Below are 135,068 nucleotides of genomic sequence, written 5' to 3' on the forward strand. Positions count from 1 at the left end.
CTCACCACAGATACCAACAGAGAAAAGAGGCTCTTGAGAGGGAATCACGAGTTTTCCTCTTGTCCTGCTTGAACCAAACATCCCAGCTCTGAATCCAATCAGCCAGCCGCGGCATATCATCTGGGGGGGGAGAACTGCAGGGGGCTCCCAAACCACACACTTCGCGCGAAAGGGCAGTTGAAAAGAATATGGTCACTAGATTCTGGAGATGCACCACATTTCAAACAGCTTGGGTCAATATTTACCTGCCGAGATAATAAACCCGCACCTGTGGCCAAGGCTTCATTACAGGTTCGCCAAAGGAATGATTTGATCTTCGGAAGAGTTTGGATAGCCCAAATACGGTTCCACACCACGTTTGGGATATGCTCCAGTGTCGAGATCTGGACGTTGAAGCCCTGGTCCAGAGGTCCTCTTCCTCTTTCCTAGCAAGCAATTGATAGGCAGACTTGATGCTGGAACGACCATCTCTAGACGCCCCACAATACCTCTTATCCTCTCCAAGAAAAAAACTAAGAGGGATTTGGAGAATAGCGATTGCATCAGATGGATGGAAGAGAAATTGGATCAGGTTGAGTCTCCATCTTTGCGTCGCAGGATCTATGAGGTCTGCAACAATCGAGAGTGCACACTCCTCCGGTTTTGGATACTGTAACTTGAAATTTGGCAACGCTAGAATCCACCTATGCTCCCAAATATGAATCCTTGTACCATCACTGTGCTACCCTGCTCAGATATAGGGGTGCGTGAAATGACCTGACCGCCTTTCTGTGTGGGTGTGGCAATCATTTCGCATGCCCCTGTATTTAAGCACAGGGATAGTACACTGCATACGATTATCAAAAAAAAAATTACACTACACACCTCCAAGTAGCGTTCTTTTTTCCCTTAAATAAAACAACGAGAAATGATAAAGCAATATCACCAATTTAACACACTCATATTTTCTTTGCTCATATGTCAAGTTTGTAGTTAAATAGATTATATAATTGAACAATTCATGATCTTAAACATGGTGCATTTATGCACTTGGATTTTTTAATATTTGATACGGGTCCCACCTAAGGGTGTCAATCGGTGCGGTTTTTGTTATTCGGCCCAGTTACGGTGTAGTTTACATTTTGACAAGGTGAAATTAAAATCGAACCAAATAGAAATCAACCAAAATCAAAATCGTTTTGCATATGGTCTGATTTTACTAGTTTCTATTTGGTTTTCGTTATCCAATTCACAATTGGTTTACATACGGTCTGTAGTGCCAGTTTTGAAAAACTATAATGAAAACAACTTCAACTTTTCAAATCCTTGTATTTTCCTATTCTCTACCAGTCTTCCCCACTCATCCTATTTTCCATGCGTATGTGATAAAAAAAAACATCCCATGTTCATCCGTTGGTCTCCATTCTTGTTCCTTGTTTTTTTTTGTGTTTTTGTTTTCCAGTCTGTCATGGTAACAAGCTTTTACTTCCATTAAGAGAAAAGTTCTTATTAATCCATTTTAACATGATCCATCATTTTTAATTATTTTATGTTTTTAATTATTATTTTATTAATTAATCTAATTGACGCATGGACTAGTATTTTAGTGAGAGGTATCGATTTCTATTCAGTTTAGAACCGTCAATTTTGCGGTACAAATCAACACCGAACCGAAAAAAAAACCACTAACGAAATCAAAATCGAATCAATTTTATGCGGTCAGTTCGATCGTAATCCGTCGATTCTGGTTCCATTTTGATACCCTTAGTCCCACATACGGAGGGAATGCAAATATACGTCCGTAGTTATACAACTCGGCGATTTTGGTCGGAGGATGTATGACTCGGCGATATATAAAGGTCTTGACTTTGACGTTTTGTCGTTATATACTTTTCTCGTCAAGTCCACCTTCGCATGCGGATCACCAGCGGTATAAATTATGATGCGGCTTGGCCTGACCCTCTTCCTCGCATCTTCGGGTTGACAGAATAATCTGACCCGTCTACGTCCACGCAACAGTACAACACCCCACCTTAACTAACGTCCTCAATTTCTCACCCGTTGAAACTTCACCACGTGTCTCTGCCGTTAATTTACCCTCTTCGTCTCTCTCTCTCGACTCTCGCGTGCCAAGCGTTCTTATCACGCTAACAAAAGCACGCGTTTTCGCCGTTTGGGAATCCCTTTAAACCCCTTTCCCCGTCTTTCACATTTTTTTCTTCAGAACACCAGATCGGACCTCTCTCTTCCCCTCTCTCTCTCTTACCCCTTTCTCTTTCTTTCTCTTCCTCTCTGTAGCTTATCTGTTTTCTTTCCCTCCCTCGCTCTCTTTACTGCCGGATCTGTAGATCTACTGGTGACTTAGGGTTTTCTTTTCTCTCTCTTCTACTTGGGAATCTGAATGATCCATTTCATGGTCTTGAAGAAATTGGATTCAATTCGAGGAGTTATCTACTAGATCGGTAAGAAGGAAACTAGGGTTTCTCTTCTTGAACACGGGATCTTGATTTCGAACTTTCGATTTCATTTCATTCTTTGTTGGGTGAGGTTGTTGAGGCAAGTTAGGGATTAGTTTGGTGTCTTTTCTCAACAAAAAGGTTGCGTTTTTGAGGTTCCACAAGAAGAACTGCTGGGATTCGTAGACAGAATCATCGATGGCCTCGGTAGGTTCTTCTTACTGGTGCTACAGATGCAGTCGTTATGTCAGTGTTTGGGGTCGCGATACCATTGTCTGCCCCGAATGCGATGGAGGATTTGTTGAAGAGGTCGAGAACCCTTCCGGGGCTGCACATGATGAGGCTCGGCATCGACGGTTCCCTGCCGCTGCTATGTACATGCTTGGGAATCGACAGGCTTCTGATCAAAACAGGTATTTAGGATTACGCCGCAGCCGGAGGAATGGTGGTGAGCGCTCACCTTTCAATCCTGTTATTGTTCTCAGAGGGCCTGCCGATGGCGTTGGCACCGAAGTTGGTGGTGGTGTTGGCGAAGGGGGGGCCTTTGAGCTGTACTACGATGATGGTGCTGGTTCAGGCCTTCGTCCGCTGCCTGCTAGCATGTCGGATTTCTTGATGGGATCAGGGTTTGATCGCCTGCTCGATCAGCTGACCGATATCGAGATCAACGGAGTTGGGCGCTGCGAGCATCCTCCGGCTTCCAAGGCTGCCGTGGAGTCCATGCCGACAATTGAGATCGTTGCCAGCCATATTGTCACTGAATCCCACTGTGCCGTCTGTAAGGAACAGTTCGAGCTGGGTTCGGAGGCCCGTGAGATGCCTTGTAAGCACATCTATCATTCCGATTGCATCCTCCCTTGGCTTTCTCTTCGGAATTCTTGCCCCGTCTGCCGCCACGAATTGCCTACAGATGTCCGTGGCAGAAACTCAACCGAGTCTGATGGAAGCCAGGGCAGGCAATCTCCAGGGGTAGCTGACGAAGACACGGTGGGGTTGACCATATGGAGGCTACCTGGTGGTGGATTTGCAGTTGGGAGGTTTTCTGGGGGTAGACGAGCTGCTGAACGTGAGCTGCCCGTTGTTTTTACTGAGATGGATGGTGGGTTCAATACTGGCGGAGCTCCAAGGAGGATTTCATGGACCTCCAGGGGAAGCAGAACAAGGGAGAGTGGGGGGATTCGGCGGGTTTTCCGCAATTTCTTTTCTTTCTTTGGTAGGCTTAGATCTCCGTCTCCTCATTCGCATTCGATTTCCGAATCTGCGACTACCGGCAGAATTCGACCAGTTTTCAATAGAACATCTCGAAGGAGCAACAGCAACAGCAGCGCTTGGACAATGGAAGATAGCAGTGGGATTCCTAGATGGTGATTTGGGTTTGGGTTTGGGTTTGGGTTGCGAAGGCTTGGAGGCCAATCAAGAAAAGGGTCTCCCTTTATTTTCTTCTTTAGCTGTCTGTGTTCTTTGATCGATCATTTGATTGGATGGTAGTTCTTGTCCCCTTGGGGAAAAGTGAGAACAATCGAAGGCACAGCTTTTTTTAATCACTGTAAATAGCAAAGAACGAGAAAGAAGAGAAGAATATCCAAAAATTAAGAAAAATTTTGTTCATTGAAGCAATGTGGTTGTTGGATTCGCTTGCTGATGTTTTGTCGCCTGAAACTTGCGGCAAAATAACTTCAATTGAAGAAGAAAGAGAAAGAAGGGAAGTTGCATATCATGTGAGGGTGAGGAGGTACATGACCTCAATGTACTCGAAGTGCCTGTGCTACTTACGCGGCTTCAAGCATTCATTATTTTTCAATACATTGCATTTTGTATGAATCTTTACGTCACTATATTTTCCCTCTCCTTGACTGTAATCCGATAATTTCTTCAGCTTGGTACATCTATCTGCTGCTCATCTTTACAGAAACCCTTTTAAGTTGTATTCTTATGAAACTTTGTTTGGATAATTCATGAACATCGTTCAGAATCTTTCTTTTGAGACACTGGGTAGGTAGTACCTGTGTTGATGCGGAGACCTGGCTTTCCTTGGAAACATTTGATCGGCTCCCCCTACTTCGTGAAGTTGAACAGGAAGGCTTTTTGGGTCTGTCACCGTGGTTAGTCCTTTAGAAGATAACTGCAACCGAAACCCAGATTTATGGGACTTGGGAATTAAATCTCCCATGGACATTTGGACAGTTACAGTCAGTGAAAGAACAGAAGGTTGGTACGATTTCGAGAGGAGGGCAGAGGAGAGGAATTGAGAAGGAGAAGGATGTTAAAGAGAATAATATGGTGGATTGTACCCCTTCCAATGTAATGTTTCGGTATCAATTAATAATTAATGGCCAAACAAGAACAATGAACAAAGGACACAATCGCAGAATTCAGTTGGGAAATGCTCTCTGGTCTAGACCACCGCCGGATTCCGTGAAGATCAATTAAGATATGGCCACTGATAATAAATGACGGCAAGGGAAATAGAGAGAAATACGGCTATTGTTTGCAATCTCAGAGCTTATAGCCTATACGCTAATTGTGTAATTCTGCTGTCTTTGAAAGCTATCCACATCAATTCATATCCTCAATCACTTCCAACCCGAATTTTTTATCCTCTCAATTACACTGCCTGTACTTGACGTCAAGTACATCTAATAGAGGGAGGTGGATCCCACATCAACCCCATCTGGGGCAGTGTGTTCGGGCAAGGGGTAGGATAATCATTTCTGCCTCCTTTGTTAGATGTATTTGACGTCAAGTACGGGTAGTGTCATTGAGAGGATAAAGGCCTCTTCCAACCCCCGAAACTCAGTTCAGTGTTCGATGATATTATACATCTCTCAAGTTACTTAGGTCTTGCTTGGCGTGTTGGTCAAGTGCACACTTGCTGAACGTATATTTGACCTTCCTCAGACCCTGCTAAGGGAGCCTTGTGCACTGAGTACGGCTTTTTTTCCTTTCTCAAGGTACTTCTTGGAAGGCGATTTCCATTTGAGCCCTAAGCAAACGAACATTGTTTCTCACTCCTGGTGTGCAGGGCTCTCTATCTTCTTCAGTTGAAATTGATCTTCCGAGCCTTTACCCTGAGGATCCCATGCATCAGCTATCCCTTATGAATGAATGAATTTTCCTTACGCAAACCCTACCCCACCATGCCACCCCCACCCCCCCCCCCACCCACCCAAAAAAGAAGAACATCTCTGCTGTTTAGAGCGAAGTGACTATTGACCTTATTCTTAAATCTTAGTAGCCCTCTACATGCCCAAATCTCTATGTTGTATGATTATGGCATGTTAGGTTCAGCAATTGAAGCCTAAAGCATAAGGGAAACCAATTGAGCAAGGAATCAAAGATGTAGTTGTAGAGGGCGTAGAAATTTGGACCGATTCAGCTCAGTTGAAAATGTGGTTGCAACCTGATCTCACTAAGAATTGGCCATGGACAATGTATAATGTTTTTCTTATTAGTAAACATTCTACAACTTTTTAAATCATTTCAGTCTATAAAATTAAGAAAGTAGAATGCAATTATAGCTCATAATATACTACTTCTTCAGTTAGGTAAACTAAAGTACCTACTAGAAAGATAAAGAATGTAAACAATATTTGTATGCGTAAGATATAGTCCCACAAATGTAAAATCTGTACCTTAACAATTTTCCTCCTTACTGAACAAAAAACCTGTAGTAGGTAATTTCACATAACTTAATAAACACATACGAATGCAGCTTTAATATGATTTGGGTTTGGTTTCGAGTACGGTTCGATTCAAACCAAAATCGAATTGAAATATTTCCTTTCAATATTAAAGTGGTCAGTTGAAGAATTCACAAGTCACAACCTCTCCTTGTTGAAAAAAATGACTAACGTGGTTATAGATACAGCACAGGGAATTGTCCATCTTTCTCTGCACCTGGCTCCTTAATTCCCTTTTCTCCCTTTATTTATTGATCCCACCAACCTACGTACCCATTTAACACTCAACCCAGTTCCTGTGGTTGGAAATAGGGCTCTGACGACGGTCATGTATAAGCACTCCCATCTCTTTCAACAGTTCTATTTTTACTTCTTCGCTGAGATCATCATCCCCCGCCCCCTTCTCTGTCCTTCCCTTCTTTTTGGTTTTTACCTTCTCTGAGTTTTCTGATGAACGATACTGGTTCCTCACCAGTATCACCTTACTGAGTACTTTCTTTGACACTGAAATACTTCCTCTTTCTGATGAATGATGAATCTCACACTTTTGAACTGAGTTTCTGAGTGGCTTTGTTCGTCTTCGAGCTTGGCCGCTTATTTTATCTGATTCCCAAGCCCCTCTACTGACTTTCTCATCCTCCCTCCCCCTTCCAAAGATGTATCCGTGGCTCTCCAAAAGCAGGTACCATCCATATGGTTTCCCGCAGAACCGACAGCGTAGTCGCCAATCTCGGCATCCTGAACCTGGGCACTCTATTTGGACATCGGCACATGGTGGAGCCAGCTCTTCGCAGGTGCTCTCCCAATCACAGATGGAAGATCGTACTATCCATGGATACACATTTGGTTTCCCGAAACCACAGAGGGACGTTCTGTGCAACTTCCTTGGGCTGCTGTGGGAACCTCTAGGTGTTACTTCTGTTAAGTGCTATGAGAAAGCTTGGTTCTCTGCTGAATGCAAGACAACTGAACAAAGAGACTTTATCATTGATTCCTCTCCTTGGTGGTTTGATCGTTGCCTGCTACAACTATTTAAGCACCCCCCCCGGGACGCTTCACCATTCAGACAAGAACGTGAAGCTATGCTGATTTGGACCCAAATACATGGTATCCCTGATAGTTGTTTTAATCCTGGCTTCATAAGACAGGCCATCTCCTGTGTTGGAAAGGCTGTTGATTTCCAAATGAATCATGAAGAACTTGGACTACCTAAGGGCACTGCTCGTGTGAAGTTCTTATTTAAGAAGAATAGACCAGTTTGTATTTCCTCAAAAATCAAAGATGTGCAGGGCTATAACCACACAGTAAACATCTTCTATGAGGTGATTCTCTTCTGCAACTATTGTGGGCGTATTTGTCATGATATTGGCCACTGCCCGGTCCTGAAAGGGCCACCGGACCCTACTATTCCCCCCATGGGTTTCTTCAATAATGCAACTATTCCACCAATAAGGATTAACTTAGTACCTGAGTTCCCTAGAGGCCCAAATGTCATCTCCTCGGAATCCAACTCTACCTCAGCCATGGATGTTTCCTATGGGAATGATGTCACCATACCGGGCATCAATGCACACAACTCTGAGCAGGAATCGGCAGTCAATGCAAATAATATGAGGCCCTTTAGCTCAAACATTGAAGAATCTGCTGGCTTTGTTACTAACAAGCCTGTTAACAGCCCCACTTTCTCAAATCTCCCTGATATTGGCCTACCAAACCAGCCCATGCAATCTTTGCAGGAGCAACGCTTTCCACTTCCAGTGGACTTGAACTGGGATTTCATAAATTCTACACCAACTAAGGTCCCTAACCCCACTTGTCAACCTGTGCCCACTGAGGGCCCCATGTACCAGCATACTGCAGTAAACAACATTTTCCATAGCACTGTAATTTCTAATTCAGGAAACACTGAACAGTTTTTCACCCACCAGTCTTTCTCCTCATGTGGTTTCTTTTTCGGTAATCCGAGTGATCCCCCTTGCAATAAAAAAAAGAAACTAACTTTTCCCACTGAACCCACCCCGGTACAGTCAGATTTTGAGAAAGCCAAAGCCTTCCTTACCCAGACCCTTGACTCCACCTCTGAACCACATGTCCTACTGCCCATGCTTCAGGATTGGCTGGCTGCGGTCTCTGTTTCGCCCTTGGAAGCTTCTTCACCCCCTCCTCCTCATGCTGTGCCATGTGTTCCGTGCTACCCAGTGACCGATCCTGATGAGCCCTATGACCAACCACAGGTAAGTCCACCAACCTCATTCTCTAATTTTCATAATTTTTTCACTGTGTTCTTTGTAATATTACTTAGTATTGTGTATTTGTGGTACTTTCTCTCAAATAGATACACCAAACGAGGCTTCTATCCCCGCAGGTTTTACATTGTCACTTGTTTATTCCAGCTTATGGTTTTCTGTACTCATTTTTGTACTTTTTCTCTACAACCTACTGTTCACCTAACTGTCGTGCTCGTTTCTGTCTTTTCTTTTGTGCTATATCTATAACCATTACGAAGCTCTTCTCTTGGAATGTTATAGGGTTAAATGATAAACTCACCCTCCAATGCCTGGACCATCACCTCAAAAATGTCAAACCAGATTTAATTTTTTTGTGCGAAACCAAAGTGACTGATTACAACAAAATTAAGTGTAGAACTATATCTAGCAATTTTATTTCCCTTAACCAGTGCCTTAGTAGTGGAACCAAAGGCCTGAGTGAAGGACTCTGGGTATTAGCTACCAAGCATGTCCAAGCCAACCTTGTTTTTGCTCATCCATCCTTTATTTATGTAAATATCACTGACCCGACTGGGCTATGTTGGAGTATCATTTGGGTCTACGCACCACCTCAACAAATGGAAAGACGAAAATGTTGGTTGGATTTAAACAATTATCTCTTTTCCATCAACCCTACCTTTGTACTTATGGGTGACTTTAATGAACTACTTTGTTAAGATGATAAGCTTGGGGGGAAGCCGGTATCTAACCCTACTTATACCCCCTCCCTCAAATCCATCATGACTGACCTGACTCTTGAGACTATCAACTTACCCGACTCCCCATACACTTGGATAAACAAACAAAAACCACCAAAACTGATTAAAGAATGCCTGGACCGGGCCATTGCTTCCCCGAGCTAGTTAGTAAATTCTCCAAAAGCAACCCTTCGAAAACTATCCCCAGTTGGATCCGATCATAACCCAATTCTTCTTAACACCTCAACCTAGACAAAATCCTACAAGAAATTGTTCCACTTCCAATATGCCTGGACCCACCATCCTGATTTTAATACAGTCTGCTCCCAAACTTGGAAAATGTTGCAGCCCACAAACCTTCACAATAAACTCACAAACCTTAGTTTCTCTCTAGCCAAATGGAACAGGGAGACTTTTGGAAATATAAATTCCCTACAAGCAAGGTACCTAAGCCATTTAGTCATTATTGAAGATAACCCTAACTTACTTAAGGATCCTGAGAGCTCGGATTTGATTTTACAAAGGCTTAAGTGGATTTTCGATGCGGAAGAAGCTTTTTGGCTCCAAAAATCTAGACAAGCCTATATCCATGATGGGGACAGAAACACAAAATATTACCACTCCATGGCTAAATCAAACCTCAGGAAGAGACAAATTTTTGCTATCAAGGATGAGCAGGGAGAATGCACTGATGATCCCATCATAATGGCAAAAATTTTTACTGAACACCTGTCCAAGATTTATACCACTTCAGAATCACTTGACACCTCCTTTGTGGAATGCCTTTTCCCCAGAATCCTTGACCCTATTGACACTAATATTGCTATGCTCCCAACAAAATCTGAAATTCAAATGGCTGTTTTCAGCATTGGAAGCTTTAAGGCCCTAGGACCTGATGGATACCAAACCTGTTTCTTCCAAACTTTTTGGGATCTCATCTCTGAAGACATCCTTCATTTTGTTCATGATTTTTTCAACACTGGAAACCTATCTGAAGGATACAACCATACCCTTATGAATGAATGAATTTTCCTTATGCAAACCCTACCCCACCAGGCCACCCCCCCCCCCTCCCCAACCCAAAAAAGAAGAACATCTCTGCTGTTTAAAGCGAAGTGACTCCTGACCTTATTCTTAAATCTTAGTAGCCCTCTACATGCCCAAATCTCTATATTGTCTGATTATGACATGTTAGGTTCAGCAATTGAAGCCTAAAGCATAAGGAAACCAATTGAGCAAGGAATCAAAGATGTAGTTGTAGAGGGCGTAGAAATTTGGACCGATTCAGCTCAGTTGAAAATGTGGTTGCAACCTGATCTCACTAAGAATTGGCCATGGACAATGTATAATGTTTTTCTTATTAATAAACATTCTACAACTTTTTAAATCATTTCAGTCTATAAAATTAAGAAAGTAGAATGCAATTATAGCTCATAATATACTACTTCTTCAGGTAGGTTAACTAAAGTACCTACTAGAAAGATAAAGAATGTAAACAATATTTGTATTCGTAAGATATAGTCCCACAAATGTAAAATCTGTACCTTTCAACAATTTTCGTCCTTACTGAACAAAGAACCTGTAGTAGGTAATTTCACACAACTTAATAAACAGATACGAATGCAGCTTTAATATGATTTGGGTTTGATTCGAGTACGGTTCGATTCAAATTGGCTGGTAAACACCGTATTGAATGAAATTTTAGTTTTTTAAAACCCAAACCAAAATCGAATTGAAATATTTCCTTTCAATATTAAAGTGGTCAGTTTTAGTTTGCGTTCTAAATTGACACTCTTAATTAGGACAACTGAGGCCTAAGGGGTTCTATGGACATACCTGGAAACATACATACGATTGAATGTTTTTTTTTGGGTAGAGTATACGATTAAATGTAACATCATACGAATTTACTTGAATCTGAAATTTGATATGTGGTCAAACCATATGATTCCTTTGATATAAGATCGTATTTGCCGGGTCACTCTCTCACATGGCAGTAAATAGGTGTCATGAGAACTAGGGGAAGGACCCCTTTTTATGCACCACCGTGTACATGCACAATGGTGCTTTTCAATCATTGGATAGGGATGGGATGGCAGAAGTGTAATAATGCCATCCCTATCCAACGTTTGAAGGCATAACCGTGTACATACACGGTCTTGCATAGAAACTTTTGCCTAAATTTAAAGATGATTGCTATTAATTTTTGGGGTAAGAGAATGCTACCTGGTCACGTGGCCCTTGCGCTAGATTTCTGCCTTTCCATGGGAGAAGGGCAATCATTTTGTACCCACTTGTGTCTAGGCATAGAGGCCATGAGACCATGTACTGTTCTTTTTCCCTTATTTTACTAGGAAAAAAGCTGGCATGTTGCCAAGGTGCTCAACATGTGTCATCTTTTCTCCTCCCCCATTGGAAAAGAATCCATTGCCCTTCTGTATCCAGCTCTGTAATTGGTGTATGCCGCTAACTTACCCAAAGCTGGCGGTATGCCCAACTCTCTACCTTTTTGTTTTTTGTGGGGAATAGGAAAAGGTGGGACTAGTGGTTCACGTTGGGGCAGAAAACATATTCACCCAAATTGTCTAGTCTTGGGGCTGTGATTTCCAGCCCATGAATCGGCAAGGGTTGAAAATCCTTGCCCAAGGTTGGGCTTGGGTGAGTTAAGGTTGAGGCATCGAGCTTGGCTGGGCCTGGCCTAAGCCTGATTTACATACAATTGTGATGGATAATATCCATAAATATATAGTGGGAGAGGGTTCTGAGTAAGTGCTATAGGGGAACACACCAATGATATCTGATGGAACGATTTCATACATAGGAGGGCAACAAGGTTATTTCATATGAGGAGTAGAGAGAGAGAGAGAGAGGGTGCTAGCATACCATTCCCTGATGGCTCAGAAAACCTTTTCCCATATATAGGGAGGGGGATCGTTGCCAGACAGTGTGGCCTCTGCACCAGTGCAAGGACCAATAAGAGTGCACACAAGGGCATCCAATGAGGTTGGGATTTTTCATTTCACCTTCCTATGCCTGCGAGTAGTATACAACCTAGCTGCTTTCTTCTTCCCTTCTAGCAAACAAAAAAAAAAAAAAAAAGGCAACTTTCTTCTTCCCCATTCATATTTATTCTAGATTAAAGCATCCACTTTACCCACACAATAAATGTATATAAAGCATTCATGTACCACAATAAATAGGTTGGTAGACTATTTCAATGTTTCTGTCTTCTCTCCATCCCAATTTAATGAATGCATCATCAAATAGGAATCTCTGATCAAACGGCAATGAGAGTACACTAATGAGATGCGGCAGAATAGTATCTTACATTAGAAAGTAGTGAGATCATTTAATATGAGAGAGATAGAGACAGAGATGCTAGCATACCTTACTCCAGTGGCTCAAAGAACATTTTTCTATTCGTTGTCGATTCTTGGGCTAACGTCCAATTGAGCTGGACTGCTCTTGGACGTGCTGGGTTAGAGTTGAGATTTCCCAACTCGAGGTTGGAGTAGGCTTGGCTTGAGCAGGGTAGAGGTGACATTGGGTCGGCCTTAGGTTTTCAAGAAACGGCCGAGATGTGAGACTATGGTTTTAAATCAAGGTATCGATTTGGATACGTATTGGTTAAATTGGTCCGTATCATTCCAATACTAGATCAAAAAATCACTTTTTGATCAGATCAGTCAATCTGTATCAATATCGTATCAGTATCAAGTATGTTGGACACTAATACGAATCAGCCAATACGCCGGTATGATACGGAGATTAATTCAATGGGTGGGGGAGTGTGGGACACCGTGCCAGAACCCATCTTTGTGCACCTTATCCGTCCACGGAAACGACCAAAATCTGAGTGGCTATATCTGAGTTGGCCTTATCCGTTGGGCAAAGACTTGGGAAGAGCGGCTGATCAGCCCCTCTCAAGGCATTAGCTCAACTCATTCTTTGCTACTGCGTCGTCGTCTACTCCTCCCAATTGGACTGATACTTTTTTTTGTCCTTGTCTCTCTTGCAGTTTCAGTGTTCTTAATTTGCCTGTTCTTGTTGAACACGGAAAGGAAATCTCTGAGAGCCAAACAGAGAAGGAAAAGAGAATGGCCTCTACTATGCCCCATCTACCACTGCAGGTAATTTCTTCTCAGGCTTCGTTGCGGCAGCCAAAGAAGGTGGTTGTAGATCGGAACTGGCTGTGCGGATTCATGGTACCACCGAAAGCTGCTGGTTTAGTACACACAGGGGGAAAGGGCATGGGAAGAATGGGAGGAAGCAAGGAAACGCAAAGACGTTCTTCACGTTCGACGGTGGTGTGTGCGGTGGGAGAAGTATCAGCCGATGGAAATGCGTACCTGATAGCTGGAGCCGTGGCAGTGGCGCTGCTTGGAACCGCTTTCCCCATCTTATTCTCTCGCAAGGACCTGTAAGTATTCTTTATTTCTCACAGTCCACGCAGTTAACCCATGAATTGTTTGTTTTAATGCTTCTGTGATGTAAATTGTTTAATTATGAAATTGAATCTACAGGTGCCCAGAATGCGATGGTGCGGGTTTTGTGAGGAAATCGGGAGTAGCACTACGAGCCAATGCAGCAAGAAAGGATCAAACTCAGATCGTCTGCGCCCGATGCGATGGACTTGGGAAGTTGGGTCAGATTGACAAGTAGATCACTTTCATCCCCTTCCCTCCACCGCTGAAATCAGATTTTTATATCTATTTCAAGAGAAATACCATACTTAAATGGGATTGAACATATTTCAAAATGTACCAAGTATAAATTATTGTTTTTAATTGTCATATGTTTACTGGATGTATTTTTAGAAATTGTTTAATGTTAATGTTGCTATATTTTTCTGGGACAGGTTCCCCACATATACTGAGTGTGGGAGAAATCTCTACTACACATCAATGATAGTGCTGAGAACGGTATCATCTATGTACGACCCACAAGGATCAGAATTAGTGTCATTCCACATCTCATTATGTGAGAGGGTGCGGATCTTTTCCCCCTCTAATTTCCTTTCCAGCCCAGTTCCTTAGTGTCTCTATTAAAGAGGGTGGGGGGATGTGCAATAATCATGCCTGAACTCTCTGGAGAACTGGGCCGGACAGGAAACTAGTGGAGATAATTTTACGAGAGGATGCATCGACAGGCCCTAAAAATATGTTCGAAACTGAACCAACTGTTTAACAAGAGTCAGGTTTGGTGCATCGACAGGCCCTAAGAATATGTTCGAAACTGAACCAACTGTTTAACAAGAGTCAGGTTTTACCCTTTTTTTACTACAGTGGCTGATTTGGAAGGACCCACGAAATTAACTTTCCAAAATATTTTTTTTTTTTTTTTTTTGGGTTTAACATTCCAAAAACCCGTTTAAATAGATATATGGATGTGGATGGAAGGAGTTTCCGTTTTTTTATGGAGACTCCACATGGGGAGTTCGGTAAAATTGACAAGTGTTTATCACCGCCTTAATTAATGGTAGTCGATCATGTGTAGTCCTTATGAATCAGGAATTGTCAAAGGAAAAGGAATGTAAGTATTGTTCTGAAGAAGAAAACGAGGAGAAACAAAGACGAAGAAAGAAGAAATAGAAAGTTTATAGGTTTCTAAGTTTTGTCTCTCTTTTCTTGATAGGTGAGGATTTTTTCGGTTTCTGTTTCCGTTCATGGAGGAAATTCCCATCTTTTCTGTGTCCTTCCATATTTAAATAAAACTCTGGTTTACATCATTGTTACTTAATTGAGTTAGAGAGAGTTCGAGAAAGAGAGAGAGAGAGAGAGGATGAAGGCGGATGATGACTTTGGACCGGACCGGGGGATGGAGTTCCAGACAGATGATGAGGAGAACCGAGCAGAGACAGTGGAAGACAGCGAAGACGATTATGAATCTGAGTATACCTTTTCTGAGCGGAACCCTTCTGAGTACAGCAATCCGTCTTACCACCAGATGCCCTGGCCTCAAAGCTACCGGTACCGCCCCCACCCCTTTCTGTCTCTCATTCTCAATGTAGTTAGTAGTACCTTAAAAAAACAATCGATGAAAAAATGGTTCTCCGAGGACAGGTTATACGGAAAAGAAATCAACTGCAGTGCCCTAATCTCACGGTGTAGTGCGTGCACTGTAGTGCGGGTTTGAGAATTCAACACGTGAAAGATGCGACATCAAAAGAGGATTTTAATCCTTATACAAGCACCTTTATGTTTATCTCTCTCATCCTTATATAAATTGATCTCGTTGTCTTTTAATGTATAATACTATTTTGTGGACCGTTGTTGGTTCGTTCCTCTAGAGAATCCTTCTCTAAAGACAATATACCCTCGATGGGAGGGCGAAATTTCTTTCTTTCCATAGTCCCATGTATGAAACTAGAGAGAATGTTTCCCATCTTGATAGTGTTGGATTCCCCGACACTCATTATGTGGGGTTTCCTGCCACAGAAAATGGTGTCATATATTTTAGGGTTCACATGACTGAGGCTGGCTCAGGTTCACGTACAAGAACTTACAAGAACACCTGCAAGCCGTCTAAATTAAATGGAATCCATCCAGAGGAGTGGATTCCACTTGGATGGCTTGCAAACTTACGAGAACCGTTCTCATACGTGAACTTGAGCCGACTCCTCACATGGCCAGAGAGATGAGAGAGAAAATAAAAAAAAAAAACCATTGAGAGAGAGTACAGGATATTGGCCGTGTGAGAAACTACTTAGGGTTCACATGGCCAAGGAGATGAGAGAAAAAATAATAAAAAAAAAAAAAACTCATTGTGAGAGGATACAGGACATCGGCCATGGAGAAACATTTTAATTACCATGAACAAAGGTTGGGATTTGATAGGTGGGGGATTGAAGGCAAAAAACTTTAAAAAAAAAATCTGCTTCCCATGCTCATTTAATGCTGTTGGATAGATAGGACAGAACTTGGTTTAGGTTGTATATCTATCATATTTGAAAGCCAATTTCTATCAAATCTCTATGTTCTAAATCTTTATTTTGCCACTTACCTTATTCTATTCAAACTGAAACTTGATATTTGAGCACATGGGAGCTCAGGCCATGTACCTGCCACAAAACTTAATTCAGCCCTTTTATTTTAATCATTCTATTGGATATGAGAATGTAGGTATAGATAATGTCTCCAAATCATGACCATAATTAAACAATTGATTGTGCGCAGTGGTGAAATTCACCACGTGAGCCAGGGTTCGACTCCTCTCCAATGCGTGACGGTGTCCAGCGCACAACCAATGGCCACGCGAATTGTGACTCTACAGCCGTTGATTGTGCGCTGGACACCATCCCACTTTGGCGAGGAGCCTGATCCTGTGAGTCATTTTTGAATAACTTATTCACAAAATTTAAGCATCAACTAAATTCTCAATTGGGCAATTAAAAGCATCAAGTGTGCCCACCTGGAGATCCTCTCGAGGTGGGCAACTTAGCAAACTTGCATCTGATTAAAATAAATTTTAAGAGCCTAAAAGGCATAAAGATTAAGGGAACTTACTACTAAGAAATTTCATAAAAACAAAAAATCAATAATTTACAAACCTTGAAATTAAGTTTCAAATAAATATAAATTAATGGAAAAAATCTTAAAATCTTATTATTTAAAGATAATAATATAAAATAATTAATAACTTAAAAATCCTTATGAAAACAACCCTAAATGGTATTGAAAAAAATTTACTGTTGTAATGTGTAATAGTACTTGTTTCTCTTACCAAAAAAAAAAAAAATAGTACTTGTTTCAATGCTCAGATGTTGGTTTGTACCTTGCCAGTGAAGTGTAGATGTCCCAAGAGGTCACAGATTTGACTCTCCTATCTTCACCTTGTGCCCCACTCTCACTTTGTAGTAGCTGTAGTCACTCATTCACTCCAACGGGACACTCTTAGAAAGGTTAGGGTTTGGGGGGGGGGGGGGGTAGGGGAATAACTACTATAATATGTAGCATTGTGATGTGTGATAATGTTCGTTTCAATGCTTTAACATCAAGAGTTGGGATCTAGAGCAACCCAGATCCTAATTCCTTGTTTTTAAACCTTGCTTAAAGCAAATATTAACCAGAAGGGAAGGGAAAAGGTTAGGCATACTATCGGTATACTGTAAGCTAGCGCCCGCTGTGTCTATCTCTCTTCCCCCCTCCCCCTCTTAAAATGACTCCCCTACCTCTTCTTGTATGATGCCACGCCCCATTGTGCTGCCCGCTAGCTTACTTCCCGATGGCGGTGTGCCTATCCCTCTCCCTTAACAAAATTATAAAACCCCACTCACAATTGACTGATGGAAGTGTATGTGTGTGTTTGGCATTTCAGGCAATCGATGGACATGTTGACAAGCGTGACCCCTCCTACAGTGGGTTTCCTTGCAGGGACGAGTATTTCAGGGTTAGGCAGCTCCTTCTTATCTCCTTCAGCTTACAAGAGGACACATGCTTCTGATTACAATGCCTCCCTTGCTCAACCTTTCTTTTCAGAAGTTGATCAACTCTCTTTTCCTGAGCCTACTGCAACACCTAAGCGCTCTTCTTACACTTCCTACCAAAGGTCCTCCTTTCATGAATTACCCCCACCAGCTCAACAATGCTCCTGTGCTCAATCTGTACTTAATGGTAAAACCCCTTAAACCCTTTACCTTTTGCTGCTTCAGGGAATCAAAATTGAGACTGATTGATTATTTCCTTTGTACAGGAGTAAATGTTCTTTGTGGTGTGGGACTTCTCTCAACTCCTTTCGCAGTTAAAGAAGGTGGCTGGATGAGCCTCTTGATACTCTTTGGGTTTAGTATCATTTCATGCTACACTGGACTTTTATTGAAACGATGTCTTGAGAGCTCACCTGGACTCAAAACATACCCTGACATTGGTCAAGCTGCGTTCGGGGTTCCCGGTCGCTTATTTATAGCTGTAAGTCATTCAGATTCTGGATATGCAGTCTAGTGCTCTGATACGATGTTAGATTTCATACTAAAAGCTCGAACTGTTATGTGGAGGGACTCAACTTGTATAATAAGACATCCAATATCTCAAAGTTAACCGTTTTGGGATTTATTCCCAATGCATTCAGCCTTTATCAAATAATAAGGTTGCATTTGGTATGCATACTTGGAATGCATTCTAGGTCGATTTTTGCATTCTCGGATGATAAAAATATATATTTTTTAATCGTCCAAGAATGCGAAATTGGCCTAGAATGCATTCCAAGAAATGCATACCAAACACAGCCTAAATGTTCCTTCCATTCCATTTATGCATTTTTGCTGTTGAAAGCATTAGATAAACATATATTCATGTTATTGGGAAGGAAGACTAACACCTGAGTTTGGGTTTATTTGCAGATAATCCTGTACATTGAGCTATATGTGAGTGAAGAACCTTCCCATAAGCTTTTCATCTTTTAAGTAAAAGTTTCTCTGGATTTCCCTGTTTCTAATGTGTAGTAATTTTCTTTCTGCAGGCCTGCTGTGTTGAATTCATAACTCTCATGGGTGATAACATGTCTACATTGTTTCCAAATGCCCGAATGGATATTGGAGGGATTCACTTGAATTGTCATACCTTCTTCACCATATTGATGACCATCTTTCTTCTCCCAACAATTTTGCTGAGAAACCTTAGTTTGCTCTCATACCTTTCAGGTTCTCTAGATATTCAATCTTCATCTTAACATCTCTTTGTATGATTTGTGGCTACACATTTGGTACCTTTTGATCTCTGGAATATTTTGGTTTCAGGGGGTGGAGTAGTTGCATCCCTACTGGTGGTGCTTTGCTTGCTATGGGTGGGAGTGGTAGACCAAGTTGGGTTTCATCCTAGTGGGACTACTTTGAACCTTGCAAACATTCCTGTTTCACTTGGCATATATGGTTTCTGTTATGCAGGGCATTCTGTTTTCCCAAATCTGTATTCTTCCATGAAGAAACCATCAGAATTCTCAACAGTTCTAGTGATAAGGTAAGCAACAATAAACTTCATAGTTCAAGCCATCTTTGATTTTTCTTATAGGAAATTTTCATTAATGTGCGTAAGGGTGTTAATCGGTTCAGTTTTGGTTAAGTGATTTGGTTTCGATTTGGCTCAAGGTATGAAAGGTAGAAGCTAAAACCAAACTATTTATTAAACGATTCCAATATCCCAATCGAAACCAATTAATAAACGGTTACATTTAAGTGGTTTTGCTGGTTTTAGTTTTGTTGTCGGTTCAAGTCATCAGTTTCAAGTTATAGTTCTAGCCCAATTGGGAATAAACCTATTTTTGATGCCACAATAAAGAAATTTAATGTTTTAGTTTCGATAAACGATTTTGATTTGCAATTCATACCCTTAGATGTGCTTGTATTAGTCTCAGTAGTTGATTTCTTCTAATGATCTGATGATGTTTCTTTCTTGTGGTGCAGTTTTTCAATTTGTTGTTTCCTTTATACTGGGGTAGCTATATGTGGATTTATGATGTTTGGTGACTCAATGCAATCACAGTTCACACTAAATATGCCTCAGAATTTTGTGGCCTCTAAAATTGCACTGTGGACAGCGGTATGAAGAGAAAGCCAATTTCTGTTTTGACCTAAATTTCTGAATGATCTAAGTTCTATTTAAGTTTTAACTTGATGAGAGGAAATCATTTTTCTTATTTTTTAGGTTGTGAATCCTCTTTCAAAATATGCCTTGACATTGACCCCAGTTGCACTGAGTCTAGAGGAACTTATGCCTCCATCTCCCCTAAGATCTCATTATGTCTCAGTGTTCATCCGAACAGTCTTAGTCACCTCAACGTTGGTCGTGGCACTATCGGTTCCTTTCTTTGGTGAGATTTTGTTTCACTCTTCCTTATCTTATTTCCAAAAGTGACTTACCATTATGTCATTCTCAAGAATTGTCATTGTTTTGCACACTTTTTTAGTACATATCTGAAACGATAGAATTTTACTCTCATTGAAAGAAGTATGTTATAATAATTGGTTCATTTTGAGCTATAAAAGGTGGAAATAATAGAATCTGGAACATTAATTTGCTCTTTTGTTAATATGAGTGCAGGTTTTGTAATGGCACTAATTGGCTCTCTCCTAACAATGCTTATAGTAAGTTTGTTATCACAGACACCCTTTCTATGCTTGCTATACTAACTGTACAAAGAAGTTTAACATCAAAATTGAATGTACAATGGCAGGCTCTTATCTTTCCTTGCGCTTGCTACCTCAGCATCCTTCGCAGGAGGTTAAATTGGTTGCAGGTAAATGAAACAAATTCACATAATCAACGGAAACTTCAGAAAAGAAGCTATTGAGAATAATCCCACATCAATTAAGTTTGAGACCTTGGGTATCTTCATATTTTAAATTCCAACCCAATAGCTCTAACTTTTAACTGGAGGCACAACTAATAAATGAAGACATCCAATGTCTTAAACTTAACCAATGTGGAAAGACATGCAAAGCTCTGATACCATGTTAAATACACCCAAAGTATCAAACTTAACCGATGTGAGATTATTCCCAATAATTTCTGCAAAGGATCCAAGCTCAAAATTAACCTCTAATAGCTTGACATGTCATAATTATGATTATATTAACTAGATATGCCAACTAATGGTTCTTGCATGAATACACTTCTCACTGCTTCTTAACCCACTCTTTCAGATTGGAGTCTGCATTTTTATTATCATCGTTGGAATTGTGTCTTCTTGTATTGGTACATATTCAGCAACAAAGAAGATAGTTGACAATCTAGGCTGATGGAAATGAAGAAAAGTAAGGTCACCATGTATTTCTTCAAGTCTCTGTCAAGACTGGGTAGACTTGAATTAACTAAACATAACATTAATAATTCAAAGAAGATCAGTGAGTTGAAACAAGGAAGCTTGGCAGAAATCCTTCAAGGGAGCATATCCTTTCAGTCAAGGCTCCAAAGTTACTTTTATTTTTGTATACCTTAGCGCAATAGAGGTTGCAACATTGCAACCTAGTGGTGGCGGGTCCAAGTCAGAAAACAGCCTCTCGACAAAGCAGGGGTAAGGCTGTGTACACAGTACCCTACTTCAAGTCAACACATATAGAAGTTTAATTCATTAAGGCTCTTGTACTTTGTCTGTGTTTTTTGTATTTATCTTTTCTTGAATCGTTTAGTTTACAATTTCCTAGTTTACCGTCCATGCTGAAGATTATCTTTTCAATCCTTCATAGGTTATACATATGGTAAAAGGTTTCGTGTATGGTCGTGCATGGTGCAGGACCGTGTTTACAACCGTTGGATGGGGATGAAGGACTAAATACTATACACAATTATGCTCATCCAATGGTTAAAAACACGATTGTGCACCATGCAGGGCCATGTGCGATTGGCATCCAATGATAGCTCGTTGGTATCTTGGGGGTGAGATTGCTTCCTTTCATGAGGGGTGGGGCGTCATTTCGCCCCACTGTGTCTGGGTGTGGCCCTTGTGACCCCCCACAAGAAACTTTTCTCCATATATACATATATATATATCAAGGTTTTAAGTCATGGTATAACGACCTTGATTTCAGAATAAAAGGCCACTTTTTGGTTGAAAAAAAAAACTTTTTGACCGAATCCAATTTGTGTATCGATTCCGTATCAGTATCAGATCCAGCTGAGACTTAAATGTATTGGTTGATATACAATTTCGAGATTTAAAACCATGATTTGCATCCTCCTAAACCATCTTAATGGTCTTTTTGCAATAGCGGAAGAGCACTTCCCACCAAATGGTAGACCCACATGCTCTAAATTTGACACTTAGAAGTCCAAAGATGCTATAACTATGTGATCGGGCTCCTCTCCTACGACCCAAACGCCCAAGGAGTGTCTAGGGAGGCATCCAATGACGTTGGGCTGTTGGGCACTCGGGAATTTGTGTATGCATGGAACTTGGTGCGTATCCCCGCGTACTTAGCAACAAAATACCACCTCCCTAAGCACTAGGTTCACAGGAGAGGAGCCGGATCCTTGTTGAATTGGCCAAATCATCTATTCAAGGCAAAATGAAGTACTCATCAATGATATAATTTTTATGTTGCTCATATAGAGAAAATTTCACCTAAAAGAAAGCCAATACTGGTTCCTATGTGGGAAAATTTTGGGAAGAGTATTAAACAACTCATCTCTCATATTTTAGGATTTATCAATGAATAACTAAATATTCCTAGAGAATCCCCCTCCCCCCACCAATCCAAAAAAAAAAAAAAGTTTCTCAAATATATATTTACCATTGCTATAAGACAACTTCACCACTTTCCACTCCCTGGCTTCGTCACCTTTGTACAGAGGAAATTGTGTTGATCATACATTCAATAATGTATCTTTTTACCAAAAAAAAATCCATGGTTTTAAGTATCGGTATCATATCGCTCGATACCGATACCGTGTCATTACCGTATCGATAGCACGGTATGGATAAGGGGTAAAATGGTCAGAAAAGTCATTTTTTAAGGAAATTCAAGGGTAGTTTTGTCTGATACAGTCGATCCAGGCTGATACCGTATCAGTATCGTGTCGATTTTACGTGTTGCTGATACCGTGCACTAAAACCATGCTGCTATCTATATTAATAACCATATGCTTTTCATTTTTCCTTCTTTGCTCCCAACTTATAAACCCAAACTCCTTTTGTTTCAACTCCTAACCCTCACCACTTGCTCCCACTACCTAACACCTTCCTTGTGTCAAAAAAATAAAAGTAAAAATCAATCTTCCATTATCCATTTCTTACTTACAAATCATATTTTTGGACGAATTCTCTCTCTCTGTGTAAAATCTCCTTTTCTAGGTATATATATACAACTACCATATCATTATCATGGTTAGATTTGTAGTCATAGTCTGATAATGCCACATGAAAGAAGATGTGGCAAATTTGGCAGTTGAGTATTCAGGGAATTACCAGCTTGGCCAACTTGACATGTGAATAGAGATCCGAATTGAAGAAAGGGTTTTGTTTTGTGTAACCATGGTTGGTTACAATTAGAGTGGAACTATTATGATACCAAACTTCCTACAAGGGACAAAAATGACAGTATAAAATTTTCTGTACATACTTCCTCATATTGAACGTTCACTCACCATAATTCTCAATCCTTTTTGTGGGAAATCTACTATCCATCAGGGCTTGTGTGCAAATGCATCACCACTTAAGGCTATGTTTGGATGCCAAGAAAAGAAAAACATAATAAAAGAAAAAGTATGATGACACAACGATTGATTTATATGTCCATCTTTATCCTCAAATTCAATTTTTTTTAAATTTTTTTGTCTATTCTTTTCTTTTCTTGACATCCAAACATAGCCTTAGCGCATGGGAAACCCTTCTCACGAGAACACTGTGGCCTATGGAATAGTTGTTGACACTTGACGGATGTTGGTTATGAGGGTGGGACGTTGTTTTTGTCCATAGACATCGAGGTTGAACCCCTACTACCACTACTCTTGTTCGCGAACTCCTAACACTGTCGATTGACATATTGGAATCCTCACTAAGTTTCTCATAAAATCATTGTGTTAAAGTCATGAAAGTTGTTTGGATTGTTGCTATGGCCTCTAATTCCAGTGAATTTAGGAAAATGGATTGGAGGAAGGAAGAGAGAGACAGAGAGACGTGTGCATGGGATGATATGAGAGTAGAAAGAGAGAGAGAGAGTAACAATAATAATATGGGGAAAAAAAACCTTAAGGAGGCAAAATGACCTCATGAAATGATAAAATCCTGCCCCTATTGATGTATCTTTGGTGAGGGTCATTATGTACACAACTTTACCTTTGCTTTTGTAGAGAGGCTATTTCCAGCACCAAGATCCGTCCTCTGTGGGGGAAGTTGTTTCCTGCCTAACTCATAGTGGAGGTGAGAGCCAATGAGGGTTCTCCTATCCGTTCAATCAATAGGGACAGAGAAGTCATTTCATGAGAGAGTACGAATACACCCTATGTAGGACATAATCTCCCCCAAAAAAAATCTCCAAAATAACAATCTACAATTCTACAACCACTACCACAGTTTGTACATGGCTGCATCTGTTCATAATTTCTACATGACTAATAAGGGGACACAGAAAGACAAGGTTTAAAATTCGAGATCGGATCAGTTGGATCGATCGATTCAGATCGAAATCAGCCAAGATCAATCTTGATTCTAGCCGATTCATATTGCATTTTTAGGTTGTGTTTGGTACGTATTCTTGGAATTCATTATGGGTTTAGAAAGTGTTCTAAGGTGTGAAAATAGAGAAGAATTGGGTTTCAGAATGTTTTCTGACCAAGAATATATTTCGGGAATGCATGCCAATCACAACCTTAATGTAAGGAGGATCAATCAAGATTGGAATTGGCCGGACTGATCTAAATTCAAACCTCTATTCGCTCTTTAAAACCCTTATAACAAAGCAAGGAAAGTGGGAGTTAGTGTTCTTTACAGGAAAAGAACACTACATGGTTGCGTGGCTCCTATGCCTAAACACAGAAGCGTGCAAAAGTACCATGGTTCCCCCATGGCCCCATGGAAAGGCAGAAATCTCACCCAAAACGATTCTTGTGCGTGCTCTCCCATTGGCCAACGTGCGTATGCAAGCTCTAGAGGCCCAAACAATGATCTCTTTCCCTATTACTTAAGATACAATACGTAAGAAGATCTCATGTGAGGAGGTGTTAAAAAATAGAGGAAATTACACTCCCCTCCCCTGTACTTTGCTTCAATGTCACTCCCCTCCCCTGTATGTTGACTAATGACAATTGTCTCCCCTAAGATTTAAAGATTCTATCAATCGTACCCATTCCGTGAGAAGAACAAAGTTAAGTGATGATCTCAGCCTAAAATATTCATTTAAAGCCCAAACTACCCTTATATAGTGCGATTCCAAAATTGTCCTCCCAATAATAAGAGAACTAAGTGAGATAAGGAAGAAGTACTCTTTCTTCTTCTGCTTCTTCCTCCTGCAACCCCACCTGCACCCACCGCTCCGACTGCAAACCCTTCCCCTACTCCTCCCTCTCTTTCTGAGAAAGCCAGACGGGTTCGACAGAGACAACTTCCATCGCAGGTGATGAGATTCTTTAGAAGTATGCTACTGTGCATCGTACGATGACTTGGAGAAGTTGCAGAGGTTGGTGATGCGCAAAGGATGTTCAGTAGTTGGCATGGGAGGAGTCACCGGAGATATGTTATTGGTAACCTCATCACTTGAGCTCCAGTTCTTCTCGCCATCGGTGGAGACTGCTGGTGGTGGTTCCGGTGGATTATCTTCCAAGAACAACCCAAAAAGGAAAAAAAAAAAAAAAAGGAAGGAAAAAATAGATCATGTGGGAAAGATTTCTCCTATGCAATAACTCTTGAACTGACAAACGGATCTTCATATTTTAGGGCATGGATGCCCCCCTCTGACTACTCCCTTCGATCTTGATATGCAACTAATTCAAACTTGTACCACAAAGTAATTTTCGATCACATATTCTGCTAGCAATAAATCCTGTTTTTTTTTTCCTGAGCAACATTGGATCTACCTATTCTGTACATCGAGCCAAAAAATATGTTTCACAAGCTATAGCCAGTTTGTTTGAATTTGGAAATTATTGACATCAGACCATCAAATCTGTCTGAGGTTTTCTGTGGTTATTGGTCCATTTTACAGTACCACTTAGCGTTGGGCTCCTCTATAGTGCGACAAGGAGTGTAGCGCACCATCCGACGGCCTGTAGTGCTTGGGCACGCAGTCCAACACATAGGGTGGGGTGTTGGGCTGCATGCCCAAACACTACAGGCCTCCTTCGGATGGTGCGCTACACTCCCTGTCACGCTACAGAGGACCTAAATCTACTTGACCATGGTTTGATGTCTTTCTGCCAACTTGTTTTACTGATTTTTAAATCACCCAAATTCTGGGTGGTTTGTTTCAGATTCTAAATATCCTATTGCTACTATATACTATTTCTGCATTAGATTGTTTGCTACGTCGCTTGTGATGTCGTAGACGAGTCTAGGGTCCATTGCTCAGTCGAGATTAAGATGGCCAGAGCCGAAACCGTTGGGTTGGAGACAGTTGTCCACAATGTTGGTTTTATTCATCATTACAGATTGGATTGCTACTAGGCTCCAATCTGGGTGGGCTGATTTGAGTATTGTAGCGGTAGCGCTTGTTAGTTTTTATGGGCTTAATTAATTATACCCTAACCTATTGGTGTGGGTCCATGAACATAAAACCCGATTTAGGACCACTTTAAGGTTAATGTGGATATTTCTACTCCTTTCAATTGTTGGGGTGGACAATGATTAGAATTTTGTATTATAAATAAAAGGTTGGGTCCCGCAGTCTCTTAATTTCATTCATAGTTCTTTCCACCAAGAATTTGAAAGGTGCAAATGAGACAAGAAGATTGTGGAAGATCCGAACTAAGGTTTTGTACGTGTTAATCGTGCAGAAGTTGAACGAGGTCTTCTCCAACATACCAAGGTGCAAGGTACACACTGTTTATCCCATATTCTTTATTCAATTATATTCTAGTTTGTTGTATGGAACTTGTTTAGGGTTTCACGAAAACCCAAGGATATGTTAACACCGCTTGCATGGGGACAAGCGAAAGTACCAAAGAGAATCCCAATATTGAATTAGGTTTTGTGAGTATCGGAATCTAAGCCGTAGCTCCAAAAGCTGAGGTATCTAGAAATGAGAGTAATATTGTCTTTTTATTTGTATTTCTAACATCGTCAGCCAATATGAATATGGTTGATAGAATCTTTAAATCTTAGGGAGGGGAGTGGAGTGACATTGAACCAAAGTATAGCGATGGGAGTGTAATTTCATCTACAAAATAAAAACCGTCGGATACGTTAGAATGTAGGAGAGGTGCTGATTCTACGGCTACCAAAATTTCATTCAACGGTTCAACCTAACGTTGGAATCTCTTTGGCCCCACTTGTACAACCAAATAATAAAAAGGAGATAAAAGTAGGGTTCGTCCTTTTTTCATTTTTCATTGGGTTCGTCCAAAATCGATTAAAATCAGAAGTTTAGTTTGTTTCCAGAAATAAGCAAAAAATAACGGATAAAGTCGATAGTACGTTAAAAAAAAAGGACAATTTTGGGAGTTGGGAATCGTGGGACAGCATTGCAACTTTGGACAGGAAGACGAGCATACGCGTCTTCCACTGTTGTCCGTTCTCTCTCTCGATTTTCTGAAAATTGAAACATAGTCCATCAAAACAAACGGAAACAGAGGATCGATATTTGGGTTTCAGATACTCGAGGTTAATCTAGTGTTGATCCTTCTTTTGCCTGCTAGCATTTTGATCCTGTAAGTCTTTCTACTTCATCCCTGTTTTATTTTTCTATCTTTGTAATTTTTTTTTTTTATAATCTTCCATCCTTGTATGTTGGATGAAGGAAATTTTCAACAGGAAAGTTTCACTTTTTATCCTTAAGAATTTTCTTCGGGTAATTAGATTACGGTTTTCTATTGATTGAGGTGTATCATGGATGAGATATTGGATTAGGGTTTTGGGGATCTACTTGGTGCGAGGATTACTGCAATTTATGTTTTTCTGTCAAGGGGATTTTTATTTGTTTGATTTTTTTTTTAGGGGGGGGTTGTTTGTCTGCCCTCAGTTTGGTAATGCCCTCGGAAGTAATTAACGAGCCCTTTGTTCATCGAGACGCAAATTTGATTCATTTAAGTTGAACTCGTAAACGTCTGTTTTTTTTGGGGGGTTGGGGGTGGGGTGGGGTGGGGGGGGGTTGGTTGAGCGTGGTGCGGCGGTTTTTGGTTTCTCGAACTGGATACTTGTATGGTAATTTAAAAACAACCCATGTTGTTCATCGTTCTCACTTCATGATAGTCCTGAGAGGGATCACCAATGCAGGAATGTCAAATAAGAATAAGAGGGGTTAAATTATAGAGGAGTGCAATAGAGTGAACCTTGGGGTAGCCTAATTGGTGAGGAAAAAACCCCTGGGAAGGGTACTGTAATGGCCTGAGATGGTTTTCTTTACCAACAGTTATTCCATTCACATGGTATGGTGCGGTGCATGTGTAAGGCACTTAAAGGACAACGGGTACAATTATGCCAAAGATAGATTGAAGAAAACTTGGGAGCAGTAACAAATGACAAAAGGAGAGTAGTTCGATTGAGATGAACTGACATATAAGGTGAAGACCAACAAATGCACTAGTAAGTTGTAAGAAGGAAATATTGTACGAATTCTTTTGGGGAGGGGTGTGAGGGTTGAATATGACCTGGGTTGAAATTCTGAGGAATGAAATAAGTGCTTATGGCAGTAGAGTGGAATGGCAAAACAGAATTTATGCAGCTGATGTCAATTACTTGGGACATTATCTTAGTTGAGTTGAGTGCCAATCTTCCATATCTTCTTCTCTCCCTTTTTGTGCTTACAGCATACATGAAGGCCTATGGTGAGGGATACTCAATGGTGCAGGACATCCTGACTTTTCTTTTTATATTGGTGGAGCCATGGAGGACAAGGATGAGGACCTCCAGTGTCTAGGAAAGCCTTGTCTCTGCTGTGTAGAAGAATCTTTGTGAGTGTCAACTCCATTTTGTTGGGACATCTCCTGTTCACCCTTATTGGCATTGTGATCTCGTTTGATGCTCAGGCAGTCCTTGCCTTCATGAGTGTCTTTCCATCTGAACATGTGTTCTGTTTATTTTGCATCAGCCCTCACATGGCCGGCCTTGATGCAAAAATATTATGAGTTGGCCCAATTTCAGCCTCTTAAAATTTGATCTTTTGAGGTTTTAAACTGAAAGACTCTTCAAGCTATTCTGTTTTTGCATCTATCTTGAGTCTGTAGAATCATGATATCTTTCGCTTGATGTCTGATAGTAGGCATTTATGTGTGAACTCTACCTTCTAAGATTTAGGTGGTGTCTATATTTTTAAGCTTTGTAACTTTTGCAGGTTATTGCTGCCCTGGAGGATTTAGCGGGGACTCATACTATCTGTACCTGGACTATCTGATACTCTTACCTAGGGAAGTTTTTTAATCACTTCAACGATGAGTTTTGTTTTCAGAGGAACTAGAGCAGATATAGAAAGCGGATTTGCAGGTTTTATTCCTGAACGGCGTTCTGTGGTATGTTTATTGTCATATTTGACCCCATAAATCCTGTAGTATCTGAAGGTTATTGGGAAGTTTGTTTGATTGTATAGGGTTGAGACTGTTTACATTCTATAAATATTGAATCCTCTCTCTCTCTCTCTCTCTCAGCGTGTTCATGCAGCTCGGCCAGTTAATACGAATTCAATGGCTTTTCTTGTTACAGGTGGTTTTTTTTAAAAAAAAATTAATTAATTTCCTTGTTCTTGGCACTATCTTTTGTTCTTTTTCTTTGTGTTTTCATTATGACGGATCTCTAATCAATGTTCTTCCTTTTTCTTTTTTTTTCCACCAGTTCTACTATTGTTCATGATACTAAATTCACACCAAATGTCACCAAACTTTCTGGTATTACCTACTATTCTTTGAGCATGTTCTGGTTTCTGATTATTGTTTGTTGTTGTGTACAAATAAGTGAAGAAGTTTTTCTTAAATTCTTATTTTGCAGCTCTGGCTATTTCTGGGTGTCTTTTTAATGGCTACTAGCCTTAGGATGTATGCAACTTGTCAACAACTTCAGGCTCAGGCGCAGGCTCATGCTGCTGTAGCCAGTGGTCTGCTTGGTCATACTGAACTGAGGTTGCATATGCCACCATCCATAGCCTTGGCAACAAGAGGGCGTCTGCAAGGCCTCAGGCTCCAGCTTGCACTTCTTGACCGTGAATTTGATGACCTGGGTATGTCACTTTTCCTAGACTCTATTCCAAATACTTATAACTTATATGCCATTTTTGCTAAACCAAAAATGGCAGTCTTAATATTCGAAATGAAAATGTTGACCTAGGATGCATTTACTTAGCCATTTCCATTTGGAGAGGTTACTATTACATGGGAATGACATAGCTTTTATGCCTTGTAGATTATGAAACTTTGAGAGCATTGGATTCTGACAATGCGTCCACAGCTGCTTCAATGAGTGAGGAAGAGATAAATGCACTTCCCGTTCACAAGTACAAGGTCACTGGTATACAGAGGTAAGTTAGAAGATTTGGTTTGCATTATCTTCTAGATCAGGTGCTCCTTGTCTTGGTAGCATACTTGAATAAAGTGTTTAGATTTTTGAGTTCTACAATAATGCTAATTTGTGTTTTATATAGTTGGGCATGGGACCAAGTGGTAATGGGTTCGAGTCTCTAGAAACATCCTCGCCGCGAAGCGGGGGTAAGGCTGCGTACATTATGACCCTCCCTAGACCCCTCAGTGGCGGGAGCCTCGTGTACTGTATTACGCCCTTATAGTTGGGCATGGAAGGAAAATGTCATATATACCTGGTAGAAAATCTGTAACTTCTAAGAATGGTCTGACTTGAATTTGATTTTGTTAACAGTGATGGCTCCTCCATGCAACAGGCATCATCTTCATCAACAACCGAGGTACTTATGCTTCATATGTGTTGGGTAGCATTTTGTTTGATATATCTTCTCCTATGCAATCGTAGAAACCTTTCTTTTGTTCATTGCTTAGTTGGACAATTTCCATGTACTCTAGTAGGGTGCTGCTTTTGCCGGACTAGGTTGAGCAATTGATGAAATCTTGAATTGGGAAGCCCAAGGGCCAGCCTGATGTAGCAAATTTAAGCCTAAATTTCTGTCCCGCCAGCATTGGTTGCTTAACTATTCTCTGAGGCCAGGTTTTTAAGTTCGGAGGATTGGGAGCAGAATTTGGTAAAATTTGCCGAAATTGATAGAAATGTTCTTTTTGTGCCCTAAACGGGGAATTTTTTAATGAAATTACAGGAACTGCTAGTTAAGCAAAAATAAATGTTTGAATCATTAGATTGGAAAAATAAAAACCCAAAGTGGTAATTTGGCTTTGGACCCAATGTTTTTAGTGTATAGTGTAGCCTATTGTACCCTTTACCTTATATGACATATTCTAAACATAATTTAGGTCTAGAACTAACAACATTCAAGCAAAACAATTGAAATATGCATTAGAATGGAAGACCATAAATAATAAGTATAAATTGCCAATTGTTTGAAATACAATATTCCAATTTTCCAACTACATGAACTTGTGATTGGCCTACATCGTCTAACATATAAATAATTGAACCCCAACCAATATATATTGACCCAATTTTTTTATAAAAATTGTTTCAAGAAATTCCCTAATTTCAACAACGTAGCAAATCAATGTTAAACACTTGATTCATGTACATTGGATGTTTATATCATGATGATTAAGTTCTGTTTATCATGCAATTCAACAAAGGAAACACAGTAAATTTAAAGAATATGAAGGAATTTGGGGGTTTGCTTTCAAACTCAAAATTTGGGGAAATTCGGGCAAATGATGCTTCAAATTCACCCAGTTGCAAAGGATGCATCAAAATCGATGTCCAAGCCTTGATTCAGCAGCAAATATAAGGTTTTGGGCAGAAAATGGATTTCCTAAGCAATTCGGTGGTTTCGCAGAAAAAAGGAGTGAACTGCGTTGAAGTCCTTTGAAATCATTGTGACAACAGATTTCTTTGGGTTTAAGGTTTAAGGACCTGTAGAAAAGGGAACATGCATGATGTGGCACATTGTCTCATGTTTGGAGGGCCAGGATCAACTACTTAATGGACCTTGCCCTATGGATTGCTCCCTCCAATGAATTATGCACAGCAGATATTTACTTGTATGTGTAGATCGGCATGCAGCAATTTTCCTCTCACCATTCTAATAAGTAAAGTCATATTTGCTATTATTATGCAGAATTAACCTTGCTAATCTCTTAGATGGGATTCATATCAAGCCATCATGGTGTACCCTAATACTCTGAGCATGAGACATGTGGTACATGAAGAGACTGTTAGGTTGACCAGTAGCCCAAGACCCCAGATTCCAGAACCACCACAAATCGTCGTCTAAACCTTATCCAATTCCCTACTAATTGGGTTGGTTTCTGCTAAATCATGAGTCTTCATGTCTAATCACCCATTACACATTCCTTTTGGCCTTTGTTTTGTCCTTGGTTCTCTAAATATCTCCTCATTGATGTTCTTTGTTGCAGTAGACTGACTTGACTTCATTTTCACATATGACCTTGACTATATTCTACTTTGGATTCATGTATCTCAAATATCGATGGTATGCCCATGGAAAAATTATCTTGCTTTGTGTGTGTTATTCACAATGGAAATATAGGGAACTTTGTTTATGAAAGGTTTGTAATGTAGTTGTAGATTGGTAGTAGACCAACTAGGAGCCAGTAAACCAGGATCTGTTATGAACAGGTGAATTGGCTAGGTCAAAATAGGGTTTTTGGTGAAATTAGGGTTAGGGTTTGGATCGAATGCTATAGGGGCAGGTGTGGAGAGTTTGAACTAAAAAAGGCGGGATTTTGCTGGCTGGTTTGGTCTGGGCAGAATTTAGGTTATGGGAATGTTGTTCAGTGATGGAGGGATGTTGTGGTTTGAATGGGGTAATGGGAAAACAGCTTGGTTCGAGTATTCCAATTGGGCAAGAGAATACTTGATCCAATTATATTTAGGTGTTGATAGCTGGAGGGTTTGTTAAGAATTTTGGGAGATGGGATGGTTTCAAGAGATGAGTGGGAAAATTAGGGTTTTGGGGTGGTTTGGAGGATTAGGAGAAGAATGGGTATTGATGGGATGATTCAAACTTACTGTTGTTGCAAGGGCAGCTCAGTTGGTTAGAGGATCTTGAATAATTCTTGACTTTTGATTTTGAAATTGAAGGAGATCTTCAAAGAACTTGAAGGAGAGCTTCAAAAGAACCACCCGGGCTTCACACCGCACGGTGTCAATTGGATCAAACACCAATCCCACCAACGAACCACTCGAGCTTCCCACTGCAAGGTGTCAATCGGATCAAACACTGATCCCACCAGCCTTGATCAAACACAAGACAAAAATCTTCAATGGAGAAGAAGAGCAGCAAAAGCTTTCATTAATTTCAAAATTCGTGTTCAATGTTTTCCCCCCTTACAACCTTATATAAAAGACTAAAAAATAGACTCCTACACTAAAAAAGAAAGGTCTAACTCAATCCTTAACCTATTAGGTAACTTAAATTGACTAGGAAACTGAAATAGACTCAAAACATAGTCCTAATCCAGCCCAACTTAAATACTTAAAAAAAAACTACTAAAATCACTTAAATTGAACCATTGGTTGAACCGGTGCAATATATGAACAAAAATACCAAAATAAAACTAAGTATGTAACTAAAACAACTAATACCATTTGCAAACTTAGTACCCATATTTAGGCCTATGCAAGTGGCCTATTACATAGAAAACCCATGGGATTAAAGGCCCAACATGTATATTACCCAACCCTAGACTTATTTCTAGGGAAAGAAGCCCAATTTGGTGATAAACCTGCATCAGCTAGTTTTTAAATCTGTTGGTGCAACGGTTAAGTTGTGTTATTGCAACTTGTTGGTAGCGGCTTCTAAACTTGGAAACAGCCTCTCTTGTGAAGCAGAGGGTAAGGCTGCGTACATTTGCCTCTCCCAGACCCTACTGTAGTGGGAGCCTCGTGCACTGGGTTGCTCTTTTTTTTTTTCCTGTTTATGAAAGGTTCATTATTGCTCTAGTGGAATGATCCTGCAAAAGGTGCTAGCGAATGGAAGACAATTTACTATAAAACCATGCTGCCTTTTCTCGAGAAGTCAGAATATTACTGGACTTTTAAATCAAAAAGTTTATGCTCGTGTGCCCGTCTAGTGCATGGAGAGGAGGTTTATTCTTTTGTTGTCGCTCACATATTCAGCGACCCGTCTTTGTGTGTTAGATGTTTTGTGTTATATTTTCTCCTTGTGGTGCCCCTTAATCAGGGGTTGGTTAATCGAGGTTAAACCCAAGTCCAACCTAAGAACTAAACTATCTTCTTCAACTCGATCCAACTCTATACTAATGGCCTTACCATAATGCAATAAGTTTTGGACTCGAACTTGCTAGACTTGGATTACAATATCATATATGCTAAAAGCTTGAAATCAATCGGAGGGCATTATTAAGAGTTGGGAAAGTTTCTATCACTCCTATAAACTTACCCTATATTTACTCAAACTCCCCCACCAAAGTCATCTTTTTTGATTCCCCTAGAAAAGCAAACTTTCACTTCGCTTTATCCCTTGCTAATTCTAAATCCCTGAATTACCCCTGCTCCCCTCTGCTCTCACAGCCATCGCCAGTGGCACCCTCAATCGTGCAACCTCTCTTTGGCATCTCCCCCCACCCTTTGCTCCGACACTTCTCACCCCCACCTACCACTATACTGTGAGTCATCTCCCTCTGCAAGTCCCATCTCACCCCCTTCTCTGCAACTCCCTACCCCACTCCCCTTTCCACAACCTCTGCCCCACCCCCTCTACACAACTCCTACCCCAACAACAACAACAACAACAACAACAAGGTCTTATCCCAACTAAATGGGGTTGGCCACATGGATCCAGTTAGATTTTAGGTTATGTAATTAAGAAGGGGAGCAGAAGAAGGGGAGAAGAAGAAGTGGAAGAAAGAAGAAGAAGAAGAAGGAGACAAGAGGGAAGAGAGAGGAGGCTAGATCGATTGTAATGTGTTGTGTTGGAGTGTCTTCTCCACACAGCTATATTACTTCATTAATAATGATCAGCATATTACATCCACCTCCCTAGGGAGGTAAAAAAGGGAAAAAGAAGAAAATACATAATAGGACGCTAGAACTTAAGCAGTTTCTAAAATACTCTTAGACCAAAACATCCAATAGCTCTAACAAATCCTTGCTCTCCAATCAGTTCTATTCGATGTCATTTCTGATACGAGGCCTAAGCTATGCATGTCTTTCCTCACCACTTCTTCGATGGTTAATTTAGGCCTGCCCCTAGATCTTTTAGCACCTTCAATCTGAATCAAAACACTCCTCCGTACTGGAGTGTCCTAAGGCCTTCATTGAACATGGTTGTGCCACCTCAAACGGCTCTCACGTAGCTTATCATGAATCGAAGCTACTCCCAACTCAGTTTTAATATGGTTGTTCCTTACTTTATCCTTCCTAGTCTTGCCACACATCCATCTCAACATCCTCATATCCGCTACACTTAGCTTATTTATATGACGCTTCTTAACTGCCCAACATTCCGCACCATACATCATAGCCGGTCGAATGACCATCTTATAAAATTTTCTTTTAAGCTTTAAAGGGATATGTTGATCACACAACACTCCGGACGCAACTCTCCACTTCATCCATTCTATTTTAATCCTTTGGGCAATATCATCCTCTATATCACCTTTTTTTATTTATGTTGAGCCCAGATATCTCAAATAATCACTTTATGGAATCTACATCCCGTTAATATTCACCACCTCATCATTTGTTCTAGTGTGGCTAAGGTTACATATCATGTATTCCATCTTTGTTTTACTTATTTGAAGACCCTTTGATTCCAAGGTTGATCCATAACTCCAACTTGGCGTTAATCCTTGCTTTAGTCTCATCCACCAATACAATATCACCAGCAAAAAGCATACACCAAGAACCTCATCTTGTATACCTCTGGTTAAATCATCCATGATAAGTGCAAAGGGCTTAAGGCTGATCCTTGGTGTTCCCCATTGTAATTGGGAATTCACTACCTTGACCCCCCCATAGTCCTTACGCTAGTCACCACACCATTGTACATATCTTTAATTATATCCACATATTTACATCACACCCTTCCCTTCTCTAGAATATGCTGTATAACTCTCTAGGCATAAAGAACATCCAATAATGGCACCGCAAAGAACAAGAAGAAGACAGTATGCCACGTCGTTGGCAGCCGATCAGTTCCAGATCACCTCTGATAAAGAGTAACAAAGGGCATGGGATAATATTTCATGCCCAGAGATAACATGCACACCACATTCTCCCTCCAACCCATTTGAGCTGCTACTTGGGCCCTAGCCAGATTGCTCATCACTGATAGCAGGCTCTTGGGGTTGGTCATCCCCAGTAAGAAGTGCTTCCCTTTGGTGAACCACTGACAATAGATCTTGACGTCAAGCACAATAATAAGCAACACGAACACCACCAAAGGATGAGATAGTAAACGGTTCTTGGGGCGATGAAGGGAGCAGATTGTAGGAAGGGAGAAGCCATGATATCCAGGGAGCAAAGAAGTAGTTGATTCTGATGTGGCAAAGGAGCTCTAAAGAGACGGAATAACCAATTGAATATCCTCCAAAAAATGGGGGATGGGGAAAAAGGTCAGCTTATAATTTGAGGTTCTACAGGTGATGTTAAAGGTGTCGAGCTTGAAATCCCTAGCAAAGCTGAATCTCCCATCATGATAGCAGTCTCATGGGGTTGGTCATCCTCGATAAGAAGCGCTTCCCTTTGGTGAACTCTGACTATAGATCTTGACGTTGAGCATGATAACAGGCAACACGACCACCACCAAAGTATGAGATAGTAAACGGCTCTTGGGGCAACGAAGGGATCAGATTGTAGGAGAAGCCATGAAATCCACAGAGCAAAGATGTAGTTGATTCCGATGTGGCCAAGGAACTCAGAAGAGATGAAATAACCAATTGAATATCCTCTGAAAAATGGGGGATGGGGAAAAACGTCAGCTTATTACTTGAGTTTATACAGGTGACGTTAAAGGTGCCAAGCTTGAAATTCCTAGCGAAGCTGAATCTCCCTGAACTTGAAGCAATGGATTTTCAATCACAAATTTGAAACTCTTCCTTCTCCAAGCCTGACTCACCTGCTAAATCGAGGTATGAACCCAACGCAGATCCCCCGCATCGGAGAAGATAATTTTATTCTTGCCCATGCCTCCCCACATTGTTTCTCCCAATTGGTGGGGTGTCTCCTCTAGTGGTCGACCTTGACCATTTTGAAGTAGAACCAGTAGTGGAGCAGGTAGAGCATGGAGAGGAGTAGGAGTGCGAGGAGGGCGAGAGACCAGAGGGAGATGGTGATGATGGAGGGGACCATGCAGAGGAGGCATTGAAGAGCGTTAGAGTGGGAGGTGGGCTCTCCTAGGGCCTTCTAGGGAAAGGCCGGGTTGTACAGTGAGCGGCTGATCCTGAAGTAGCCGATGTGGATCTTTGTTAAGATGAACAATGAAGATGGAGATGGAGATTGCTTCTTTCCAGTGATGACAAGGTGAGATTACCACGTGCTTATGTGATGACAACAGATGCATTCAATGCCAGCTCGATATGTTCTTGTGATTTGTTGTTGTTGCTCTACTCTCCTCCGTTATGTTACTGTGTAAAGCGTAAGTGGTAGGAAACTGAATGGCCTGGTTTTGAATTTCTTAAACCAAGTCTTTTTCTAGTCTGTTGAGATTTATGTGTATAGTGTTGTTCTCTCAACAACTAGTCTTGTCTCCTTATATATAGGGAGAGAGGGACTTGGGAGGCATTTAACGTTTTAGTCTGGGACGGTGGTTGTGAGATGAGACGAGCATGGCACATTATTTGGTGTAGGTAGTGTCATGGAAAGCGGGAATGGCATATTATCTAGTGTTCTTTATGGGGCAGGAGGTGCATAGAGGGGTGGCTCATGGTAGAGGGGAAGGTAGGGGTCTTGAGAGATGGTGGCATGCTGGAGGGTGCGGGGTGATGCCAGGGAGAGACTGCGGGAGTAGGGTGCCACCGGAGGGGGCTCTGGGAGGGGAAGGGAGAGGAGCAGGGGTAATGTAAGGATTTAGAATTAGCAGGGGAGAAAGAATTAAAAGTTTGATTTTTCTGAGGGAATCAGAAAACAAACTTTGAGTAGGGGAGTTTAAGCAAATATAGGGCAAGTATAGGGGAGTTATATAAATTTTCCCTTAATAGTCTTATCTATCCACATATGCTAATGCAATACCAGGCCTGAAGTTAGGAATCTAACATAGGATGGAGAAAAATTGAACCTCTTAAAATCAGAAGGCAAACACCATCATCAACTGAAGATATCGATCAGTGATCAGTCACTGGCAGTGGCTGGTGGTAGAACAGAGAAAGGGAAGGAAGAAACCTATCGCAGGCTAGGATATCCCGCCCAATCTGTCTCTCACAGATCCTTAAGGCCAATGGCAACTTAAAAACTTCAATGATCAAAATCATCCCTGGCTATTGAGCCTTACAAAGTATTTATAGAGCTCAAAATAAAGTCCTAAAACTATGAACTAAAAATCAGATTCCTGTCATGAGTAGGAGTACTTACAATTTTGCTGAATGTAGAAACGACTAACAAAGCAGCATTCCTACTTGAACTAAGAAAAGAAAAAAAAGCAATTTAATTGTGCTAATAAGCTCCCACGTGATACAGGAGCAATTGCTTGGACCAGACTAAACCCGTTGGGGGATCCATATGAAGATGAATCGGGTCCCAACCTTGTTCTGGTTCAGTAGGATATTTAGGATTTATTTTATTTGGGAAATATATGTAATCTTTTATTTTGGGTAGTTATTAGGGAAATTTCCAATTTGAGCATTATTGAGTTTCTATTTTTATTAGTCTAAGTTTTAGGAAGTAATTAGGAATCTTTATTTTTGGGTATTATAAATAGATATGTAACCAACGATTAGAATAGCAGATTTGAATGAATGAATGTTTTGAGTTGTTTTGTTACCAGATTGGTACGAACACGGTTGTGTGACCATATCCCCTTCTCTCTCATAGCTTCTTCCCTCTCCTCTTGCGGTTTCTTCTCTCTTCTTCTATTCTTTTTATTCTCCTCTGTTTGCTAGTACTCTGGTTTATGTTCCTTCTCCTACTGTTACCTTGCAACTTCACTAACTTTTCTGCAACTAAAGATAGTACAGCATATAGGTGAACACATCGATCTCTCTCATACCCTAATCTTTCAACTTGAGAATTGGTGTAGTAGTCATAAATGCTACGGCTATTCAGGTTGTTGCACCTGGGGCTGAAAGACCACCTGGTTTATGAATTTCATAGGCAAGAGTCAGATCTGAACCTTTGTCTACTGCCAGATTTAGTTGCAGATCTGAAATCCTATTCTCCATGTACCAACTGGGCTGTGATTGGATGAGTTCAAGAGGCCTAAGTGTTACGAAGGCCTTGCTTGGAATTTCAGGTTGCCAGGAGCTCTTTCGATTGAGATCTTTCACCCGAACCAGGTCTGGTTCCATGAATTTCTACCGCCCATGTTTGCCAAAGGTTGAAGAAGACTCCCTCATACCACGATACTGATTCTAATTCTTTTTTTTTTTTTTTGGTGAATAAATATATTACCAAACCCCAGGAGGGGGCTGGGGGGAAAAAGAGGGGAGAGGGGAATATACAAAGGGGAGAGAAAGTGGGGGGGGGGGAGAGTAAACACAAAATCAGGCCATCCTTAAGAGGTTGGAGGCCGCAAGAGAGACATGTCTCAGCCCCAGGTAACAACAATATGCCTATTCCTTGGGGAGTCACAAAAAGGTTTATGGGAGCAAAAGGTGAGCTTGGTGGAGACATCAAAAGAGATGGCTTTCCAAATCGAATCAGAGGAACGAGGGAAGGCATAGGTTGAGGGATCTCCAGACCGTGAAGCTATGGCGAGGGGTGAGGCCTTTGAACCAGACAAGGTTGGACCAAGGGACAGGAGGACTGGGGTTACGAACAAAGTTCCAAGCCGAACTATAGCTAAAGTGATTGGTTAGGGAGGGGAGCCAAATTGCCTTGTCCGCAAGGGCTGGGGGGGGGGGGGAGGGGAGAAGGGGGGAGGTTAGGCCAAATCTGGGAGAGGATAGGGATATGGGGGGAGGGGGGGACCAAGAGCCAGAATAGATGATGGAGGAGGGGCAGATTTGGGAATGCTGGAGGAGTAAATTGCTCTAGCTCCAAAGACATTGTAGAGAACTCCTAAGGGGTGCCAGGGGTCAAACCAGAGAGAAGTGGAAGATCCATCAACAATAGTCGTGGAGGTGGCTCTAAGGGCAAGAGGGCGAAAAAGGAGGATCTTGCGCCGGACCCAAGAAGAGTCAGAGCGAATGGGGACAGTCCAGATGGAATTATTTTTGAGAAGATGGGAATAAACCAAGTGGGCCTAGATGGAATCATGCCTAGAGGAAATTTTCCTGATAAGCTTAAGGATTCCGACAGTGTTGGAATCGCCGATGCGGCGAATGCCTAGGCCCCCTTTAGCCTTGGGAAGGCAAATGGTTTTCCAACTTATTGGATGCAAGAATTTGGAGGCTTCTTTCCCTTTTCAAAGGAAGGCACATAAGAGGTTTTCCATGGCCTTGATAGTAGCTTTGGGGATCCCAAATATGCCACACCAGTAGATGTAAGATGATTGAAGAACCAATCTAATGCATTCAAGTCTACCAGCATAGGAGAGGAGCTTGCCTTTCCAAAGCTGAAGCCGCTTTCTGATATTGTCAAGCATGGGGGTGCAATGATGGGAGGAGAGCCTAGCGGGGATAAGAGGAAGGCCCAAGTATTTGACAGGGAGGACACCAATGGAGAAGCCAGTGAGGCGAAGGAGGGTGTCTCTATCAGAGTCAGGGATACCAGTAGGGAAGATTTTGGATTTGAGGAGATTAATGCGGAGGCCAGAGAGATCCTCAAAGAGGCGGAGGGAAGACATGATGGTAGATATAGAGGAGGTGGAAGCCTTTTAGAAGATCATCCGATCATCAGCGAAAGCCAGGTGGGTAAGATTAAGGTGCTTGCATTTGGGAATAGGGGAGATAAGATGGAGATCCGTTTTGGATTGGAGACTCCTGGAGAGGACTTCCAAGGCCAGGGAGAAGAGAAAGGGGGCAGCCTTGGCGAATGCCAACTTTGGAGTGGAAGGACCCAGTAGGGGAACCATTGACCAGAACCGAGAAAGAGGGGGAGGAGATGCAAGCGAAAATCCAGCGGTTGAAGGGAGGTGGAAAGCCCATTTGAGTGAGCACATCAATGATAAAGTCCCAGCGGAGGGAGTTAAAAGCTTTGTGGTGATCAATTTTCATAAGGGTCGCGGGAGAGTGAGATTTTTTATCAAACCCGCGCACAATCTCCGAGCGGAGGATAATATTGTCCGCAATACTTCTGCCAGCGATGAAGGTAGATTGGTTGGGGCTGACAAGGGAAGGGATGACAATCTGAATCCTATTAGCAAGAATCTTTGCAATGAACTTGTAGAGAAGATTGCAAAGCGAGATAGGTCTGAAGTCGGACAGAGAAGAGGCTCCATCTTTTTTAGGGATGAGACAAAGGAAGGTCTGATTGATCTTTGCAAGTTGGCTGGGCTTAAAGAAGAAGCTACGGATAGCTTTGAAGAGGTCTCCTTTGATAGAGTCCCAGCAGCTAAGGAAGAAGCCCATATTGAAGTCATCAGGACCAGGAGCTTTGTTGGATTTGTGGGAGAGGATAGCCTTGGAAATTTCTTCATCAGAGGGGATGGACAGAAGGAAGTCTGTCAATGAGGGGGGGGGGGACAAACTTATTAATGAGGTCAAAGGGGGGAGGGGGGAGGGGTTGAAGGGGGAAGAGAAGGAGGCAACCTCAGCTTTAATGTCAAAGATGGAGGTGAGAGGGGTCCCGTCCTGAGCAAGGAGTAAGGTGATGGAATTGGAGTTCATTCTGGCGTGCAAAGAACGGTGGAAGAAGGCCGTATTGGAGTCTCCAAGCTCCAGCCATTTAATCCTGGATTTTTGGCGCAAAAAACTTTCTTCTTGGAGAGAGAGGGAGAAGAGCTCCTCAGAAAGCTTTTTTCCTTCCAACGCCAGCTCAGGGTTGAGCGGGTCCAATTGGAGGCGGGATTGGACAAGGGCAAGGTCAGACCGGCAAGAGGAGACCCGAGTAGGAATATTGCCATAGGTGGCAAGTTTCCAACTCTTGAGGGTTGCCTTGGTGTGTCGGCAATGAGGGGGAGGGAAGGGCTGAAAACTGGATGGCGCCATGCTGTAAGGATGGTGGGGAGATAAAGGGGATGGGAGGTCCACATATCAAAGAATTTGAAACGCTTGGGACCAAAAGAGGAATAGGACTGAATAAGAAGGTGGCAAGGGCAGTGGTCAGAAAGACCCTGGGAAAGGAAGTTGGCGTGGAAATGAGGAAAGGTGGAGAGCCAGGGTTCATTGATGAGGAGACGATCCAGCTTGCAAGCAATCCGATTGCTACCCACTCTCCGGTTATGCCAAGTGAGGGGGGATCCTGACCATCTAAGGTCATCAATGCCAAGGTCCTCGACGCAATCGTTAAAGTCATTAATAGAAGAGAGATTAAGGGGGAGCCCTCCGATTTTTTCGGATTGAGATCTGACAACATTGAAGTCACCACCCACTCCCCAAGGGAGGGAGTTTAACCCGGATTTAAGGAGAGAGAGATCAGTCCAAAGAGGGACACGATCGGCAGCTTGATTATGGGCATAGACCACAGAGAGGAAGAAGGAAGAGGAGGAGTTGGGGGTGGAGAAGGTGAAGGAGTTGGGAGGAGGAGTGCAAGACAGAGATGAGAATTTTGGAGGGGTCCCAGAGGATCCAAATACGGCCATTAGGGGAATGGTTGTAGTTGGAAAGAAAAGACTAGGAAGGGGCAATGGAGGCAGCAATGCGAGAGGCGTTCTCTTGGAGAACACGGGTTTCCAGAAGAGCGCAAAAGGAAGAGTGGGTGGATTTGATAAGGGATCTAATGTCTTGATGTTTAGCTAGGGAATTGAGGCCCCTAACATTTCAAATGAAACCGGCAGACATAGGGATCTAATGTCTTGATTCTAATTTTTTTAATTGTTTAATTTCCTAATATACCCCTTCCTTTATTACTTATTCCCTCATGTCCCATGCCTTAACTTTGCTTCCAAGTATGTCCTTGCACAATAAATCTAATTCCTATTAGGTCCTATCTTCTTTACCCACCAATTAACCCTTAGAAAATTCTGGTTATTACAAAATTGCCATTGCCTTTCTATTGCTTAAACTTTTGTTTGATCAGTTGGGTCCATACGCAATCCAAGTCGAGTTTCGGAACCCCGGATCAGCATCAACATGACTTGGAGAACTCAGCCAAAGCTGGCTGTTTCAATAGACCCATGAACCTGGTCCACTTGGGGGTCCAGGTGCTTGCTGATTCAAGTTGTCCATTCTGCATCATGTGCTCTGCTGAATAGACAGACGTTCTTTATATTTTTCCACACGGGCGTCTGTGTTGTGTGGATCATGCAGGACAACCAAAGAGACACTAAATCGAAATTGTATTTTAGTATATGCAGAGGATTAAGTATTAGAAGTTATAACAGCAGTTTGAAAGGATTTAGGGATACTATGGAAAAAAGTATTAGGGCAGCAGTTTGATATATCAAATAGTGCTTAAAGAAATCCAAATTTACAATTGGGAAATCAGTAGACGTTTTATGTATGGAGAAAGAAACAGGGATAGATTTCATTAGCTCAATAAACCTATGTATATCTCCCTTACATTACTCAAAGGTCTGGAGGAATCAGTCACCAGGTTTCAATAGAATGGATCGAACTTCAGAATCTGAAAGTAATTCAGAATTTTTTTTTCGCAACTCAACTATTCTGCCTCAGAAAACATGAATACAATGTTTATAGGGGGTATTAACCATCTAGTGCTATCCTGACCAATTAGATTTAAAATCAAATTATGAATCCTATTGCTACTTAATTTAACCAAGGTCTTATCTTCTTGAACTCCTTAATGAAAAACATCCCTCCCTCCTTTCCCTGGACAAATATTCACCTTTTACTTGTGCTAACTTTTAGGCTGAACAAAATTTGCTATGATGCATAATCACATATTAAGATTTAAGAAATGGTTAATTGTGAACATTTCGGAAATTGGTTTTATCACCGATGAAACCAGGGTCAAGGGGCACACACCTATATTTGGTGGCCACATGGTGGAGAAGGGTGACATAGTTGATGTTGTCCAATTGTTAATTGATAATTAATAGAGGAGGTGGGTGTGAGAGCTGGAGGCATGGGGGCCTATGAATCTGGCTGTTTGTGACAGTAGAAGCGGGTGAATGGGGGGATCCGCTATGGCTTTTCAATTTTTGTGAATAGGAATTTGGGTTCGGGAAAATTAGGAAATAAGTGCTTTATTTAGAACCAGGCAGCTGTTGAAAACTTGGTCAATTTGCACTGTTCATAAAATTCCTTGAAAATCAGCTGGTCAGACTAATTTGACCACTAGGACTACTCAGTTTTTTTTTTGTTTTTTTTTTCCTTCAAAATTTAGAGATGAATGATAATAGACCCATCTTCTCATACAACAACAACAACAACAACAACAACCATAGCCTTATCTCAACTAAATGGGGTCGGCTACATGGATCCAATAGATGCTAAGCCAATAAAGGATGCAAGAGAGATAAAAAGGAAAAAAGGAAAATAAGTAAAGGTAGGAGTCGAAGCAATAGTCAAAGCAACATCCTAGGAACATCCCCCTACAAAGGGTCGGCTATACGGATCCTTATCCTCCAAACAACTCTATCCGCAGTCATACTAGGGTCGAGCCCTACCACATGAATATCCTTTCTTACCACTTCACCAATAGTCATCTTAGGCCTGCCCCTACCCCTTTTAGCTCCATTAAGCTGAATCTGGTCACTTTTCCTGCATCCATGGGTCTCCGTTGGACATGACCATACCACCGCAGTCGGCTCTCCCGGAGCTTGTCTTGGATTGGTGCAACTCCCAAACCAGTTCTAATACAATCGTTCCTTACTCTATCTCTCCTGGTCTTGCCGCACATCCACCTCAACATCCTCATCTCGGCTACACTCATCTTATTTATATTATTCTTCTTAACTGCCCAACATTCCGCCCCATAAGTCATAGCTGGTCTTATAACTGTCTTGTAGAATTTTCCTTTAAGTTTAACAGGCATGCATTTGTCACATAACATTCCCGATGCGCCTCTCCACTTCATCCATCCTACTTTACTTCTGTGGAAAACATCATCCTCTATATCACCTTCTTTGTTAATGATTGACCCCAGGTATCGAAAGCGTTCACTTTGTGGTAGCTCTTGCTCCTCAAGTTTCACCACTTCATCCCCCCTCCTGGTCTAACTGAAGTTACACATCATATATTCTGTCTTTGTTCTGCTTAACTTAAACCCTCTTGATTCCAAGCTTGATCTCCATAATTCCAATTTTGCATTAATCCCTTCCACTGTCTCGTCTATCAAAACAATATCATCAGCGAAAAGCATACACCAAGGAACCTCATCTTGAATGTGTCTGGTTAAGTCATCCATGATGAGTGCAAACAGATAAGGGCTTAGAGCTAATCCTTGGTGTAGCCCAATTGTAATTGGGAATTCACTACTTTGGCCCTTTGCAGTTCTGACATTCGTCATCACGCCCTCATACATGTCCTTAATTAAACTTACATAGTTACTTGAGCTCATTCTCTTGTTTAGGACATGCCAAATAAGCTCTCTAGGGACTCTGTCATAGGGCTTTTCTAGGTCTACAAAGATCATATGGAGGTTCCTTTTATTGGCTCTAAAAATTTCCATAAGCCTCCTTAACAAGTAAATAGCTTCTGTCGTGGATCTCCCTGGCATAAAACCAAATTGATTCTCCGAAATATCAGTCTCTCTTCTTATGTAGGCTTCAATGATTTTTTCCCATAGCTTTATGGTATGACTCATTAGTTTTATGCCTCTATAGTTATTGCAGTTCTGAATATCACCTTTATTCTTATAAATCGGGACTACAGTGCTTCTCCTCACTCATCTGGCATTTTCTTTGTACTCAAAATTTTGTTGAACAGCTTGGTTAGCCAAGATACACCCTGTACTCCTAAGCTCTTCCACACTTCAATTGGGATCTCATTCGGTCCCGGTGTTTTACCCATCTTCTCATAGCATCACTTAATTTTCTTAAATGTGGAATCAAGTATTGTAGATGACATTTTCACCAGTAATCTATGCATGCTAACACAATCTCTAATGTTATTGTTATGTTAATTTCGTTTAAGTTTCCTAGTTTTAGTTAATTTGTTATTTTACTGTTATTAAGAATTACCTTTTCTTTTTTTTTTCCATTTAGCCATTTTTTTTCTTTGCAATGAGCCAAGATTTGCTTATTATTAAGCCCTGATTTTATTATTTATTATTCCCTCTATCGCATAAGGGCTGTTCCTTTCGAAAGAGGCTCCAGTTTTGAGGACAGTGGTTAAAAGATTTAAACCCCTGAATTTCCAATATGAAACTTCATTACTTGTCTAAATTCTCAAACTGCTTTATTGTGAAATAGGGTGATAAATAAGAGGGGTACTGTGGTAAACTTCTTGAAAAACCATTACTTAGTTTGAAAAATAACTTAGTAACTTCTTACAATTTTAGTAAAATCATTTATTCATTGTTATTTTTGTAGTTACAGGACTTAATCAAGGTAGTGCTACCTAGAATAACTTTACTCGTCTCTTCTTCTCATTCTTCTCTTTTTATTAGTTTAATTTGTTTTCTAGTTCTTAAATCTGCATTCATTTTTCCTCTACCCATTGTTGAAGTACATTAGTTTTAAGTTTACAATTTCCAAATCTTAGATGGAACTTGTGTAATAACATGCAGGCTGCTCTTTTTTTTTGGTCTTCTTTTCGTGTTCTTTTGGTCTGTCCCTAATTTTTCCCTTCAATCACATTCACTAACTCGTATGTTTTCTCTCCTGTTTGGCCTGTTACTTGTAGGCTAGCCCCTACCACCAACCCCCCACATTATCTCTTCTAAATTCTGTCTTTTCTTTGATGTTTAGAGTGACTGGAATATAATCCCTAGTGGTTACTTAGTTTTCTGTTTTGCCAAACTCTGGAGATCTTTATGCAGCTCTGAATATATGCATATTGATAATACAGCTCCAGTGTTTATTATCAGATCTTGAAATTTGAAATAGAGGTACATATATATGGTGTTTATTCCTATTTTCAGCTATTCTAGTATTAATCTATTTAATGTTTCAGTATCCTCGAAAATAACAGTGGTAATCCCCACTATCATTTCTTGTTTATGTCATTATGCTTCTCGTACAGCTGGATTTGACACGAGATTTATTTCTCAAGTTGTTTTGTTTTCATTTTTCATTAATGGAAGGCGAGGGGGAAAGAAGAGAACCAAATCTAATTGAGGTCTTTTAGAGGCCATTGAATTTTCTCTCTAACACTAACTTGCAGCATGGTTCTTGCATTAGCAGATCAGCTAAGCCACAAATGTGTTTCTCTACTTACAAGCATTCTTGCATTTAAAAAGCAAGTGATCAATTTGGATATCATTGTTTTGTCTAGCAGAAAAAGCAAGACTCTTGCAAGGCAGATGGAAACATCAAGTCTCCAGAAGATGAACTGACATGCAGTGTTTGCCTGGAGCAAGTTAATGTTGGAGAACTAATCCGCAGCTTACCATGCTTGCATCAGGTTCTTCCTCTCCACAACTTTTTTGACAATTAATTTTAATCTTCTACATTCTCTGTGATTCATTCTAACATTTACCTTGACAGTTTTATATTGAATACAGTGCTAACCTTGATTTTCTATATTCTCTTTGAAGTTCCATGCTAACTGCATCGACCCATGGCTGCGGCAGCAAGGCACGTGTCCTGTGTGCAAGTTTAGAGCAGGGTCTGGATGGCAGGATAGTGGAGAGAGTGGAATGGATGCTTCCTACATGGTTTGAAGCACTTGCACACCATTTACATATGTAGCTAATAGATTTACCTTTATACACACACAGGCAAAGGTCAAAAGCTCTGATTTATATTATGTCATTCTCTAGGAATGGTGTGATCTAAGTTTAACAAGGATGTGAAGAAAATGATGAGATACTGGGTTGGTCCCCCCACCCCCCCAAAAAAAAAAAAAAAAATTTAACTTCGAAGTTCTAATGAGAACAGTTTCAGCTATCATGGAACTACATTGTACATGCAGAAAATTCGTTATGAATGTCAATGCCCGATCTGATATTCAACCGATTGTCTGGAGTTGATCAATTTGTGAATCAATAAATCTTTCGCATCCATGTGCAGGCCACCTGCTTATCAACAAACTGAATGTGAAAACATACCCCATTTCTCATGACACAATACTTGGCCTTGCCTTCTTACTATGGTTCCACATGAATCAGAGTTGTGCAATTTCACTTGATGTAAAAATTGCCTTTGGTCTTTTATATCTTTAATCCTTTTAATGCTATCAACTTGCATGACAAATACTTGTAGATTCTGTTACCATTGCCTGATATAATGGCAGAAATTGTTTCATTTCATAAAAACTTATATGAACCTTATGTTTGGATTGTATACTTAGCATGCATTTTCGAAGATAAAAATAGTTAGTTTTGTTTTTCACCTGAGAATGCAAAATTGACCTGGAATGCATACCAAACAGTCTTAATGATTGCTGTCAAAAAGCTTTACCAGGCACTGTGACCCCAGCTGAGTCCATTTTTAAGCATTACTACTTGTCCAATTCAGTGTAAATTCAAAATGAAATGACCTCGTACCAGGCGGCAGCCAAACTCATCCTTGATATATGAAACATACAGTGTATTTAGCTCCTATTCTTTACCTGGAAGAGGTCATTGTTAACGTGGAAGTTCCCATGGGATTTGGAAACACTACTATTTGCAGCCACCAAAGATGCATGGCGAAACTTGTTTAATATTTGCAGCTATTGCCATGGGAATCTTGAGACCATGGTTTTAGGAATCCGTATTAGTTTTGCCAGTTCCGAAACCGATAAGGATATGTTTGCGCTCAAAGATACCAATACCATATCGTAATTTGATTATTTTACCCTCAATCAGTACCGTATCATCGATTCAGTATCGGTATCAGTGTCAGTCGATATAGATATCGGTTAATAAGGCTGATCTGATATGAACTCCTAAAACCCTATTTGTGATTTTTGAGGGTGTAACTGTGTTGTAACTTGTAACCAAAGTGGTGAACTGAGAAACTATAACCTTTTTTTGATTTGCCCTTTATTTTATTTCCAAAAATTAGTAAGTAAAAAATTTGCATTATTTTGTTCAAAATTTCATTGTGACTTTATGAGTTATGGCTCTTCAGGGAACCTGTTGGCATCAAATGCTAGAAGCGTCAAGCAAGGTTTGCAGCAAACAATAGCAAAAGCTATGAACTTTGTGATTGGTTAATGCAAGGAAATCAGGCTGGCTGGCCTTGGGAGTTCTTTTATGTTCTATATTGTCAATTTCTTCTCTTATGATTAAGCTGAATGCAACTATTATTATCAAGAATAAATATGTAATATCTGTGATTAGTAGGCTAGCGCATAAAGCTAGGGAGGATAAGTAAGGATATGTATGGTAACCTTCCAAAAAATGGATTCTGGTGTTTTTTCCTTTTCGGTATAAAGTATAAACTATGAAGAGATTATCTTATTTGGTTAATTTCCCTTTTTTTCATAAAAAAACCCCAATAATAAATTTTTTTTCGATCAATCCTATCGAAGGCCCATAGGCCACTAGGATGGTGCCCAAGAGGGTGGCTAGAGGTGGCGTCCAAGTCCTAACTCAATAAAAGGCAGCCAAGGTTGGGGGTGTGAGGGGGCAAGAGGGAATAACAGGATGTCAATCATCCAATGAGAGAGAGAGAGTGGAACAAATGACCCTACATTTGAGTATGGCCAACGCTCTATTGCAAGTGGCAGCCACCACAACATCAAGACTTGCTTCCCCATTAGTGAACCTCGATTAGCCTGGTTTGAGTGGTCTGGTTTCTTTAAAGTATGCGGTTGTATACATGGTTTGAGGTATCAGTATTGTATCACCCGTATCTGACAATCAATACTTTTTTTTTTTTTTTTTTTTTTCAAATACTCAATGTATTACTATTGTAATGTCAATGCAACAAGATATTGATACCCAATCCTTGTAACCTTTGATCTTACATTTTATGCAATATTTGACATAAAAATACATATTTCATTCTAACACAATTTAATTTTTATAAATTTTTTTTAAAAAAAAATTAATCCATTTTTTTACAAATTTATTGCAATATTTGTTACATTTTGTTTAATATTTCACACAAAATGATTTATTATATATATATATATATTATTTTTTATTATTTATAATATTTTTGGAATTTTTTTTAAACATTTTTTCAGCTGATACAAGTCTGATATCAAAATGGTATGCTAACTCAGCATTTTAGCTTATATTAATCCAATACGACCTAAAAGAGCTAAGGGCAGACCTAAAATAACCATAGGAGAGGTTGTAAGACATGACATGTGTTGTCTAGGTCTTGTACCAAGTATGACCTCGGATAGAGCCTATTTGAGGCAAGGATCCATGTCGCCGACCCAATTTAAATGAAATTTTCCTAACTTCCTGGGTTGTGTCCTTTCCTCTTACTTTCAGTTCTTATTTGTTACTTCTCATCTCTCATTTCTTCATCCCGCTTACTTTCAATCAGTTTTCCTTACTTTATTTTGCAAGGATCCAAGTAACCGACCCTATTAATTAGAATAAGACTGAATTTGTTGTTGTTGTTGTTTTTTTACGAAGAAAGAACTAATCAATAACTAAGAAAGGAAATAATATTGTTTACAGACCCAAAAAAGATTGTGCTACTTGAGAGTTGAAACCCACATGCCTTTCAGGCTAACAAAGTAAATAAATTATAAGGGAAAAAGAACTTTGTTTGGAAGTGTGGCTTACACTAGCACTCCCATGAGTCTATATCTCTCTTCCCCATATGAAAAGACATCTCTACCCCCTTGTATTGAGGATAGACACATGGGAGTAGCCACACTCCTGGATAGAAAACTACTTCCCAAATTACAAATTCTTTCATACCCATTATCACAAAAAGGGATAAAATTCTCTGCACTGGGGACGCAGGGTATGCCTAGACACATGGGGGTGGATGAAATTATCAGCCCCCCCCCCCCCAATGACGCAAACCCCGCCCCTGTCCCTCCCCATGTGTTTGGGCGCAGCCTACGCTCAGACGTGCTCTAGGACAAAGAACGTGCACCCTTACAAAAAATAGTAGTTTGAGAGGGTAATACAAGTTTTTTTTTTGGCAAGAGACTGAATAATACAAGTTGAGAGTAAATATAAGAGGAATTCCAAGGCCATGCTGTCACATTCGAACATTAGTCCATCCTAGACAATGTTTAGCTTATAATACGGTATTGGTTTCCAGGATGGTCGATATTGTGGAGTTCGGTCCTTTACACATACCAACTGGTGAACGTACTTGTGAGAGCCAACCGCTTGTCTTATATTTTGCCATTTACAAGGGGTGGAGGGGTTTTTATGAAAACAAAATTAAAATGTGATTGGCTCTGAGATGTACGTTCACCTGTTGATACGTGCAGATGATCCATTCTCTACGATGTACGTGCACTAAAACCATTCTTGTTATACTTGTACACTTGTACATTTGTAAAATTAGAAGAAACGAAGGGCATTTTAGTACTAGTATCTCGAATGAAAATAGAAGGGTACTATTGTCCAACCACCGAACTTAGCGAATCCTGCAAAATAACAGGAACAAGCAGGAGACGCCGTCGTGACAAACGCCGGTGGTTCCGACAACCATGATAAATCGCGGCCGTTTCTGTCCCTCGGGCGTTTAGAAAGACTACCCGTGTCCTCTGTCTCTCTCTTCGTCTTGTTAAGCGGTAACCCTTCCCATTGTCGGTTCTTTTGCTTCTTCCCTGGTTCACAAGAACGCCTGCCTCAAGCGTAAAACCTAATTTTTATGATCCAATAAGTTTCGGTGCTAGGATGAGGTGGAGCTGCAGCATTTCTTTTCCAGTGCTCGTTGTTCTCTCGGCCATCTGCTACCTCTATTACACCACCGTCTTCATCTTCATAGACGGTTGGCTCGGGCTCATGACGTCCTCTGGTATATTAAACGCCTTCTTTTTTACGGCCATGGCTTGTATGTGTATTTTCAATTACGCCGCTGCCATCCTGAGGGATCCTGGTTCTGTTCCTCCTAGCTTCGTCCCCGACATTGAAGATGCCCAGACGCCCATCCATGAGATCAAGCGTAAGGTCACCACACCTCTCCTTTATCTCTGTCTTCTTTCGTTTCTTTAGCTAGTGGTTCCGTGAAGGTCTTCTGAGATTTGAAGAGGGTTTCGCTGGATAAGGTTATATGAATAAACTTTTGTTAAGCCCACAAGTCTTATTTTTCGCTTTGTCTAATTGCTATTCTTTGCTGATTTGAGCTGTTCGTGAAGTGACATGCCTCTTCTCTGATAATTTCTGTTGATTGCTAATGAGCTCTCAGGTTTCTTCAATAATTTGGTCTCTGTAACGATGAATCCCATAGGTGAATAAATCTAGCAATTTGAAGGATATTGTCATGCGATAACTTTTCCTTTCCTTCAAAAAATTGTTTTCTGTGGCCTATAGGTGAATAAATCTAGCAATTAAAGGATATTTTCATGCTATTAACTTTTTTTTTTCACCCTTCCTTTTGTCAGAAAGTCTTTCTTTTTAAGGTTATCTAATTCGTCTTTGCTAAAAAATTAATCTGAGAACTTATAAAGCTAAGTTATTGATGTTGGTTTTTATGTGATGGGAGTTCTTAGCAGTTGGCAGAACTGGTTTCCGGCAGTTTTTGTCAGAAAGGGGTTAAAAAATAATCCCCCTACTGTTTTAATTTTGTTAGAGACCTTAAATTTACAGTTGAATGGGTCTTCTCAAGTTGTAGCCCCGCAAGACCTATGACAGTGTGATCAATTTGCTGAGATTTAGTTGGCTTATTTTTAACTCTAGGTGGCAGTTGTTAGCTGATTATAAAGTGTAATCTTTGTGGGACACTGTGATTTGGTCTAGTCAGTGCTGTAAACATATTTAAACTAAAGGATATTGACATCCAATTTAGTTTTCTCAACCCTTCCTGAATCTGTTGGTATGACAAAAGGTTCTTCTTCTCCTACTTTTGGTCTTCTTATTCTTATTCATTTCCCCCTTTTTTAAGCTTCACAAAAAGGCTGTAAGAGTTGATCTGATCAACTATCAATCATCATCAGAGATATGGTTTCAATCAGGATCAATTCATATTTCAATGTCAGTTATGAGTCTGGATTTTTACCCCCCCCCCCCAACCCAAAAAAAAACTGAGTCTGGATGAAAACAAAGTGGAACTGATGCAGAATGATCAACAAATAGAGCTTATTTCTTTAGAAATAGGCCTAGGGTTGGGTTATACACATGTTGGGCCTTTGTTCCCAAGGGTTTTTTTATGTATTAGGCCACTTTAATGAGCCTAAACTAGGGGTATATAGGTTGTATACGGGATTAGCCCAATACTTAGTTTATTTTCCTGTTTTTAGATTGAACCGGTTTAGAATTGGTTGCACCCAATTGGTTCAATTGGTCTAATTTAAGTGAAGTGTTCTTATTGGTTAATAGGTCCTTATATCCTATTAGCTAATATGAAATCTTCTTTTAAATTAGTTATTTTAAGTTAGATATCTTTTAAGTTAAGTTAGTAGGGTTAAATAGGTCTTTTACTGTTTTAAATTAGTTAAGTTAGATTAAATCTCTTCCTTCCACTATTTTTGAAGGAAAAGACTTTAAATTGTACTAGGACTTGGCATAAAGCCATCTTATTAATATAGTAAATCGTGGAGGGCTCTCCCACATTGAAATTTGAAAAAAAAAGACTGTTTTCCTGCTGCTGCTGTTCGGCTTCTTTGAGTGTGCATCTTTGTGGATTTTAAGGTAGAAAGGGTAGGTGGATTCCTGCGACTCCTTACGCCGTGACGGCTGGGAGGATCTCTCTCTGAAGGTGGCTTCATCCTTCATCATTCAAGCTGCTGCCGGTGGATTCCAGTGGTAAGTTTGAGTTTAATTTTTGTTTTTATCATTCCATTCTCCTTCCCCATTCGATCCCTTTATTTTCTGTTTTAATTTCATAAACCCTAATTTATCTAGAACCTATCCAGATCTGTTCCCTCATCAGAATCCTCTCATACTTTGACCACAGCTCCTCCTCAACACCCTCCATACTCGATCTAAGTTGCTGCCTCTTCCCATTACTCAAACCCTAATTCCCCTTCATCTCCACTGAACCCTAAATAGCCAAAAACCTGTTCAGACCTAATTAGCCATCCAATCCAGCTCACATTACAGCCGAACCTTCCCTCTAACATCTCTAATATCTGACCAAAAACCCTACTCCAATCTCCAACTCAAAACTGTAGTTTTGGTAATTTTTCTTAATTTCTAAAACCCGAAACCCTAACCCTAATTCTGTAGGAATTTTAAACTGATCCAAATCCCAATATTTTTATATCAAAATAACCCCATAAACCTGCTGATCATTACCCTATATTATTTTCATCCATAACCCTAGCCTAAACCCTAGATTTGCCCTAAACAACCCCAAATCTGCCCCAAACAGCAGACTTGACCAGAACCTGATTTTACCTGGCTCCTAGTAGGATTATCTCCTATTCTAGGACTACATTAGGAACAGTTCTTGCTTCTCAGCTCGTAGTCTCATTTTTTCACCTTGATTAGATAGAGTTGCTTTGTGACCTTAGTTTTTCAATCATCAGTTCATTGTAAGGTTTGAAACGTGGTACAGTAGTTGAGGAACAGAACTGCAGGTTGTTCTCTTTCTTGTTATTTTTCTCTCTTTCGGGATTCCTGTTCAGATTATGAAAATTAGAGTGTAGACAATCTTGTTGGTGCCATTTGATTTGTATCTACTGTGCTTCATAGTGTTTAAGCAATGTTTATATGCTGGTTAGCACATAAATTGCCAAGCTGGAGGGTCGCCTATCAGTTGGATGGTCTGGGTTGGATATGTCATACTTCCACATGGCTAAAAGAGAGGAAGAGGGTGGGGGAGTAAGAGAATCCCATAGAATTTTTGCAAGGGAACATCTGTAAGTCCGGTAATGTTTGAACCCTATATTGATGCCATGCTCTAGCTTGGGGTTTTCTAAGCTAAGTTCTTTTATCAAGCCAAATGTAATGAGACTACAAATATTTATGTAGTTTTATGCCATAAGTTGTGCTGCAATAGACCACATCTGCGTCTCTGTTGGCAAAACAAATGAAAACATTTCAGTCCTTGGGAAAATGATGCGATCCCGGGTTTCACAACCCTACTTTGGGATCACTATGGGTCCATAAGGATGTTAAATAACTCAAGTTAAAGAAGCAGTGGCAATCTTGTACATTCAGAGGACTATTTAGGACCCTTTTGGAAAGCAAATCAAATTTAGGACTGAATTGTAAATAATGTTAAAGGGAAAAGACCAATCTGGAAGTTCAAGAAAGTATGGGGATAAATAGAAACTAAATTAAGAAAGTAGGGCCTTTTGCATAAAAAGAAAGAATTGGCTTTATTAATAAAGGATAAATTAGGTTGTCTTCAACCCTCGACAAACACAACTTGTGGAGGGGGCTCTCTTGTGTTCGATCTCAGTTTTCATAGACAGTTTCAAATCTCTTGAAAATTTGGGGCCACGCTTGCAATCTATGGAATCCAGCCCACAGAAGTCCCAAAACCCAAGTGATATTCCGAGAGCAATTCTCTGAAATCGAATGTGGCGAAAGAGCATATAACAGATTTGGTCTCCAAGCAATACCTCACACTTCCAACAAGTTTCGAGTCTAGGGTTTTGCAGGTAGGGTCATCCAAAAGTACCAATTTAGTTCCCAGATTTGGGGCTGAGAAAAACAAGCTACGACCTGGTAGGGTAATGCCTGATGAAACAGGGAAACAGAAGGGGAACAGGACAAGAAAAGAAGAGAGGCAACAGAATAGGAATGGGAAAGATTAAGGAAGGGAAGAGAAGGGAAGGAGAAGAGGAGTTCTGACCTGAGGAAGGAAGATCATAAAACCCAGAATCCCGTATCAAACTGGAAGGAAAGAGAGAACCCGGTCGCACAACAGCAGCACTTTGCAGCATATGTAACTGAAACAAAAAAACTTCATTCCATTCTAATCTTTACATAAAGTTTGCTTATTTATGTAAAAGAAAAAAGAAAAGAAGTTTCCTAGTCAAACTCAAAAACTGAAATAGAAGTAGGGTAAGACTCTAACTCTTACTTGCTACTAATGTATCTAACTTTAACAGCAACAACTCAGCCTTATCCCAGCTAAATGGGGTCGGCTACGTGGAACGTAAGCTATGCATGTCTTTCTTCTCCACTTCTCCTAAGGTCAACAAGATAAAATATAAAAAAAATCAAATTTCATAAATATCCCTATAACCCGACTCATAACTGAATCAGAAAATAAATGATAATACAAGGTGTAAGTTGGAAGTTGCAGTGGGGGGGGGGGGGGAGGTTCAAGGTGGTCAATTTCCAATTACAATTGGGTAACATCAAGGATCAGCTTTAAGCCCTTATTTGTTTGCGGTTAGCCGCTTATCATGGACGATTTAATTAGAAGCATTCTGATGTAGCAAGGTAGTCAATTTCCAATTACAATTGGGTAACATGAAGGATCAGCTTTAAGCCCTTATTTGTTTGTGGTTAGCCGCTTATCATGGATGATTTAACTAGGAGCATTCTGATGTAGATTCTGGCCAGAATAAGAGACAAAGGACCTGACCCCTCTTTGGGCCAGAGATGGACCAGCTCGAGCCAGCCCAGTAGGGCCAACTCGAGCCAGCCAAGCAGGGATCTGAGATGCCCCATGATTTGGTTAAAGATCCTCCTTGACCAGTTAAAGATGCTCCACGATTTTGCTAGGATCTTTCTTTGACCAGTCAGCTGGATCTAAGTGCACTTTAGTAGTTTCCATATTTATTAGTTTCTAATTTGTTTTAGTTTTTATTTTGTGGCTGAATTATAAAGCCAAGTAGATTTAGTTAGTTTCTCTTAGGATTTAGTAGTTTCTAATTTACTCAGTTTCTATTTTAGATTAGTTTTTATTGTAAGTTTGCCTATTAAAAGACATCAGATCTTAATGAAAAGCCAGAATTTTTAGAGAAAAGAACTGCAGGCCAACTTAGCCATCGAGTATGGATGTTTCCCTATGCTGCAACAGTTGAGATAGCTGTGGGTGAGAGACCCAGGGTGAGAGGCCCATTCCCCGCTACCCCACCTTCTTCTACTTTCTCTTCATCCCTACCCCTGCTCGATCTCTACTGCTGTTACTACCTGTGACTGCAACAACTAATTAAAATACAATCTGAAGATCTGAATCCATCCTCTATTGACCCCAAAGGCTGCTACTGCTACCTCCGTCCAGCCAAGGCTGCTGGTGATTATTCCTCTGCCCAGAAGGTTAATCAAGTGTTGCTGCTAATGATCCATATTCAAGACTGAAGACTTCTCCTCCATTGTGTTTGTTGCTGTTGGAGATCCATCGAGTGTAGCTTTGTTGCATCCTTGCAACTCCTCTGACTGCACCTTTAAATTTCATATCATCTTCAATTATCACCAACCCTGCTGGGTTTTGAAACACTCCATCTCCATACCATTCCCCTACTCGATCCACACTTCCCTCCATTCCACAGTCTGAAACTCTTATTTTCTTCTTACCTTCTAATTTCATTCTTAGCCTTCCATTTTCATTTTTACCCATCAGAAGCATAGTTGTCAAGGTGGCAAAGTGACCCAAGGCGTTGGAGGGGTGTCTAAGCGCTTAGGCGACAAGGCGACCTCCTAGGTGACCAAGGCGCCCCCAAGTGTTGTTTTTTATTTCCCCCCTTTTCTAACATTATTTAGTATGCTATAATATATACCTTATATCATCAAAAATCAACATTATGCCACATTAAGTCACATCAAGTCATCAAAAATCAAAATTTCCCCCCTTTTCTAACATTATTTAGTATGCTACAATATATACCTTATATCATCAAAAATCAACATTAAGCCACATTAAGTCACATCAAGTCATCAAAAATCAATATTAAGCCGCAGCAAGTCATCAAAAGTCAACATGGAACTAGAAGACAACATAATTGAAGAACCAAGCTATTGGAAGTTTGAAACAATCAAACATACGTTTGGTTTATATTGTTCTTAGAAAATATGATCTTATCTATAAGTAATTAAATTGTTCTCGATTTAGAGAAATGTTCTTGTTCTCTAAGAAGTTTGACTAGGAAGATGATTTTATTTTTACATGAGACTTTTAGTATTAGGTAGAGCACAAAACCAGCTTTCCAACAAATCCAAAATTGCTTAAATCTGATTTATATTGAAGAAGTTATGTTTCGGTCAAATCTTATTTGGTATGCGCGAATGTTGTCAAAATCGCTTTGAATGAAAATATTTTTTTAGATATCAAAACAAATGAATATTTTACCACACTTTTAGTTTTTAACAATGTTTTACCATATTTAGATTTATAGAATTTTTAGATTTGTGAAAAACCCCATGATGTAGTAATGCAGTCCTAGAATAGGTGATAATCCTACTAGGAGCCAATTGGAATCAAGCTTTGGTCAAGCCTGCTGTTTAGGGCTGATTTGGGGTTGTTTTAGGGCAAAATTAGGGTTTAGGATGGGAATTTGGGAATGGGGTTTATAGGGTTTTAATCTGCAGGTTTAGAGGGTCATTATGGTATAAAAATATCTGAATTTGAATCAGTTTTAATTTCCTGCAGAAATTAGGGTTAGGGTTTCGGGTTCTAAAACTAAGGAAAATAGCCAAAACTAGGGTTTTTAATGGGGGTTTAGGGCACTGTGGGAGGGAGGTTCGATCCTAATATGGGCCTGTTTTGATGGTCCGAAGTGGGAGATCTGTAATTTTAGGGTTTAATGGCTAATGGAACTTTTTACAGAAATTAGGGTCGGAGTGATGGGAAGGGGCAGCAACTTGGGTCGAGTAGGGAAGGTGTTGAGGGGAGGCTATGGTCAGAATTTGGATGGCTTCTGATAGGTAAGCAGATCTGGACAGAACTGAGATTCAGATCTGGGCAGAATGTAGCAGTCTAGGGTTTATGAGAAATAGGACAGAAAAGAAAGGGGATCGATTGGGGAAGGAAAGAAAGGATAAAACAGAAAATTAAAACCCAAACTTACACTGGATTCCTCCGGCAGCAGCTTGGATTGTTGAAGGATGAAACCACCTTCGAAATAGGGATCCTCCCAGCCGTCACGGTGTAAGGAGTCGCAGGATTCCACCCACCCTTCCACCTTGATAAGCCCACAAGGATGCACACACTCTTGGAGAGCAAGGAGCAACAAGCAGCCACGAAAATCTCTTTTTTTAAATTCAAATCTGTTCTGGGGGAGCCTCCCACGATTCCTTTATTTATAATTAAAGGCCTAAGCCAAATCCTAATACAATCTAATCTCCTCCTCACTTCAATTATGGAAGGGATCTAATCAAATTCAAATTACTAATTTAAAATACTAAAATGTCCTAACTACCCCTACTAACTTAAAATAAAAGAATCTAACTTAAAAACAACTAATTAAAAGAAGATTCCATATTAGCCAATAGGATAAAAGAACCTATTAACCAATAGGAACACTTCACTTAAATTAGACCCATTGAACCAATTGGATGCAACCAAATCTAAACCGGTTCAATCTAAAAACATAAAAATAACTAAGTATTGGGCTAATCCTATATGCAACCTAAGTACCCCTAGTTTAGGCTCATTAAAGTGGCCTATTACATAAAAAACCCTTGGGAACAAAGGCCCAACATGGATATAACCCAACCCTAGGCCTATTTCTAAAGAAATAAGCCCTATTTGGTGATCATTTTGCATCATGTAGTCCTAGATAGGTAGGAGTCCTACTAGGAGCCAGATAATAGGATCAATAGCAAAAGGGGTTGCTGGTTCGAATGGACAACACTAGGTTTTAGGTTAATTCTAGGGTTTAGGATGAGAATTTGGGAATGGGTCTTATATCCTTTTCTAGGAGAATGTTGCTGTCCTTATGAGAGGTAGTCCTCTTCTCTTCCAATCGTGCCACCTTTTCATTCAACTTCTGTAGCATCTCCATTATAGCAGCCATAGGATCAGGTGGAGGGGGCAGATTGGTGTCTGGGGTTGGATTGCCATGGTCGGCCATGGCCCTGATACCAATTTATGTAGTCCTAGGTAGGAGTAATCCCACTAGGAACCAGGGTAATAGGGTCACACACAAAGGCTGGCCGATTGGGTTAGGGTTTACTAATTTAGGGAAAAACTAGGGTTAAGTTAGGTTTAGGTTAGGGTTGCCTTATATGGTAATGATAGGCAGGTGTAGGGAAGTCTAATGGTATAGGTTTTATGATGTTTGAGTGAATGGAAGTAGGTTAGATGAGTTGGACAGCAAGATAAGGTTATTGGAGACAATTTCTAATGGAGGTAGGAGTAGGGGATTCTAGGGTTTAGGGTGGTGGGGGTTTGATGAAACTTGGATCGAGTGTCAATAATGATGTAAGGGATGTATGTTGAAAGTTTGGTTTGAAACTAATGGACAGATTTGAAGTTATGGAGGAATCCTAGTTAGGGTAGGAGTGAGAAGAAGAAGGTTTAAACAAAGTTCAGATTCAAACTTACTGGATTTGAAGAGATCTTTAATGGCAGCAGCTTTGAAGATGAACAATGGGGTCTCCCGATCTACAAGATGCAAGGAGATAAGTAGCAGTCCTCCTGATCTTCATGATGCAAGGAGTCGATTGGAGATCCACCAATCCCTTCACCTTGATATTACTCACAAGGCAACACTCACACGAGGGAGCAATAGCAGCAACAAAGGCAGCAAGCATAAAGCTGAGTTTTTATTAATCAAAATTCGTATTCAATGCTGGCCTCCCTTACAAACTTATATAGAATATTCAAAATAGACTTAGACACTAAAAAGGAATGGCCTAACTCTATCCCTAACCTATTAGGTAACTTAAACTGACTTGGAAACTAGAATACTAAAGGAAATAGACTCAAAACATGGCTGGACTTATAGTCCTAATCCAGCCCAACTTACATCACATAACCAATTAAGTTGTCACATGACCACTTAACCAAGTCACATGATCACTTAAATTGAACCAATTGGATGCAACCAATTTGAACCGGTTCAATTAAAAAACATAAAAATAAACTAAGTATTGGGCTAATCCCGTATGCAACATATATACCCATATTTTAGGCCCATAAAAGTGGCCTATTACATTAGAAACCCATGGGATCAAAGGCCCAACATGTATGTAACCCAACCCTAGACTTATTCCCAATGAAACAAGCCCTATTTGCTGATGAATCTGCATCAACTCTCCCCAACTTGAAAAAATTCGTCCTCGAATTTTATAGTGATGAGGGGGAATCAACATGTGATCAACAGCTTTGACCATCCCCAAACAGAATTCCGGTGAAGCAGGAACATTGGGGATAAAATCTCCAAAGCGTGGAGCTTTCTCTTCGAAGAACCATGGTGGCATAACAAACTCTATGTGTTCGTTTTCTGAATCAGCAGCGACTGTGAATGTCCTGTCCATTGAGTCTTCAGTGTTAGCAATCTTCGCTTCTAATACTTGAGACACAAGCTCCACCTCTTCAAAGACAGCATCTTGAATGCCAATAATTTCTTGTGGAGTGCTCTCAACCACCTCTTCATCTTCTGTTGTTTCATTTTTTTCTACTTTGGTTACTTCGACATTGACCACTTCAGTAGGGTCTTCTACATGTCGACTTTCCATCTTTGATGCTATAGGGGTTGTCTCTTTCTTTTCATCACAATTCACTGCTACTTCAGCTATATCTTCAACTTGTGTTCTCTCAACTTCCTTTGGTAGAAATTTGTATTTAACAGCTGATTTAACATTGGTGATGTCAGATTTCCAACACTCTTCAACTTGCAAACGGAATCTCATTGATGGAGGTTTAAAGTTGTCTTCAGATTTGAAGACATACATCCCTTACATCTCTGAACGTTCGTGGGAAATATTTCTTACTCAGATCTTCTTTCATCTCTGCCCATGTAATAGGTTCTCTACCACTGTAGTCAGGATAATCCATCTGGGTTCTCCACCAATTATGTGCTGGTCCCACTAGCTTGGTATGTGCTAGTCTCATTTTCCTATACTCAGGCAAATCATACCAATTAAAATAATCATCTAAAGCAGCTAACGAATCACAAAATACCTGTGGATCTAGTCTGCCATCAAAGTCTCTCAATTCATACGCCTCTGGAGGTCTATGGCGTCTCCTGTAGGCTCTGTATCCTCTTTTCCTATCTTCACTATGATCTTTGTACCTTTCTCTGTCTTCTCTGTATTGATCTCTCCTTGGGGCTCTTTGTACTACCGAATTGACTTGATATCTGTCCTTTTCTAGGAGAATGTTGCTGTCCCTATGAGGGGTAGTCCTCTTCTCTTTCAATCGTGTTACCTTTTCATTCAACTTCTGTAGCATCTCCATTATAGCAGCCATAGGATCAGGTGGAGGGGGCAGATTGGTGTCTGGGGTTGGATTGCCATGGTCGGCCATGGCTTTGATGCCTAAAGCTTCAAAGATGGAAGTTCAATGTGTAGAAGATTCTACTGAAGAGGTATACATTGAAGCGAACAAAGTAGACCAAGCTGAAACAGTAGAAGATGAAAAGTTGATTGAGAGCATTCCAAAGGAAAACAATGACCTTCAAGAAGCTGTTCTTGAAGAGGTGGAGCTTGTGTCTCACGCATTAGATGAGAAAGTTGCTAACACTGAAAGCTCTATGGACGAGACATTGACAGTTGCTGCTGATTCAAAGAAAGAACACATAGAGTTTGTTATGCCACCATGGTTCTTCGAAGAGAAAGCTCTACGCATTGAAGACTTTATCCCCAATGTTCCTGCCTCATCGGAATTTTGTTTGGGGATGGTCAAAGTTGCTGATCACATGTTGATTCCCCCCCATCACTGCAAAATTCGAGGACGAATTTTTTCAAGTTGGGGAGAGTCCATCACCCCAACAGTAGAAAGTCGAAAATTTTACCTATTGTCAAAATTCCAGTTTTTGTTCTTGAACTGGGGGGGGGGGGGTTGACTTTTATCGTTTTGGAATTTGATTTCTTAACTATTTTTATTGGATTCAAATAGGGGGTATTTGCTTATTTATGAATAATATCTTAAGTAAATGAAATACCAAATATAAAACATTTATTTAATTGATTTTTGGCATAATTAAGGGCCAATACTGAGTTCGATACCAATAAAAACCAGTGCAAGGCCCCTTGCAATAAGGTGGAGGACGCCTAGGCGGCGCCTTGACAACTATGATCAGAAGTGACCCAAAGTTGCAGATCAGGCTTATTCCACCAAGCATCACATTCGGTTGCTGCTGGAAGCCCAAAATAGCTCTGTTTTGGAAGGTTTCTCCTAACCCTCTATTTTGGTGGGTCTATGATATCTCCACATCAGGCTATCAGAACTGAACCAAATTTGGAATCAAGCATCCCTATAAAACCATCTACCTCAATCGAAATTAGGAGTCCATCACTTGGCTGATTTGGCTAGTAACCCAAACTTTTTAATTTCTGATTCTATTTAATGTAAGACTGGAATTCCAATCCCAAAAACCCACAGAATTCAGAAATAAGAATAAAAACCAGAAATTAGAAGGTTAGGGTTCCTAGCCAAACCAGCCAAGTAATGGACTCCCGATTTGGATCGAGTGTAGATGGTGTTATAGGGATGCTTGGCTCCAAATTTGGTTAAGTTTTGATGGCCTGATATGGAGAAATCAATGAGACACCAAATTAGAAGGTTAAGAGAAAACCTTCCAAACAGAGCTGCTTTGGGCTCCCATCAGCAGCCGAGTGTGAGTCTTGGTGGGGTAAGCCTACTTTGCAACTTTGGGTCACTTTTGATGGGTGAAACTGAAGATGGAAGGCTGAGAAGAAAATAGAAGGCAAAAGGGAAATAGGAGTTTCAGGCTGTGGAATGGAGGGAAAGTGTGGATCAAGTGGATTGGATGGTGGGATGAGGTGGTGTTCAAAGACCCAACAGGATTTGGTGGAGGGCTATGGAGGTATCACACTCAGAAGTTGCAGCAGATATCCAAGTACAGGAACATAACAACTTGCACTCGATTAGGAGAAGCAACACAGCAACAGCTTCAGTCAAAGGAGCAATCAGCAACAACATCCATCTCAGGGAATAAAAGAGGTCTCCAACCTTGAATATGGAGGTATCACACTCAGAAGTTGCAGCAGATATCCAACTAATCCAAGTACAGGAACATAATAACTTGCACTCGATTAGGAGAAACAACACAGCAACAGCTTCAGTCAAAGGAGCAATCAGCAACAACATCCATCTCAGGGAAAAAAAGAGGTCTTCAACCTTGAATATGGATCACCAGCAACAGCAACAGACACTTGGATTAGTAGCAAATACACTCGAACAAGGTAGCTTGCAGGAGCAACAATAGTCTTCAATCGATGGGCTTGCAGCAGTAGCAGTCTTGGAATTAATTGGAAGTGAGTTCTTATCTTCAGGTTGAGTTCTTAATAAATGGTTGCAAACACACACAGAAGCAGCAATGGAGATCGAGTAGAGTAGGAGAAGAAGAGAAGATAGAAGAAGGGGGTAGGGGAATGGGCCTCTCACCCTGGGTCTCTAATGTAGCTCTAGATAAGAGAAAAATCCCACTAGAGGCCAAACAACAGGATCAAATAACAAAAGGGGCTGCTGGTTCGAATGGACAGCACTAGGATTTAGGTCAATTCCTAGGGTTAGGGTAGGATAATGGGAATATAGTTTATAGGATTAAACTAGGCAGGTTTTGGGGAGTTTAGAAAGCTAGGTTTGGTTAGGTTTAGATGAGAATTCAAAATTCCAGAAATTAGGGTTTTAATGGAGGTGAGGGGATTTAGGGTTTTTAGGGCTAATAGGGGCAGCAGCTTGGGTTGAGTGTAGGGGGTGTTAAGGAGAGGTTGTGGTTTGGATTTGAAGTAATTCTAATGGTTAAATATGGCTGGGCAGCAAGATCTAGGGTTTAATGGAGTTAGGGTTTATGGGATTCAAACAAAAAATAATAGGGATCGATTGGGGGAAAGGATTAGAGGGTTACAAGAAGAAATTGGGTGTCAAACTTACTGGAGATTCCACTGGAAGCAGCTTGAACAGATGTGAAGGATAGAACCACCTTCGAATTGAAGAAGATACTCCCAGCCGTCATGGCGTAAGGAGTCAACCGGATTACACCAGTCCCTTTCCACCTTGATAGAACCACAAGGATGCACACTCACAAGGAGCACCACTCAACAAAGCAGGGCAACAGCAATGGCAGCAAACAAAAGCTTTTCATTAATCAAATTCGTATTCAATGTTTGCCCCCCTTACAACCTTATATAAAAGACTCAAAAATAGACTCCTACTTAAAAAAGGAAAGGCCTAACTCAATCTTTGACCTATTAGGTAGCTTAAACTGACTAGGAAACTAAAATACTAGAGGAAATAGACTCAAAACATGGCTGGATTTATAGAGTCCTAATCCAACCCAACTTACATCACATGACCACTTAAGTTGTCACATGACCACTTAACCAAGTCACATGATCACTTAAATTGAACCAATTGGATGCAACCAATTTGAACCGGTTCAATTAAAAAACATAAAAATAAACTAAGTATTGGGCTAATCCTGTATGCAACCTATATACCTCTAGTTTAGGCTCATTAAAGTGGCCTATTACATAGAAAACCCTTGGGATCAAAGGCCCAACATATATATATATCCAAACCCTAGACTTATTCCTAATAAAAGAAGCCCAGTTTGGTGATAATTCTGCATCAGTCTCTCACCCACAACTATCTCCGTTGTTACAGCATAGGGGAGACACCCATACTCGATGGCTAATTTGGCCTGCAGTTTCTTTTCTCTAAAAATTCTGTCTTTTCATTAAGATCTGAGGCCTTTTAATAGGCAAGTTTACAATAAACTTTCAAAAATAAAGCTAATCCTAAAATAGAAACTTCTAAATCCTAAGAGAATTTAACTAAATCTACTTGGCTTTATAATTCAGCCACAAATTAGAAACTAATAAATATAGAAACTACTAAAGTGCACCAAATCCAGTTGACTGGTCAAAGGGGAATCCTAGCAAAATTGTGGAGCATCTTTGACTAAGCAAGGGGGATCTTTAATAAAATCGTGGGGCATCTCGGGCCCCTTCTTTGCTGGCTCTAGTTGGCCCTGCTGGGTTGGCTCAAGCTGGTCTATTGGCCCAAAGAGGGGCCTGGTCCTTTGTCTCTTATTCTGGCCAAAATCTACATCACTATTCTTATTTCAGAATTTTGTGGGTTTTTAGGACTGGTATTCCTGTCTGACATTACATTCAAAATGAGGTTCCTTTATGTATGTTTTTTACTAATGATATTGCTTTGATGGATGAGAAAAAAGCAGGGATCAACGCCAAGTTGGAGTTATGGAGATCAACCTTGGAATCAAAAGGTTTTAAACTAGGTTGAACGAAGATGGAGCATATGGTGTGTAACTTTAGTTACACTAGGACAGATAATGAAAGGGCGTACCCAGTACATGAGGCTCTCGCCGACTGCTACTGCAAAATCTGGGGAGGGTCATAATGTATCAGTCTTACCCCCACTTCATGGAGAGACTGTTTCTCGACTCGAACCCACAACCACTAGGTCACAATGGAGCAACCTTATGGATAATGAGGTGGTGAAAATTGATGAGAGGGAGATTCCTCAAAGTGATTATTTTAGGTATCTGGGTTCAAATCATAAATAAAGAAGGTGATATAGAGGATGATGTTTCACAGAGAATTAAAATAGGATGGATGAAGTGGAGAGGTGCATCCAGAGTGTTGTGTTATCGACGTATTCCTGTAAAACTAAAGGAAAATTTAATAGGACAGTTATACGACCGACTTATGATGTATGCGTAGTTGTCACGGTGTCTAGGCGACCCAAGGCGTTGGAGAGGGTCCAAAATCAAGCCGACACCAACTAGGCGTCCAAGCTGTCCAAGGCGCCTAGACGCCTTCGCCTAGGCGACGCCTTGACAACTATGGATGTATGATGCAAAATGTTGGGCAGTTAAGAAGCATTATATAGATAAACTCAGTGTAGCGGAGAAGAGGATGCTGAGATTAATGAGTGGCAAAAGGAAGGATAAAGTGAGGAATGGTCATATTAGAGCAGATTTTGGAGTGTAACGTTGATACGTGATAAGCTACAAGATAGTCGTTTGAGGTGGCATGACCATGTTCAATGGAGGCCTTTGGATACTCCAAGGGCAGACCAAAAATGCCCCTAGGAGAAGTGGTGAGGAAAGACATGCATAGCTTAGGTCTTGTATCAAGTATAACCTCGAATAGAGCTGATTGGAGGGAAAGGATCCATGTAGCCGACCCCGTTTCGTTGGGATAAGGCTGAGTAGTTGTTGTTACAAGTTGGAAGTTGTATATTGTATTGTAAAGTATATATCTGTTAATCATGCATTCTTTTGTTGTTGTATTGATATTGTAATCATGTGATTTGAGTAAGGTTAACATTTTGAAGTGTCGAGGTTTGGGTTGTTGTTGCATATTGGGTAGTTTGTATCATGTGTAGACTTCAAAGCATTACTTTTTTTTAAATGTAAGGTACTAATTATTCAATTTCTTTCCTTTCCTGATTGCAAACAAGAGGGGATGGATTTCTCTACCTGCTAAAACTACGAGGTTCTCTTGCTACCATAGGTTTTCACTTTTGTAACAATGGCAAGATAGGACTAATGGTTGGAAGGAAATTCAAGTCAGTGTTTATGATGCTCACTTCTCCAAAGGACCCATCAAAGTTCTTATTGATATTAAAGGATCCCTTTTAAGTGATTCTTTTTCACTTTTTGATACTTCAAACTATTGAAGGGACTCGTTTGCTTAATGGAGACTGGTCTAACTTGATAATAAGTTTTGGAACCAGTCCAAGATAACAGGATCTCAACACCCAGAAGTGATCAGCTTTAAGAGATACTTCATATTTGAATAAGAGGTGGTCCATATAAGAGAGATCAACTCAATCTCCACAAATTGTGCTGAAAATTCTCTTGGAGATAAGATTGAATCCAATCCACCTAATCAAGGTGACCAAAATGGAAAGACAATAAGAGTCCTAGCAGTAGTTGATAAGATGAACAACTCTTCTCCTACGGTGAATCCACTCTTGATTCTCTTCACTCTTTAAAAGAGAGTCTGTGGTCTATGAATAACACAAGTGAATACTGGCTTTGTGTGGACGTATGTTACTCCTAACCGAACCACATTAAAACCTTTTGTCTCCTTCTTCTTCCTTATCTCTCTCCCTCTTTCTCTTGTTCTAACATGGTATCATATTCCCAAGTCACGATGGGATCCACCATCACCCCCTCTCTCATATCTTCTTCTCCCATTCCGACCATTGTCTACCCTTCCCTGAATCATGTCATCTCCATCAAACTCACAGACTCAAACCGTCTCCTACGGCGATCCCAGTTCATACCTATTCTCAAAGGCTATCATCTCTATGGCCTTGTGACTGGCATAACCCCATGTCCTCCGGAATTTATATCTGATAGCACCAGCGCTGCCACCACTGGAACAACTGTGGCAATCACCAATCAGGTGTTCCTCTCTTGGAACTGGCAAGACAAACTCCTGATGAGTTCGCTTATTTCTTCCTTAACCGAGCTGGTCCATGCTCAGATCATTGGGTGCATCACCTCCAGTGAAGTCTGTTGTACACTAGAGCGCTCCTATTCCAGCCAATCCAAAGCTCGAATCATTCAACTTTGGTCGCAACTGCAAAATACCAAGCTTGTCGCATCCTCCATTCATAATTTCTTGTTGAAACTCAAAAGTAATGCAGATCTCTTGGCGGCCTTTGGCAAACCTGTAACTGATGAAGACTTGTGTCTACACACCCTCAATATGTTAGGCCTGAATATGCTGCCTTTGTCACCTCTATCACTACCTGCAGTGATACGGTTTCGTTCTCTGATCTCAAAGGTATGCTACTGACCTAAGAAATCTGGTTGCATGATGAGCAGCCTGGCAATGTCTCCTGTAACTGCCAACCTTGCTATAACCAGTTCCAATGATGTGCGTGCTGGCCTCGGTGGTCATGGTACCTGTGGCTGAAACAATGGTTGAGGTAGATCGTTTTATGATCAGAATAGGTACAGTTTGTACTACTATAATCCGCCAGGTGCTCTCCCTTTTCACAATAATGCATCTCAGACTACTGGGCCCTCTATGTCGTCCTCTGTCTCTATCGTCTGCCAAGTCTGCAACAGAGTGGGACACATTGCTCATGACTGCCATTATCGCTTCAATCATCCGTTTCAGCATACATTGGAGCTTCTCACCCTTCTGCTAACATGTTTGCCTATCACTGCCCCAATATAACTGAGAGTGTTTGGTTCCCTGATTCGTACAACGAACTTCAAACCTTGAGAACCTACACTTCTCTCAGGACTACATGGGTACGGATCAAGTTCAGGTAGGCAATGATTCATGTTTGAAAATTCATCACTGGTAGCTCTTTAATTCCCCTTTCGTCAAAAGAACTATTTCTTCAAGATATTTTACATGTGCTGTCTTTTACCCGTAATCTCCTGTCTGTTTCACAATTTTCAAGGAATAATAATGTGCTTTTTGAATTCTACCCTGACTGTTTTTATGTGAAGGATCTCAAAATGGGGAGGCTTCTTCTTCTAGGAAGCACTAAGAATGGGCTCTACCAGCTCGTTCTAAATAAAGGTAGCAATAATAGCAATAGCAGTTCCCTGCATGCTTTAATTAGAGACATTAGTTATCAAAGCGGCAAGGCGACCCAGGCGTTGGAGAGGGTCCAAAAGCAAGGCGCCCAAAGAGCCTGGATGCCTAGGTGACGTCTTGATAACTATGATTGGAGAACGCATTTCTATTCATCAATGGCACAACAGATTGGGGCACCTGATTCTCAAAGTGGTTCGTCAAATTACTTCCGCCTTTCAGCTACCAGTCACAAGTAAAAAAGGGTTTTCTATTTGTAGTGTTTGTCAGCAAGGATAGAGCCACAAGTACCCTTTATACCAGTCAGACTCCAAATTAACTCATCCTTTAGATTGAATATTTTCGGATGTATGGGGGTAATGTAAGGTTAAATCACGAATGATCTAACCCCAGGCAGGATCTTGATCTCAATCAATAAATTTCAGATTAAGGGAACAAATCAGCAAATAAAATAGAAGGTAGAAGAGAAGATGGGGGGATAGAGGGCTGTCTCAGCTGTGGGCCTCTCACCCTCAACTCTCTGAGTTGATTTCTCAGCCTTTCTCAGGACAATGGTTTGCAAAAGCAAGCTTCATTTGATTCATTCATTCTATCCTTTTCAAAAACTTACAATAAGGCCTATATATATAGTGAGGGCTTAGCTAAGAAAATAGTAGTAGATACTTGCTGAGAAGTTGGAAGCTGCTGCTGAGAAAGTGCTTAGAAGCTGCTGATGAGATTGTCTTGATTTGAAGACAAATTGGCTGGTCCAATTCTGTCCCAAAGTTAGCGATTGGTTAGGCTCGAGTTGGCTGGTCTTGGCTGGATTGGATTTTCTTCCTTGGATTGTGTGTCAGCTCATGCTTGGGGCTGGGATCTACATCAGAGGGCCATAACCCATTTCCTCAATTGAGGGCCATCGGTATTATGTGCATTTTCTGGATGATTATAGTAAGTACATTTGGATTTTTCCTCTTCACAATAAATCTGAAGTATTTGGTCCCTTTCGAAAATTCAAAACTTCAGTGGAGAACTTTTTGAAAGAAAAATAAAATGTTTGCAGTGACTGAGGAGGTGAATATCGCAACGTTTCCAGATTTCTAGAGGTATGTGGCATCGAACATTGTGTATTATGCCCCCACACCCAAGAACAAAATGGATCTGTGGAATGACGCCACTGTTATATTGTTAAAACAGGCCTTTCTCTCCTTGCTCAAGTACACGTCCCTCGGCAGTACTGGAATCATGCCTTTGAAACAACAGTTTTTCTTCTCTTCCACCTCCCAAACACCCATTTTAAATGATGTCTTTTCCATGTATCAATTATTTGGAAAAAATGCTGAGATATGTGGCATAGAACATTGCAATGTTTCCAGATTTCTAGAGATATGTGACATAGATGCATAGTTATCAAGGCGGCAAGGCGACCATGGCGTTTGAGGGCCTTCCTAAGCGCCTTGGCTATAGGGCGGCCCCAAGGCGTCGCCTTGGCGAACAAGGCGCTCTAGTGTTCTTATTTTTATGTTACCATTTTATTAGGCACAAATAGCATATTAATTTTAATATAATTTTACTTATATACTAAATAAAATAATTGTATCACATAATCACAAAATAAATAGTTCATAATCACAGATTACAAAATCATTGAATCACATAATGATAGAATAAATAGTTCATATAATCACAGATTGCATAACTTATAATAACAGTAAACAGATGCATTTCATGAATTAATAAATTATACTAAGAAATGCACAATTTACATTGAATCACAAAAATTAAAGCAGCAGCCAAAGTCACCGGCCACCACTAGTAGAAGCCAGCCATAGAAGAAGAAGGTAGAGGAGAAGAAGAAGCTACAAGAATAAAAGGAGAAAAAAAATGCGGGGAAAGAGGGTTTCAGACTGTTCACCTTTCTAGAGGGTTTCTTTTCAGAAGAAAAGGAAAAGAAAACAAAAAGACAACAGAAACAGGAGGAGGACGACGGAAGAACTAGAAGGACAAAAGAAGCCAAAAGAAGAAGAAGAAAAACAGAGTAAGAAAAAGAAAGTCAAAACATACCTGAACAACATGTTCGCAGCGAACAGCAGCAGCGGAAGCGGCATCCACTTCGGCAGCAGCAACCAGTTCCTTCCCTTCTTTCTCTTCGTCTTTTTTTTTAATCCATCCCTTCTTTCTCTTCGTTGCCAGTGAGAAGTGGGACATGGAGCAGCAGCAGCAGCATAAGAAAAAAAAAATGAAAAATAGAAGAAGAGAAGAAGAACAGTAGAAGGTAGCCTTTTTAGTTTTTAGTTACTTACCTTGCTGGAGATGCAGTAGCCGGAGGATGACTCGTCGGATTCAGACAAGCCAGAAATGGCGCTGAAGCAGGAGGTGAGGGTTTTATTTTCTCTTTTAAAGAAGAAGAAGAAGTAGAAGAAGAAGAAGAAAATGGAACTGGAGTCTAGCACAGTTCGTGGTCTTGATTCATGGCATTCATCATCGTCGAAGGCACTGGAGTCGCTGAGCAGGAACAGAGTCTCTGGAGCACGAAGTCAAGACTCGAGAGTTGAAGTCGAGGGTTTTTTTGATTTTGTTTGCTTTAGGTGATTCCATGTAACACGATGCATAAAAGTAATGTACACAAGCCAATGAAAATCTAAGAAATAAAATAAAAGTTTACATATTTTTATTTTGTTTTGTTTTTAAATGATTCGGTGTATCACATTGTATAAAAATCATATTCACAAAACCAATACAAATATAGGAAATAGAATAAAATAATAAATTAATAATATAACGCCTTTCCCATAAGGCGACCATTCGCCTTGACCCTTGAAAACCTCCAGGACGCCAAGGCGACGCCTTGATAACTATGCATAGATGGTAGAACATCATGTATCATGCCCCCACACCCATCAACAAAATGGATCTGCGGCGATGCCACCATCATATTGTTGAAATAGGTCTTGCTCGTGCACGTCCCTCGGCAGTACTGGAATTATGCCTTTGAAACAACAGTTTTTCTTCTCAACCACCTCCCAACACCCATTTTAAATGATGTCTCCTCCATGTATCAATTATTTGGAAAAAAATCCTGAGTATATTTGGGTGTCCTTGCTTACCCATTACTTCATCCATTTAATCACCCATAAAATGGACTACAGGTCTGGACTGCATACCTTTCTTGGTTATAGCACTCGACATAGAGGCTGCAAGTGTCTCAACAGCCTCAACCTCAACAACATCATAATTTCCCGTCACGTTGTGTTTGATGAAGACCCATTTCCTTTTCTTGAACCCACTATGAGCCCAACAACATCTCCTACACAAACCCAACTACCCTCCATCCTAGGCCCCCCACCTCTTATCTCTTGGTCCCACCCATCCATTCCTGTGTCTCGCACACCCTCACCACGAGTCCCCTCTCCACCCACTCTGTCATCATCTCCACCTATTGTTTCCTCCTCCCCCATGGTAGCCTCACCTTCACTGAGTGTAGGTTCATCATTACCCTCCATCGACCTGGTTGTTGATTTACCTGTACCTAAAGACCCTTTACCTTGCCATCCCATGATCACTAGAAACCACCCGACTTTTTAGTGCGATAGATGGAATGCCAACTAATTGTGGGAACCAATGAATCAAGATGGTACTAGGCGTCCAAAGGCACTAACTGCTATAAACCACCCTTTACCTGATTCAGTCGTTTGTGAGACCAAACCTCTACAACAGGAACCAACCAACTTTACCACAGCCTATCGGTCTCCCCATTTACGTCAGGCTATGGACAGTGAGTCCAATGCTCTTGTTAAAAATGGCACATTGACACTAGTGCCACCTCATCCGTCTATGAATATAGTGGGCTGCAAATGGGTATTTCAAATCAAACGGAAAGTAGATGGTACGATTGACCGGTACGAGGCTCGCCTTGTTGCAAAGGGATATAATCAACAAGAAGGTCTGGATTATACTGAAACATGTAGCCCCATGGTAAAACCGACAACTATTCGGTTGGTACTCTCCATTGCCATCTCTCGAGGCTGGCCCATTCATCAACTTGACATCCAAAATGCCTTCCTTCATGGCTTCTTAATGAAGAAGTGTTCATGGTTCAGCCACCTAGATTTATCAATTCCCAATTTCCATCACATGTTTGCAAGCTTCAAAGGTCTCTCTGTATGGTCTAAAATAGGCACCTCGAGCTTGGTTCGATAAGCTGAGCATATTTCTCTTGGAAAATGAATTTATTGGGTCCAAAACTGACACCTCCTTTCTCATTTACAACAAACAAGGGCGCCGCCCTGTTTATATTCTTATATATGTTGATGATATATCCTTACAGGAAGCAATATCACATTTATCTCCAAATTCATTGACAAGATTGGCACTGCTCTTGCTGTTCAAGATTTGGGATCTCTACACTTCTTCCTTGGTATCCATGTTCTCCAAGGGCCGTGGATGTATTGATTCTTTCTCAACTGCAGCATATTTTGGACCTCCTAACCAAAACAAACATGCTAGGGTGTAAGCCGATTTCCACTCCAAATTCCACATCTGTTTGTCTATCTAACCTATCTGGGACACAGATGGATGATCCAACACTATATCACAGTGCAATAGGAGCTTTATGCCGCATTGACACGGCCTGATATTACCTATGCCATCAACAAGGTGTGTCAGTTCATGCACCAACCTACTCTTGATCATTGGACAACAGTCAAGTGGATTCTTCGTTGCTTGAAATCAACAGTCTCATGGCTTGCACTTCCAACATTAGTCATCCATGCAATTATCCGCTTTCTCGGATGCAAATTGGGCGGGTTGCCCGGGTGATAGAAAATCTACTGGCAGATATGCCATCTTCCACAACAATAACTTAATCTCTTGGAGCTCCTGAAAACATGCTACTGTTGCTCAATCTAGTACTGAATCAAAACATTGTGCTATTGTCAATGTTACAGCCAAACTTACATGGCTTCAATCTCTCATTAAAGAATTGGGAATTTATTTAGCTCATGCGCTAATCTTATGGTGTGACAATGTTGGTGCAACTTATCTCACAGTAAATCCTGTTTTCCATGCCAAAACAAAACATGTGGAGATTGACTTCCATTTTGTAAGGGACAAGATCGCTAAGGGGGATCTTGATATTTGCTACATCTCCACAAAGGATCAGCTTGTCAATGTTCTCACTAAGGCGTTATCTCCACCACAGTTAAGCTCAGGTGCTATCAGCCCCCTTGAGCTTGAGGGGGTGTATAGGAGAGATCAACTCAATCTCCACAAATTGTGCTGAAAATCTCTTGGAGATAAGATTGAATCCAATCCACCTAATCAAAGTGACCAAAATGCAAAGACAATAAGAGTCCTAGATGTAGTTGATGATATAAATAACTTTCCCTGTACGAGTGAATCCACTCTTGATTCTCTTCACTCTATAAAAGAGAGTCTGTTGGTCTATGGGTAACACAAGTGAATATTGGGTTTGCGTGGACATAGGTTTCTCCTAACCAAACTACATTCAAACTTTTTGTCTCCTTCTTCCTAATCTCTCTCCCTTTTTCTCTTGTTGTAACAGTGCATAACAGGGAATATCTTCAAATTATCCTTAAATGAATGATAGAACAGCTCAACAACTTCAAAACTTGATATTGCATGGACAGAATAGAGGAAATAAGGTAGAAGAAGAAAGATATGACTTAAAGAGTCTCACCCCAAGCCTAGGCTAGTATCTAACCATCCACCCTAGCCTCTCACCAGGAACAAAATCTCATTGCAGCTCTGTTTCTCGCAGAAGAAAGGTATAAACTCAATTCCATTCAAATTCTTAACTTTTTTAAAATTCTTACATGAAACCCTTTTATTGAGTAGTTGGGAGAGTTCTAGACTTTCATGGACTTTCTCTTAGACTTGATGACCTTTACATTTCCAAGGACTTACATTGGGACTCTTTTCAAGATGTTAAATGAACTGTACATTTTCAAGGTCTTTACAACTAACAATGAAACTAACCTATTGACATCCCCAAGACTTCACAACTTTAGAGGACTAGATACAAGTAACTGGTAAATTCGTATGAGCCACTTATCCCTCATATATGGGCTTTGAAAATATGCCCATTATAATATAAAAAAAATACTAAGTCCATGGCCATATAACCCATGGAGCTACTTTTTTAATGAATTAGACTGTATTTGGGTTTATTCCGGCGTGAACACTTATGCTGGAACCTCTTTTGATCTTCATCAACTCTTACCAGCTTGAAAAAAACTCGACCTCGAGTTTTGTAGTGATGAGTCATGATGGGGTAAAACAACATGTGAGTAGCAGCTTTGACCAGTCCCAAACAAAACTCTGGTGATGCAAGAACTTTAGGAATAAAGTCTTCGACCCTATGAGCTTTCTTTCCAAAGTAATGAGGTGGAATCACAAACTTAATAAATTCTCCGATGCATAGTTGATAAGGCGGCAAGGCGCCCAAGTGTTATTTTTTTTTTTATTTCCCCGCTTTTCTAACATTAGTTAATATATTACAATATATACCTTATATTATCATAAATCAATATTAAGCCACATCAAATCATCAAAAATCAACATTGTTATAATATTAGAAAATAGTTAATCAGACCAGAGATTAGAAGAAGAAGAAAGAAGAAAAGAGGAAGATAAGGAGTCCACGCAAACCCCAATGGAGGAAGGGACCTGCAGTAGAACAGAATGTTCTGTCGCAGGTCAACCAAGAATATATTACTAACCAAATAAGAAAAATACTGTAAGGACAGAACTGCCCCTACATAAATCGATACAATGAAATACTAAAATAAATAAAGGAAAAGACATATGCCCCTATAAACACGTATTTCAATACTCCCCCTCAAGCTGGAGCATATATATCTCTCATGCTCAGCTTGTTACAACAAGAACGAAAACCAAGAGCGAACAAGGACTTGGTGAACACATCAGCAATCTGATCAGATGAAGTGACAAACGGTGTCTCAACCAATTTCTTCAAGACGGCGCTGCGAACAAAGTGGCAATCCACCTCTATATGCTTGGTCCTCTCATGAAAGACTGGATTACTAGCAATATAGATGGCTGTCCGGTTGTCACAAAACATCTTCATAAGGGTTGGAACTGGAAACCCCATCTCAAGGAGAGATCTAATCCACATAAACTCCGCAGTGGTATGGGCCATAGCTCTATACTCTGCTTCAGCACTGGATCTGGCAATAGTGGTCTGTTTTTTTGCTTCGCCACTTAACCAGATTTCCTCCGACAAACGTACAATAACCTGTAGTAGATTGACGGTTACTAGTCGAACCTGTTCAATCTGCATCTGAGTAGGCAACAAGCTCCATATGTTTATTTGGGCGGTAAATCGGTCCCTTCCCAAGGGCTCCCTTCAAGTACCGAAGAAACCGAATGGCTGCATCCCAATGAGACTTACTAGGGGATTGCATGAACTGGCTGAGAACCCAAATATCATAAGAAATGTCTGGTCTAGTGACAGTCAAATATAACAACTTTCCAACTAAGCTTCTGTAGGAGTGAATGTCCTTAAGACCCTCACCATCATCATAACCAAACTTGTGAATAGTATCCATAGGAATATCAACTGATTTGCAACAAGCATACCAGTTTCAGTCGAGATGTAACACATACTTTCTTGGGACAGGCTGATTCCCTTTTTACTTCTGATAACCTCAATCCCAAGGAAGTAGAGAAGCTGGCCCAAATCTTTAGTCTGAAAATGCTGCTGCAAATAATTCTTCACCTCCTTGATCCCACTCTCATCATTTCCTGACACAATGATGTCATCAACATAAACAAGAATAACCAGTTTCTCTCCTTGGCGGCGAACAAATATAGAATGGTCTGAGAAGCACTGAGAAAAACCAAAACCAGTAACAATGGAACTAAACTTCTCAAATCATGCTTGGAGAGACTGTTTCAGCCCATAAATAGCCTTGTGCAATCTACACACACGTCCACTATTCTCCCCCTGAGCAACATACCCGAGAGGTTGCTCCATATAGACCTCTTCGAGTAAGTCACCATAAAGAAAAGCATTTTTAATGTCCAACTGGTACAAGGGCCAATCAAAATTTATAGCCAAAGAAATAATAAGGCGAACATAATTCAGCCTAGCCACAGGAGAGAAAGTCTCAAAATTGTCAACACAATAGGTCTGGGTGTATCCCTTAGCAACAAGGCAGGCTTTTAGCCTCTCAATAGACCCATCAGAATGATACTTAATAGCGTACACCCACCGATACTTTACCAGGTCTTTACCAGGAGGTGAATCCACCAACTCCCACGTATGGCGAGTCAATAAGATATCCATTTCCACATCCATGGCTTGCTTCCAAGCAGGGATAGTGAGAGCCTCAGTGTGGGTGCGAGGAAGGGTATAGGTGGACAAAGAAGTAGCAAGACTAAGATGGCAGGATGTTTGATGAGATACAGAAATAAAATGCTAAATGGGATTGGCAACGAAAGATTTTTGAGTACATGAGCGTTTACCTTTCCGAGTGGTAATAGGTAAGTCATCAGGAGCCGGATCAGCTGGCAAGTCAGGAAGAGCAGGTAAGCTGGGATTTCCACCAAAGGTTGAGGACGATACAGGAAGCGATGTAGAGGGACCAGTATTATCTGTATGGACCTGCCCAAAGTGCCTCTTGCGCAGATACACCTGTAGTGGAGAAGTGGATATGGGGACAACAGCAGGAATGGGAGGAGGGTCAGTCACCGCTAATGGATCACTAGGTACGGTAGGTTGATTAGAAAAAAGATGTACCTTCAAAGAAGGTTACATCCGCATTAACAAATTGCCTTCGAGTCAGAGGGTCATAACACCTATACCCCTTTTGAGTCCGAGAATAACCCAAAAATATGCACTTGGTTGACCGAGGGTCCAATTTATCACCGGGAAGATGATGATTTTGGACAAAGCAGACACACCCAAAAACTCGAGGAGGCAGGCTGAAAAACGAAACACCAGGGAATAAAATCGAAAAAGGAGATTTATTGGCAAGAATAGATAAAGGCATACGGTTAATAAAAAAACAAGCAGTAAGAACTGCATCAGGCCAAAAATGTTTGGGCACTTGCATATGCAACATTTGTGCCCGGGCAACCTCAAGTAAATGCCTATTTTTCCATTCTGTTACCCCATTTTGTTGAGGAGTATAGGAACAACTAGTTTGATGAGTCATTCCGTTAGCAACACAAAAAGAAGATATCTCAGTTTGTACAAATTCCAACATATTATTAGACCGAAAAATCTTAATAGAAGTATTAAACTGGGTCTTTATTTCATTGCAAAAACTTTGAAATACATGTAAAAATTCAGACCGGTCCTTCAAAAGATACAACCATGTAGTATGGGAATGGTCATCCACAAAAGTGACAAAATAACGAAAACCATGTCTATTACTTGCACGACAAGGACCCCACACATCACTATGTACTAAAGAAAATAAGGACGGACTACGGGGCATAGAATGAGATGGATAAGTAGCACGATGATGCTTACTCAACTCGCAACCCTCACACTCTAACCTATCTAAAGACTTAAACTATGGAAATAAAATCTAAAATTAGACAAAGACAAATATCCTAGCCTGCAGTGCCATCGAAAAGGGGACTCTCCACCAATAGTAGTAGCGGCAGTTGAAGCAGACGGAGCAACACCATTCATATAATATAGTCCATCTTTCTTACACCCTCCACCAATCATCTTCCTCGTGTGAAGATCCTGAAAAATACAGTAAGAAGGGAAGAAAGTTACAGAGCAGTTCAAGTTTTTAGTAAGTTGACTAACGGAAAGAAGACTTCATGGAAATTCAGGCATAGTTGTCACGGCGTCACAGCGATCCAAGTCGGTGGAGGGGTGTCTGATCGATATATCTACACATCGCCCACCATGGCGATCATGTCGACCATGGCAGAATTGTATTAAATCCAAAGTTGAATGGCAAACTAGTAGATAAATCAAGATTTATAAGAGCAATGGCAGAATTGTAATTAATCTGAAGTTGTAAAGGAGTGGTAGAACTGTACTTTAATGGAGTTAAAGAGAAAACTGAATGGGCTAAACAGAATAGCAATAGAGAATATAGGGGGTTTAATTTAATTTAAATAATATAAGTTGTCCTTGCAATTTTAAGACTTAATATGTCTGCTTCAACCTTGCAATAACACGATAGAAAGAAAAAACTCAGAAACCAAGGCTAAAATAGGAGATTTCGGAAACAGAGAGTGGGTCTAAGGTTGGGGAAGAAACAAAAAATTAAAGAAGAAGAAATCGAAGAGGGAAAGAGAGACAGGACGCCATGGCGTAGGTCGATATGCACATTTCTCCAGCGCTAGGACGCCATAGCGATGATATAGCAACGCCATGACAACTATGAATTCAGGAACATGTAATACAGAGGAAAGGGAGAGGTTAGAATTAAGACAAACAGTGCCATGCCTAGTAACAGGAGTGGAGGAACCATTGGCCACAATAACGGGAGGAGTGTGAGAATTAGATGAATAGAACTAAAAATGGTAGACTTACCAGTCATGTGAACGGAAGCCCCCGAATCTATGATCCAGGGTGTAGAAGTAGTAGAAAGGAAGGCAGAAGGTGTACCTGCATGGGCCAATGTGGCAGCGGTGGTAGATGAACCAGAAGTGGAAGTGGATGTCTCAAGACTCTTGATACGACGCATTAGCTGCTGCACCTCATCACGAAGGTTAGTAGATGAATCTCCCACGACTGAACAAGACTTAGTGTCGTTAGGTGTAACAAAATCAGAACCATCTTCAGGAGTAGCATGATTGGCCAAGTTTTGAGCCCATTCAGGCTTCGCATGCTTGGACCAGCAAGTATGGGTCTTGGTTACTTGGATCTACTAGGTCCTAGTTACTTGGGACTAGGATCTACTAGGTCCTGGTTACTTGGCTCCTAGTAGATCCTTTGTCTATCTCGAACTACATTAATTAGACTAGGATTTGGGCTTATTCCAGCGTGAATACTTGTCTTGGAACCTCTCTTGATCTACATCATTGCTTTTACCCAAATTGGTGGCAAAGGTTGGGGGGGGGGGGTTGGGGACCCATTTCTCATTTGTGAACAATTGGATGATGACTAAATTATTAAACATTGGGACTCCTAATTACTAAGAGCCCGTTTGGTAACGCTTCTGTTCCAGAACAGGTGTTTTTTACCGTTATCATTTTTTTCTGTTTCTGTGCTAGAAACATGTTTCTAGGCTCTAAAATGGTGTTTGGTAAACTTGTTCCAGAAACGTTTTTAGAACAAAAAAACAACACAAATCCGTTTGGTAAAATCTGTTTTGAAACTCCTTTTACCAAATTAATGAATTATTACAGAAATGTCATTACTTGACTCAACTTACTTAAAATTAAGATGAAAACATTCACCATGATCATGTATGATCATCCAAAAGGATCTTGGTGGATTCGAACCACCATCCCCTTAGAACATGCTTGAGACATGCTCATGTTCCAAGTGCTCTACCAATTTGAGCTAAAGACCCAACAAGTAGAGTTTGAAATTTCTAAGTAACTCAATTCTTGTTATTCATTCACTCAACTTACTTCAAATAGAGTTTGAAATTTACAAGTAACCCAATTTTGAAGAGAAAGAACAAAATCAATTGTTTCTTCAATGAAAGGAATTTGAATAATAATCATTAGAAAACAAGTCACTGGTAGAGGGAATAGGTGTTTGGCATTAAGAGTGTAAATGCCCAATTGAGAGATAGCCAGATAGGGATGGTAAATAACATGAAAGAGTAAGCACAAAAAAATGGGGGAGAGGTGTCATGGTCAATTTTATAATCTCTCTTTCAGGAAAGACAAACCTAAGATGCCTCTTCTTTCCTTCTCCAAATGCTCTTCTAAAAGCTTCCACTTCTTCAAATATGGCAAAAAAAAAAAAAAAAACCAATTATTTTGTCCAACATCACTAATTTCAGACAAAAGCAGTACTCCTATTACAGTCTTACGTACAAATAAATATTGTAAGATTTTTTAACATGAAAAACACAGATCAAGCTAGGATAAGTTGAACTGGCAAAACAGAAAAGCAAATGGTGGCCCCATATTGTGGGATAAACCTCATACAATGAGACAGTTTTCCAGGTAATTTATCAGCCACTACAAGAGACAGTGAACCAGGAACTGAGAAATCACTGCTGCAACTTCTTGAATCCAAGCAAACAGAGATATAAACCTCCAAATAGGATAACCCAGCCCTGTTAACAAAATCTTAACTAAAGAAATATAATTTTATTGGATCTTTGGATAGTACGATTGGTTTCAGAGAATTATAGAAACATGGCAGGTTATATAATCAGTCAACTCAGGGATGAATAAACTGGTAATCAAGATAATATTCTTATAGAAAATAGTAATAGAAGCCTATATACCAAGTCTCAGGACAAACTCCGAGCTGATAGCAAAGATATGACCTGAGCAAGAAAGCTAAAACAGGTGAAAAAATAACAGAATATCAACCTTGAGTAGAAAGAAGGAGGAATAAGAACAAAGAAAAGGAATAGAAGAGGGGAGAGGGAAAGATCCACCTCTGATTAGATGCTGAAAATTGAATCAAACCAAAAGGGAGAGAGAAATCAATCAAACCAGTAACACAGCAATCATAGAAAGCCTTTTTTATCTCAAAACTGAATTGATGGGGGGGGGGGGGCGTTATTACATATTTTTCTTTCTCCCCATCATCATATATCAGTCTTTATAAGTCCTTTAATTCTCATAAACATTCACTCCAACTACAGACTTCACCTCTCAATATACTGCACTTCTCTTTCTGTCACCAATTACTCTGACATTCCCTTCTCTTTCTTCTCTCCTTCTACAATGTCCATGGTCCCATGAGTAGGTTGTCTATAACAATCTTCCTCTCCTTCTGCAACTGCCCATGAGTAGATTGTCTATAACAACAAAAGTACAGTACAATACCTACCATGCAAATATCACAAAGGGTCTACTAATGGAGACCTTATGTAGCCATTGGATTTTATCATTACATTCAGGGAAGGGAATGAAACGATCTTCCTAACCAACACTAGGAACTAAAATTGAACTAATAGGGGAAGCAAAGCACCATAGATCAAAAAAATTTAGTAATTTAAAGGCTCATCAAAAAAGAAAAAGGAAAAATATCTATGGTTTCAAATCTGTATGTGAAAGAGCTGAACAATATAAGCAAAACAAAAGAATTCCTTGCCTTTTCTCTGCAAAGCAGAACAGAGATGGACAAATTTAAAAAAAAATCGGTATGGAAGATGAGAAACTACCCTAGGGTTTACAAAATCGGTCTGGAAAGAGCAGCTACCCTAGGGTTTTCAGTTTAAAAAAATAAAAAAGAAGAGGGAGGAGGACCTCAGATTTTCGAAATCAGTTAGGCACAGAGAGAGAAGAGAGAGAGAAGAGAGAGAGAAGATGAGGAACCCTAGATGGATTTGCGCACAGAGAGTCAGAGAGAAAAAGCTCAGATTATTTCATTACCTGTTCCCGAAATCAGTCTGCACACAGAGCTTCAATGGCATCTGTCTTCACCTCTGGTGACAAGATTTCTTCAAGTTCACCAACATCCTCTGTTGAGCCTAGAAGATGAGATGAGGCGCATATCATTGGAGCAAAAGGTGAAGCGAGAGGCGCAGACCGTTCGAACAAGGTGAAGCAGATGCAGAAGACCTCAGGAGTTCCTCTCTTCTTCCTTGTTTTTCCACAAAGTGAAGCTTGCTTCTCTCTTTTCTCATTGATCGCCTAGTAGAGGAAGCAGAAGTAGCATCAATGGAGGTTCTATAGGACCTTGGAGATGGCTTCGTTGGATTTCGTTGGGAAGATGATGGCTGTGAAGCTTTTGGAGAGGAGCAAATTATCGGGCACAAGTTTTGGATATGTCCCTCTTTTGTTTCAATGAAACCGTTTTAAAAATGGAGAAACAAGGTTTTTGTTGTTTCGCAAAATGGTGTTTTAGGTGTTTTTTTTATCTGGTTTGTTTTTATAAAACGGAAAAACAGACCGGTGCATCCAAACGGTAGACTAGCACAGAAAAACACCAAAAACATGAAACAAAAGTGTTACCAAACGGGCTTTAAACGTAGGTGGTTAAGAAACAACATGCAAACAAAATTAGTGTTGTTGAGTTAGGATGTTGAGATGGATGTGTTACAAAACTAGAAAAGATATATAAGGAATGAACATATTAGAGGTAATTTAGGACCATCTTTAATACATGATAAGTTGAGAGAAAATGGTTTGAGGTGGCATGGACAGGTGCAACAGAGACCTCTTCATGCATCAGTGAGGAGGAGTGATATGATACAGATTGAAGGAGCGAAAAGAGCAAGGGGTTGGCGTAAAAGGACTTTGGGAGAGATGAGAAAAGACATGCATGGATTAGGGTGGATGGCTGTGAATAGAGTTGAAAGGCGCAACAAGATCCATGTAGCCAACCCTACTTAGTTGGGATCAGATTTAGCTGAGCTCAGTATTGGGACTCCCTTGTTTTATTTGTACACAACAAGATATGGAGAGTAACTTGATGCTGGTGAAATGAATATTGAATCCTTACATTCTTAAGATGAACTTTTGGGAGGTTCGTTCTGATGAGTATAGTAAGTTCGTGTCCAAAGCTGCAGTCTAGACTCTAGATATTCATTTTTCTGGACGTACTGTTAGAGGTCTTCATGCTTAGTTTAAAGCCACTGAAATACACACCCACCTTGATTCTGATGCTTGAATTCAAGCTTTTGAATTAGATCACTGAAGTGGTAATGCTTTACCATGACAATTACAAAGTTGTGAAATGGATGCAGGAAACAATACAATGAACTAACTCGAAAAACCATTGTTTAATAAATCAATCCGAGTAGTTAGCTATGTATGGGAAGCAGGCACTGCTGGTTGTTTTGGGGAAAATAGGGGTGGTATTAACTATTGATTTGAGAGAGGAGGGTTGGTCTGTCGTGATGTGTCTCACCCACCAGTAGTTTCTCAATCCAATTTCTTAAACCTGGGCAACAGATTATGATTTCCTGGGTCCATGAGATATACTGTTAAAACTGGACTAAGGGTTCACTATCAAGTGCCCATCGAGGCGTCGAGTACATGCCTATGATAATTTTTTAGAATTATTAATAGTGAAACTGTTTCTTGTTGAAAACGTTATTGTTTTGGTATTTATTCTCTGGTGATAGGTCTCTGGTGATAGTTAATATATATAATTCAAACTATTGTTGCTATGCACCCAATTGCTGACCTTGTATAAGCCAGGTTAACTATGGAATCCTGTATCTCATTTCTTGACCTTGTCATTATGGGAGCTGGACCTGGACCTTATCTAAGTGTGCTAATAGCCAACATGGAGCTGATCTGTTGGCTCACCTAGGTTAGAGGAAAATTCAGAACCGCTAATATATGGCCTTGGGGGAGATTTGTAACTTAAAAGAGAGAAATGTTCAGCTGCTTTGTTTTAATAGGTTTTTGGTTCACACGATCCATTGCGGTAAATGCTTGTCATAAGGAGATTTTGATTTATAAATAGGAATCTTACGTCTTCATTGGATAAAGGGTAGCTTTGAATTTCGGGATTTGTTCGAAATATTCCATAATTTGATTTATAATAATGGATGTGACACTCCACTAGAAAGTGTGGCCTTGCTTTCACTTTTGGAGAAATGGATGAGTGCAGTCAGAGTGTGGACTACATAGTTAAATACTCCGTCTCTGCTCTGTTTGGAAGCATCTTTTGCTTAACTGAATCATCATTCCTCACGACGGATGTTCTTTCAGGGTGGGGATCTGAGATATTGCCAGAAGTGTTCTCTCTTTAAGCCTCCACGTGCCCATCATTGTCGTATTTGCAGAAGATGTGTTTTAAGAATGGTATGTACGAGCTATGTCATTTGTCGTGCCTAATTGAATTTTCATAATTCCCGGATTTTTGTTAAACTTGCCCGTCTCTTGCTTGCAGGACCATCACTGCATATGGATAAATAACTGTGTGGGCCATGCAAACTACAAGGTTTTCTTTGTCTTTGTAACATATGCTGTAAGCTCGTGCATCCACTCCCTGGTATGTGATACTCTTGCTGGTGTATTGTATCGTACATTTGCCTATTGTAATCAATGGCCGTTATTTTAAAGAGTTGGTTCCATTCCACTATGCTGCACGGCCATTGTTTTCACTTGTCAACACATGATCTGGTTTCAGGCATTGCTTATTGGTAATGTCACATATGATGCTCAGAAAGACGAGCAGCAGAGTGAAGGCTCACTCAGAACTGCGTATGTAAGTAATACGTGCATATGTATGGTTTTAAGGAGCACCTGTCTTGTTAGTAGCTGTGCTCATCCCTTGTTCTTTGCAGATCATTTCTGTTGTACTGCTAGTTCCTTTGACAATGGCATTAAGTATCCTCTTGGGCTGGCATATATACCTCATTTTGCATAACAAGACCACAATTGAGGTTTGAATAAAATTTATACAATATAACTTGTATTTCATTTGTCTTCTTCCTGGCCCATTTGATCCTGGGTTTATGGAGTAATAATGTAATATAATGTATTATTTATTTACCTATTTACTCATGCAGTATCATGAAGGAGTAAGAGCGATGTGGCTTGCAGAAAAGGTTGGAAATGTCTACAGGCATCCATATGATCTTGGTCCCTATGAAAATTTGACATGGGTAATATTTATTTTGTTTATATACTTTTGGGTTATTTCCAAATGCCCCCCTGAAAATGGCCAAACTTACAGTTGCCCCCTTGAACTTTCACTAATTCCACGAGCACCCCTGCTTTCCAAACTAAGTACCACTATAGTCCCTGCCGTTAGACAGAGATGTTATGTTATAACGGATCTCAGTTTTTAAACTTTGATGGACCATTCTGCCCCTGGATAAGATAAAATGACCAAAATGACCTTACTTGAAGAAAAAAAAAAAAACCCTGCAACTCATCTTCCCCAAATCGTTTAGGGTTTGGGGAAGATGAGTTTTTGAAACACTGCAAGAGAAAGAAATTCCATACTGCCATCAAAAGATTACACGTGTATCCTGGGAAACTGATTTCTGGATTTACGATTTTCTTCCAATTACATCACAAGATTAAAAAAAAATGAAAATAAGAGAAACAAAATCTATCATACAGAACACAAGAGTGTTGAGAGAAAAAATGCTGTCGCCATTCCTATTGTTACTATTCCAATCACCTTCTTTTCCTTAATTTCCCATCATTTCTAGACAAAACTCAATAGGAATTCTCATCTAAACTATCAAATTAACGCTAAACGGGAACGAAGCCAATATAGGACTTTAATGAATGTTTAATCAGGCATTCTTCCATCGCTTCCTCGAAATCAAGAGGTGTTAAAAAAGAGAACAGTTTGAATATTACCTCCCTCCACCGCTCTTCTTGTCAAATTTCACTCAAATAAAAACCATAGCAATCAACAACAACCCATTTTCTAACAAATAAATGATACTAAAAGAAATTCTTAATAAACCCTTCATCCATCTCCAACCCCATCAATTACTACAAAACAGAAATTGCAAACCCCTTTTTTCTGATGAAAGGGATTGCATACCTCTTTGAAGCTGCAAGTTCTGTTTTACTCTCAGCGCTCAGTAGAGAATAGAGAGATGGTGATGGCGGAGTTCGGCTGGATTGTGAAGTTAAAACACCTGATTAACAAGAGGGTTAGGTGTGCACCACAAGCTGCCGAGGGGGTGGGTTGTTGCAGCAGGCTGTGGGGTGGGAGTGGGTGTTCGGAGAGACGAGGGGGGGTGGGGTTGTGGAGGTGGTGATGGCGGAGGCGGAGGCGGAAGCAGCGGCAGTGTTATGAGGAAAACAAGAGGGCGGATGCAGGGCTGGTAGAGTGTTAAATTTAAAATGTCAAAAGACGTAGGAGATCACTATTTTGGGTAGAATTGAATTTCTTCTTGATTTCTGATTCAATAACCCATCTTCCCCAAACCCTAAACGATTTGGGGAGGATGAGTTGCAGGTTTTTTTTTTTTTTTTCTTTCAAGTAAGGTCATTTTGGTCATTTTACCCTATCCAGGGGCAGAATGGTCCATCGAAGTTCAAAAACTGAGGTCCATTATAACATAACGTCTCTGTCTAATGGCAGGGACTATAGTGGTACTTAGTTTGGAAAGCAGGGGTGCATGTGGAATTAGTGAAAATTTAGGGGGGCAATTGTAAGTTTGGTCATTTTCAGGGGGGCATTTGGAAATAACCCTATACTTTTTGGTGATAACCTAGGGGACAGATAACCGGGTCTATGTTTAAAATCTGGTATAGGGAGGGAAGAAGTAATTGAAAATTTAACCTTTCGCAACATGTTTCCATTAGTTGTCAGGGAAAATCGTGTTGCTCTTGATTGACATGTTTTCATTTAAGGAGTATAAAAAACTGGTTGTGCTTGATCTCTCTCCCCAGGTACTGGGTCCAAGCATTTTTAGCTGGGTATACCCCACGTCAGGACATGTGGGTTCAGGCCTCCAGTTCCGAACTGTCTATGATAGGGCAAAATCAATGTCGACTTTGAGATAGATGAAGCTGCCAGTAGCTTGGTTTCAGAACACCCAAGGCAAATTGATTTTAGCTAGTTACTTGTAACGTGGATGAGATGCAGTCAGGCTGTGAACAAAAGCCGGTTGTTGATTTCAACCTCCAGAGTGTAAATTACTGTTTGGGCATCCCATATTCCTGTGATGTTCACCATTATACAGAGAAAATCTTCAAGAGTTTGTGAAGCTGTTACTGTGCACGTTAGGTCTGATTATTGTATAGATACATGTATATATTGAGCTTGTCAAGCCACAAGTTCAGCTGATTTGTGATACCATGTAGAGGGGGATTATTTTAATCCCTGCTTACCACTAATTGTGATAAGGGAAGAGAAGTATTCCATGCAACGAGTTGATTGATCTTTTTCCGAAAAGAAAGAAATTTTTTTTTTTTGGGGGGGGGGGGTGGTTTGACTTTAAGAGGAGAGTTCTAGGAGGCATTGCAACAGGATAGAATAAAAACAATGTAATGATTATTTTTATTTTATGTTTTGGAATTGTCAGTTGAAGATTGAGATGTAATCTATCTTAATTCAGTTGGTACATGTCCATTTCACTTGGAAGTGTGGATAGTTGATCTTGAAGAAATAATCAAGTAGATTTGATCGCTGGACCATTCTCGGCCTGCACAGATGAGAATTGTGCAAGGATACCTGATGGTGATCTAAATTGTTTCTCTGTGGTTACCTTGTAGAATCTGCAGCAATGTTGGATTGCTTGTGAATGATTATGCAGGTCCTAGAAGGTCCAAATCATCTCCAGCAGTTACTTTGCAATCAAGCTATTATGCTTAGTGATTGATCAGAGCTGGGCACGGAAGGCACAAATGTGGCTTTTAATGCTCTGAAGCCTGTGATTCTGCAAGTTTTTGGTGCGTCTATCAATGGCTTGCAATTCAGTCAGTAAAGGACTAGAAGTGTGATTGTGTTTTTAAGCCCATGTTGGTCTGCATCTCAACTTTTGGCCATTAAAATTCTGGGAGAGGTCTCACCTGAGCATGGTTCCCAGGTATATGGTTCGATTTTTATTTACAGTCAGTTCATTCTTGAGTTTAGATTGTAAAATTACAATCAGTAGATCCAATTCAGGATTCACTGTAATTAATCTAAGACATTGGTTTTTTAAGTTCGACTGGTCTATTAGCTGATCTCTTGGTTAATTAGTTACTTTCATGTCATCTGGTGAACTAATTTGCTCTGTATTTGAGATTTAGTTCAGGGGAATTGATTTGTAGCAGAGTGGTGGTTATGGTGATGCTGCTTTAACTTTAAGGCCTAGCCGAAGCTAAATAAGTCACAGATGTACTTGAGCAGGGCTAACTGGTTGTTGAATCCTTGCAAGCGAAAGTCATCTTGACAAATAAAAAGATTCCTTTTTTCAGGATAAAAATGCAGAGTTAATTTTTTTTTATAGAAAAATTCAATATGATACAAGGCAAAAGTTCATCAGGAGGGCTAGTCTTGATTAGGGGTGTAAGTTTGGTCCTGTTAGCCCGAGCCCGAACAGGGTTTGGGCTGGATTTTTCAACCCTAAGGGTGGGTTAGGGTTGAAATTTTCAGGCCTGAGAGCAGGGTCGGGTTGGGCCGGGGTTGAGGCTTCGGGCTAAGTCCAGTCTGGGTCGGCTCTATGTAAGGTTAATTATCTATTGAACAAAAATATTTAAAATTTTAAGATTGGCCTAAGTTTTTTAACAAAAAAAAAGTCTAATAGCCAGTTGAGTATGAAACAAACCAATACCTAATCACATGAGACTGGTCAATCAGGGCCAATCAGGCTCTATTAAAATCAGGGTCAATCAGGGCCAACCTGGCCCGATCAGGGTCAATAAAGGTTGGGCTGGGTTGAGCTCGGTAGGGTTGGGCCTGGGCTGAGATATCTCAGCCTGACTTAGAGCCGGATTGGGCTTGAGTTGAGCTAAGAGGACTCAAGGTTGGGCTAGGGTTTTAAAAAACCCGACTCAACCAGGCCTTGTTTCACCCTTAGTCTTGATAAAACTTATCAGGACGGTCCACCTTTTATAGCCACATGGACAGATGATTTTGGTCAACTGGCAATTGGATAAGATTTCATCTTATGGATTAGTCACATGTTAAATTTCTTAGATCATTTTGCCCTTTAAAAACAAAAAAAAAAAAAAAAAAAAAAAAAAAAAAAAACAAAAAAACACTAGTCCATGAATTTGGTGTCGAACATGAGGCAGAATTGGGATTGGCCCAGTTCGATTCGGATCTGGATCTGCCGATTTGACTGATCTGATCCTAATTTTTAAATCCTTGGTGAAGGACGGGTCCACTGGCAATTTCTTGATCGAGTAAATAAATAATTGAGAACTCTTTTTTTCCCCTCTAATATTTCTAGGCTCCGTTTATTTCAATTTAACATTTTACCAAGAAATTTTTATTTTAAAAATTTTGCCTTGAACAATTTTACATGTTAGAAAAGTTTTACAATGATTTTTCTTTATATGAATTATGAATTGGGCACCACTTAGGGATGTAAATGGATCGGATTTGATTTGGATAGTGCTATATCCGCATCCGTATCTAATTAGCTTTTGAACGGATTCAGATAGTACTGAACGGATACGGACACGGTTATGGATCGGATATTTTATCTGTTTACATGTAAATATAGCTTTTCGAATAGTTATAGCCTCTCCGTATCCGCATCCATTTAAAATTAGATTCTTCTTTAGAATCATTAATCAAATCTATTTTGTCTTTATTTGTGTTCTTTGTAAGATAGGGTTCACGATCAATGTCTCACGCAATGTTGTCCTAGCTTACCCTGAAGATAAGAACGAAAGAACACAAGTTTCCATCAAATTTGCTCTGTTTGGTGTTGAAGTTTTGGATTTATGTAAGACCTATTTCAGGAAATTTTAACCTTTTGGTAACTGGTGATCGTATAAATTGATGTCTTGACATGACACAATCTCAAGAAACGATTAATATATGAAACATATATACAGATCACGTTAATGGCTGTCCCCTGAGAGGGGAGGGGGGGGGGGGTGTGATTTCGTCTTTGACCTTCCTTTTCCAAATCCACAACAAAGTTAACTAAGACTATAAATTTGGTATCGAGTTTTACTTTACATCCTTCACCCACGGTAGATGGGATTCCAATCATCGTGGGGTATTAGACGGTATTTTGTAGGGATGTAAATAGATATTCGAAAATCCGAATTCGATCCGCATTCGTATCCGTTTAGGAGAATTTGAATCCGTCCGAAATTAATCGGATACAAATATGATAATCCCCCTATCCGATCGATTATTATCCGATTCGTTTAGCAATCTGAAAGTAATAAAATATCTGAAATATATCTATGTGTTCGTCTATCCTTTTAAGTTATCTTATTAGATTTTGTTATCTTATTTTTCTAAATTTATAAGTTAAGATAATGTGATTCTTTTTCTAGATTTTTTATTGGTTTATATATATTGTTTTATACAATGTTATAACATGGAATCACATATCTATGAAAATAAATATAAGAGAAAATCAAAAATAAAAACGTAAAAAAATCAAAGATTAAGAACAGTAGAAAAAAAAAGAGAGTTGTTGAACTCTCAAGTCTCACCTCTAGCCCTCATCATAAAAACGGTAAAGATGTCAACGGATAGTCGAAAATTCGTATTCAATCCATGTTTATATCAATTTAGGAGAATTTGTATTCAAAAAATCACTATCCGAAAATTATCCGAATTCGTCCAAAAATCGATAAGATATTATCCGAATCCGTCCGAATATAATCGGATACGAATATAATAATGCCACTATCCGACCGAATTCGATCCGTTTATATCCCTAGTATTTTGGAATATACTAAAACCCTAGAAGGGGTTTGTGAACCTTAGAATGGTGGGTGAACAGTCTTCTATGGGTGGAGGGAAACTTAATTCATAAATTTGAAAAGGAAAACATTGGAAATTAAGAGAAAAAAGATCGGATCATTGGACTCCTATCTCCATGCCCACCAAGCAATAGCCGGACCTTTATCCCCTAAGGTTCATTGATCGGTACGGTTATGCGGTTGCTCTCATAGGGGGGTTGAAATGACCATTCCATCCCCTGACCGAACATACTGCCCCGGTGAGGTCCACCCCGGCCCCTTTTATTAGAGGCACTAGGGAATTAGATCAGGTAGGAGAATCGCAGGTGATAAAAATTTGCAATAGCCATGCATAATAACTAAATAAGTTTTAAAGAAAGGTGTAAGTTAGTGGTTACGAATTGTGGGTTTCCTAATAAGGTGAAAAATAAATACAGATAGCTATTTGGTTTCTTTAAGATTGTGGTTATGTTCCTTTGAAGGGAGCGTGGCCAATGGGAACGTGCATAGAAGTATCAATAGGGATGGGATGGTCATTTTGTGCTCTTACGTGTCATGGCACACTATGTTTTAGTGTTCATGAAAGATTGCTATCAGGCTGCATGGTCCCTGCAAAATCTTGGGGGCCGGCCAGTGAGGGTATATACATGGTATCAATTAGAGTGGGATTTTTTCATTTTAGGGGGTAAAGTGGTCATTTCGTGCAGTCCTGTGTTAAGGTGTTGGTTGAAAGAACACTATCCAAACCCAAATGCTAAATTGACCGGTATATCATGTCTTAATTGACTCGATTATTCTAAATTTTTAGAAAAAATATTTTAATTTTAAAAATAAATGCTTCATATTGTGCTCTCTCTATGTATTACGGCATCGGCTGGACTGAGACGAGTTGTCCCAGACCCAGACCCAGACCCAGACCCAGACCCAGACCTAGACCCAGACTATGCTACAAAACTGAGTTAAGTATCCACCCAACCGGCCAACCCAACCTGGATCAAACAAAAAACAGAAGAGAAAAAAATCTGAAGATGAGGAGAGCGAGGTTGTCCACATTTGAGATCACAGACTTCTCCCAATGGTATCGATACCTGATACCCATTGGGCCGGGGTCGAAAGATAGAGAACATGAAGTGATGAAGAGTTAATAAACATTGGGAGTATATATTTCAGGATAGATGGATAAATTGGAATATTCAAATAATAAATAAATAAATAAATGTATGGTGATGTGTGCATACATATGCATGCATGTATGACCACCTTCTTTGCTGAATCCCATAAAATTAAAGAGAAAAAAACCAGAAGTCTTATTCTTTCTATGTTTAGTAACAAACTCTATGACGATCGACCGACTCTGTTTGTTTAATTGTGCATTGCATTCAGTGAAGCTGGAAGATCTTCAAGAAGACATAAGAGAGAGAGAAGTTGCAGATGATATTGGTTAATTTGTCTCCATTTTCCATGTCCAGACCCAGCTGGGTTATTGCTGACTTAATGAATGGGATGAAATACAGAGAAAGGGAAAGCATGCATGCAGCAGCAGCAGCCATACATATATATATATATATATATATATATATATATATATATATATATATATGAAGAAAGAGCCAAAAGAGAAGTGAGTTTTTGGGAATAACAAGAGATAGATAGATAGATAGATAGATAGATATGTCAGACAGCTACCACCGCAGATTCCAACCATCCCTGTCTTCTGACTCCACTTAAAGTAGTCCTACCTAGCTAACTGATCAAGGTCCAAGGGGATCTTTATCACCTCCAGTTTGCTGACCGGCCCAGTTTTCCAGTTCCTCTAACAAAGGGGGAGCTGAAATGACCTCTCTACCCATGCCCAAACACCCTGCTCGGATGGGGTCCACCATCCCCCTATTAGAGGAATTGGAGAACTGGGCCGGTCAGCAAACTGGAGGTGATAATTTTCCGGTCTAAGGTGGGGAAGGACTGGACTGGAGTTGCCCATCTTCCTAGGGTCCACTACTCAAGAAAATATATTTTCATTTTTAATTATTTTACATGGGGAATTTGAATTGGATTCTCTTCTTCTTTCTTCCAAAAACTAACCTATTGCTTATTTTATCGGTCCAATGCCAAATATAAATAATTTTAAGAAGAAAAAAAAAAAAGGAAAAATGGGTCGGTACGAGAGTGTGTCTCTTGTGCTCAGACTCAGTTCCTTGTGACATGATCGTTCTACCACCCCCCTATTGATGCTTTTACGTGTGTTTCCATTGTCCTCGTATGTATTAATTTGTGGAATAGATTTAGGTTTAGAACATATTCTGAAACAAGAAAATAAATAAGTATCGGATCTTAAAATACATTCTAAACCCAAAATCTATTCCAAAATTGCAATACCTATGTAAATGTAAAGTTCCATATGTGAATATATGGTTTTCTCCGAAGCTGCATAGTGTACGTTAATGCCTTCACCCTTTTCAATTCCCTAAAAATTTATAATGCGGCAGTGCTAGGTGTAGATGTCGATACCTGACAGCTCGAACATTCAATGGTCCAAACTCATTGATTTCTTTTTTTTTTCTTTTAAACCGTTGGATGTTCGAGCTGCCAGGTACCCTCGGTCTAACACTGCCGCATTGCACATTTTAAAGTAATTAAAGAGGATTAAAATCATATCTCTATATCTACACTCTATTGTTTGAGGAGAGAAATAGATAAGAGAAATAATAAAACATTAAATTGGTATCTATAGCTCTCCCTGCCTTGACGTAAAAGAATGGCATGAATTGGTACATAGGAGAGTTACGTGTGCCTCACGCAGAAAAGCCAACTGTCAACCCCCTTCCTAACTGGAGAATCTCATGTATCTACCCTCAACCCTACGTCATCCCACTCAGATGTAAAGATTCTCCTTGACTCGCTCAACATCGACTGCCTCCTCTTTCTAATCGCTTGTTTGCATGCGTGCCACCTGTTCAATTCTCAACACTTAGGGACTGTTGTAGACTTGTGGTCCTCCACTCCTCCCCTAGTGAGGGTTTCAGGCATCGGTATCAATGTTTCCCATCAGTCACTGCGGTCCAATAAGAAGGGGAACCCTTCCTTCCGTTCAATAAGGCCCATTTGTTTTAACCAACAACAAAAAAAAAAAAAAAAAAAACAAATAAGGCTCCATTTATTTGAGGGGAGGATGGGGTGAGAGTGTTGTAGGACTGGGTCATACTTTGTAATGGGTCAAGGATCAAGGGTAGGAATTTTATTTTTTCCATCAATAATAATTAAAGTTTTGTTTTTTGTGGGATTTTGTATAATATAAGGGTGAGACTTTCAAGTATTACATTTGTAAACAAAGTATTTAATGTTATTATTTGAACTTTTGTAAGTTTATCATCTCAGGTTAAACAAACAAAGTTTGAATGAGAATGTGAGTTTTTAAAGTGTCACCTCAGCACTTTCTATCCTAATTCTCCCACCCCACCTAAGTCCCCGTCAAACAAACAGGCGCCTAAGGGAATACAAGTAGGGAGAAAGAACGCTATCTAGTCATGTGCATGTGCGGCTCTTGCTCCTAGACATGAAGCTACGGCGAAATGATCGTCATGCCCTTACGAAAATGTGGACATTCTTGAGGATGCAATGCTCATTTCACGCGACCCTGTGTTTAAGCATTTATAAGAGCCGCTTATTGTACGTGACCAAGTAACGTTCTCTTTCTCATACATGTATTACTGGGAGTTTTATAGAGTTTAAATTTTGACTCTTCCCAACTCAAATCAAGAGTTTGAAAAATCGAATCAGATCAGTCATTAGACTAATCATGTATGGAACTAAGGTTTAGGCCGATTTCCACAAATTTTGATTGATTTCACAGGACCTATCCAGATCTCAATTCCTGATTTTTAAACCTTGGCACCGGGGTCAGTTTAGGTACAAAATAAAAAACCAACCACTTTTTAATCGATGCTTCCAATCGATATAACTATCATATTTGTTGGTAAGAAGCAAATTTATTGAAGAAAAAGACATGGAGAGCTCAAAGCTTTCAGATCACATGTCGTCAGAGAGATAGAGCCTTCCGGACAAAGAAGTGTGTAACTGTTAGAATTATATTTAGAATATAATACTATATATGGACTAATATTAAATAAAGTAAAACTCAGGTTAATTATGGTATTGGTCTAATTAAGGAGGTCATTGAGTTATATTAGGAATCCTATGTGGACTGACTTTAGTGTGGGCAGATAGATTCCTATTGGGACTGTGATGAGTCAGACCCTATAGGGGTTACTATATAAAGAGAGCTAGGTCCCCCCCCGCTACCTATTATTACAACTTCTAATTCTCAATTGCTATTGAGGAGTGCATTCGGAGTCAGAGAATGAGATATTCAGTGTTCATTGTCCTTGTGTATTCGGTATTCTCATCAGGCCAGTTATTTTGGGAATAGAGGGGAAGCACCTTGTCCTTTGATCTTTATTTTCGCTGCGATCATCGTCATGGATGCGAAACAAAGTTGGTGGTTCTATCCCTGTTTTCTATTATTTATTTGTTTGTGTTCTTGAACGTCCTATGGAGATCCTGGCTTTTGGGATTTGATCCCTATTCAACTCGATTTATTCTAACAGTAACATCATTCGCTTCCCTAGAAATATGAGTAAAGATACATTCTCTCAACTTCCCTCTTAAAACATGGATATCTGATACAATCCCAAGGACGTTAATAGGGGGAGGGTAAGAGGGCCGGTGTCTTCAACCTTGAGTATCCGCAAATACAAACCCAGAACGAAGAGCCATAGCTTCACCCACCAGTATATCTGAAAAGGAGCTAGGTTCAGAAACAGCACCTAGAAGAGAAGGTAACCCCGATCATTCCTAATAGCAGAATCGGTTGTCCCTACAGCAGCGTTAATAGGGAGGGCTGCATCCAAATTGATTTTACAAAAACCTGCAGGAGGAGGGCACCAAGCATTTGATGGAGTGCGGCAGCTGGGTCTGAATTGGGTGAGAGTAGTGGCTGATCGACCCTTCATTGAGATAGTCCAAAACTCTTCAAAAGCAAGTTGGGTTCTAGTAAACACTTCCATCGGAGTCGAGTCGAGTCTTTTCTGTTGAAAATGAGATCGTTTCTGGCTCTCCATAAAAACCAGCAAATGAACGAGCATAAGCTAAGACCCTAAGCTCCTTTACCTAAATGACACAGATAAGGAAACAAAAAAATAAAGCAAGATAAACATGCAGGTGTTAGGTCTTGGTGAGACCTATCGAAAGATATGTAGGTGTTCGGTTTTGGTCAAACTTACATCAATTTGCAATATTAACAACATAACATTACCATAAGTTAATTTCTTTCTTAATCTAAACCATTATTTCTTTTTCTCTTCTACGAAGAGAATTTATTCTTTCTTTCACATTCAGAAAAACAGTGGAAGATGTTGAGTTTGAAGGGTATATAATACCTCAAGGGTGGAAGGTTCTTTACCCTCTTTCGAAGCATTCATCACTCTCCAGATTTCTTTTCTTAGCATGATGAGCATGAGCATCAGAATTTTGACCCTTCAAAGATTCGAGATGGATCGTGATTATAACAATAATGACCTCAAATCTTTCAAGAGTCGAATTTCTCATGCTGAGTGAAGAAATCTGCAAAGTACCTTTCACGCTTGAGGGATTATGTAGCCTTCAAATTCAACATCTTCGACTGTTTCTTTGAATGTGAAGGACGGAATACTTGCTGTTTGTAGAAGAGAAAAAGAAATAATAGTTAAATTAAGAAAGAAATTAACGTGTAGTAATATTATGTTAATATTGTAAATTGAGGTAGGTTGCACCAAAAGCGAATACCTATATATCTATCCGTAGGTTTCATCAAGACCTAACACCTACATGTCTAGGTCATCAATCGATCATCATACGAGAACAACTTAGGCTCTCTTTGGTATGTTTTTTATTTTTGATTTTTATCTATTTAATAAAAATCATTTATGAAAATCATTTTTTGTCAAAACATAAAAATCGTTTGATAACCAACAGACATAATAGATGATAGACAAATATATATGTTTGGTATACCTATGTGTATAATAGTCTTTTGAAGTGGGTGGGTGGAGAGATGCCACCTTTACCCATCTTCTTCCCAAAACATAAACTCAGAATTGAGTTTTTTGGGTATCAATCTCTTTGGATTTTCCTTATTTTATTTTGGGATTTTAGGCCAACACCGAGTGAGGCCGTGAGGGTGATACTTGTAAAATCATTTGTCCGACCCCATACGTCTAGCTCTTCTTCGAATCCTACGCTAGTGCCCATTCTGAATTCTAATCCCAGATCATGACAACAGTAATTACTGCGACACCCAATAGCACGGCGAGGAACCTGAGATAAGGCGTGTCCACCAAATCTAGTGTGGGCCGGAGGGGAGTAACCCTTGGAGAGAAGATGCTTAATGGAGACGTAGATGAAGACACCACAAGCGAATCCCATAGAGATGGCATAGATCCAATCAGTCACTATGCCCTGATTAGTGGCATCGATCACGATCCCCAATGACCACCCCGATTGGGGTTGATATCGCGAATGCCAAAGTGTACGCCGCACAGGAAACGATAGGGCGATTGGGTATCATCTGGAGCAGCGCTATTCCCATGGCAGTAGCAGCAAACACCTTGTGAAGGTTTATAGTCCAGAGTGCTCTCTAGGCTTCCCGTGTTGTCTCTGCAACTCCGATGGCAATGTCTTCGAACACCGAATGGAAGCACAACGCCACTATCAACAATACGCTGTCCCCTAGCGAGCTGGCCACCGCTGCGGCGGCGCTTTCACCGATTGGTCAACCACGACCTCGTCAACCTGAACCGAAATGGAATGGAGGAAAAGAAGAAGAGGGAATGGTTGCAAGGTAGAGGGTGAGACGAAGACGAATACGAATACGAAGAAGAAGAAGAAGAAGAAGAGGGCGAATGGGACTTGCCTTTCTAATAATAAAATCAAATGACGTTTTTATCCCCACTTTTAGGACATATAAACACATGCTCATTAATTGAGCGCATAAATAGAACAAAATAGCTTTTGGCCAAAACACAAAAATGGGTCAAGAGTTGTTTTTTATTTTTGGTTTTTTTCAATCTCTTTTAAATAGAAACGGGCTCTATAAACAATACCAAACACAACCAAAAACGTTTTTTAAAATAAAAATAAAAAACAAAAACTATACCAAAGATGCCCTTAATTAGTTCAGAGGATTAGGCAATATCTTACTTGGATCACTATCAATATTAGTTTCTATTCATAGCCCGGCCAGATTCCAATATTTATAGCTTTCATTTGAGAGATTGTTTCCCTTAAAACACATCTGACATTGTGGTTCCTATCAACAAGTGTCCCGCTAGCTGTTAAGTGTATAAAAAGTCGTTGGACACGTCATAGTTTATTGAAGGGTTAGAAATGTAATTTCCAAGAGAAGAGTAGAGAAAAATCCGAAGAGAATGAGAGCGACTTTATCCACGATATTTGAGGAATTTTTCTCCTCTCAGGTTCCCTGTCCGGTCAGGTTCGTAGGTTCCTCTCATAGGGAGGGCAGAAATGACGACCTCACCCCACCCGGGTAGTGTGTTCGGACAAGGAGTGAGATCATCATTTCCGGTCCCCTATGAGAGGAACTTACGAACCTGATCGGACAGGAAACCTGAGAGGAGTATTTGAGACCATAAACTATTTATATTTATTATTATTTTTTTTTCTACACAAATAATTTCCATAAAAAGTGGAAAGAATAGGTAAAGAAAATAAAGTCTTCCATTGTTATTTCTCCATATATTGATATTTGGTCTATTTCTACCCACAAAAAAAAAGGCATATTTGGTCTATTACATTTACATGCATTAGAGAAACAAAAACACAAGACAGCTCCCTTAACCTAACTATATTTTGTATACTACATGCATACATGTACCTACTTAGAAACCTACGTACATTATCCCCACAAAACACCTAATTAACCTAATATCCATATTTTGTTAACTATCCCTAGAAACCTACATTATCCTCACAAAAAACAAACACAAAACTCCCTAAACCTAATTAATATCTATATTTTGTCTACTACATCCATGTACCACGTACAGAGAACCGTACATCATTATCCCCACCAAAACACAGACACAGACAGATCCCTTATCGGTCTAGCTTTCTTTCCACCTTAGCCGCTTGTGGAATAATATTCGCTTTCTGCTTCTCCTTCATCCTCCTCCTTTGGAGTTACCCATATAGGTAACCCTCGTTTTGGTACCGGGAAGGGGACGTATTGTATTCCGTCGTCGTCCCCTATTACCTCCCACCTGTATGCAACGTAAGTACAATTCCAACCAGAATTAATCAATAAAGATCTTTTGTTAACTACAAAAGTAAATTATTTCAATTTTAATTTTAATTTTAATTAGACATCCAATAATATATGCATTTGAGAAATATACAGAAGAAAGACTATAAAGAGTAAGGGAAATAAGAACTCTTTAAAAATTATTGGAATTTTAAGGTAGCAAGTTTAAGGGTAATAAGGTCAAAGTGTTTTTTTTCCTTCACCAATATTAGATGAGCTCATTTCCTAATGACATTACCAATGGCATGATTTAGCGTTTGAAATGGATGCCTTACTTTCCAATGCGATCAGTTTGGATTTTAACTCTAATGTAACATGCATGAGTTAACTACCAAACCATGAAACCCCAACCCCACCCCCACCCCACACCGAAAAAAAAAAAAAAAAAAAAAAAAAAAAAGGAACTGGGGCGGCCCATCTCCTCCAGTCTTAACTGATCAAGGCCCAAGAGAGGAGGAGGACTGGAGCTGCCCATCTCCTCAAGTCCTAACTGATCAAGGCCCAAGGGGGGGGGGGAGGATTGGAGGGGCCCATCTTCCCCAGGCCCACTACTCTGAAGATATTTTAGCATTTGGTTCTCTCTCCCAAAATCAAACCTCAAAAACTAAATTTGTGTTTGATATGTACTATTGGAATATCAAACACAGAGTCTAATCTAACCAAATAACCTACCCATCACCAATTTAATCACCCACCCTGACCCTACTGCTACTGCTAGTGGTCCTCCTAAACTGGCAGCACCACCGGCCGCCACCAGCACAACTACCGCCGCTGCCGCGGGCTGCTACAACCACCCCTCTTCCCTTGCATACGAAGCTTTCCATTTCGAAAGTGGTGATACACAAACCTCTTCCCCTAAATATGAATATAAAATTAAGGTGATAAACATTAAATAATATTTTTTGTTAAACTCCCTCACGCGTGGCAGAGGTAGAGAAGTCAACTGTCAACCTCGCACCCATCCATCCATTGATAGCATTGCCTTCCCTACCATCCAACAACAATAACAACCACCACTATATATATATGGTAAAATTAAAGATTCTCCTTGACTCACTCCACATCGAACACCTCTTTAATAATGGGTCCCACACATCATCTTTTCAGTCCAATCAATTCCTTGCATGCTTGCCACCTGTTCAATTCTATGCTGGTTCCTTCGTATCCTTGACCATATTATATTAACTAAATAGATTTTTTTCAAAGAAAGTAGGAGAGAGAGAGAGAGAGAGAGAGAGAGAGAGAGAGAAAGAGAGAAAAGGAAGGAAGAAGAGACTTGTAAGTGGTGATGAAGTGGTGGAGGAAGACGAGTATCTCAAGCTTTGCCAACTCACTGCCTGGACATGAGTGGACTCCATTACCGAATGGTAGGAACGTGTTGGCTTTTGGTGCATTCTGCATCAATTAAATATAAACCATATATTAACATAACTTAATTTCTTTCTTAATCTAAAGAAAAGAAAGGTTAAAAAAAACGTTGTACGGAAGTAGCTCTGTATACATACACTATTACAAACAAAAGCAATTCACGTGCGTGCTTTCATGCACATACTCAGACTTTTCTTCCTTTCTTCTCTTCTATAATACCCATTACCCATTACCCATTACCCACCAAGAGATTTCCAAGATAACTCGATCCAGTTTTTGAAGAGAGAGTGAGTGAGTGAGATATTTGGAGGATAGAATAACCGGTACGACACTACCAGACCCACTCGTCTCTCTGACTCTTCTGTGTAGTGTGTGTGTGTGTGTGTGTGTGTGTGTGAGAGAGAGAGAGAGAGAGAGAGAGATGGTACCTCGAATCTTGAAGGATCAAACTTTTCAGGGTGTGGGAAGAAATCAGAAGAATGGTGGATGCTTCGGAAGAGTGGAAGAACCTTCCAACCTTGAGGGATAATGTACCCCTCAAACTCAACGTCCTCCACAGCTTCTCTGAATGTAAATGAAAGAATGCTAGCTCTCCTCAGAGTTTCTTGAATCACCTGCAAATATCATTTCTTCTTCTTTTATTATTATTTTTATTATTCCTAACCTCTTTGTTTCCTTTTAATTTTTTTTTAATTAAAATAAATAAATAAAAGACTCTATGTAATTCCTTCCTTCCTTGATCTCTTCAGTCTTCAGTACTTCACTGAGGAATAAGGAACAAAAAAATGAAAATTCCTTATTCTATATTATTATTATTATTATTATATATATATATAGTCAGTAATGGTACGTGGTATATATACCCGGAAAGTCAACGGCATCTTTTTGGTATCAGCCCATGTAAGCCCACGTTTTTCTTCAATTAATCCTCTTTTAATTCCCTCCTGCTCCTCCTGCAAACAATCCCATTTCCTATCAATCCATAGTACTACTTTTCCACTTTTATGTAAGATATTTCTCATGCCAAAATTAGGACAAAAACAAAAAAAAAAACTAATGAGGACAAAATTTCTCAGCCACTAGAAAATTAAGAAAATTGAAAAATTATAAAATATTTAAGAAAAAACAAAGGGTTCCCTCTTCAAAAAGTAAACAAATTGAGCTCAAAAAAAAAAAGGAAACAAAATTTTTCCGGATAGGATTACTCAACAAAAAGGAATTTGTTAAGAACAAGTGGTGAGGAGCTATCAACAACTGGATGGGAATCCAAGGAGCAAATGTAATTACGTAAAGATCCAAATATACCGATGTCAATTGGATTCCACAGTTGACAGCTTTATTTCACAGTACATATGTCAATACTTAATAAGGAAAAAAAAAAAAGGAAAAATGAGACCAGAAAAAGCTTAGAAGAAGTAAGATGGTGAATTTACTTACAATAACAGATTTTAAGATATCTCCATGGTCATGTAAATATTTTAGTATCCAAGTGAGAATGCTGGCAGTAGTATCTTGAGCAGCAAATATGATTCCAATAATATTATCGGCAATTTGAGAGTCATTGAGATGATTTAGGTTGTGATCTATAGACCTCATTAGAACTCCCAACATCCCCCCTTCACCTGCTTGATTATCTCTAATTTCCCTTCTTTTCTCAATTATCTTTATCAAGGTCCTATTAAGAAACTTCCTTGCCTGAGTCAATCAACATCATCAAATGATGATTTTATATTAGAACCACAAAAAGTCTGCAAATTGTTTGGGGGGCAATGTGGGACTGAAAACAGCTAATTACCTTCATTGCCTTTCGGAAGGGAGTCCAAGGAAGGTTGAAAGGCATGGAATTGTAGCCTTTCTCCAAGGTGTGATACAAATCTTTGATCTTCTCTTTGTTTATGTTCCAATCCCCACCAAAGGCCGTCAGCATTGCCACCTCAAAAGTATACTATACAAAAGGGTGAAGGAGAACAATTAAAGGCCACATATATCAGTGTTTTAAGGCAAATAATAATATTTTAGAGAGAGAGAGAGAGAGAGATACCCTCTTCATCTCTTCAAGAGTGATAATGTAGGAATTGTCCCAGGAAGGAAGAAAGTTGAGTACAAGTTGCTCAATTGCAGAGACAGATCCACTGATTGCAGAAGGAAGTAAGGCGGATTGAACCAACTTCTTTAGCATGGAATGGTAAGAGCCCTGATGGAAGAAAAGGGCTTCAGGTCCAATCATCTTCTCTTTACTTGGTGGGTAAGTGGGTTTGAACAAATGGGCTTCACTCACAAGCACTTTCTTTGCAGCTTCAGGGCTTGAAATCATGACGCATGGACACCCTAGGAAATGTGTCTTGAATATATCCCCATACCTATAATCATTCATAGAAGAAGAAGAAGAAGAAGAAATTAAGTATTGCAGCAGGAAAATAGATTATTATATTCCATAGAGAATGAGAAAAATTTACCACTTCTGCCTTGAGGAGAAGAAGGTGTTGGGGCTTTGGGTGTAGAGCTTTAGAGTTTCACCGAGGTAAGGCCAACCCATGGAACCAGGTGGGAGGAGTTTACCACGGTGTTGGTGGAAACGTTGACGCCATTGAAGGAAGAAGAAGAAGAAGAAGGAAAGAAAAGAAAGGAAGAAGAGGAAAGTAGAGAGAAGAGTGGAAGAAGAGGGTGATAGTGGCTGCATTGGGGTGGTCGTGTAGTTACAACTTAGAATGGAAAGGGTTGGGAGTGTTGATGAGGTGTGGAAGAGAAGGGAATTATTATAAGGGCATAACATAAGTAGGTGAAGAGGGTAGTGAAGAAGCACGAAGATGGAGGGAGGGTTAAGGGAAAAGTGTTAGAAGAGTAAGGGGTTTAAATAGAGGAAAAGAAAGCCAAGCGTAAAGGGTGAGGCAAGGAGAGGTTAGGAGAGGTTAGGAGAGAGAAATTCGTCCTGCTACTCTTGGGGAAGGAAATCAGAGAGGTAACCATGATGTTAGAGAGAGACACACAGAGATTAATCTCTCTCCTCTCTTCTCCTCAAAAACCTAACCTCTCTCTCTCTCTCTATAACATCAAGGTCCTATGTCTTCTCTCTCAACTCAGGCTACCCGGTTCATCCTCGCAGTCTTTCTGTCTCTCTCTCTAACATCAAAGCTCTTCTCTCTCTCAACCAAGGCTACCCAGCTCATCTTTAACGAGTTTGACTATACTGCTGCTGCACGTACGGTTATCCCTCAACACCTGTCTCTTTTGTTTCTCCAAATGTCTTTGTTTTAAATGATAGGATACGAGACAGGTGTTGAACATGACCCGTACCATTACCTAAACGTGGATTTTGATCTCTTCCCCCATTTGTGCATAAAGAATAACTAACTGCATAACCCTAGCCATGCCCTGCGCGTGTCCAAACGATGCCCCCACCTCTCACGTAATCTCACCTCCTTTGCTAATCTTCTTCACACGTTCCTACTCCGCTCGTACAAAACTGACTTATAAAATTGAAATGCTGACTCACAGATTTTATCGGCCTCAAAACCCAATAATATATTAGTAAAAAGGATTCTTATTTGATAGGGTTTTCTATACCTGCGCCATTTGACCTGTTCAGATAAGACTCTGGGTGAACTTCAAAGCTTAGCCAAATCTTAAAAACGATTGTTATATTTCTAATTCTCTATTTTAAGTGTTTTTTTTTTTTTTTTTTTCTTTGATCTATCCTACTCAAGGGCCCATAGAGCAACTACAAGCTAAGGGGAAGGCTAAGACAAGCCCACGATCTACAACTAAGGGGGGAGGGGAGAAAGGTGCCTTTTTTGGCACAATATGCAATCCAGGAGAATCGATCACTTGACCTCCTGGGGGGTACACACCAACTTGCAATGCCACCAACCAACCGAACTAACGATTGTTTGCATATTTTTATAGAAAATGGATGCAATAGTATTGATGGAATATCTGAGAGTGTAACTAACTCTTGCAGCTCTAATTAATCTATGTTTTTTAATTGTTAACAACTCTAATTAATCTATCTCGTGGCATACTAGATGTACAAAAATTTGAATTATAGAAAGAGAAGAGGAAACTATGTATTGCTTTAAGATGTAAAATCTAAGGTCCTAATTCAATCACATATGGGCCAACCTTAATTTCACATTTTTACACCCTTTTTCTTTCCTTCATTTTGAACATCATCATAATCAACTAGGCTTGAAACTGGTACATAAGAAGAGAAAGTGGGATCTACATTCTCATGAAAATTTGTGTGTTGACCTACATCTTATAAGTTCTTAAAATGTTTTGTTTTTGTGAACCTTAACCAATTTTTATTTTTTATTTTTTTAAAATCAAATTTATTCAGAAGATCATGTCAAGCTTGTAGTTGACATGGTACAAAATTCCATCAACCATGTTGTAGAATTAGGCTATGTTGTTGTACACGACATAGATAGTGGCTTCCTAGCGAAGGAATCAGCTAATATATAACATGTTGATCTTCCTAAAAACATAATGGAAACTACGAGAAACAAAATAAGAAGCCAAGTGCAATTTATCCCCAATGACAAGCTGCACATATAATGAAATATTTAGAGATATTCCATTGATGTATGATGCAAGCTCTTTACACTCGGTCTCCACTAGAAGCCGCTCTACTACAGAATCCAAGATTGTCTCAAAGACACCACTTCTAAGAATAAAAATCCTCTCTGACGCGCAAATCTACCAATGAGGTGCAGTGAGGCCCTCACTGGTAGACATGTATCCTTTTAAAAATCTACGGTGAAGATTAAAAACTGTCTTCAACCCTCTTCGATCCGGAGAAAACGGGTCATCACTTGAACCAAACCACAAAGGGGAAAAAGGGGGATAGGGTTCATGTTATCGCCGTCCACACACGCAAAGGGAGGGGGAAACGACACCGGAGAAGACGATCAACCACGGGAATTTTGGGCCAAAATCGCCGGCAAAGACGATTGACCACGGGAGTTCCGGACTTGATGAGTTTTCTTCAAGTCGAAGGAGTGAAGAAGCATGTCACAGAGCAAGAGCTTGTTCGAATGGGATTTCTTCAAGTCAAAGGAGTGAAGAAGCATTATTAAATGCATAACCCAAAGAAGATGGGATTTGAATTCATGGTGTATTTCCATTGATGTAAGAGTGCTAATTTATACAAGATTGCAATGGTCAATCACCCAAAATTAATCCCTAATTAACTCCTATGATTGAGTAATAAAATCAATTATTCTATCAGTTATCTTATGATTGTGTAATGAGATCAATTATCCTAGTTTGAAGACTCATATGATAAGACTCTAGGTTACAAACACCCAACTTGGGGCTTAGCTATTGAAACGGTTTCCGACCAAGAGATCTGCAAGTTGATCAGAACTGGGAATCTTTGTTGGTTGAATGAGGCCCTGTTGAAATTTTTTACAAACCATATGACAATCAATTTCTATGTGCTTTGTGCGTTCGTGAAAAATCGGATTTGATGCTATGTGAATTGCTGCTTGATTGTCACAAAATAATGGGATTGGAGATGTTGGAGTAATTCCCAAACTCATATGGTAAGAAGCATGAATCCGGGTGGGTTAAGAGAGAACCCGCTTGCTGGTGTGGATCGAAAAAATCCATTCAATCACTTTTTAATCCTAACCGTTCTTTTAGTTGAGGACATGTATCCCACTTCTAACTACCATTGCATTGTCAGAAGGATTCTTTGATCACTATGCCTAAACCCTCTTTCTTTCGATCACTGCTTCATGATGCATGAGTAAGCATTGAGATAAGGTAATCTTATCCATGTTTTCATGGAGAGGTCGTTTTCAAATTCGAATCCGTAACCACTTGAATATAATTGAACAACCTTTACCATCGCACCAAAGTCTACCCACACTTTTTGACTTGTACTCTTGATATAAATCAATATTAAATATCGACAATATCGATACATATCAGATACCGACACTTAGATCCACGGATGAGGGAACATAAATAAAAATTTTGTCTTTTGTGAATGAAAAAGTTAAAGGTAATTTTAGGTGAGTGAACCACAGCCTTGCACCGAAGGAGTGAAGCATCTGCAGCCACGAATCAGGGAACAGGTGGTTCGCTTACTCACAGTCGCTCGTACCGTCTCCCTCGTTGCTCATCACTCATCGATCATATCTCTCTCTCTCTCTCTCACTTATAAATTCCCCTCTCTTGAATTGGTTTGAAGTCCCTTAGTACACCTCATAAAATTGTTAATTAGGAGTAGTATACATTAAGAAATTTGTCAAATGGGTATCTGTTCTTAAATATTTATATTTGACTTCAAGAGATATCTTATGAATTACATCATTCATGTTCCCATAACTTACATCACCCGTGAAGAAGGAATTTTTTTTATAAAAAGATGAAGTAAAACTTGTTATATCATTCTTTTGCAAACATGATTTACTTGGGAGGAAATTATATAGAATGAGAAATGTGAAAAAAATAAAATAAAATTTATTATTATCACCTTACAATACATTATCAACCTAAAATGCATACCAAACACAGTCTACAAAAATAAACTAAGTGGCGCTTTGCATCGGTGATAAACTCTCAAGTCTCCACGGTAACACGTATTACTTACATATATCTTATCTATAAGAATAATAGAATCTCACCAACTAACACTAGTAACCGTTGTTACCAAAACATCATATTTTAATTTTAAATGAATGATTGATTTTAATTATTTAATGAAAAAATGTTTTCTATCCCTAAGATGCAGGCTGCGCCCAAATACACAACGATGAATAAAATAACCACTCCATCCTTTGAATGATTAAAATATCACCTCCATGTACCTGGACATAGTCTACGCTCTGCCACAGAGAACATCGAACCTTGTTTAATTTAGATTTTTTATCCTCCTGTCTTCTTCTCGCAGTTCACTGAAATAATTTTTTATTCATTTTTCTACAAAAACTAATCTACTCTCTTAGCTCCTCTCCTCTCCTCTCCTCTCCTCATGTGGAGCAGGTGGTCGTTGTCATGTGTCTTCTTCTTCTTCCTCCTCTTTCTTCTCTATTCCTTTTTGAGTTTTCTAAGACCATTGGACCACGTAGCGGCTGTCAGCCTAGAGAGTAGAGACAACTGTGGTTCCTTGGATCGGGACACCTTCGACTCAGTTCCACAGCCACAATTTTGATTGTGGACCCCTAGATATCCATGTATATGTGGCTTCATCCCTACCCACCACTTAAACACCTCCAACTTCCACCCTCCCAACCCCTCCAATGGTATCTCTGGATCATATATATATTCATAGCGATTTGCCCTTTTTTTTTTATTAATCAACTATTCATGAATCCCTACCCTTTTATTTAAAATTATTTATTCCGATTCAAATTTTCTCCAAACCCATTTTTTATTTTTGTTCCCTCTTCCCTTAGGGGCATTGATTGCTTCCACTCTTCACATTCTCAATTTTGAATAAACTTCCTAACTCGTCAAAGATCATTTTTTGTGGATGAAATGCTTTCAAACAGAATCTCACTCTTATTTTTTTACATAAATAGCAATTCTGAATAATTTACACTATTTTTTACTAGATACTTTCATATTAAATATATTATTTTTTTAAATTACACTAGTATTTTATTATTTATGTTGATTCTATAATAGCGTGACATATCCTCCTACCATCTCTATAAATTAATATATATACATAAAAAAAATATCTAGTTTAGACAAGAAGATACGACATGAACATATAATGACACATCATCCCTCAAGCTTTAATTACTTTTCCATATTACGTCAAAAAAATTGACCCAAAAATTGTCAGAGATCAATTTTCTGGATGAAATGCTTTCCAAGAGAATCCCTCTCTATTTTAAATAAAAATCAAAGTTGATATTTTACATTATTTTTTGCTAGATATTTTCATGTTAAATCCTTTTTATATTAGCTATAGTTTTATCTATTTATGTTGATTCTATAACGGCCTGACATATCATCTTACCATCTATAAATTAAATGCCAACCAAAAAAAATTATCTAGTTTAGATAAGAAGATATGTAATTATTTTTCAATATTAAACAAAAAAATTTGACCAAAAAAAAATACTTTAAGTTATAATACTGCAGATCGACACCAATCATTGTTTCAGGATTCTTTCTTTCTTTTCTTTTTTTTTTTTTTTTTTTTTTCTTTTTTTATTATTATTGATAGGCTCTAGGGAGAGTTGAATTCATGATCCTCTTGACTGTGAGATGTTCATCTCCTTCCTCTTACCATTTTTAGAAGCATGTTTGTTGTATGGCTTAGCTCCCATTGGGAAATGATGTGAAATAGAAGGCCGACCAAACGCCCTAATATATTTTCATCTTAGCCCTTCGGGTGTCATATTTTGACCGAGATCCCCGTACCGTAGATCCCTATATTATGTGGTCCACCGCTACTACTGCAAAAATAAAAGGTTCCACACGAGCTCCCATTGGCAGCAGGATCCCTAGGTACTCAAACTAGAAGATAAACAAACCCACAACAGTGGAATGCCGAGCTACAAGTCCTACAACGCTAAAAAGCCAGAGTCGTGGGTAGCGAAGAGGCCCATTTGGAGATTCGGGAACACACCGGATGTGGACCCATTTGTCTCGCGATGTTCTGAACCCAGCACCAGTACCACTTTAATGGGCCAACAGCCAACCCTTGGAACATAATATAGCACCCTTGTTGCTTGCTTTACCCGGTCAAGGTTCATCCCTTCTGATTAGAATGGAATCTCCCGATCGAGCTGTCCAAACTTTCCATTCTTAAAAGATCCTCACTTTTTTAAAATGAATTGGGCCTAAGATAGTTGGGCTTACTCTAAATCACTGGAATTTAGTAACCCAACATTGGGCATTTCCACTGGTGGACCGAAATATTTGATCCTGATCCAGTCATCCAGTCCAAAATAGCCCAACTGCTTGAACACCCAATGTAGCAGGTCCCTATCAATTAGGTGGACTAGGAATTGTTGGACCCAGTACAAACATACAGAGACGTGAAAATTGTGGATTATCTTTATTGAATACTTGTATTGGTTGATTCCTGACAACTTCTGGGTTCGTCTATTCCAAAAAGTCAAACTTTTTAATGTCTACTTCTGGACCACAAATTCTGGTCCATAATGCAGGTCAGGTCAGGGTTCTCTGAATATGAACCAGGTCAAATATTTCAAAATCAATAATCAATAAATTAATAAAATCAGGTCAGTAACATATATGAAATGTTGTGAGGACCAAAATGGTCCAAATTTAAACTGATCATGGTTAGTATTAGTACCTGTAGCCAAATTTGTTACAAAAGAAGTTGACCATGGAGATCCTCCTCCACTCTCCTTGACGATGGAGATCTCAATGACATTTTCTTCGTGTTGACACGATTACATTCTTCTCTTAGAAAAGATAATCAGGAGGACAACTAACCAATCGTCGAAATTTCACTAGTCATAGAAGATACAATTCTCCTTACCTACACCTATTGAGGGATTTGAGGAATCAATGTGCAGATAAGTTCATATATCTACAGTGTTTTAAGTAAATTGTAGGTTATGTTATGTGCCATATGGAGTCCAGAACACAGTAACCTGTGAAAACCTTATAGTTGTATGCCTGATAGCTTTACTGCCCATAAAAAGAAAGGGGGGGGGGGGTACTTCCCGGACCTTTGTGAGTCTTTTCACCCTAAGCAAAACCACTGCCACCATTACCCTTGGAAGAACATCAAACATGGGAATTTTTTACCGCAACAACCTGAAGGGTTAATCATCAGCATCAAGATTCAGTACATGCTGTAAAAATACCAAGCAAGTACAGAAGCAGCAGAAAAGCACAGTTAGACACCACTTCTGGACTTCAATTCCTAACTACAATGCACTAATTGGTACATAGCCTATTTGGGTCAATATCCATTGACTAAGGGAGCACAACTCAAGCAGTTGTTGTCTGTCAAATGGTCAACCAATCCTACTCAACCATAAGTACCGAATAGTCAAACAAAAAACAGCCAAACCCCATAATCAGAGAAAGATGATCAACGAAACCCAGCCTGAGATGAATATACTTTTTAACTCTCGAGTATTGGATGCCAACTTGGGCTGCATTCAGTTGGCTTGGAGAATTATATAGCATAAATTAAACCAGTAATTTAAAAAAAAAAAATTGTTAAAAAATACCTTTACATTTACAACTACACACACTCCTTACTGCCAATACTTCTGTAAGACATACAACAGACAGGTCCAGGTTCAACCTGGCCAAAGTTTCACCACTATGGCTAATCAATACATGTTACTAGAGTATTTCGGTTCCCTTGGGTCAAACACCATTTACAAATACGGTCGTATTACATGCAACAACCATATTCGCCCACAAAAGCGATTCAGGATTCAGTATGAAGAGATGGTTTCATAAAGCACAGCTAGGTAAGGTTACATCCACCCAATTTGACTATTCCTAAGACAAAACATACAATTGCTATACCAGCTCATATCTCACCAAATAGAAAACAATGGACAATCGAGCCAGCGTCTGCATCATTTATAGTATAAGATCATGAATTACTACCAGCGTGCAGTGTTTCATAAGCATGTGATTACAGGGTGTACCTTATTCGGCACCTCCGAAGCTAATCTTCACCCTTCTCATAATAATCCTGCCTACTAAAGGTTTGATGGGAAAGTTGTGCAGCAGCAGCAGCAGCACCTCACCATGAATCAAGAACTTGATCTGATGCTCGGACAAATCTTATAGGTGTCACAAAGGGACGATTCTTCTGGATTCCAGCTTCCAAGCACTCAACCATACCAGGGAAAGACAGCTCCCACAAGTCACAAGGATCGAATTGGTGATTCTCTCCTCTACTGTATTGCCCTTCAAAGGCAACCACTGTATTGAGTTCCCAGCCATCCCATCCAACCCAGCCCAGTCAATCCCAATCATGTTAGCCTCAAAAAGGTTTTCAGGACACCTGAACCTTTCAACCCCAAGCATAATTTGGAAATCTTCCTTTGTTAAGAGGATGGCAGCATTGGATCTCCACAAGGGGTTGAAGGAAACTCAATTCTGTCTTGGCAACAAATGTTTGATCAATGTCCTGTCATGGGAATAAACCAAGAGGTAATAAATGACCCATAACTGAGAAGAACCACGGAACCACCTGAACACAAAACTATGAACTGACATAATAGGAACCGAGAATGCTAGGGTGAAGAACTGACCTGGAGCTGAGACACGACACGAGCAAGCTCAGACTCATTCTCATCTTGTCCCTCGTCATCGTCATCATTACCTTTGCTCATGAGTATGTAGAGTTGTCAATCTTCATCCCTGGCTCCAAATGTATCCCCACCCTTCCTTCGATCAAATGCTGCTGCTGTCAAAAGGCACATCTTGTCCTTTTGGGCAGCATTCAATCTCTCACCACGGCCAACACCCCCAGAAAAATTATGATTCCCATTTGCACAGACCCCATTTGTCTTCAACTGCTTCCGCTGCTCAACTTTCTCATAGAGTTCTTTGTGTTTTGCATGTAGTTGTTCTAAATAAAGAACTGGGTTCTCTCTATATATTTTTGAACAGTTACAAATAGTCAGTCCATAAAGATGTGAGTTCATTTTTTAACTTATATTATGATAAAGCAATGTATTGGTATGTAATGGTCCATATGGGATCAAAGTCATGGTGGCTCTCCACTGGCTCCACAAATTAAATCTGTAGTCCTTTGGATCTCAAGAAAAGGATTTCACAGTTAAGGTCTAGAGAGCAATGATAACAAAGCTTGTACAAAAAGTAATCCCTCGATCCTCCTAAATCTACTCAAGTATGCATTCAATTCAGCAGAACATCATAGATTCCACTCTTACTGAAGGCTGGGAGCCAGTTAGTTATCCAATAATTGAAGTCTGAAAAGCATTAACTATACTAAGAGGACATACAAATGCTTTTCTCATCTTGTTAATTTTGCCTTTCCCGTTGTTTTTCCTCCTCAAAGTGTTTCTGTTTTGCCCAAATGCTCACTGCTGCCCTTCAGATGTGGTCTTCAGAAAAACCTGTTTATTCTTCTCCTTTAACTGCCAAATGAAGAATGCAACGCATCTATGTGAATGACAGTGAATAAAATAAACAGCAACATTAGTACTAATAACAAAATGAAAACCACATCAAAGAAAACAAAGAAACCTGTATTAATCTTGAACACTCTACAGGGAATGGTTACTGTTAGAGCTAAAGCAATAAATGCAAGCAAACAGCTGAGATGAGTGAGAGATAGAGGTGGAAATAACTCAATAGAACTTTGACCCCCCCCCCCCCTCTCAAAACAAGGCAAAATCTTGTAGGATGTTTGGCACAGAAGCATAAACCAGTGATGAATGTACTGGTAGAATGGGTAGATCTTTGCTCACCATAGTTTCCAGACCATTAATTCAGTGGTCAGACTGTTGGTAGACCATTCACCATTGCTCCTCAGCCCCCCTCCTGCCACCACCATTGCTCCCCAGCCCCCTTCTGAGAACCTCCATCCCACACCCACCCTTGCAACCCCACCTCCTCCGTAACCCCTTGCCCCCACCCCACTCCAACACTCCTTGTTGTTCCTCCTGCCCCACCCCATCCCCCTGTTCGCAGAAGAACGAAGAAGATGAAGAGTGTGTGGCGAATAAAAAATTAAAAGACTGGGTAGGTTGAATAAAAAAACAAAGGGAGAGAGAAGGATGTTGGGGGTATCTTAAGTTGTTCATTTAGTTTTTTTTACTCAAACGGGGATTTTGCTAATTTTTTTCCACATCGTAAATTGTTATTTTACAACATAATTTATATCTGCCAATTTTGTAAATCTTTTTGTTATCTGGTAGATATAGGCAATCCCCTCCCCCTTTTTTTGGTTGAGGGGAGAGGGGGGGAGTGACATCCTAAACTAACTCCAACATTTAACTTCTAATCCCGTATACTAACTTTTCCCCCACTTTGCGGTCGTATAAATTAGGCCAATCACAATAAAACCCAAGAAAATAAAAAGCCCAACCTATAACATAAGTACCCAAAGCTTGTTTTCAGCCCATTGGACTGCTACCTGCCTCCTGTGAGCATTCTAGGCTTAAGTCTAGGCCTACATACGGGATAAATGTCTAATGCAACTGCATCACTACTATTCCAAGCTGAATTTATATTCATTACCCTAGTTGGGATCCATTACCAATTTGCCCACATCGCACTGGCGGGGTTTTTTATGCCATATGGAAGCGGATGTGGCAGATCCAGATCATCAAAGTCATGTCGAGGGCTCCTTTGGATTGGCCACATTACAGCTGACTTTTCAACTGTAGCCATATGCCCCACCAGCCATTGCACTTTCTCTCATCAAATAAGAGCCATTATAACATTCTTGATTTAGTACTCCAAAAACAAATAACATTCTTGATTTTCTTAAATAAGATTGAAAAGGTGTTTCTTTCTACCATGTGGCCTGTGGTGTAAAAGGCAGAAACTTGCCACAGGGAAAGGAAATGGCCTACGGCACTGATAAACACTAATTGACTACCCAACCACCTTCTCTGTATCCGAATTAGTTCGGACACCATCTTGCTGATTCGTCAGAACTCAGAACGGTAAATCGCATATAATTAATACCATCTTGTATTTAACAAAACCTTAAAGAGATCCAACAGACCCTGCAGTAGCGGGAACCTCGTGCATTAGGAATGATAAGTTGTTTTACTAGTTTAGTAACTACCTCTAACTTAGTCAAAAACAATTCTTGACTAAACACTCTATCTCATTATCAGTGGCCAGATGTTCCACTACTATTACGCTTGGAACACTTCAAAACAATACCGCCATCACTTAATGAAAAAACCATAATTTTGACCTTATAGTATATATATGTGAGATGGATTAATGTCATTTATCTGTGAACGAAGAGATGCTTAACAAAGAATCCAATTCCCATACATGGTGAATATCGAAAGAGAATGATTGTACAAAATTTCAGTCCCTAAGGCATTTTGTAAACTGTTTTTATAGTAACTAAGGCACTTTAGTACATTTGGGCAATCACCTTTTGCATGGATCCTTTTGTTTTTTTTATCTTTTTCTGTTTTCATGTCTTTCTGTCCTCTTTCTTCTAGGGCGTCCCCCGTATGCGATGCGGTGATAAGTAGGCAAGGGCAAGTGAGAGGTATTATGCCAACCCAGAAACGTAGGATTAGATTAGCTTCCTGGAACAGTGGATCCTTAACGGGTAAGAGAATGGAGTTAATAGATGTTATGAGGAGACGACGGATTAATATAGCTTGTATCCGAGACAAGATGGAAGGATAACAAAGCTAAAGTGTTGGACGACTTCAAACTTTGGTATGCGGGAGACCAAAGTAATAGAAACAGAGTGGGGATAATAGTGGATAAAGACCTAAAGAATGTAGTAGAGGTCAAAAAAGTGGGTGATAGGATTATATCTATCAAACTAGTGTTGGAGAAAGATGTTGTTAGTATTGTTTACACTTATGCACCACAGATAGGTTTGGATGAAAGTTGTAAGCGCCAATTTTGGGACCATATGGATGATTCAGTGCAGGATTTTGACCAGGATGAATCAATTATTATTGGAGGTGACCTGACAGCCACGTTGGGAGTGACTGTTGAGGCTATGAAGGTGTCCATGGGGACTTCGGGGTTGGGGAGAGAAATGAGGAGGGGACCTCAATCCTAGACTTTGCAGTAGCTTATGATCTTTTCATTGTGAACACTTTCTTCAAAAAAAGAAAGGTACACTTAGTTACTCACAAAAGTGGGATTCATGCCAGTCAAATTGACTTCTTTCTAAAAAGAAAGGCTGACAAATTGGTGTGTAAGGACTGTAAGGTTATCCATGAGGAGAGCCTAACAACCCAACATAGATTGGTGCCTTGGATATGTGTCTCAATGCTCAGAAGCGGAGGAGAGAACCTACGCACCCTAAGATAAGGCGTTGGAGATTAAAAGGGAGCACCTAAGGACATTTATTGATAATGTGGTCAAACAAGGAAGATGGGACTTCGAAGGAGACACCAATGTGATGTGGCACAAGATGATGCCTTCTATTAAAAGGGTTGCCAAAGATGTGCTAGGGGAAGCGAAGGGTAGTCACCAGGCCCCCCTGGAGAGACTTGGTGGTGGAACGATGATGTCCAAACAGCTATTAAAACCAAGAAAGTGTGTTTTAAGACTTGACAAAGGACTAAGGAAACAGAGGGTAAAAAGATGTATTATGATGCTAGAAACGAAGCTAGGAAGATTGTGGGGATGACTAGGGCGAAGAAATATGAGAATCTCTATATCAACCTAAACATAAAAGAAGGGGAAAAGGCTATAATATATAAGATAGCTAAGATGAGAGAAAGGAAGAGTAGAGATTTCGATCAGGTGAGGTGTATCAAGGATGATGAGGGAAGAGTGTTAGTAAGGTATGAGGACATCGTGAAGAGATGGGACGAGTATATCTGTGACCTACTAAATGGAGATAGGTGGAGTAGAATTGACCCAGATGAGTACTCTATTCGACATGATACCACACATCATAGATATGTAAGAAAGGTTAGTGTGGCTGAAGTTAAAGAAGCCCTAAGAAAGATGCAAGCAGGCAAGACAACAGGCCCAGAAGAGATTCTAATAGAAGTGTGGATAACCTTAGGAGGTTGTGGGGTTTTTTGGCTAACCAAGCTGTTTAACAGGATTCTGAACACAAGGAAGATGTCAGATGAATAGAGGAGAAGCATTATAGTCCCAATCTAAAAAAATAAAGGTGATATTTAAAGCTACAATAACTACAGAAGCATAAAGCTAATGAGTCACATAATGAAACTTTGGGAGAAGATTATTGAAGCCCATTTGAGAAGAGACTCTTATCTCGATGAACCAATTTGGCTTTATGCTAAATAGATCCACAATTGAAGCTATCTACTTATTGAGGAAGCTTATGGAAAGATATAGAGATAGCAAGAAGGATCTCCATATGGTCTTCATCGACCTGGAAAAAGCCTATGATCGAGTCCCTAGAGATCTAATCCAACATGTTATAGTGAAGAGGGGGGTGTTAAGTAAATATGTGGATGTCGTTAAAGATATGTATGAAGGCGTGGTGACTAGAGTGCGATCTGTGGGAGGTCAGGACAAGGAATTCCCAATTACAATTGGATTACATCAGGGCTCAGCCTTAAGCCCTTACCTTTTTGCGCTTATCATGGACGATATAACCAAGAGCATTCAAGATGAGGTCCCATGGTGTATGCTCTTTGCTGATGATATCGTTTTGGTGGATCATGGATGAAACAAAAGAAGGGATAACTCTAAGTTAGAGTTTTGGAGGTCAACCTTGGAAACAAGAGGATTTAAGATTAGTAGAACGAAGAAGGAGTAGATGAGGTGTAATTTTAGTCACACCTCGATGGATACTGATGTGGTGCGAATTGAGGAAAGAGAGATACCGCAAAGCAACTATATTAGATACCTGGAATCAATCATAAATAAAGAAGGCGATGTTACACAGAGAATTAAGGTGGGTTGGATGAAGTGGAGAGGTGCGTCCAGAGTGTTGTGTGACCAAAGTATTCCTCTAAAACTTAAAGTTCTATAGGACTGTTGTTAGCCTAGCCATGATGGTATGGGGCAGAATGTTGGGCAGTTAAGAAATGTCATATTCATAAGCTTTGTGTAGCAGAGATGAGGATGTTACGTTGGATGTGTGGAAAAACAAGGACAAAGTACCGAATGAGCATATAAGAGCAGACTTGGGAGTTGCCCCGATCAATGGCAAGCTCCGAGAGAGTCGTTTAAAGTGGTATGGTCATATTCAAATGAGACCTAGGAACGCCCCCATAAGGAGAAGTGATATGATTCCGATTGAAGGGGCTAAAAGAGCTAGGGGAAGACCTAAAATGACCATAGGAGAAGTGGTGAGAAAGGACATGCATAGTCTAGGTCTGGTCCCAAGTATGACCTCGGACAGAGCCTATTGGAGGGCAAGGATCCATGTTACAGACCCCATTTAGATGAGATTATCCTAACGTGTTGGGTTGTGTCCTTTTTCCTATTACTATCTTTCATCGTTCTATTTATTTCTCATCTTCCTTTTGTCCTTTTCCTTTGTCTTTTCTCATCTCTTTCCCCATCCTTCCTCTCCCATCTTTTCTCCCCCCCCCCTTTTTTTTTTGAGTATATCTCTGTTTTCTCTATTTTGTTTTGTTTGGATCCATGTAGCCGACCCCATTAAGTTGGGATAAGGCTAAGTTTGTTGTTGTTTTTAAAGTATTTAATGTAGATCGAAATATGAAGAAAAAGAGGTCAAAACACTGTTCTCGTGAACAGTGTCACAGCCTCTTATTTTGCCTTGGTGAGAATATTAATAGAAGATTTTGTGGGGCCCGAGGTCAGATTGCATGGTGTTTTAAGCGTGGGGATTTAGAAGTTTAGTTCAGTTTTTAATTTCAGATTTAGAAAGTAGGCTTATGTTCCTATTTTTTATTAGACTTAGTTTCTAAGTATAAGATGTTCCAACAGACCAAGGTGGTGACAGTAATTATTTCCGTGCCTATACATTTATTATGTGATATTATAAAGTGGAGGAATTAGAATATAATTAATCTAATTCTTTGGGGTTTAATTCTTATATCTACTTTTAGGTGTCCTTGTCTGTAAATATTATTATTTGAGAAATAAAGGTAAACACACATTAAAACACATAGGTGGATTACCCAATGGATCACACATCTTTGCTTGTTATCAAGGAGAGGAAGAAAAAATGTTTCTTAATACAATTGTTTATGAAGAAATAATTAAGGAAATGAGAGAATTTTCCTCTTATTTATGCAACTCTTTATAAAGAGTTAACTATGAATAAAAAAGATGAGAGAATGTTTCTTAATGCAACTTTTTAGGAAGAAATAATTTAAGAGGAATCTCTTTGTATTCATGCAACTACTATAAGGAACTCAATCTCCACTTTTTTTTTTTGAAGAATAAATAAAGGGAAAAATATGGCCATGACACTAGTGTGCAGATTCCTACACATGCCCTCTCACATCCCACCTATGGACTCCAGACTCTCTCTTCATTAAAATCCCTTCTTGGACGATTCAGTTTCCCACCCCTCAATTGGTGGAAAACTGCACGCGAATAGTGAACCTGCTCCCATAAAAAAAAATAAAGACTTTTAAAGCTCCTCATAAGTAGTTGCATGAATACAAAGAGAGTTCTCTCCTCTTTTAAAAGACTTAACCTCTTCGTATTGAAGAGACTTTACTCTTTATATTTAAAAGACTTTGTCTCTTCATATTCAGATGACTATAAATATAGAAAGGGAGAGCACGTGTATATAATTAAGTTTTCTCACCCTTTCTATTGTGAAGAAAATGTTTGATGTAGTTCTAGGTAGGAGAAGTCCCACTAGGAGCCAGGGGAATAGGATCACCTAACAAGGCTGGCCGATTGGGACAGATTAGGCTAATTAGGGCAGAAATCAGGGTTAGGGTTGAATAATGATAATGGGGTTTATAGGGTTTTAATATGCAGGTCTAGGAGGCTTTAATGGCATATAAATATTAAGGTTTAGGAAGGTTCAAAAATTCTGCAGTTTGGGCAGAATCGAGTTGCAGGTTTTTAGGTTTAATGGAGTGGGGAATGGAGGGGTTATAGTGGAGACTAAGGGCCAGGGCTAAGGTCGAGTGTGAGGAGTGGTGTGGGGGATATAGGCTGGAAGTAGGGTTCTAAAGTGATGACTAAAACTGGAGTTATGGGAAAATCCTAGTGGAGGTTTAATGGAGAATTAGGGTTTGATGGATGGAGGGGGATGTGGATTAGGTCTAAGGGAAGGGTAATGGCTAGGTGGAAGAAGGGTTTTAAACAACTTGCAGGTTTAAACTTACTGTAATGCAGGAACAATGGCAGCAGCTTGATGTCTTGAAAGAGCCTCCCGATCTTCATGATGCAAGGAGTCGCAGGAGTCCACCTACCCTTTACCACCTTGAGATCCACAAGGATGTAATAACTCACAGAGGAGCAGAGGCAGCAGCACGATGGCAGGAAACAAGGCTTGATAGCAGGAAAATTTTATGCAGAAAATAGTTGGGGAGCCTGCCCACGATTGCTATATTTATAGTCAAAAAAAAGGGCCAAAGGCCTTACAGATATTCAGATCTGGATTAGGAATCCCAGATCTGATTCCTAGTTACAAAGCAATTCCACCCTCTTAAAATCGTGGAAGGGGGGAGACTAAAACATAGTTTAAACAAAAATTTAAAAGATGCTCTAATAGCCAATAGAAATAAAACAAAAGCAGCCAATAGGAAAGAGTCACTTAAATTGGACCATTGGTTGGACCGGTTCAATCTAAGAGCTCAAAAAAACTAAGTATAGAAGAAAAAAAAAAAGAAAGGCTCCAACACAAAACGGCCAAGTCAAGGCTTCTTCTTCTTCCTAGTGCTTGGACCTGCATCAATGTTTCTTCTTCTCTCCTTGCGTAGAGAAGATATTCTCTCCATCCTCGCAAATAGTTTGTTGGTATTTGTTTTTGGATGAATAACAATTTAAATTACGAAGAAAGGAGAAGGAATGTACAAGCCCGAGGGCAAACAACCGAAGCTAGAGGCTAGCTAGGGCGCAAAATGGAAAGAGGAAGATCCCAGGATACAACAATGAGCCTGTTCCTTGGGGTATCCATAACACCAGAAAGGGGAAGGGAGCTAACTTTAGATGAGATATCAAAAAAGATGGCATTCCAAATCTTGTCAAATGAGTAGGATTTGGACGTCCATCTTCTAAGATTGCGTTCCATCCAAATGTGGGAGATAGCGGCACAAAAGGCAAGCTTGCCGACCGAATCACAAATCGTCTTCCCTCCAAACGTCATATCAATCCAAACCCATTCTCTGTGGAGAGGAAGAGGGCTACGGCGGGTAGGACAGCAATGCCGGAGAACACGGGTCCAAATGGAGGAGGGAAAGGGGCAAGAGAAGAACAGATGATCTGCATCTTCAATGCCATTCCAACAGAGGCAGCAGCTGGGAGAGGCCTGCAAATGACGGTGAATGAGGAATGCCTGAGTGGGGAGGCAGTTCGCAAGGGCGCGCCAAGCGGTGAGACTGTGGCGAGGGATGTGCCCTTTAAACCAAACAACTCTGTGCCAAGGACAGGGTGTCCCTCTATGTCTAACCATATCCCAAGCGGAGTGGGAACTGAAGCTGCCCGATAGGGAAGGGAGCCACAAGATGGTATCACCTCTACCTCGGTAGCGAGGGGGGATAGGGGGGAGGGAGCTCCAAAGATCTGCAAGGGGAGGAGGGGAGGGAGGAGGAGACCAAGAGCCTCTGGTGAAGATGGAGGGTACGGAGGCAGATCTGTCCAATCCAGAGGAGTAAATGTCCCGGGGGCTGACAAGGGTAGAGAGAACACCAGAGGGGTGCCACTTGTCCAGCCAAAGGGAGGTGGACATACCATCGTCGATCCTACATGAAATGGCCTCTCTGACGATATGCCTGACTTGAAGGATCCTACGCCACACCCAAGAGGAGTCGGCCACTGAGCTAACAGTCCAAATAGAGTCTCTACGGAGAGGCCCAGCATACACCCAAGAAGACCAAATGCTGGTTTTATTGGAGAGGAGCTTCCAGATAAGCTTGATCGAACCAGCAATGTTGACATCTTTTATCCTTCGAAGCCCAAGCCCTCCTTCAGATTTGGGAAGGCAAAGGGAAGACCAGCTCTTAGGGTGAAGAAATTTGCCTGAGTCCACACCTTTCCAGAGGAAAGTACACATAATAGATTCCGCTTCCTTGATGGTAGCCTTGGGGAGACCAAAGACACCACTCCAGTAGATGTAACAAGATTGGAGAACCGATCTGATGAGCTCAAGCCGCCCTGCATAGGATAGAAGCTTGGCTTTCCAAAGCTGAAGCCTCGTGCGGAGGAGATCTAAAATGGGGAGCAATGGTGGGCTGTGAGCCTAGCAGGGATAAGGGGAAGGCTAAGGTACCGGACGGGAAGGGTGCCGAGGGTAAAACCGGTAAGGGAGGTGAGGGAGGCTATGGTGGTGTCTGAAACCCCAACAAGGAAGATTTGGGACTTGAGGAGGTTGATGCGGAGGCCGGATAGGTCCTGGAAAAGGCGAAGGGAGGACATGATGGACTCAATGGAGAGGGGGTCAACCTTGGAGAAGATCATGAGATCATCGGCGGAGGCAAGGTGGGTCAAGCTGGTAGGCTTACACTTGGGGATGGGGGAGATGAGATGAAGGTCGGTTTTGGATTGGATGGAGCGAGAGAGAACCTCCAAGGATAAGCAAAAAAGGAAGGGGGAGAGGGGGCAACCTTGGCGAATACCAACGGAGGACGGGAAGTACCCAGCGGGGCTGCCATTCAGAAGAACAGAGAAGCGGGGGGTGGATATACAGGAGATTATCCAGTTAATGAAGATGGGAGGGAAGGACATATTGAGAAGAACTTTGGTGATGAAATCCCAGCGGATGGAGTCAAAAGTCTTATGGATATCAATTTTCAGAAGGGCAGACGGGGAGTGAGATTTGCGGTCGAAACCTCGGACAATTTCCTGGCAAAGGATGATATTATCCACGATGCTTTGCCCAGAGATGAAGGCAGACTGATTAGGGCTAACAAGGGAGTCGATGACAAGATGAAGGCAGTTGGAGAGGACTTTGGCAATGCACTTGTAAAGGAGATTACACAGGGAGATGGGCCTAAAATCAAACATGGAAGAGACTCCAGGAGACTTGGGGATGAGGCAAAGAAAGGTATGGTTGATGCCATGGATCTAGTGGGGGTTGAAGAAGAAGCTCTTGATGGCTTCGGTTAGCTCATCACCAATGATGTCCCAGCAAGCGGAGAAGAACCCCATGCTGAAACCATCCGAGCCGAGAGCTTTGCTAGCCTTGTGGGATCGAACAGCAGAGGCAATCTCAGAATCAGAGGGGATGGAGCTAAGGGAATTTAGAAGGTGGGAAGGGATGAATTTGTTTAAGAGGTCCTCAGGAAAGGTGGATTGGGAGGGTTGGATGGGGGGAGGGGGGCTGAAAATGCCCTTGAAATAGGCCACGGCTTCAGATTTGATGGCATTCACAAAGGAGAGGGTAGACCCATCAGAGGAGGTAAGGGAGAGGATGGAATTGGAGTTGGAACGGGCTTTAAGGGAGTGATGAAAGAAGGCGGTGTTCAAGTCACCAAGCTCAAGCCATTTGATGCGGGATTTTTGTTTAAGGAAGCTTTCTTCTTAGGAAAGCGCAGAGGACAGTTCATAAGCAGCAAGGATCTCTTCCTCCGCGAGGGAAGAGTTGAAAGGGTCAGACTGAAGACGGGATTGTATGGAGGAGAGGGTGTCACAACAAGAGGAGACACGAGTGGAAATGTTACCAAAAGTGGAGGAGTTCCAGAATTTGAGGGCTGCTTGGACATTTTTAAGCTTCAAAGAGAAGGCTAGGAGGGGGGAGGAGAAGGAATGGACAGGAATGTCCCAAGCAGCTTGAACAACAGGGAGAAAGTCTGGGTGAGAGATCCACATGTCAAAAAATTTGAAGGGCTTAGGGCCGAAGGATAAGAAGGGGAAGACAAAAAGAGAGATGGGGGAGTGGTCAGATACGCCTGGAAGGTCAAAAGAGGCATAGGAGGAGGGGAGGGAGGAGAGCCAAGGCTCATTTACGAGAACTCTGTCAAGCTTGCAGGCAACTCTGTTGGGACCAGAGCGCTTATTGTGCCAAGAAAAGTCAGCACCCGACCATCTGAGGTCGTTTAGCCCAGAGTCCTCAAGGCAAGAGTTAAAGGCATCAACAGCATGGTGGTCTATGGGGGAGCCACCCAACTTTTCATGACTGAATCTGACGACATTGAAGTCGCCCCCAATGCCCCAAGGAGAGGAGCTAACAGACGAGGAAAGGGAACGGATGACGTCCCATAAGGGGAGCCGATCCGGGTGACGGTTGAAGGCATAAACCAAGGCGAAAAGGAAGAGATGGTTATCAAGGTGGTCGGAGATGTTGAGGTGGAGGAATTGGGGGGAGGAGGAGATGACTGAAATATGGAATTTGGAGGGATCCCAGAGAACCCAAATACGGCCATTGGGAGAGTGGTCGTAGTTGGTTAGGAGGGGCCAGGAGGGAGCTAAGGAAGTGGTAATATGAGAAGAATTGGGCTCATATTCAAATGGCTTCATGAGGTACGATGACTATGATCATTGGTCAAAAATGAACTTTTTTTAATAATTTACTCCATTGGTCATAACTCATGTAGTATTAGGGTGTTCAATTCATCACATGATAAGCCTTAGAGTTACCTAATGATCCACAAATGCAAATCCTCCTAGGGAATACAACTATTAAACAAGCTGACAATCCACAGAGATAGAGAGAGGACAGCACCAACAACCATTTACAGTGAGTTAGAATATCTTCTCTACACAAGGAAAGAGATGAAAAAACTATTTTTTTTCACAAGAGATAGTAAGAACTCTTCACTGTTTCCACAAGAAATAGTGGGTGAGAATTCTCAAGTGTGTGCACTTACTCTCCCCTCCCTCTTGCATTTATATTCATCTAAATACAAAGAGATGGTGTTTTTTGAATATGAAGAACCAAAGCCTCTTAAATATGAAGAGCAAAATGTCTTCAATACGAAGACATTAAGTCTCTTAAAAATGAACAGATTAAGTTTCCTCATAAGTAGTTGCATGAATCCGAAGAGAATTCTCTCTTCCACTTCTTAAATTCTCTTCATAAGGAATTGCATTAAGAGACATTCTCTCTCCTTAATTCACAGTTATCTCTTCATAAGCAACAACATGAATACGAGGAGAGCTCTCTCCTCATTTCTTTAATTATTTTTTAATAAAGAATTGCATGAATACGAAGAGAATTCATCTTCTCCATAATAGTTGTCTTTCTTAATATTCATATCTTGTAAGACAAGCCAAGAGGTGGAATCCCATTGGATAATCCATCTAGTTATTTTAATGTATATTTATTTTTATTTCTCAAACAAAGATATTTACACACAAGAACGCCTAATAATAAATATAACACTTAAACCCCAAAATATTAAATTAATTACAATTTAATCCCTCCACTTTGCAATATTGCTTAACGGATCTATAGGCATGAAAATAATTATTGTCACCACCTTGGTCCATCAGAATGTTTAATATAGAGAATCAAAACCATCGATTAGATATAAAAACTGTTTTTTAAACATTTTGAAAATAATGAACACACATTTTCTCAATATTCACCTTGTATGGGAAGTGTGTCGAGCGTATCGTTTGTTCATAGGAAAATATCATTAGTCAAGCGCACTGATATATAGTCCAAGAGACATCAACCGTTAGTACACCAAAACCTTTAATGCTCAACTACACTGATAAGGACCTCTCACTTCTGGGACTAATTGCAATCTACTAATGAGAATCTTGTTCCTTACATAACTGACAACAAACAATTCAAGATACGCATGTGATACAGTTCAATATACACACATGTATACTCACACTTGTGTTTGGAATCTCCACTCCTGAGAGCACAAAGTGACAACTATATGATCAGAATGCCCAATTCTATCCCAAGTTGTAAATAACTTTTAAGTTGAAACCTAAAGATAACAACTGCCTATTATTCTCACACAAAATAATCGATTTGATGGACACACTTCTGATAAACTTTCACTTGTACATTAAAGTCAATAATTTATTCACATGTTCACAACATATTTATATCTTGTGCTAATTGCTTTGTCAAGGCATTTGAGAGATTATCCCTTGAGTCGATCTCATCAGCTCACTGGATTATTTCACTAACAAGATGGTTTCTTAATTCCTTTGCTTATAAAAATCCCTTATTGTCACATTACAAAATAATAAGTTATATTACCAGCTTAGTAACAACCTCTAGTTGAGTCAAGAACACTTCTTAACTAAACACTCTAGCTTGTTATCAACAGCCAGATATTCCACTACTATAATGGAATTTATAGTTAATTTTTGCTTGGAACACTATCAAATTATATTGTCATCACTTAAAAATGGGAAGAAAAAAAAACCTATAATTAATGTGGATTTTAATGTACTAAAGGTTGCTGCCTTTTGGGCAATATATTAGTGTGCTGAATTAATGACGTTAACCTATGAATGAAGAGACGCTCAACAAGAAAAACACTTTTCTTAACTGGTGAATATCATGAATGTCTATTCATGGTTGGACGAAATTCTTGTAGAGGTGGCATGCTCTATAAATTGCTTACAAAAAGGATTTGAAGTTTTTCATGTATTAATAATTACTTTTATGTTTTGAAAACAATTTTTATGTACAGTTGATAGTTCAGATTCTCTATATAAGGCGTTCCAACTTCTAACGGATCAAGGTGGTGACAATAATTATTTCTATGTCTATAGATCTATTATACAATATTACAAAGTGGAAGGACTAAATTATAATTAATCTAATTTTGGGGGGCTTAAGTGTTATATTTACCTTAAGTGCCATTGTATAAATATATTTATTTGAGAAATAAAGGTAAATACATAATAAAATACTTAGGTGGATTACCCAATGGGATACCACCTCTTGGCTTGTTTTATGAGACAAACAACTCTATCAAGGAGAGGAGATGAAAACGTTCTTAACGCAATTCTTTAGAAAGAGATATTTTAAGAAGAGGAGAATATTACTCTCCTCGTATTCATGCAACTACTTATAAGGAGCTTAGTCTTTTCATTTTAATGCTCAAGTGTTATATTTATTTTTTCATTATAAGTGGTCACGGGTTCAAATCTGGAAACAGCCTCTCTACGAAAGCAGGGGTGAGACTACGTACATTATGACCCTCTCCCAACCTCGCAATGGCAGGAGCCTCGTGCACTGGGTACGCCGCCCTTTTTTTTTAACCTTTTCATATAGAAGAGACTTTACTCTTCATAGTCAAGAGATTGCCTCTTCAAATTCGAGAGACTTTGTCTCTTTATCTTCAGAGATGACTATAAATATGGAAGGGGTGAACAAAGTGTGTACAATCACACCATCTCTCTTGTGAAGAAAATGTTTCTTCTTCTCTCCTTGCATAGAGAAGATAAATTCTCGCTCTCCTCACAAATAGTTCGTTGATAATATCCTCTCTTTGTATTCAGATAACTACATAATGTACAATTATAGGTCGATAATGACCTTTTTAAAATTTTATTCCATTGATAGTAACTCGTGGTATTAGGGTATTCAATGATTCAATCCATCACATGGTATCCTTGGAGTTACCTGATAATCCAAAAGTATAAATCCTACTAGGGAATACAGCTCTTAAACAAGTTCACAATCAACAAAGATGGAGATAGGATAGCAACAACAACTATTTGGAGGCAGTGGAGAGAATATCTTCTCCGCTCAAAGGAGAGAGAAGAATAAACCTTTTCTTCACAAGAGAGAGTGGGTGAGACAAAAGTCCTTTAATTACAAAGAGGTTAGGTCTCTTAAAAATGAAGAAATTAAGTTTCCACATAAGTAGTCGCATGAATACAAAGAGAGTTCTCTCCTCTTTTAAACATTCTCTTTTCAGAAAGAATTTCATTAAGAGACGTTCTCTATTGTCCTTAATTCATAGTTATCTCTTCATAAAGAGTTGCATTAATACAAAGAAAGTTCTCCCCTCTATTTTTTTACCTATTTCTTAATAAAGAATTGCATAAATATGAAGAGGTATCTCTCTCCCTCTCCTTGATAGTTGTCTCTCTTAATATCCATATCTTGTAAAACAAGCCAAGAGGTGAGATCCCATTGGGTAATCCACCTAGGTATTTTAATATGTGTTTACTTTTATTTCTCAAACAAATATATTTGAACAGCCTAAAAGTAGATATAACACTTAGGCCCCAAAGAAGTAGATTAATTATAATTTAGTCCTTCTACCTTGCAATAACGCACAACAATCTAATATGCAGGAAAATTGTTGAAGTATATCGAGATACTCATACTCTTAGCTCAATATACTTCAACAAAAATAATTACCGTTACCACCTTGGTCTGCGGAATATTTTATACAGATAATTTAAACTATCAATGGACATAAAAACTGTTTTCAAAACATATAAAAATAGTTATTCATACATAGTAATATTTTAAATTCTTTTTGTAAACAATTTACAAAGCATGTTATCAGAATTTCATCCAATAATGAATTGACATTTTAATGTCGTCCTATATAGGCAAGGCCTAATAGGAACCAGGTGTAATCTGCATTCTGTAACTGCTTACAGATGTGGGCTGTTTAGGGTAAAACTAGGGTTAGGTCTAAGAATTCAGGTATGGTTTATATATGGTTTTAGTATGCAGGTGTAGGGGATTATTATGGTATAAAGAAAGTAGGGTTTGGATAGGTTTAGAAGTTCGGCAATTTTAGGGTTAGGGTTAGGGTTTTAGGTTTCAGATTTTTAGCTAATTCTAGGTTAGGAAAGGGCTTTGGGGCTGGGTTTCTGGTCGAGTGTAGCTAGCAGTGGGGGAGTGGTTCGATTAGGCTTTGGTGGTGTTTTGATGGTTAATTAGGGCTACACAGAATTTAGAATGGTTTTAGGGTCTTGAGTTTTATGGGAGATGAGGGGAATTAGGATGGAGTGCAGGGGGGAATGTGGTGGATGTATGCTGAAAGTTTGGGACAGATCTGATGGTGGGATGATGGTTGCTTAAAAACTAAACTATGATTTGAAGGTGGAAGTTGCAGGTTTAATGGAGGGCTAGGTTTGATGGATGGAGAGGGAATTGGAGTAGGTTTAATGGAGGGGAATGTTGAATAGTATACGTAGGCTAGGGTTAGAGGATTAGAAGAAGAAGGTAACTGCAGAATTAAATAAACTACTTACTTGAATAACACTGATCTCCAACAGTAGCAGATTGAAGAAGAGCTAAGAGAGGACCTCCCGATCTACAAGATGCAAGGAGTCACTAGGGATTCCAGTCCTTCAATCCTTGATATGACTTACAAGGGGTGGGTCTTGATATGACTCACAAGACTGGATCTCATAGGAGAGAATAGTAGCAACAAAGGCAGCAAGCATAAAGCTGATTTTTATTAATCAAATTCGTATTCAATGCTGGCCTCCCTTACAAACTTATATAGAAGACTCAAAAATAGACTTAGATACTAAAAAGGAAAGGCCTAATCCTATCCCTAACCTATTAGCTAACTTAAACTGACTAGGAAACTGAAATAGACTCAAAATAGAGTCCTAATCCAGCCTAACTAAACAACTAAAAGAAAAACTAATAAAATCACTTAAATTGAACCATTGGTTGAACCGGTTCAATTTAAAACACCAAATAAAAAGCTAAGTATGGAAATAAAACCAAGTATGGGAGCTAATCCCGTATGCAACCTATTTACCCATATTTTAGGCCCATAAAAGTGGCATATTACATTAGAAACCCATGGGATCAAAGACCCAACATATATGTAACCCAACCCTAGACTTATTCCCAATGAAACAAGCCCTATTTGGTGATGAATCTGCATCATATTTTCTCTTGATATTCACTTTGTAAGGGAAGTGAATTCCTTGTCGAGTGTCCCTTTCGTTCACAGGTAAAAACACCATGATTCCAGGGCACTGATATATAGCCTGAGAGGCTTCAATTGTTCGCATTCCAAAACCAAAAAATAACCAACTACATCGATAAGGAACTCTAAGGTTTGGGGATTAATTGCAACTTACTAATGAGAATCGTGTTCCTTGCACAACTGACCATAGTTGTCACGGCGTCACGGCGATCCAAGTCGGTGGAGGGGTGTCACGTCGATATATCGACATGTCGCCCGCCATGGCGTTGCCATGGCGAGCATGTCGACCATGTTTTATTTTTATTTTCTCTATTTTTAATGTGTTAATAGATGTATACTCAAGCCATGTTTTATTTTTTCTCTATTGTTTCTCAAGTTTTAAGAAGAAAATTCAGAAATCGAAGAAGAAATCGAAGAGGGAAAGAAGAAATCGAAAAGAAATCGAAGAGGGAAAGAAGACAAGAAGAAGAAATCGAAGAGGGAAAGAAGACAGGAAGAAGAAATCGAAAGAAATTGAAGAGGGAAAGAAGAAATCGAAGAGGGAAGAAGAAATCGAAGACAGGAAGAAGAAATCGAAGAGGGAAAGAGAGTCGGAAGAAGAAATCAAAGAGGGTCGCCATGGCTAGGTCGCCATGCAGCCCTCTCCGCAGACGCCGGCCGCCATGACAACTATCACGGCAACCTCTTAAAGATTCGAATGTGATCCAGCTCCATATACATACATATGTATACTCACACTTGTGCCTATAATCTCCATTCCTGAGAACACAGTGTAACAACCATACAAACATAATGCACAATTTTGTCCCTAGTTGTGAATCACTTTTAGGTTTAAACCTAATGACAAACAACTACCCAATAACATCATGCAAATTAATCGAAGAAAGTCGGGCTGTAGAAAGGCTAATGGGATAATAGTTAATTTCCAATGTGGAGTAAACTACAGCTGAAGCCAACGAAGGCCCAAAAAGGCATTCAAACACTCGATAAATGAAATGCAACGGAAACCTATCCGTGGCAGATTTCAAATCGAAGCTAAATACATTCTTGAAACCTACCAAGTTGGAAAACCTTTTCCCCGGATACGCTAATTCAGCGCAATACCACACCAATACATGGTGAGATAAAGAGAACAAGGCCCAAGAAGAGTAATAACCCAAGGGTTGGCCCACAACAAAACTAATACTCCTAGATGGACAACGTGCCCGCAGTGTGGAATGTAATGGATTGCTACTCTATCACCCCGAAAGCCCACCAGTTAGGAAGGAATGAAAGCCTGATTGCGCCCATGGTATAGTAACAATTAGGTACTATATTTAGGAAAGCTAAATAAGTCATACGAAACGCTACTCACCTAACTTAGTTAATAGCGGAGCTCTATCAGGACATCATGCAATTTAATCGAAGAAAGTCAGGCCGTAGCAAGGCTAATGGGATAAGGGTACAAACAGAATAGAAGAAAGTCAGGCTGTTAGGTAGCAGTTTAGGGACCTGGAATAGAACAGGGGTATATGGTTTTGGGTATGAAATATGGCAGAGGCTAATAATAGGGGTTACTAAGTAATCAGCAGGCTAGAACACTCCTACAGATTTCATAAAACAGATCAAAAATTGTAGAAAAACTTAACACAGGGACAGGTGAGGGAGGAAATCAATAACTACAGATCAGGTAGTCAACATTAGCTGAAATTTGGATCGAGTGCTGCTCTTAGGTGGTACAAGGTTCGATCAAAAGATGGGGGAGAGTGGATGGTTAGATTGGGCTTGGGAATAGGGGTAATGGAATTAGAAGGTAGGGGACAGAATTAGAAGCTAACCAGAAATTAGGTCGGAACTTGCAACAGTGAAGGTTGATTGTTGAAGACAACCTCCTAATAGCTTTAGAGTGATGTAGGGATGAAGAACACAATAGATATCAGCCTCCCGAGCTTCCCACAGAAAGGAGTCGACTGGATCGAACACCATCCCCTTCCTCCTCAGAGATCAAATACTAAGGAATTTCCATAGGAAGCAAACAAGCATGCAAACAGCAGCAATATGTTGAAGCAGAAATCGTGGGCTCTCTTGTGCCCTCTTGAATTGCTTTATAGAATAATAGAAAGGAGCAGCAGGAGTCCAAAATTAGAAGGTTCCCAAATTAGGAAATTTGGTCCCCCTTTGCTTGGAGTACAAGGCACAATCAGTTTTTAAACTGACGTGAATTAATTGTTGACAATTACTAATAAATAAAAAGAGAAAGTAAAAGCAACTAACATCAACTAGACCACAACTTAAACTGAACCAATTGCTTCATACAAAGGCATAAGGAATTAACATAAGACAAAATAACTCAAACCACCCAAGACCAAAGTAGAGGCTGCTTAGGCAGCAGCCTTCTTGGCAAAATCGTGGCTGCTAGGCAGCAGCCTTCTTCTTCTTTCTTGAATACACATTCAAATCTGCATCACTGAGTTCTGATGATAACAAACATTAGAGACTATTTAACAATCCATCTTCCAAGTTTGATGTTTTGTAGAATCAAAGAGTAGAACTTCTCCATTGTGAAGAATAAAGGATGAAGAAGCCCAAGAACTGGAATGAATTGAAACCAGAGCAAGGATGAAAAGGGAAGACATGAAGAAGCCCGAGCGTTGAAGTCATGAAGACGTTCGTGTGCACTTAGCCTAGGATAGATCACCACTTGCATATTGTAATTGCATATCATTTGCATACATTTCATGACTTAGAAGGATCTTAGGTGATGGCCAACAACCTACTAAATTGACCCAAACTTAGTGGAAATAGGTTGGTAAAGAGATCCCCAAAGTCAGATTGAGGAAAACAGGGCAAAGTGTCTGACAATCGTCAACCGTCACAAATAGTGACTTGAAGGTCGAAAATGTCAGACTGTGATGGTCGACTATCAGTCAACCAGCCAGCCAGCCACCGTCAGAATGGAATATATGCCAACGGCTAGTCTTGAGTCCAACGGCTATATTTGACGGTCGATCCTCAAAGCAAAAATATGACCGTTTTATAACCCTTGGAGCCTCTTTTTCCTCAACCCTTTGGGCTATAAATAGGGGACTAAAAGACACACTTACTACAGCTTTTTGACCATTAATTACTAGTCAATTGAGAGTATTCTATTGAGCCATCAAGTGCGTGAGTTGAAGTTTTTCAAGTCGAGCTTTTCATCAAGTCAACTCAAGCACTCAAGCTCTCATAATTGCTCCAACATACATCATCAAGAGGAGCAATAAAGAAGCCTTCATTTGTGCATTCATTTATATCACATTTCACAAGTAATAATCACACTCCTTGATAGGTACTATCAACCTTTATTTAATTGTTGTAATTATTTCATTGCTTTGATCTTGAGTTTGTAGGACTTTTGATCAAGCATAGGTTTGCATTAGCCTAGACTGTACTTAGGTAATGCAACGATCCTCTTATCCTTAAAAGAGCTGTAAGGATCATCTTATCTTGTAAAAAGAGTTGTAAAGGTGATATTTCCTTATCTATTGTATTGAAAGAGAAATAACTAGTGGAATTCTCTCAAGTATTGAGGAGTAGACGTAGACTCTTCGAGTCTTACCACTATAAAATTTATTGAGTTTTTTGCTAGTGTGGTTGATTGCTTTAATTCCATTAATTGTGTACTTCATTCAAAACGAGGACAAATCCACTGGTTATAACCTATTCACCCCTCTTTAGGTTATTTTACACTATGCTCTTTCATGTGCTGGTATCTGTGGGTGCCTCGAAATGACCTCACTTTCAACCGCCGCACTTGGACTCCAGAGGAAATTTTCACCGCAGCTCAGCAAGCCTTTAGTGAATTCTGGACTATTAGCAAGGGTCGGAATTTTCCATCGCAGCTTATGGGATTCAGCTTGCAAGGTGGAAGATGGATGTCCCTCGTCTTCCTCTCGCAATGACAGGGTAATGGTGAACTGCTCTCCCCTTAGACTCTGTACTGGGCAGCCTTGGTGTGGCATTTCGAGATGTATCTGGGTCCATCATATATGCCTCATTTGAACTAGCAGCATTTTAAAACATTATGATAGGTGAAAGCCTGGCTATGCGATCCTCCCTTTTGCAATCTCTAGAAGCAGGTCTTGTACAAATAGGGGTTGACTCAGACAATTAGTGCTCTCAATAGTCAAGACAACTACCCTCCCAACTGCAGTTGTGACATTCAAGATATCCAGCATCTGGCTTTGAAATTTAGAAGCTGTACCTTCACTTTTATTCCTAGAGAAGCAAATGTAATTGCTCATGCTCTAGCCCGGAAGGCCCTGTCTCTCACATGTAAGACAGTGGCCGCTCTCCTCTCCGTGGCTTCATGATTTATGTAATCTTGAGGCTTCAAGTTCCTCATGACCCCTTTTCAATAACACTCTATTACCCAAAAAAAAAATTTACTTCGTTTACCTATCTTGAATAGGTGGAATGTAGGCAGACAATGAGAGAAATTTTAGGTGTTCAATTGGCTTAATAGAAGAAGCCGGACCTCGTTCTCAATAGATGAATTTTAGTTGATCAAACTAATCCTCCCCTATTCATTAGATAATAGATGTTTAAATACATAAAGAATATTCAACTAAAACCAAGTACATTTCAAACTACCTCCTCCCACAAAACCCATGTATTGCATAACTAAATCCC

At 40.0% G+C, this 135,068-nt stretch overlaps 6 protein-coding genes, 1 long non-coding RNA gene and 1 pseudogene across 9 annotated transcripts; 6 read left to right on the plus strand and 2 right to left on the minus strand.

Annotated features, from left to right (window-relative positions):
- The first annotated feature begins 2,567 nt into the window (after positions 1 to 2,567).
- LOC122650216 (probable E3 ubiquitin-protein ligase RHC2A) lies at positions 2,568 to 3,993 on the plus strand. Its single transcript, XM_043843558.1, has one exon. The coding sequence runs from the start codon at positions 2,634 to 2,636 to the stop codon at positions 3,801 to 3,803; it is 1,170 nt and encodes a 389-aa protein (XP_043699493.1). The 5' UTR covers positions 2,568 to 2,633; the 3' UTR covers positions 3,804 to 3,993.
- Positions 3,994 to 13,170: 9,177 nt separating this feature from the next.
- On the plus strand, positions 13,171 to 13,749 carry LOC122650218. Its single transcript, XM_043843562.1, has 2 exons — positions 13,171 to 13,500; positions 13,604 to 13,749. The coding sequence occupies exons 1-2, from the start codon at positions 13,178 to 13,180 to the stop codon at positions 13,740 to 13,742; spliced, it is 462 nt and encodes a 153-aa protein (XP_043699497.1). The 5' UTR covers positions 13,171 to 13,177; the 3' UTR covers positions 13,743 to 13,749.
- Positions 13,750 to 14,830: 1,081 nt separating this feature from the next.
- Positions 14,831 to 20,924, plus strand: LOC122650219 (amino acid transporter AVT1G-like). The gene is made up of 11 exons (XM_043843563.1): positions 14,831 to 15,049; positions 17,397 to 17,692; positions 17,772 to 17,986; positions 18,418 to 18,441; positions 18,537 to 18,717; positions 18,814 to 19,033; positions 19,477 to 19,612; positions 19,718 to 19,883; positions 20,114 to 20,157; positions 20,247 to 20,309; positions 20,716 to 20,924. Exons 1-11 carry the CDS (start codon positions 14,862 to 14,864, stop codon positions 20,809 to 20,811), a joined length of 1,629 nt encoding a protein of 542 aa, XP_043699498.1. The 5' UTR covers positions 14,831 to 14,861; the 3' UTR covers positions 20,812 to 20,924.
- Positions 20,925 to 27,173: 6,249 nt separating this feature from the next.
- Positions 27,174 to 47,972, plus strand: LOC122650217 (E3 ubiquitin-protein ligase SDIR1). Of its 3 annotated transcripts, none has more exons than XM_043843559.1 (9): positions 27,174 to 27,370; positions 28,993 to 29,167; positions 29,303 to 29,357; positions 29,484 to 29,539; positions 29,640 to 29,868; positions 30,051 to 30,165; positions 30,519 to 30,564; positions 47,357 to 47,482; positions 47,616 to 47,972. In XM_043843559.1, the coding sequence occupies exons 2-9, from the start codon at positions 29,090 to 29,092 to the stop codon at positions 47,739 to 47,741; spliced, it is 831 nt and encodes a 276-aa protein (XP_043699494.1). In that variant the 5' UTR covers positions 27,174 to 27,370; positions 28,993 to 29,089; the 3' UTR covers positions 47,742 to 47,972. The 3 variants fall into 3 exon arrangements, with proteins under 3 accessions (XP_043699494.1, XP_043699496.1, XP_043699495.1); XM_043843561.1 differs by having other exon boundaries at positions 27,175 to 27,370; positions 29,487 to 29,539; XM_043843560.1 differs by lacking the exon at positions 27,174 to 27,370 and adding an exon at positions 28,595 to 28,612.
- A 3,515-nt stretch (positions 47,973 to 51,487) lies between these two features.
- Positions 51,488 to 88,441, plus strand: LOC122649684 (probable protein S-acyltransferase 16). The gene is made up of 7 exons (XM_043842922.1): positions 51,488 to 52,103; positions 85,515 to 85,607; positions 85,696 to 85,797; positions 85,936 to 86,013; positions 86,093 to 86,191; positions 86,318 to 86,413; positions 88,170 to 88,441. The coding sequence occupies exons 1-7, from the start codon at positions 51,831 to 51,833 to the stop codon at positions 88,281 to 88,283; spliced, it is 855 nt and encodes a 284-aa protein (XP_043698857.1). The 5' UTR covers positions 51,488 to 51,830; the 3' UTR covers positions 88,284 to 88,441.
- On the plus strand, positions 53,461 to 75,793 carry LOC122649685. Its single transcript, XR_006331317.1, has 3 exons — positions 53,461 to 53,471; positions 60,298 to 60,301; positions 75,262 to 75,793. It is a non-coding gene; the product is annotated as an uncharacterized LOC122649685 (long non-coding RNA).
- An 11,870-nt stretch (positions 88,442 to 100,311) lies between the features above and the next one.
- LOC122653211 (abscisic acid 8'-hydroxylase 2-like) lies at positions 100,312 to 104,513 on the minus strand. The gene is made up of 8 exons (XM_043847161.1): positions 104,316 to 104,513; positions 103,901 to 104,219; positions 103,655 to 103,804; positions 103,297 to 103,554; positions 102,723 to 102,812; positions 102,286 to 102,473; positions 101,768 to 101,884; positions 100,312 to 100,450 (listed from the first exon to the last, which is right to left on the minus strand). Exons 1-8 carry the CDS (start codon positions 104,393 to 104,395, stop codon positions 100,312 to 100,314), a joined length of 1,341 nt encoding a protein of 446 aa, XP_043703096.1. The 5' UTR covers positions 104,396 to 104,513.
- Positions 104,514 to 112,440: 7,927 nt separating this feature from the next.
- Positions 112,441 to 114,349, minus strand: LOC122653214 (annotated as a pseudogene).
- Positions 114,350 to 135,068: the final 20,719 nt, after the last annotated feature.

Source organism: Telopea speciosissima, chromosome 2 (assembly GCF_018873765.1).
Source record: "Telopea speciosissima isolate NSW1024214 ecotype Mountain lineage chromosome 2, Tspe_v1, whole genome shotgun sequence".
NCBI lineage: Eukaryota > Viridiplantae > Streptophyta > Magnoliopsida > Proteales > Proteaceae > Telopea > Telopea speciosissima.

Coding starts and splice junctions, on each gene's coding strand:
- LOC122650216 (XM_043843558.1), top strand. CDS start 2,634: ATGGCCTCGGTAGGTTCTTCTTACTGGTGCTACAGATGCAGTCGTTAT.
- LOC122650218 (XM_043843562.1), top strand. CDS start 13,178: ATGGCCTCTACTATGCCCCATCTACCACTGCAGGTAATTTCTTCTCAG. Junction 13,501..13,603: donor TTATTCTCTCGCAAGGACCT/GTAAGTATTCTT, acceptor TTGAATCTACAG/GTGCCCAGAATGCGATGGTG.
- LOC122650219 (XM_043843563.1), top strand. CDS start 14,862: ATGAAGGCGGATGATGACTTTGGACCGGACCGGGGGATGGAGTTCCAG. Junction 18,442..18,536: donor TCCTGTACATTGAGCTATAT/GTGAGTGAAGAA, acceptor TTCTTTCTGCAG/GCCTGCTGTGTTGAATTCAT. Junction 19,613..19,717: donor AAATTGCACTGTGGACAGCG/GTATGAAGAGAA, acceptor CTTATTTTTTAG/GTTGTGAATCCTCTTTCAAA.
- LOC122650217 (XM_043843559.1), top strand. CDS start 29,090: ATGAGTTTTGTTTTCAGAGGAACTAGAGCAGATATAGAAAGCGGATTT. Junction 29,540..29,639: donor AAATGTCACCAAACTTTCTG/GTATTACCTACT, acceptor CTTATTTTGCAG/CTCTGGCTATTTCTGGGTGT. Junction 47,483..47,615: donor GCTTACCATGCTTGCATCAG/GTTCTTCCTCTC, acceptor TTCTCTTTGAAG/TTCCATGCTAACTGCATCGA.
- LOC122649684 (XM_043842922.1), top strand. CDS start 51,831: ATGAGGTGGAGCTGCAGCATTTCTTTTCCAGTGCTCGTTGTTCTCTCG. Junction 52,104..85,514: donor TCCATGAGATCAAGCGTAAG/GTCACCACACCT, acceptor ATGTTCTTTCAG/GGTGGGGATCTGAGATATTG. Junction 86,192..86,317: donor ATAACAAGACCACAATTGAG/GTTTGAATAAAA, acceptor TTACTCATGCAG/TATCATGAAGGAGTAAGAGC.
- LOC122653211 (XM_043847161.1), bottom strand. CDS start 104,395: ATGGGTTGGCCTTACCTCGGTGAAACTCTAAAGCTCTACACCCAAAGC. Junction 102,813..103,296: donor ATATCTTAAAATCTGTTATT/GTAAGTAAATTC, acceptor GATTGTTTGCAG/GAGGAGCAGGAGGGAATTAA. Junction 100,451..101,767: donor CACTTCATCACCACTTACAA/GTCTCTTCTTCC, acceptor CGTTGCATACAG/GTGGGAGGTAATAGGGGACG.